At 37.9% G+C, this 144,179-nt stretch overlaps 1 protein-coding gene and 1 long non-coding RNA gene across 2 annotated transcripts; both read right to left on the bottom strand.

Moving 5' to 3' along the window:
• Positions 1 to 65,249: 65,249 nt before the first annotated feature.
• On the bottom strand, positions 65,250 to 138,475 carry LOC308389659 (immunoglobulin lambda-1 light chain; the record flags this gene model as incomplete). The annotated part of the gene is given in 8 exon segments (XM_080871150.1): positions 65,250 to 65,392; positions 70,653 to 70,685; positions 70,688 to 70,759; positions 70,952 to 70,978; positions 71,065 to 71,415; positions 76,823 to 76,883; positions 138,034 to 138,338; positions 138,424 to 138,475. Coding segments are annotated over 8 exon segments (1,044 nt in total).
• On the bottom strand, positions 98,703 to 106,479 carry LOC308389554. Its single transcript, XR_013970303.1, has 2 exons — positions 105,764 to 106,479; positions 98,703 to 103,221 (listed from the first exon to the last, which is right to left on the bottom strand). It is a non-coding gene; the product is annotated as an uncharacterized lncRNA (long non-coding RNA).
• Positions 138,476 to 144,179: the final 5,704 nt, after the last annotated feature.

Genomic DNA, 144,179 nt, shown 5'->3' with positions numbered 1-144,179 from the left:
AGTCTTTCCTGTGCTTTGAGAAACAGAAGGAGGAACAGGAAGTGATGCAAAGAGATCAGCGTATAAGATGAGATATAAAATAGTCTTCCAAGAAGCCAGACATTCATTTAATTTTTTAAAGTGGTCTGTAACAATAGTACTCCTGTTTGTCTTATTTTGAGTTTCTCAGTTAAGATACTGACTCCATTTTTTATTTGTCATTTATCTTCTAGCATTAAAAAAACATTTGGATTGGCTAATTACAGTATGATTACTATTTTCATCTGAAAGGCTTTTATTTTAGTATATAGGATGTTCAGTTAAGTTTAAAAATGGTTCTCCAGGTGTTTTAGATGTGTATCAAAGCGTTTCTTTGGACACTGGTTACTTTTGCTATTGTAGTGACTTCTAAGAAAAGCTGTCATAATGATGGCTAAGGTTCATGGCCTATCATTACATGTTTCAAATGATGAGCCATGTATGAGATCAATGGAATTAAAAGCAAATGTTTGTTACAAAGATTCATGTCACCTTCTTAGGATCATCTGCCAGGCTGTGTGAGACTCTTCTCTAACTATTAGGGATCAGGTGTATATGCTGGCTGACAGGTACTGTTGGACTGGTTACTGGACTGGACTGGTACAGTTTCTCTCTCAGATTTCACAAGCAGTTGTTTTGTCTGATCTTGGTAGCTTGAGTGTCCACGGTTTTGTGTGGAATCTCGTGTCTGACGGGTGTTTTCACCTAACTGATAAATCATTTATTAGTCATTTGCAAAATTTTTAATGGTAAATATTTTCTGATTTCCTTTGCCAGATGTGGCTGCTTTTTGACTGTATTTGGGCTTTTTAGTTGGTCCAAGACTTTATTGAAAAGTCATTTGTGAGTTGATTACAAAAAGCAGAGAAGATCTGAAGGCAAACAGATCTTCTGTTTGGTGCACAAAAATAAATAAAACTTCAAATAGAAACATAATGTACAGAGCTTAGGTTGCAATCTTACCAAAAATGAATAGTTATTATTCATTTGTTGTGTATTTAAATTGTATCCAAGTTGCAAATCACCCATGAACGACTCTCCAATATGAAGATCAACATCACCTGTGAAGCCTACATCCAGTTCTATTGAAGACTGTTGTTAGAGCACTGATACTGTGTCACATGGTATCTGTGGTTTCCTGTTGGGGTATTAATATCTGCTTGACTATTATGGAGGTTTTTGTATTGGAGGATGAGCATATTTATCACTGTGCATACTTGCTGCTCCAAAATATTCTCCGCTGTCTTCGGGGTGTTTTGGGTTCAGGATGTGCAGATAACCAGTTTTCTCTCCATCTCCGCTCACACTGAAACGACCTTCAAAACCCGGCTCAACTTTCGGGGTTTTATAATTGACATATGCAACCAGTTTCATGGAGGTGTCTCCTGCTGAGCGGTGATACCACAGAATTGTGTCATAGCTCGAGATGTTATGAGTTAAGGTCAGGTTTATTTGAATGTTTGGTTTTCCTAAGAGTTGAGTTGGAGACTGAAAAACCTGTTTTTGTTTATTGGGGTAAACTCCTGTAAAGAAATAAAGAAACACTGTTAGGTGGTGCTGTAATGTGCTGCTGCTGGAGAAGAAAACCTGTGCATGTCAGCTGATTTCTGGGAAAATGGTGAAAGTAAATATTTATATACCACCTCCAGTTCTTCCATCTGTAAAGCATTTTAAGGGGATTCATTTACAAATATATTAAAGAAGAAGGTTAATTAATGAATTAATTACCTTTAATCCAGAGAAAGGCAACGATAAGATAAGCTGGTGTCATGTTGAATGTCAAGAACTGAATGGAGTCTTTACTGTACTTTGTAAAACCGAAGGAGGGACAGGAAGTGATGCAAAGAGACCGGCGTATAAGATGACTGTTCCGCCCTTCTGCAGCCCCTAATCTCTTTGCAGGGGCAGTGCAAGAGTGTTCAGCTGTTGCTAATTGATCACACCTAGTCAGGTGTGGATGAAGGCATACCTGAGGCAGGCTTTCAGGAAGGCTTACTAGTCTTTGTCATAATGGTACTCAATATTTTAGTCAACTTGTTATGTAATTTAAAATAACACCTCTTCTCTGTGAAACTCTGGTATTAGTCTGTGGCTGGGCGTGGTTTGCGATACCGCTGCATGTGAGATGGACACACCTGTGCAGCATCTACAATCATGCCTCGCTGGCATGTTAGAGGTGAACAAAACACAGGCAGGGTTATGGGCTGGTACTAGCAGTTGTTTTGTGTTATGATCTTAACCGATCTTCAAGTAAATATGGCAGTGTAATCCACAAAATTTGAATAATTGTAATTTTAATTCAAACTGTTTAATGCAGACTGTCTCCATGTTGTCATGTTGGAACATGACAACATGGAGACAGTCTGCATTCATCAGACGGAGCCAGACGGGTGGATTTTTCACTCCAGAGAACACATCTCCACTACTCTAGACTCCAGTGGCGGCACACTTCACAACTCTTTGCATTATGCTTGGTCATGTAGGGATTTGATGTAGGTAAGATAATCTTAATCTAAATTAATCTGAAGGCCACATGAAATTTGGAGGTCTGCAGCCATTGAATCTGCAGAAAGTTGGTGACCTCTGTGCACTATGCGCCTCAGTATCGAGTGACACTGCTGTATGATTTTATGTTGCCCACCACTTTTTTTGGCTGAGTTGCTGTTTTTTCTAGTTGCTTCTAGTTGACATTATACCACCAATAGTTGACTGTGGACTTGTTGCACTGATGGCATACTGTCAGAATACTATGCTTGAATTCCTGAGACTGAGCCCTTCTTTCACATTGATTTTATGCACCTGTGGCAATAGACGTGACTGAAACCCCTGAATTCAATGATTTGGATTGGTGAGTTAATACTTGTGGCAACGCAGTGTATGTCTGAAGGGTGAAAGGAAAGCAGTAGTGTAATACATGTGCTGATAAGCTGGGAACTCGGTAAACCACAAAAACAACCCATGATTGTATGGGAGATACTTACTCTTTAACCTACATTCAGGGGTGAGCAGAAAAGAGGTTTTTGTTAAGAGAAGATGGATGTTTGATGCAGTGTGCTTCCCTAGCTGCACAAAAGTAAGTCGCAGTGTGCTCAAGCGGTTTAAGGTTGATTATGGTAAGCAAGCTATGCTTTTTCTCTCCTTCCAGATCTCCAGATAATTTGAAATGTTTTCTAAATGGCTCCTCAACGCTGTCATTGTTGAACTTTGCATATCCATATCCAACAAGTTTCAGAGCCGTTTCTCCGCGTCGCTTCTGGTACCAAAGCATCACTCTGTAGTCAGATTTTTCATGTTTGCACAAAATCTCAACATTGGCATCAGCCTTTTTGATGACAGAAGGAGACTGATGGATCTGAACCCCGAGTGAAAAACCTACAAAAAAACCCAACAACAACTTAGATTTACTTAAACAATGAAACAAAATAGAAACTTGCTGATCTAGAGGAAAGTTGAAATTACCCATAAGATGACCTAAAATAAGTAAAATGATCATTTTAGTTCTATATCCTGTGCAGCTGCGAGATAAATGTGATACTGATGAGGGTTGTCACTAGTATGTATGTTTAAAAAAAAAAAAAAAAAAAAGACATGAGGAAATGATGTATGTATCACATGACAGGGATCCCAGAGAGCAGCTGGATGACTGAAGGTTGCTTAAAGACATAAAACCACAGTTGATAAAAGATGTATGCATTTAGTTTTTGTGTAACTAACAGGAAATCTGCCTCAGTGTGCATATCGCGCTGCACAGTAATACACCGCGCTGTGCTCAGACTCTTTTAGACCCGCTATAAACAGAGACCCCCTCTTAGCTGTATTTCCACTTAAATCTCCAGTGATGTTGCAATACTTTTCAAAATCTCCTTCATATTTTATTGTGCTATAGTCCACATATCCAATTAGTTTCAGAGCTGTGTCTCCAGGTGACTGCTGGTACCACAGCATCACTCTGTAGTCAGTTTTTTCATGGGTGCAGATTAGTTGTACATCATCACCAGCATTTCTGATAGCAGCAGAGGGAGACTGACGGACCTGAACTCCCAATGAAATACCTGCTGTAAGCAGAGGTTGACACATCAATAATATAAAATGTGAAAGCAAAGATTGTAAATCACATTTAAGTGTGAAGCAGTTACCTGTGAGGAAAAGGCCAAAAAGAAATCTGATCATTGTGTAGAGTTCTGACATGAGCTACAAAAAAAAAATGCTGTATCGCAGCATTTAAATCAACAGAGTCTGTGTGGCAGGTGCTTTCTCACAGAGCTGGGTGTCATTGCATGAAGAAACCAGTGTGATGTAGGCAGAGGAGGAGTGGCTTCATGTGATTTATCTATACAAGCTCTCCTTTTATTAGATTTCACAACAAATGATGTTTTTGGACAGCTTTCCTTATAACAAACATAAAAAACGGTCACAAAATACGTTAGCCAATGAAAACATGATTACATCAAACCACAGTACAACCACAAAAGCAGGTGTATGTGATCAGTTTATTCCCCATCTTCTTTTTAAACCACTGATGATTCCACATTGTGCAGTTTTTGTAAGGTTCAAAGAGCCTTTTTGTCATTGTGCTTCTCTCGCAGCACAGTAGTAAACTGCATTTTGCTCTTCTCCTGTAAGTTTAACTATGAGAGAACTCTTCTTTGCTGTATTCCCAGTCAGGTCTCCAGAGATGTTGAAATTATTTTTATATAGCTCTTCCATTGTGACATCTTTGTAGTATAAATACCCAATGAGTTTCATAGCTGTGTCTCCAGGTGGCTGCTGGTACCAGAGCATCACCCAGTAGTCTGTTTTATTATGGGTGCAGAAAATCTGAATTTTGTCACCAGGTTTGCCACTAGGTTGTGCGATAATATCAGAGGGAGTCTGATGAACTCTAAGACCCTCACAAACACCTGTATGAAGAAAAAAAACTGAATATTATTAGTTATGCTCTGATCAATACTGAACAAAAAAACTAAACTAAATGTACAGTATTAATCAAACATCAACAAATATAGTTGAAACAAGTTTTTACCTGCCAGGCAAAAGAGGAGAAACGTGATCATTTTGAGAAACTGCTCAAAAAGCGACTAAGACTACACATGGGCTTTTGCATGAGATGAAAGTGACTAATAGTGGCTGATAGTGATGGTAACTGAAGTGATAAACACAATTACTCCCAGACAGAAAAAGGCTTCAGCTACTTGGGAGGAGCCAGGAGTTCAAGTGAATTTATGAGGACTGAGAGAGCCTAAAAGAAAAACCCAGTTAATCAAAGCTCCAGTCAGTATAAGTGAGGCAAAAAGCTTCTGTAGTCTTCTGTAATCTACATTTTGTGATGTGATAGATGGAGAGAAATTTATCAACTCAGTGGCTGTATAAGTAATTATCTCTTACTCTCTTAGTAAAAGATTATCATTGAACAAAATTCATAGTTGACATTTAAAGTAGTTTTGTTTGCTGTGAACTCTTTGTTTGTGCTCCCTTAAATCTTAACTACCTACTTTATATTTCATATGCTGCATGTTAAGGTGAAGTGTTTCTTGAGCCCTATAGTGCCACCTGGTGACATGATATAAAATGCTTGTCCCCCCCCCCCCCCCCCCCCCCCCCCCCCCCCCCAATATACATCTAATTGATTAGCAAACAGTTTTTGTACAGCTTCTCCTACTTCTCACATTACTGTGTCTGCCAACAGCACAAAAATACACCCCACTGTCATTAAACTGCAAGTGTTTCACAGTGAGAGTCCCAATGTCAAAGTTTTTTTTGCTGGCTAAATATTTTGCTTCAGAGATGTCTCCATATTCAATTTTCCCCCCAAGAAGTTTGGAGAGGATGAAGGTCATGGTCTTTCCCGGTCGCTGAATGTACCAGTATGTCTGGATATAGGTAAAGCCTTTGTTATGGCTGCAGTTCATCTCTGCAGAACTGGACACATAACTCCAGCTGATTTTAGGATATTGAGTAACATCCTGGCAGTGACCTGTGCAGAGAAAATACAACATTCAAACAGAATTTGATATCTTCTTATATAATCTGAAACACAAAAGTGTATTTACTCATTTTTTTCCCCTCATTTAAACATTTTCCATATTCATTGATGAACTATTACAGCAATCTGTTTATAAAATAAGCAGAAAATATCTCAGGTATTAGTTGGCAATATTTTAAATAAATAGTATAAATGTTCCAGGTATTCCTTGACAGAGGGAAAAAAAGAAGCCATAACAAAAATAAACTTGGTTGTTGCAGTGCACACCATGACTATAGCAGAAAATATTTCCATTTCAAATGTTAATTATTAATTACTACCTTGAAGCCAAAGGGGAAAAAGTACAAATCTAATGAAAACCTGCATCATGATAGTGCTCCAGTTTCCTGAGATGCTGCCACTGCAGATATACTGAACATCTGAGGGCATTTAAATACTGTGTGTTGCCTGACAGAAGGAAGCTAACTTTGGAAAAAAAAGGAGGGGAAAAAACCCTCTTCGCAGGTGCTGGTGCAGCACCGTGTGCTGAGGGGGGAACACATGGTGAGGTTTTTGTACTGAAGTGCAGTGCTTTCTAGCATTGTGTTGAGTGACAGCACAGAAGTACACTGCGCTGCTGTTTGGGCCCAGTTTTTCGATTGTTAGTGTGCAAGTCTTATTTTTATTCGCATCTCCTTTTAATTTCACATCAAGTCCTTTCTCAGGATTATCCACGGTGCCGTACACGTATCCCAAGAACTGCAGATGTCTGTTGTTCATTTGCCTATACCAGAAGATTCGATCATAGCCCTGAATACTGTGAGAACAGTTTATTTTGACTTCTTCTGTTTCCTTTGAAATGTACAGCTGGGCTGGAGTCTGGTAAATTTGGGAATTCAGAGAAGAACCTGTTGAAAAGACATAAAAAAAACCCCTCTGACTACAAATGTGACAAATTTTCCACATGTCAGTTTGTGCATGTATGATTAACTAGATTAAGTTGAGTAAGTAACCTTTATAAAAACCAAGAAGAGCAACACTTTAACAACAATATATATTTGCAGCTCCTTACTGAAACAAGTGCCGGAGAATAAAAAAAAATGACCAGAAATAAAGTGTTTAAGTTAATACAACCGATCTACTTCTTCTGACAATTAATCCTAGTTTTAGAGACCATAGGAACCTCATGGTTGCAAGCAAATACCTCTTTAAAACATTTTAAAGAATAAATACAATACTAATTTTTACCTGAAACATGGAAAAAACCAACAAGAGAACAATACAAGAGAATGATCATCATTGTGTTCTCTGACTTCAGTTTAAGAGCAGTCTGGTTATAGGTTAGCCTTTCAGGAATACAAGAGACCAGGTTTTTAAGGTGGGTGGTGTCTTACGGGTTCCTGCTCTTCTATATGTTATGTTAAATGCTGCTAACCACTATACACCGCTGCCTCAACAAAGATATGCTGCCATCTTGTGAAAGAAAGTAAAACAAACCCTCAAGAATATATTCAAAGTTAGTCAGAAAACAGTCCCTTTGTAAAATCATTAACTTATTATTCATTAGTAGATATGAATGTGTTCACTCATATTCACAAGACAAGTTATTTGTCACGTTATTAATAATCTCCCCATTCACACTTCCCTTGTGCTTTTGGAAATTAGTTTTTTCCTTTTCTGTTTCCGTTTTTCCCTGTTTCCCTTGTGTTTTGTGTGCTTTTGCAGCATTTTTCTTATTGCTGGTATTTTCTTAAGTTGAAGTCCAATTTGGCCTCTCAGGGCCACCGTTGGCTACTTCAGGCCCCGATTAAGACCAGGCTCCTTGTCAGTCACTTAAATTGATGAGATGCAAGTTTAATGATAAATACATATTGATTAATTTCTTTTCCTTTTTTTCATTTTATTTTTAACATGGTTAAAACCAGCTTTTTAATCATTTGAATTTAGTTGTTTTCAGTCCCATTGCCAAAGGTGTGTACAATCAAGCACATAGCCATTTAATCTGTCTTTGACAATGTTTGTGGAAAAATGGGTTCTTCTAAAGAGTTTCAAACACGGTTCATTAATAGGATGGAACCAATGTAACAGTCAGTTAAGTGGTTATGTAAGTGTTACTGGTATTAAAGTGGTATTATTGCAAAGTCCATGCATCTGTGGCAAAAGGCACAGTGCATCAAATTCCCCAGTGTTCTGCTCACTCAATAACTGGGATGAATTTCAAAATAAAACATAGCACTGATAATTTAAAGTATTGGTCAGTTGTTTCTTATAAACACCATTGCACCAACGGACATGACTAAGACTAACCTGTTTATTTGACAGTAATATTTAAACTATGTTTGACTATAAACAGTCTTACTGAAGGCTTGAGGTGTTTGTTTAGTATAACAGGATGTGGCAACTGTATTTCATTATTGCACAGAAGAACCTCATATTATAATATCTGATCTGGATGGGGAGCAAGACCAATGTTGGCTAGAAGTGTGATCCAGGTGCAGAAGGCTGTGAGCTACAAAACTGAAATGAAAAAGGGGTAAAAAAGTAGCTGACAGGAGGTTTTTGTATTGAGAAACAATGGAATATAGCACTGTGTGGCTAGCAACGCAGAAATACACTGCACTGCTGTTCGGGTTGAGACCTTTAATTGTCAATGTGCAGGTCTCGCCTTTAGTTGAACGCCCAGTCATCGTCACATTTACTCCAGTCTCTGGATATTCTTTATCGACATTCATGTATCCCAGGAGCTGCAGCTCATTATTCTTTGATTGCTTGTACCAAAAGATTCGGGTATAGTCCTGGATATGATGGACACATTTGATTTTGGCAACTGTTTCTTCAGATGTGTAGAAAGATTCAGCAGGAGTCTGTTGGACTTTGTCAGTGTGAGAAGACCCTGCTGAAACACGTATGTCTGCATTAAGGAGACTAATGCAAAACAATTATGCAGTAATAGAATATTTTAATTATAGACCTACTTAGCGACTTAAATAAAAATAAAAGAAACAATAATATTTACCTGACACCTGTACAAGTCTAAAGATTAAACACAAGAAGATGATCATGATGCAGTGTTTTCTGAGTCTGTCTATTTGATGCTGAGGTTCTGCCTTACTGTAGGCTGGTATGGCGATTACTGTATTCCTACTTCAGAGGAAACCCTCCCACTAAGTAAGCATACAGAACCTTTAAGGGTGGGTTGTATCCCATCACTTCCTCTTTTAACATTAAAGCCAACTACTCGTGCACACCACTCTGGACCAAAATGTTTGAGAAGAAGCAAAAAAACCCACACAAAGCAGTTTAATAAAGCTTGCTTTTTACCCTAGGTAGTGTTGTAAGCTCTAGATGTAAAACCTTCAACATCTCACACGATGCCAGTATTTTCATACCTAAACAGTTTCCTTCTTTTCTCTGATACTACTAATTTGATAGTATTAATATACTGTTCAGCTTTTGTGTATTTGGATAATTTAAGAACAGATAAGACTTACTTAAAATACAATAAAATTGAGGATTGGAGTCATCACTGCAGTCCAATCCTCAAGTTTAATTTACTGAAGACATATTGAATATTGAGGATGCTTTTTATACCAGGATGTGGTAACTTGAATGCTGCATTCTTGTTCATAATGAATCTTAATGTTAATATGTTAAATGTTAATATGTGATCTGGGTTAGAGGACAAATGCGTGCTGGTTTGAAGTGTAATACAGATGGGGCTGTCAGCTGAAAACTGAATTTGTTAGTAAGGGGTAAACGAAATGCTGCAGATGTGTGTGTGTGTGTGTGTGTGTGTGTGGGGGGGGGGGGTTCTATAACAGGACATGATAGCAACAAATGTTGCTTTGCTGCTCATGAGGAACCTTCTATTTTGATATCTGATCTTTGTGACACCAACATTGGTTATAATATCTGATTCCAGGTGTGAGAGGCTGTGAGCTGTAATACAGATATTCAAAAATGTGTTTGATAGGTTTTTGTATGGAAGTCTAGCGATGTGCACTACTGTGGTAACTAGCAGCACAGAAGTACACTCCACTGCTGTTCAGTTTGGTTTCCTTAATCGTTAATGTGCAGTTCTTGCCTTGACTTGCACTCCCTTCCATCACCACATTCACTCCAGCCTCTGGATTACCTCCTGTTAAAACCATGTATCCCAGCAATTCTAATTGTTTCTTTGACTGTTTGTACCAGAGGATTTGGTTATAGCTTGAAATATTATGCAAGCAGGAGATTTTAGCATCTTCTCCATTTGTGTAAATATCAGCTGGAGTCTGGTAGACTTTGTCGCTGTAAGAGGAACCTGCTGGACAGATATCAACCAAAAGAAAGAGACAATTCATTAACTTAAAACTTAAAAATGATGTATTAAAAAATTCAATTTATATCCTGTTATATTTCTAATACTCTTTAATACTGGCTTAAATATATTCAGCACAATTAAGCTGTTACCTGAAACTAGAATACAGTTTAAATGACAGCTCAGGAGTAGAATAATCACGATCATCATCTCGCTATGAAAGGTGTTGTATGGTTGAAGTAAGACTAAATCTGCTTTAGAGCAAACAGTCATTCAGTGGGTGGAGCTTATTATTAGAACTGTCACGGTGTCAGCCTTCTTCAATTTACAAGTCATTGCAATGATATACTGGAGTGCCATGACAGGAAATGTTACAGGTGCACAGGGCTGTGAACTCTAAGAAGAGATGAAAACTGATGATTGGGAGGTTTATGTATTGGGGAGCAGTGATACATCGCACTGTGTGACTAGCAGCACAGAAGTAAACTGCACTGCTGTTCACAATGAGTCCTTTAATTGTTAGAGTGCAGGTACTGCCTTGAATTGCGCTCCCACTTATTTCCACATTGGCACCAGTCTCTGGATATCCATCATTCACATTCATGTATCCCAGGAACTGCATCTGATCGTTCCTTGATTGCTTGTACCAGAGGATTTTATCATAGTACTGAAAGCTGTGAGAGCAGCTGATTTTAGCTGTTTCTTCAGCTCTGTAGTATATTTCTGCAGGATTCTGCTGGACTTGGTTATGGAGAGAAGAACCTGTAAGATGATTTATACAAAAAATATTTTCAGGACAGGAGTTTAAGACAAGAACAACTATTTTTTTCATTACATAAAATACAGTTCTTGAATCACTGGTACTCATAAACACATTATCCATTTGAAATACAAGGAACAATTAAGAATTTATTACCTGAAACCAGAATAACGTCAAAGCTTAGCAAGAAAAAAAATATCATGATGCTGCGTATTCTGACTAGACTAAACATCAGTCTGTATAATGTTTCTGTAACAGTGTGTACTGATTCCATCTCCTTATAGCCCCTCCCATCAGGGAAGTAGCACAACCTTTAAGATGGGCTGTATGGCCTAGTATTTCCTCCACTTCTTGACACTAACCAATCAACTACCACTGCACACCACATTTAGAATTGTGCATAATAACTCTTGCGGGTAAAAATGACTGTTTAAGCTCCAAAGTAATCATATTTCTCGGTAGCTGAGCAACTCACAAACACGCATACGACTGCAGCCAGTTTAGACTGCTGGGTTGAAAGTGATACACAAATGTTACTAGTACCATGTTGATATGATTGCAATCAGACTTTTATTGACTCCTGTCCCATTATAAAGGTCTACCTATAGATATCCTGTCACTGTGTCAAAGATAGTCATGCAGTTGTAAGAAGCTATGACTAGTAACTCTCTTACTCTGTGCTAAAGACCAACACAAAAATACACTGCACTTATTTGCATTTCCATTCATCTTGACATCAACTTCACCCTCTGGAATTCACGACTTCCTAATACATATTAAAGAAAGATTTGGCTGCTTGGACATGAACCTGTGAGAAATGACAAAAAAAACCTTTTTTACAGATCACAACAACAATGGAAGCACGACTCAGTGCAAGGCTGGGATGTTAAGAGGCTTGTGAGTTCATTATCATTGTTTTAAGACATGCATCTTATAAACTCTTATAAAGCCCTTTCTTTGTTTGCTTAAAACTGCATTTGGTTATAAGATCTGAAAGCTACATGAGCAGTAGATTTTTGAGCAATAAGAGCAGCCTTGTTTGTGTCAACGAAACAAAAACAGTGAAACAATAAAGAAATGTTCATCTGAACCCCAAAGATGAGAGCTGATTCAACTGAGAATCAGTCAAGTTTATTGTGTTTACATCTTTTTAGGTGCTGATTATATCGACCTCTGTAAAAACAGATCCAAAATTCAAAGTATTTAAACTTTTTTTCTAAAATAACTACTTCGTTTAAAGGTCATCAGTCACAAATTCAACAAATTCAATTCAACAAGTTGATAATGACGTGTGAGAATTTGTAACATCTTTGTGTTCTTGCTGAAATAAGACAGTGCACATGTTTTGAATACTGGAGGATGTGGTGGTTTAAATAGTGCCTTGCTGCTCATGAGGAACATTCTGTTGTGATATCTGATCTTTGTGAGACCAAGATTGGTTATAATTGTTGACTCCAGGTGTGAGGAGCTGTACAAAACTTGTGGTGTTAGGTTTTTGTATAGAGGTGGAGTGATTTGCAGAGCTGTGGAAACTAGCTGCACAGAAATACACTCCACTGCTGCTCGGTTTGATATCCTTAATCGTCAATGTGCACTTCTCGCCAGTTCTTGCACTTCCATTCATCATCACATTCACTCCAGTCTCTGGGTTGTCGTTGTTTAAATACATGTATCCCAGAAATTGTAGCTGTGTCTCTAACTGTTTGTACCAGAGGATTTGGTTATAGCTTGGAATACTGTGTGAGCAGTAGATTTTAGCATCTTCTCCTCTTGTGTAAATGTCAGCTGGATCCTGGTCGACTTGGTCACTTAAAGAGGAACCTGCTGAAGAGATATCAAAGTAAGCCACAACATGTAAGAATATGCCTTAAAATTATGCTACTTAAAAAATACAAATATACCAACATTATAATAATAGTGTAGTTTCTTATTAAAATGCACTTAATGTATTCATTGTATTACCTGAAACCAAAATACAGTTAAAATAAATGCTCAGAAGTAGAGTAATCATGATGCTGTGAAAGATGTTATCAGTTGTGATGAGAAAACAAACTCAAGTAAACCATCATTCAACAGGTGGAGTCTTATTATGTCCTCAGCTGATATCATAGCTCTGACAGCCATGACTACACATTCAGCCTACCGGTTCAGTATAAAAGTCAAAGATAGACTGCCACCTTATGACAGGAAACATTACAGGTTCAAAGAGGCTGTGAGCTGTGAGAAGAGCTGAAGTTGGTTATTTGGGAGATTTAAGTGAAATGGAGCAACCTCGTTGTTTGTAAAAGTGACAGTAAAAACAATTTATAGCTGAAATCAATATAACTTTAAAGGGTGAATAGGAAGATGATGACACTGATGACAAATGTTATCTCTTTATAATTTGTAGATGTTACACTTGTGAACAAAATGTACATTTGTTTTAGACTTCTTTCAACAGTGTTGTTGTTTGTAGTTTAATGACTTGAAAAGCAACTTCATTGTAGTTTAATTCTTTTTTCCTTGTTTAGTGACAGAAATGTAGTTTGTTTTAGTACTGAACAAGTGCATTAAAGTCAAGTTCAGTGTGTTAAGTGAAAATTCAAAGGACAGCTGAATGGTGATTATCACTGAGAGAAGATCAGTGCGTTTATGTATCTGCAATTAATCAACATCTTCTGTCTTTGCAGAGTTCTCTTCTCTTTAAGAGCAGAGCAAAAATCTACAATAAAATAGTGCTCTTGTTGAAATCCTACACGGGAGATATTGTTATTATTGGAGGTTGATTTATTTATTTATTTAGAAATGTGGCTTCTTAAATGTGTAATTGTGTTTATTAGGTTTTTGCATTGAGGTGCAGTGATGTGCAGCACTGTGGTATCTAGCAGCACAGAAGTACACTCCACTGCTGCTCAGTTTGAGATCCTTAATCGTTAATGTGCAGTTCTCGCCTTTATTTGCATTCCCTTCTATCATCAAATTCACTCCAGTTTCCGGATAACCTTTGTCAATGTTCATGTATCCGAGATATTGTAGCTGTTTCTTTGACTGCTTGTACCAGAGGATTTCATCATAGCTTTGAATACTGTGTGAGCAGTAGACTTTAACATCCTCTCCTTTTGTGTAAATGTCAGCAGGAGTCTGGTCGACTTGGTCACTTGAAGAAGAACCTGCGGAAGACATCAACCAAAGAAAAGACCCAAAATAGAAAAATAATAGAAATGTGTTATAAAATGCAGCTTAAATACAGTTATAACTGTAGCTGTGGATAACACTGTTCTAAAGTGTATTTAATACATTCATGGCATTACCTGAAACTAGAATATTGTTAAAATAGATGCTTAGAAGTAGAATAATCATGATTCCTTGATGCTCTCAGTTCTGCTCCTTTGTGCAAAAACGTTCTTATGAACAAACCATCATTTAGCAGGTGGAGTCTCAGCATCCTTATCTTATTATCATAATCGTCATAGTTTCAGTCACTACCACCAATTTACATTTGTGTTTCAGTGTAAACGTTTGAGTAAAAGTATACTGCCACCTAATGAGAGGAAGCGTTACAGGTTCACTGGGCTGAAATGTTGTTATTGGGAACAGTTAACAAGAAGAAGATGAGAAGAAGATGATCGTGATGTTGTGTTTTCTTGCTGAAGTAAATATCAATGTACTTGATATTACGTCTTACTGTATGTTATTATGCTCATTATTTCTCCCTCCCATCAAGTAAACAGACCCAACCTTTTAAGGTGGTTTGAGTTGCACAGACTGGCCATCATCCTAAAGTTTTCCTTTTTACTTTGAAGGTTATTAATCTTTGTTTTGTACATTTTGTCCATAACAGTACCTCCTACTGTATTTACTCACACTGTAACTGTAACTACTCCATCATTTTAATCTGTGTAATTAAAAGAATCTCAAAATTAAGTGATTGGTAAAAGAAAAATTGTATTTCCAAATGTTTAAAGAACATTTTTCAGTATAGAAGCTACTACGTTATTTACAGCCCACTAAAGAACAACAGAGGAACAACTCTAAATATATGTAAAAATTTGAGTCCTCAGCGTGCTGAAATCAGATGCCGCTGATATTTTGAATATTAGAGGTACTTTTGATAAAAGGATGTGGCAGCTTACATGTTGTATTGCTGCTCATTGCAGCAACTTTCTATTATAATATCTGATCTTTGTGAGACCAACATTGGTTATAATGGTGGATACCAGGTGTAAGGAGCTGTGAGCTGTAATCCAGATATTGAAAAGCTGAGATAGGTTTTTGTATGGAGGTGCAGTGATGTGCACCACTGTGGTATCTAGCAGCACAGAAATACACACCACTGCTGTTCAGCTTGATTTCTTTAATTGTTAATGTGCAGTTTTTGCCTTGATCTGCATTCCCGTCCATCTCCACATTCATTCCAGTCTCTGGATAACCTTTGTCAATATTCATGTATCCGAGATATTGTAGTTGTTTCTCTGACTGCTTGTACCAGAGGACTCGGTTATAGCTGGGAATACTGTGTGAGCAGTAGATTTTAGCTTCTTCTCCTTTTGTATAAATGTCAGCAGGATCCTGGGAGACTTGGTCACTTAAAGAGGAACCTGTTGAACAGACATCAAATAAAAAAATATGACACAACATCTTATGTAAAATATAAAATGCAGCTATACAGCTAAAATTGAAGCACTATATATACTGTGTATATATACTGAACATATTCATGGCATTACCTGAAACTAGAATATAATTCAAATAGATGCTTAGGAGCAGAATAATCATGATGCTTTGTGATGAACGATGTTCTCAGTTGTCTTAATCATTTCCAGTTTTCTGTCTGCTGAGTAAACTTTAATAGGAGGAAACTATCCTTCATTGGGTGGAGTCTCAGTAATCCTCAGGTTATTATTAGAATAATTCACATGAGTAAGTCTGACTAGCGATATACTGCCTCCTTCTGAGAGGAAGTGTTACAGGTGCGAGGGGCTGTGAAATGTGTACATAGGCATTAGCATGACCAAGACCAGCCTCATTCCCTATAAAACTGACGAGTAAAAGAAAAAAAAAAAACGTCCAAAAATCTAAATGTTTCAACTTTTCATAACTTACAACAACAACAGAAGAACACACTGGATGGCATGCCTGCTGTTAAAACAGGACATTGAGGCTACTCTTTACACAGGCTTATCAAGATTGGACAAAAGAGGATTGGAAAAAGTTTTTAGTCTGATGAGTCTCAGATTCAGATGATAATCAAAAAGATGTGTAAACAACGTGAAAGTATGGATCCACCCTGTCTCATATTAACAATTCAGGTGGATAAGGGTGGTGTAATGGGTTGGTGGATATTTTCTTTCAACTTTTGGCTGCTCAGTACCAACTGAGTATCGTTTAAATGGCCCATCCTACCTAAGTATTGTTGCTGCCATGTCCATCCCTTTATGCCCACACTCTACCCATCTTTTGATGTCTGCTTCCAGCAAGATAACACAGCATGTGACAAAGCTCAAATCACCTTAAACTATCAATATGTCTGACATATATGTTTGAGAATTTTTGTCATAATTTTATTACGTTAAAGTAAAATAGTGCAGATCGTTTGAATATTATAGGTTTCTTTTTAAAACAGGATGTGACACTTTTATTCATAGTCAAAAGCTAATAATAATAATCCCCTACAGATATATTTGCCATTGGAGATTGGCCTCTATTACAAGATGTGACAGCTCAAATGTTGCATTGTTTTTTTTAATAAGGAACCTTTTGTTATAATATCTGATCTTTGTGAGACCAACGTTGGTTATAATGTCTGATTGCAGGTGTAAGTGGCTGCAAGCTGCCATACAGAAATTTTTAAAATGTGTTTGGGAGGTTTTTGTATGGAGGTGCAGTGATGTGCAGCACTGTGGTATCTAGCAGCACAGAAGTACACTGCACTGCTGCTTAGTTTGAGATACTTAATCGTTAATGTGCAGTTCTTGTGTTGTCTTGCATCCCCGTCCATTGTTATATTTACTCCAGGTTCTGGATAACTGTTATCATAATACGTGTATCCAAGCAGTTGCAGCTTTTTTTCTGACTGCTTGTACCAGAGGATTGTGTCATAGCTTGGAATACTGTGCCAGCAGTAGATTTTAGCTTCTTCTCCTTTTGTATAAATGTTTGCTGGACTCTGGTGGACTTGGTCACTTAATGAGGAACCTGTTAGACAGACATCAAATAAAAATAAAACATACTATCTTATGTAAAATATAAAATGCAACAATACAGCTTGTAGCACTCTATAATACTGTGTACATACTGAACATATTCATGACATTACCTGAAACTAGATTATAGTTTAAATAGATGCTTAGGAGCAGAATAATCATGATGCTTTGTGATGAACGATGTTCTCAGATGTCTTGATCATTTCCAGTCTTCTGTGTGAGTAAATGTTTATAGGAGGAAACCATCATTCATTGGGTGGAGTCTCAGTAATCCTCATGTTATTATTACAATAATTCACATGAGTAAGTCTGACTAGCGATATACTGCCTCCTTCTGAGAGGAAGTGTTACAGGTGTGAGGGGCTGTGAAATGTGTGCATAAGAAATTAAAATTGATGATTGATAAGTTTAAAAAGCATTACCGAGACCAGCCTCATTCCTTATAAAAATTAACAAGGAAAACAAAAAAAGCAAAACAATGTAAATAAATAAATGTTTCAATGTTTTCAACATCTGAAACCACAATAACTTTAAAAGCTATGTACAGGAAATTATCAAGATGATTTACGTTTGTTCTTTGATGCTTGACAACAGATCTAAATGAACACACAGCTTCAGGCTAATAGAACGTCAACAGTAATTTAAATAAGCTTGTCATAACCATTTCAGAATTCACAACATTTCATACCTTAAAGTTGATGACTACAACAACAGTAGAACACACTGGATTGCATGCCTGCTGTTAAAACAGGAAATTGAGGCTACTATTTACAGAGACTTATCAAGATTGGAAAATGTTGACTAGTCTGATGAGTCAGATTCAGATGATAGTCAGAAAAGATGTATAAACAACATGTATATCCACCCTGTCTTGTATTAATAATTCAGCTGGACAATGGTGGTGTGATACCAACTGACTATTTTTTAAATGCCCTATCCTACCTAAGTATTGTTGCTGCCATGTCCATCCCTTTATGACCACACTCAACCCATCTTTTGATGTCTGCTTCCAGCAGGATAACACAACATGTGACAAAGCTCAAATCACCTTAAACTACAATATGTGTGACATATGATATGTGTGGGAATTTGTGTCATCATTATACCATCTTCAAATAGATAGTTTTGTAGGTTTCTTTTTATAATGGGATGTGACACTTTTTAAAAGTTCTGTTATAATATCTGATCTTTGTGAGACCAACGTTGGTTATAATGTCTGATTCCAGGTGTAAGTGGCTGCAAGCTGCCAAATTTTTAAAATGTGTTTGATAGGTTTTTGTATTGAGGTGCAGTGATGTGCAGCACTGTGGTAACTAGCAGCACAGAAGTACACTCCACTGCTGCTTAGTTTGAGATACTTAATTGTTAATGTGCAGTTCTTGTGCTGTCTTGCATCCCCGTCCATTGTCATATTTACTCCAGGTTCTGGATAACTCTTATCATAATTCGTGTATCCAAGCAGTTGCAGCTGTTTCTCTGACTGCTTGTACCAGAGGATTGTGTAAAAGTTTGGATTACTGTGTGAGCAGTGGATTTTAGCTTCTTCTCCTTTTGTGTAAATGTCTGCTGGAGTCTGGTCGACTTGATCACTGTCCGAGGAACCTGCTGAACAGACATCAACCAAAAGGACCACACAACATATAAGAACAAGAATAAATAAAATATAAATAAGAATAAAACATGTAAATTATAAAATGCAACTATAAAGCTGAAGTTATCAGACAACAATATATTAAACATATTCATGGCTTTACCTGAAACCAGAAGTGAATTCATCAAATGTATAGCTACAAGTAGAATAATCATGATGGTTTTGCTGTTGAAGATGTTTCCAGTTGTAAAGATCTTTTCAAACATTCTTTCTGAGTAAACTCACTTTTAAGCAAGGCATCATTCAGCAGGTGGGGTCTTATTATATCCTCAACTTAATTGTGTAATTGTCAGTCTGTTAGTGATGAACATCACACTACTGGTTCAGTGTAAAAGTCAAAGATATACTGCCACCTTATGACAGGAAATGTTACAGGTGCATGGGGCAATGAGCTGTGGGAGGAGATGAAACTTGTGTTTGGGAAGATTACGTGTTGATGAAGAGTGATATGAATCACTGTGGTAAATAGGAGCACAGAAGTAAACTGCACTGCTTTTTGGAACAGGTCCTTCAGTTGATCACATGCAAGTCGATCCATTTGTTGCAGTCCCATCTATACAGGAACCATATTGGTTTGAAAACAAACTGCTATAGTGTAGGTTGATAATGCTACAGTCATGTCCATGAGTTCTTAGTGACACAATTTTGTCTCCGTATACCTGCAAAGTGGATTTTAAATACGCAACATGCAAACTTTCAAAGGTTTAACAAAAGAAATGTCCAGAGTGTCCAAATCAATGATCTGTTTCATGTTTAGAAAGAAGAGAAGGATTGGTCTGCTCCACAACACAAATAGGCCAAAAGACCACAGAAAAGGGGATAATCTGAAAGGCCAGACTTTTCCAGAAAATAGAGACTGTACAGTTCAGAAAAAGCATTGTTTGGACATTTGAAACCAAGATTAATTTTTACCAGAATGATGGAAAGAGCGAAGAGAAGGAGAGAGCGATGAAGGAGACAACTTTTGATCTGAAGCATATCATGATATATTAAACATGGCGGAGTCACCATTGGCATTAATGAATGCTGCTGGAGCTGGCGCACTGCAGTGGAAGTGAAGCATTGCTTATAGAGGAGCAGGATAAACTGTGATGTGTACTGAGCTTTTCTCTTGGTTGAAAATGCAAATGAATGATGACCCACAGCATACTGCAGAAACAACCCAAGAATTTCTCAAGGCAAAGAAATGGCATATTCTTCAATGGCCAAGACACGAAAAAGGCCATCACAGTGATCATTTTGAAATTAAACACTACAGATATTTTTAACATATACATAGATATTTATAGATATATAGAGGCTGCTTTTTAAAAATGATGTGGCAGTTCAAATGTTGCATTTCTGCTTATAGCGAACCTTCTATATTTGATCTTTGTGAGACCACATTCATGATAATGGCTGATTCCAGGTGTAAGGTGCTGCGAACTGCAATAAAGAAGTTGTTTTGTTTTTTTTGTTTTTTTTAAAAAACCCAACAACTTTGGTTTTTCTATTGAGGTGCAGTGATGTGCAGCACTGTGGTACCTAGATGCACAGAAGTAAACTCCACTGCTGCTCGCTTTGATATCCTTAATCGTTAATATGCAGTTCTGATTCAAATATCTCAGTGAAAACAGAACAAAGATCTACCACAAAGCAAGAAAGCATGAGAACAAGGCTAATCAAAAGGTATTGGCTGAAGCATTTGCTTATTACGCCAACCCTTTTAACAAAATATCTTTTTGCATGCAGCTCCTGTACACAGAGCTCGAAGCAAATAATAAAACAAAGAAAAAACAAAACAAACAAACAAACAAACAAGAAAAAAAAACGTTTCACCTTAGATAAGTAACTACATCAAAGCAAAAGAATCAAGAGGGTTTTTTTTTTTTTTTTGCTCTTTTCATTCTTGATTTATATATTTTTCTAATACTCTATTTTTAAACATATTTTTAAACAAGGAAAATGAACTACACCTTTTTAAATCACTGTCATAATTATTCCACAGGTTAACTCCTCTAACAGAAACACATCTCTGCTTTATATTTGTCCTCATCTTGTTTTTCTTAAAGAAATCTGTTCCCCTTAAGTCATATTGACTCTCTCTGACTTTGAACAGCTTCTGAGTACTGGGGCAAAGCAAGTTATTTTGTGCTTTATACATTATCTGTGCCATTTTATATTCAACTAAATCATAAAATTTCAGGGTATTCAGATTAATAAACAAAATGTTAGTTGGTTCTATATAGTTTGATTGGTTTATAATTCTTATAGCTCTTTTTTGTAACTTGAAAATATGAAGAGTGTTCGTTTTATATGCATTACCCCATATCTCCAGACAGTAAGTCATATATGGAAGCAACAGAGTACAATAAAGTGTGTATAATGATTTTTTGTTCAGGACATGCTTTGTTTTATAGAGAATAGCAATGGTTTTTGACATTTTTGTTTTCACATGGTTTATATGAGACTTCCAACTCAGCTTATCATCAATTATCACTCCAAGAAATTTATTTTCGTACACTCTTTCAATTTCAATTCCATTAACCCTGATTTTAGATACATTTTTCATTTGTCTAGTGCCAAAAATAATCAATTTTGTTTTCTTTATATTTAATGATAACTTATTTACATCAAACCAGTTTTTTTAATATATTTAACTCCTTTTCCGCTGTAGTCAGAAGCTGTTCTAGGTTTTTACCTGAGCAGTACAGAGTGGTATCATCAGCAAACAATACACATTTTAACAGTTTGGAAATGCTACATATGTCATTTATATATAATATAAATAATTTAGGGCCCAGCACAGAGCCCTGAGGAACACCACAAGTTACCTTCAACTGCTTAGATTTTACATTATTGAATTCGACATATTGATATCTTTCATCCAGGTAACTTTTCATCCACTTGTATGCTATCCCTCTTATGCCATATCTCTCTAGTTTATTCATTAATATAGAATGATCAATTGTATCAAACGCCTTTTTTAAGTCTATAAAAACACCAACAGTATATTCCTTATTATCTATAGCATTAGATATCCCGTGGTTAGCACTGTTGCCGCACAGCAAGAAGGTCCTGAGTTCAATTCCACCATCAGGCCGGGGTCTTTCTGTGTGGAGTTTGCATGTTCTCCCCGTGTTTGCGTGGGTTCTCTCCGGGTACTCCGGCTTCCTCCCACCGTCCAAAGACATGCAGCTTGTGGGGATAGGTTAATTGGATAATCCAAATTGCCACTAGGTGTGAATGAATGTGAGTGTGAATGGTTGTCTGTCCTTGTGTGTTAGCCCTGCGACAGACTGGCGAACTGTCCAGGGTGTACCCTGCCTCTCGCCCTATGACAGCTGGGATAGGCTCCAGCGCCCCCCGCGACCCTGAAAAGGATAAGCGGAAGCGAATGGATGGATTAGATATCCCTTCAACAAGTTCCATCACTGCCATCGAAGTGGACCTTTTCACTCTAAAGCCATATTGGTTATCACTTAGGAGATTATGCTTCTCAATATATTTATCAAGTCTATTAACAAATAACTTCTCTAAAATTTTTGAGAACTGTGGGAGTAGTGATATTGGCCTATAATTGGTAAACTGACATCTCTCTCCATTTTTATGGATTGGAATAACTTTTGCTATTTTCATTTGTGAGGGAAACACACCAGTTTGAAAGGACAGTTTACAAATGTATGCGAAAGGTTGCACTATATATTCTATAATACTTTTAACTAATATCATGTCAATACCAAAACAGTCAGTGGACTTTTTATTTTTAAATGTCTTCACAATGTTAATTATTTCTCTATGAGTTACAGCACCAATAAACATGGAGGACACATTCTGAGTAATATGTTTATTTAGGTCGTTATTATTTCTTGACTCTGGAATTTCTTTTGCTAAATTAAAGCCAACATTTACAAAGAAATCATTAAATTCATTTGCAATGTCTTTAGTTTTATCAAGCACAATATCTTTACCTTTTTAGAATAATCTGGATAATTTTTATTTTTTGAGCCCTTTTTGATTATACTGTTTAATATCCTCCATGTTTCTTGTGTGTTACTTCTACTTTGCTCCAATAATTTGTGGTAATATTCTTTCTTACTTGTTCTTATAATATTTACTAATCTATTTTTATATAACTTGTACTTTTGTCCTCTGTTTTATGAATCTCTTATATAGATTATTTTTCTTTTTACATGCATCTGATCTTTTTCAGCACCCCCATCCATCGTTACGTTCACTCCAGCCTCTGGATAACTCCTATCATAATTCATGTATCCAAGCAGTTGTAGTTGTTTCTCTGACTGCTTGTACCAGAGGATTGTTTCATAGTTTTGAATACTGTGTGAGCAGTGGATTTTAGCATCTTCTCCTTTTGTGTAAATGTTGGCTGGAGTCTGGTCAACCTGATCATTGGCGGGAGAACCTGCTGAACAGACAACAAACAAAAATAAAACACAATATATAAAAACAAGCCAAATAATAAATTATAAAATTCAGCTTAATTATTGTTATACCCTTACCTGAAGCCAGTAGACAGTTAAAAAAGATGCTTAGGAGTAAAAGGATCATGATTCTTGACTAAAGATATTCCCAGGTTTGCTGATATTTTCTCTTTTATGAATAGATTTCTTAAAAGCAAACCATCACTTAACGGGTGGAGTCCTACAACATCCTCAGCTTATTATTAAAATCTTCACTGTTTCAGCCACCTCCACAAATTCACTACTGGTTCAGCGCAACAATCTGAGCAAATATATACTGCCACCTTAAGACAGGAAGTTTCATGGCTGCTTGGGGCTGTGAGCTGTAAGAAGTGAACAGTCAACAAGAACAACCCTATCATTAGTAAAAGCAACAAGAAGCTGAGTTTTGCTGATACTAAATCTAATTGTTAAAGACTTTTTCTTTATAACCTAAGTTAGTATATAATTGTAAGTTTCTTTCTTTAAAAGTTCATAACACTTCCTTTTAACATTTCATAACCTTTGATAGTAGATTATTGTAGCTCATCTGTATAAGTCTATATATTTAGAAAATTACTTTTGTTAGTATTTTATAGTATAAACTTTCATTCTCGTGCAACTCAATAAGTAAACAAAATTCAAGGTTACTGGAAGCTTGCTTTTTGAATCCAATACTTCATTTTTGTTATAGCAGGGCTTTGAAGGATGTTTTTCTATTTTTTTTTAATCTTTAACTATTTTGCTGTTACTCTTACTTTGCAGCATGATAACACAGCATGTGACGAAGCTCAAATCGCCTTAAACTATCAATATGTGTGTCATATGATATGTGTGAGAATTTGTGTCATCAATTTACTATGTTCAAATGAGATACTGCAGACAGTTTTGGTATTGTAGATTTCTTTTTAAAACAGGATGTGACACTTTAGAAGTTCTGTTATAATATCTGATCTTTGTGAGACCAATGTTGGTTATAATGTTTGATTCCAGGTGTAAGTGGCTGCAAGCTGCCATACAGAAATTTTTAAAATGTGTTTGGGAGGTTTTTGTATGAAGGTGCAGTGATGTGCAGCACTGTGGTATCTAGCAGCACAGAAGTACACTCCACTGCTGCTCACTTTGATATCCTTAATCGTTAATGTACAGTTCTTGTGCTGTCTTGCATCCCCGTCCATTGTCATATTTACTCCAGGTTCTGGATAACTCTTATCATAATTCGTGTATCCAAGCAGTTGTAGCTGTTTCTCTGTCTGCTTGTACCAGAGGATTGTTTCATAGCTTGAAATACTGTGTGAGCAGTAGATTTTAACATCCTCTCCTTTTGTGTAAATGTCTGCTGGAGTCTGGTCGACTTGATCACTTAAAGAGGAACCTGCTGAACAGACATCAACCAAAAGGACCACACAATATATAAGAATAAGAATAAATAAAAGGTAAATAAGAATAAAACATGTAAATTATAAAATGCAACTATAAAGCTGAAGTTATCAGCCAAAAATATATTAAACATATTCATAGCTTTACCTGAAACCAGGAGTGAATTCATCAAATGTATAGCTACAAGTAGAATAATCATGATGGTTTTGCTGTGGAAGATGTTTCCAGTTGTAAAGATCTTTTCAAACATTCTTGACATGCAGGACCAGACCTCATTCACGCCCCTTCCGGCCTCAGGCTATATATGCCCCCTTCACCAATACCTGCTTTTCTAATTTTCATGCACCCCACCCCTTTTCTTTTCTTCTCCTCTTCTCCTTTTCCTTTCATTCAGTTCGCGTTAGTACATGGGGATCTGCCCGGCCTGGGAGCCGCTGCCAGTCTCCTTCGAGGCCTTCCCCAAACTGCAGCACCAATTCATAGTTCCCTCATCCATCATCGCTCATCTTAACTGCAGATGTGGTTCCAGCTAGTGAAACTCCCTTTTAAGCAAGGCATCATTCAGCAGGTGAAGTCTTATTATATCTTCAACTTAGTTGTGTAATTGTCAGTGTGTTAGCCATGAACATCACACTACTGGTTCAGTGTAAGAGTCAAAGATATACTGCCACCTAACGACAGGAAATGTTACAGGTGCATGTGGCAGTGAGCTGTGGGAGGAGATTAAGACCTGTGTTTGGGAAGATTACATATTGATGAAGAGTGATATGAGTTAGCGTGGTAACTAGGAGCACAGAAGTAAATTTCACTACTTTTCACAACAGGTCCTTCAGTTGATCGCGTGCAAGTCGGTCCATTTGTTTCAGTCCCATGTATACAGGAACCACATAGTGTAGGTTGATAATGCTACAGTCATGTCCATAAGTATTTCACTAGCTGGGCCCACGTCCTCATTTTAGGTTTGACAGCCTTTTAGTAGGTAAAGGGGAATGCTTGGACATGAATTGAGCTGCGGTTTGGGGAAGGCCTCAAAGGGGACTGGCGACGGCTCCCGGGCCTGGCAGATCCCCATGTACTAAATAGAAGCGAAGAAGTTAAAGAATTGAAAAGGGGAGGGAGGGTGGGTCACATAAATGAGAGTGAAAGCTTGCAGAACTGGGGGAACCTATATAGATGAGAACCCGGAGGAGCGTGTTTGGAGGCGTGGTCCTGCGCCTGAAATTCTGATACATAATCTCCAATTAGACAGTGATGCAATTTTTGCAATTTTGTGCAGACTAACCCTAACCCTAACCCAGGTTTATCTAAAAGGCTTAACAAAAGAAATGCCCAAAGTGTCCAAATCTATGATCTGTTACATGTCTAGAAAGAAGAAATGGATTGGCCTGCTTAGCAACACCAAAGGGCTGAAAGACCACAGAAAAGGGCATAATCTGAAAGGCCAGACTTTTCCAGCATTGGCATTAATGACTGCCAGTGGAAGTGGGGCATTACTTATAGAGCAGGTCTGAAATGACCTTCCAGCTGAGCAATATATGTGAGCATATGCGTCATCATGGCGATCATGTTGAAATTAAACACTAGATACATAAACAGATATTTTAAATATATATATATATAGATATTTATAGATATATAGGGGTTGCTTTTTAAAAATGATGTGGCAGCATAAATGTTGCATTTCTGCTTATAGCGAACCTTTTATATCTGATCTTTTTGAGACCACATTCATGATAATGGCTGCTTCCAGGTGTAAGGTGCTGCGAGTGCCAATAGATATATTAAGAAAAACAACAAATACAACAACTTTGGTTTTTGTATTGGGGTGCAGTGATGTGCAGCACTGTGGTTACTAGCTGCACAGAAGTAAACTCCACTGCTGCTTGCCTTGATATCCTTAATCGTTAATGTGCAGTTCTGATCTTTTTCAGCACCCCCATCCATTGTTACATTAACTCCAGGTTCTGGATTACTCTTATCATAATTCATGTATCCAAGCAGTTGTAGTTGTTTCTTTGACTGCTTGTACCAGAGGATTTGGTAATAGCTTTGAATACTGTGTGAGCAGTGGATTTTAGCATCTTCTCCTTTTGTGTAAATGTTGGCTGGAGTCTGGTCAACCTGATCATTGGCGGGAGAACCTGCTGAACAGACAACAAACAAAAATAAAACACAATATATAAAAACAAGCCAAATAATAAATTATAAAATTCAGCTTAATTATTGTTATACCCTTACCTGAAGCCAGTAGACAGTTAAAAAAGATGCTTAGGAGTAAAAGGATCATGATTCTTGACTAAAGATATTCCCAGGTTTGCTGATATTTTCTCTTTTATGAATAGATTTCTTAAAAGCAAACCATCACTTAACGGGTGGAGTCCTACAACATCCTCAGCTTATTATTAAAATCTTCACTGTTTCAGCCACCTCCACAAATTCACTACTGGTTCAGCGCAACAATCTGAGCAAATATATACTGCCACCTTAAGACAGGAAGTTTCATGGCTGCTTGGGGCTGTGAGCTGTAAGAAGTGAACAGTCAACAAGAACAACCCTATCATTAGTAAAAGCAACAAGAAGCTGAGTTTTGTTGATACAAAATCTATTTGTTAAAGATTGTCTTTATTACCTAAGTTAGTATATAATTGTTATAAAGTTTCTTTCTTTGAAAGTTTGTAACATTTCCTGTTCATAACCCTTTGATGGTAAATTATTGTAGCTTATCTGTATAAGTAATGGTAAATGGTCTGTATTTGTATAGCGCTTTACTTGGTCCTAAGGACCCCAAAGCGCTTTACACAACCAGTCATCCACCCATTCACACACTGGTGATGGCAAGCTACATTGTAGCCACAGCCGCCCTGGGGCGCACTGACAGAGGCGAGGCTGCCGAACACTGGCATCACCGGGCCCTCTGACCACCACCAGCAGGCAACAGGTGAAGTGTCTTGCCCAAGGACACAACGACGGAGACTGTCGGAGCCGGGGCTCGAACCGGCAACCTTCCGATTACAAGACGAACGCCCAAATCTTGAGCCACGATTGCTCAAGTACTAAAAAGTACTTTATACTAATAAATATTAATAATTTAATTAAAGTTTCCTTCTTGTGCAACTAAATAAGTAAACATAATTCAAGGTTACTGGAAGCTTGCTTTTTGAATCCAATACCTCCTTTTTGTTATGGTAGGCCTTTGAAGGATGTTTTCCTATATTTTTTTTTTTTTTTTTTTTTTCTTTAACCATTTTGCTGTTAGTCTCAGGTGAAGTTGCTGGGCTGGCTCCTCATGCAGGGCGGTTTCCCCATGTGTCCATCCTTCCTACACATGCCTTATATTTGGCAGTCAAGTGCTTGGTAGATCAAGGCTGGAGGCTACATCACTTGTTTGCTCGGTAGTTGTTGTTATCGTGAGCATTTAGTACATTTTGTTTGAAATCGCCTGTCTGTAGTAATACTTGTCTCTCCTTGTATACCTGAATTACCTGCTCCTGTCTGTCTTGGAAATTCTTGCTGTCTTGGAAACAAACTCACCTACTAGCTGTGGAAATCTCCAGTCAAGCATGCCCACCTCACCTGATCACATGATCTCTCTAACCTGTCAAAGGAAGGACTCACCTACTCACCAGCCTGCCCACTCTCTGCCTCCTACTCTCACTAACTTTTGGTTTGTTTCCAGCCGCCCACTGTGTGATACAGTAATGCCATTGATGGCATTACCTGAAACAAGAATGCAGTTAAATTGAATGCTTAGGGGAAGAATGATCACGATGCCCTGTTTTGAAATATGTTCTCAGTTGTTTTGATCATGTTATGTACTCAGTTATGCAATCATCACTGTGTCAACCATCATCACAAATTTACACTACTGGTTCCAGTGTGAAAATCAAAGATATACTGCCACCTTATGACAGGAAGTGTTAGAGGTGCACAGGTCTAACAGCTCACAGCCTGTGAGAAGAAGAAAACTGATGTTCGGGAAGGTTATGTATTAATGAGTAGTAATATGAATCATTGTTCACATAAGTAAAATTCACTGATTTTCACAATTAATTCGGTTGATAATGGCAGCTCTGTCCAATATTTACACTTTAATGAACTGCTACAGTGTAGGTTGGCAATGACATAGTTCAGTCTATACATATTTGGACAGTGACAAAATCTTTATAATATTGCGTGTGTAACCCAACAGCTAAAATGTAGAATTGCTGCTCACAAGAAACCTCATATTATAATATCTGATCGTTGGGAGACCAACATTGGTTATAATGGCAGATTCCAGGTGTGAGGGGCATGAGCTGTAAAACAGATATTAAAGGAGTGTGTTTGGGAGGTTTTTGTATAGAGGTCTAGTGATATGCACCACTGTGATATCTCGCAGCACAGAAGTACACTCCACTGCTGCTCAGCTTGATATCCTTAATCGTTAATGTGCAGTTCTCATTTTTCTCTGCACCCCCATCAATCGTTACATTCACTCCAGTCTCCAGAAAACTTTTGCCTAAGTACATGTATCCAAGCAACAGCAGTTGTTTCTTTGACTGCTTGTACCAGAGGATTAGGTCATAGCTTTGAATACTGTGTGAGCAGTCAATTTTAACGTCTTCTTCTTTTGTGTAAATATTAGCTGGAGTCTGGTGGACTTGGTCACTTAAAGAGGAACCTGCTGAACATACATAATTCAAAAGTAAAGCGAAATTTATAACAATTTAAATACACTTATAACACTAGCACTGTACGATACCAATTTAAAATGCAATTAACATGTTGATGGTATTACCTGAAACTAGAATACATTCAAAATAAATACTTAGGAGTAGAATTATCATGATGTCTTGCTATGAAAGATGTTCTCAGTTGTACTGATTATTTCCAACTGTCTGATGAAGAAACTGTAATTTAGTGGGAGGAGTCTTAAACAAATCCACACTACTGGTTCAGTGTAAAAGTCACAGATAGCCTAGCATCATACGCCAAGAAGTGTTTCAGGTGCTACAAGCTGTAGGCTGTGAGATCAACAGATGGTCATTGATAGCAGTGCTTTATCTTTTTGAGAAACTAATACCATGTTAATGTGAATGAAAACAAACTAACAAAAACAAAACAAAACACAACAACAATGATCAGCTTGAATACTTTACACAAAACGACCTATTTGTTAAAGCTTTTCACATAAGTACAACTTAGCTAATGGATAATGATATATGAAAGAACTGTCACGGTCCTCGGTCTGCAACCCAGTGTTTTGTGTTGCTGGTTTACGTTTTCCTCTTTGAATTATTGTCACGGTTCTGGGTCCGTCGGACCCAGTAGTTTGAGTTTTATTATGTTTTGGTTTTAGTTTGCATCAGGGGTTGTTTTCTTGTTCTCTGGTAGTGTTGATTATGATGATGTTTATTATTTGAGTTTCATGTTTCTGTGGTGTTTAGGATTTGTTCTTCAGTTGTGTCTGCTTAGTATTTGTCTAGCTCCATGTGCCATTTTCTGTCTGTCTCTCTATGTCGAGTTTGTATCTTAGTGTGATGGTTGCTTGTTCCTGTTTTATTGTGATGGTCTGCGTCTCATGTGAGTGTGTTCAGTTTTACCTTTGTCTCATCTTGTTGATTATTCCCAGCTGTGTCCACCACCTGTGTGTAATTCCCCTGTGATTCTCTGTGTATTTAAGTCATGTCTGCCGTCATTGTAGTTGCTGGTCCGTCTGTGTATTCCACCCTGCGTCATCTGTGTGTTTCCCTGCTGTCAACCGCCAAGTGTTTCTGCTCATGTTCAGGTTCGTGTTCTGTAGTTAGTTTGTTCCCAGTCTAGTTAGTCATAGCTCCCTTTGCCGTTTGTATTTACTTTCATGCTCAATAAACCACCTTCACACCTTCACGACTGCCTGCGTTTGGATCCTCCTTCATTGCCTCCACACGGCTCACCTCACTCGCCGTGACAATTATGGTTTTCTGTTATATTTATTGTTGCTGGTTTCAAGGTTTCTGTTCTGGTTCTGCGCCTCATGTTGCCATGTCTCAGAGTCAAGTCTGCATCTGTCTTGTATTTTGTGTTTTACTTTTGAGTTCTCACATCCTGTGTTCAGTGTTTTGAGTTTTGCTTCTGATTAAGTTCAACTGTGTCCACTTCTGTGTTCCATCTCCCGGATTACCTCTTGTCTCCTGTTGCTCCTGTTGTTGTCATGTTATCAATCTTCTGCGATTTGTTCGGTGTTCTTCTCTCTAGTTCATAGTTATGCCTTTGTTTGTACATGATTCTAAATTTATGTAACCCAGCAATAAAGCTGCAGTTGAGTTTGCATCTGTCTCCGGCGTCTTGCAGTAATCTGATCTTTCTGTGACCAACATTGGTTATAATGGCAGATTCCAGGTGTGAGAGGCTGTAATAAACAGATTAAGAACACATGTTTGATAGGTTTTTGTATTGAGGTGCAGTGATGTGCAGCACTGTGGTAACTAGCAGCACAGAAGTACACTCCACTGCTGCTCAGTTCAAATTCCTTAATCGTTAATGTGCAGTTCTTGTGCTGCCTTGCATCCCCATCAATTGTTACATTCACTCCCGGTTCTGGATAACTTTTATCATAATACATGTATCCAAGCAATAGTAGCTGTTTCTCTGACTGCTTGTACCAGAGGATTTGGTTATAGCTTGAAATACTGTGTGAGCAGTGGATTTTTGCTTCTTCCCCATTTGTGTAAATGTTTGCTGGAGTCTGGTCGACTTGATCACTGTCAGAGGAACCTGCTAAACAGACACCAACCAAAAATAAGACACAATCCATAAGTATAAGCCTTAAAATGATCTAAATTATAAAATATAGATAAACAGATATACAGGATTATTATAGCATTGCATCCTACTAAAATATAGTGAAGATATTCATGGCTTTACCTAAAACCAGAATACAGCTAAAATTAATAGTTAGAAGTAGAATAATCATGATTTGCTATGACAGATGTTCCCAGGTATGGTGATTTCCAATCTTTTTTCTTCTGAATAAACTCCCTTTTAAGCAAGCCATCACTCAGCAGGTGGAGTCTTATTATATCCTCAGCTCAGTTTTGTTTTCATCACTGTGTCAGCTGTTGCCACAAATTCACACAACTGATTCAGCATAAAAGACAAAGATATGCTGCCACCTTATGACAAGAGGTTTTAAAGGTGCTGTGAGACAAAGAGATGGAAACTGGAGTTTGAGAAGATTAAGTATTGATGAGCAGTAATATGAAGCACTTTTGTAATTTCAAGAGTTTTTCAACGCAAAGAAATGGGATATTCTTCAGTGGCCAAGTCACGTGATCTTGACCAAAAAGGCCAGTTTTTTCATTATTTAATGCCAAACTAAAGGCATGAAGAACCACAAAGAAGCTCACTTTAAGGTGGCTGCAGTAAAGGCCTAACAGAGAATCTGAAGCAAAGACATGCAGCATTTGTTTATGCCTATGCAGAACAGAGGCAAAGCTTTTAAAATAGTACTTATATTTTAAAGTATCCCTTATCCATTTACCTTTGAGCCTCTGAAATTTGGATACTGTGTATAGAAGAAGACAGTTATTTCCTGAACATTTAAAGTAGCACTTTATTTAAACCTCTTGACCTGAATCTGAAAGTCTGAACTTCAATCACAGATTGTTTGATTATAAGATGATGAGATAGCCTTTATTTGTCAGTTGCAGCTGCCCACAACCGAGATGACAGACTTTGCCGACCATACATACAATACACAAACATCACATTGGGGAGACAGGTCAGGCTAGGTAGTAAGGGAAAAAAAAACATCGAACACACTTACATGTACACACAGACAGGTATTCTTTGTTCACACACATGCCTGTTTAAGATGTCATATGTTAATGAAACTATGCATATTCATGAAACCACAATAAAAGGAGCGCTACGGGAAGTCTAGCTGAGAGTCTGATGGAGTTCAAGTGGACAGAACAACACTTGCTTAAAGTTATGTCAGTAACATTGTATAATAGTGTTCTAAAATATACTGAACATATCGTGATATTACCTTAAACTAGGATGTTAGGATAGATGCTGAGGAGTAGAATTATCATGATGATCTCAGTTGGTTTGATTATTTCTCCCATTGAAGAATCTTTCTCATGCACAGACTTTCATTCAGCAGGTGGAGTCTTATTATACCCCAAAGTTATTATCATAAACATCACCGTGTCTGTAACTATTACAAATTCACATTCCTGGTTCAGTATATAATTCTGAGCAAGGATATATGCTGCCTTATGAGAGGAAACGTTAAAGGTGCAAGGGGATGTGTGCAGGCAAGAAAATGATCATGATGATGTTTTGTTTGAATGAATGAACAATCTACTTGTTATTGTGTTTCCATCATGATTTATGCTGGTATCTATCTATTGTTTTGAAGCTGGTAAGCAGTGTGAGGTCATTAAAAGTCCTACACTGAGCAAATATTTATTTAGCCATACAATATAACCAGCAAATTAATGAGCAAAAGTAATAACACAATTTCAATTTACAAAAACAAAAAACTTTAAACTACCATAACACTTTCAACAGAGTGTTTATTGAAAGAAATGTCTTTTTACTTGTTTGATAATCGGAATTTTTTTTTTTTTTTTAAGTTACAGTAAACTTTAAAAAAAAACACAGTAAGGTGTAAATGGTACATGTGGGGAGGTTGTGTCATTGTTTTTAATAACAGGATATGACAGCTTAAATGTTGCTTTGCTGCTCATGAGGAACTTTCTATTATAATATCTGATTTTTGTGAGACCAACATTGGTTATAATGGTTGATTCCAGGTGTGAGAGGCTGTGAGCTTCAATGCAGATGTAAAAAATGTGTTTGATAGGTTTTTGTGTTGAGGTGCAGTGATATGCAGCACTGTGGTGACTAGCAGCACAGAAGTAGATGCCACTGCTGCTCACTTTGAGATCCTTAATCGTTAATGTGCAGTTCTCTTTTTGATTTGCACCCCCGTCAATTGTTACATTCACTCCTGGTTCTGGATTACCTTTGTCATAAAGCATGTATCCGAGAAATTGTAGCTGTTTTGCTGACTGCTTGTACCAGAGGATTCGGTTATAGCCTGAAATAATGTGTGAGCAGTGGATTTTAGCTTCTTCTCCTTTTGTATAAATATCAGGTGGAGTCTGGTGAACTTGGTCACTGAAAGAAGAAGCTGCCGAAAAAACATCAAACAAAAGTAATAAACATTATATAAGAATTATAGAATGCAGCTTAAAGTTATGTCAGTAACATTGTATAATAGTGTTCTATCTATATATATACTGAACATATTGTGATATTACCTGAAACTAGGATGTTAGGATAGATGCTGAGGAGTAGAATGATCATATTGACTGGATAATCTCATCTGTGTTGATTATTTCTTTTCAGTGAAGAAACTTTCTCGTGAGCATTCAGCAGGTGGAGTCTTATATATCCCAAGGTTATTACCATAAACCTCAGTATGTCAATAACTGGTTCAGTATAAAATTCTGAGCTAGGATATATACTGCCACCTTATGAGAGGAAATATTAAAGGTGCAAGGGGGTGTGAGCAGGCAAGAAAAAGATCATGATGTTGTGTTTTTTGTCTAAATGAACAATCTACTTGTTATTGTAATTCCATCTTAATCTGTGCTGGTATTTAACTATTGTTAAAGCTGGTCTTTTATTAAAGGAAGTGTTATTTAAGTTATAAAACAGCTTTAGGTTGTTTACAGTCCAGCACTGAGATGGTATTCATGTAGCTTTACAATATAACCAGCAAATTTACAGTTTCCTTTTCTTTGAATGTTAATAACAGTTTTTTTTTTTTTTCATAAAAACACCTTTAATGGTAAACGATGTAATGCTGTCATCATACAATGTATTGAGAGACGTGTCATATCATTAATTTGGTTGTATTACATACCAGGAAAAAAAGTTTTTTGAAAATTGAATATGAAAAAATATTTACTTAAACAGTAAACTTAGAAAAGTGTCACAGACCCAACTCAGCAAGGTGAAAATAATACATGTGGGGAAGTTATTTCATTGCTTTTAACAACAGGGTGTGGCAGCTTAAATGCTGCTCACGGGGGACCTTTCATTATAATATGTGATATTTGTGAGAGCAACACTGGTTTTAATGGCTGATTCCAGGTGGGAGAGGCTGTGAGCTTCAATACAGATATCAAAAAAGTGTTCGGTATGTTTTTGTATTGTGGTGCAGTGATGTGCAGCACTGTGGTAACTAGCAGCACAGAAGTACACTCCACTGCTGCTCACTTTGAGATCCTTGATCGTTAATGTGCAGTTCTCTTCTTTTTCTGCACCCCCATCTATCGTTACGTTCACTCCAGTCTCTGGAGTACTTGTGCCATAACGCAGGTATCCAAGTAATTGTAGCTCTTTCTCTGACTGCTTGTACCAGAGGATTTGGTTATAGTCTTGAATGCGGTGTGAGCAGTAGATTTTAACTTCTTTTTCTTTTGTGTGAATATTAGCTGGAGTCTGGTCGACTTGATCACTTGAAGAGGAACCTGCTGAACAGACACCAATAAAAGTAAAAACACAATGTATAAGAATAGACGAAAAGTTCTGTTAAAAATGAAGCTTTATGTTGTGACAGTAACATTTTATTTTATTATTATGAAATATATTTATCACCAATGGCATTACCTGAAGCTAGAATATATTTAAAATAGATGCATAGGAGTAAAATAATCATGATGCCTGTGTGACAGATGTTCCCAGGTATGGTGATTTCCAATCTGCTTTTTTTTCCTGAATAAACTCCCTTTTAAGCAAGCCATCACTCAGGAGGTGGAGTCTTATTATATCCTCAGCTTAGTTTTGTTTTCATTGTGTCAGCCATGACCACAAATTCACACAATGGCTTCAGCGTAAAAGTCAATGACATACTGCCACCTAATGACAAGAGGTTTTAAAGGTGCTATGAGACGAAGAGATGGAAACTGGTGTTTGAGAAGATTATGTTTTGATGAGCAGTAATATGAAGCACTTTTGTAATTGCAGGAGTTTTTCAAGGCAAAGAAATGGGATATTCTTCAATGGCCAAGTCACGTGATCTTGACCAAAAAGGCCAGTTTTTTGATTAGTTAATGATCTGAAGGCATGAAGAACCACAAAGAAGCTCACTTTAAGGTGGATGCAGTAAAGGCCTAACAGAGAATCTGAAGCAAAGACATGCAGCATTTGTTTATGCCTATGCAGAATAAAGGCAGTTGTTGCAAAGGCTTTCAAATTGTACTTAAATTTTAAAGTATCCCTTATCCAGTTAGTTTTGAGCCTCTGAAATTTGGATACTGTGTATAGAAGAAGACAGTAATTCCTGAACATTTAAAGTAGCACTTTTATTAAACCTCTTGACCTGAATCTGAAAGTCTGAACTTCAATCACAGATTGTTTGATCATAACTCTATTGTAGTGCTGTACAGAGAGAAGAAAACATGTTATTGACTAAATATTTATCTTCCAAACTGAAACACATGAGATTTTTAGTTGAGATTTAGTTCATGGTGAATATTAGGTATGTCAGACGTTTTTTTGTTTTTTTGTTTTTTTGTGTCCCGTTTGGATCTTTAGCCATCAGAATTGTTGTCTTAAGGCCAAGAAAGATGCCAAGCGGATTTATTTTACCAAGTGGATCATCATGGCCCTGCCATATTAGTCCATTTGATTGACCTTTATTATAATTATGAATTTATTTTATTTTCAGTTGCTACAAACGGGACAGACATGACTGGGGGATAGGACAGGGAGAAAGAATGAAAGAAAGAGAGGGAGAGAAAGAAAACCAAAGGGGAGAAGAGACGGTGAGAAGGGGGGGGAAGAAAGAAAAAACAAAAAAAACAAAAAACAAAAAAAAAACCCAAACAAACAAAACACCTGGATCACCTGTATGGAGAAAAAAACAGAAGAGAAAGCAAACAACAAAGAGCAACATAATAAAAAAAAAGCACCATCACAATAAACTAGCTAGCAGTAGATAACAGTAGATACTAAATAATAAACGATATTGTGCAGCACGCAAGATAGACCGCACACAATGTGCTTTGAGGCAGCAGCCAAGAAAGGTGTAGTCCGCGTCTGTGAACACCCGTGTGTACACCTGTGTGCATACCTGTGTGGATCAGCATGCTTGTATTCCAAAGGTTTCTCCATGTAATGATCTGCTAGGGAGTGTGGGGAGCCACTGCCCCGTCCACCAGGGTATGAAGCAGGTATGGAGGAGATCCAGGCCCCAGATATCCAGAGGCCCCAGAGTACAAGGACCCGAGGAGGACCACCAAAGGGGGGGGAACCGTGCCACCCTCCTGGGAAGAGCTGAGTAGAGCCCCAAAGGAGAGGTCACCCCGCAACTACAGAGCAGAGGCCAGAGGGGGTTGCAGTGGCGTGCCCGCGGGCTCTGCCGGCAGCCAGCTGTGCCAGAGGGGACCGAGCTTCAGGCCCAGAGGCCAGATGCCTGAGGGCATCCCACCCCCCGGAAGGAGCCCAGCCGGGCCACAGGCGCCCGGCCCCGCCAATCGGCCACCAGGAGTGAGCCGGTACATACATGAGCGCCCAGCCCCAGACGACAAGGACCACCAACACACCGTCTGAGGGCATCAGCCACCGGCAGGGAGTGTGGTGAGGGGAGATAGGCCTCCGTACTTTAGAGGGCCTGAGATGTACCCAGAGAGGTTGAGTCTAAGACCCAACCTGACATATAGACACAGACGAACAGGCACACGCGGACACAGACGTGCATTCCCACCCCATATGCACAACCAAATACTCGGCACTCACCCAACGTGTAGACAGACACAAATAGACACTGCACAGACAGTCGCACTCCCCAAACATACTCTATATCCCAGGTCCAGGTACCCCCGCCCTCAGAGGGGCAAGCCGCACCTAGACCCAGGAGATGTAACCCTTCTCTCTGGGGTGAAGGCAAGCGGACCACCTCCTTATCTGCAGTAGCAGGGAGGCCCCGCATCCCAGACCCCAGTCTGATGGCCAGCACCTCCTCCCAGCCCCCCAGCCCAGACGGCTAACAGAACCGGGGTGAGTGAAGACCTCAAACCTCCCTACGCCCGCTCATATGTAGTGTTGCTGTGTGCTGTTCTAAAGTGCATTTAAAACTCAGGAGAGCATGGTACTAGCTTCCTCTCAGAGAGCAGCACGGCTCTTCCCGAAAACCCTTAGTGTCTAAATGCATTTAAAATTGAGGGTAGGGCACCAGCGCCAGAGGTGGGTTGTCAGACGTTTTTAATGTTGGAGGTTGCTCTTTACAACCTGTAGTTTAAATGTTGCGTTGGTGCTCAAAATGAAACTTTTCCCATATCTGATTGTTGTGAGACCAACATTGGTTTTAATGACTGATTCCAGGTGTGAGGGGTTGTGAGCTTTTAATAGAAATATTTTTTTAAAATGCACCTGGGAGGTTTTTGTACTGAGGTAGAATGATCTGCAGTGCTGTGGGAGCTCGCAGCACAGAAGTACACTCCACTGCTGCTCAGTTTGAGATCCTTAATCGTTAATGTGCAGTTCTCACCTTTATTTGCACCCCCATCTATTGTCACATTCACTCCTGTCTCTACAGAACTTTTGCCTAAGTACATGTGTCCAAGATACTGTAGTTCTTTCTTTGACTGCTGATACCAGAGGATCTGGTAAAAGCTTTGAGCAGTGGATTTTAGCTTCTTCTCCATTTGTGTAAATGTTAGGAGGAGTCTGGTCGACTTGATCACTGAAAGAGGAAGCTGCTGAAAATAGATAATTAGAAAGAAACAATACATAAAAATAATAAAAGGCAGCTTAAAGTTATGTAAGTAACAATGTATAATACTGTTCTAAAATAAATTGAACATATTCATGGTTTTACCTGAAACCAGGATGTTAGCATAGATGCTGAGGAGTAGAATGATCATGATGATCTCAGTTGTGTCGATTATTTCTCTTCAATGAAGAAACTTTCTCATGAGCAAACTGTCGTTCAGCAGGTGGAGTCTCATTATATCTTAAGCTTATTATCATAAACATCACTGTGTCAAAAGCTATTACAAATGTACATCTTGGATCGATATAGAATTTTGAGCAAGGATATATACTGCCACCTTATGAGAGGTAATGTTAAAGGTGCAAAGGGGTGTGAACAGGCCAGAAAATTATCATGAAGTTGTGTTTTCTGACTGAATGAACATAACTGTACTTACTTTTGTGTTTCCATCTTAATCTGTGCTGGTATCTACCTATTTGTTGAAACTGTTAAGTAGTGTGAGGTCATTAAAAGTCCTACACTGAGCCAATATTTATTTACCCATACAATATAACCAGCAAATTAATGAACAAAAGTAATAACACAATTTCATTTAACAAAAACCTTAATCGTAAACTACCATAACACTTTCAACAGAGTTCATTGAGAGAATTATCTTATCACTCATTTGACTGTATTAGATGATAATAGGAAAAAATTGATTTTTTTAAGAAGTTAAAAACATTTTTAAGTTACAGTAAGGTGAAAATGATACACGTGGGGAGGTTGTGTCATTGTTTTTGATAACAGGATATGACAGCTTAAATGTTGCTTTGCTGCTCATGAGGAATCATGTGCAACATTGGTTATAATGGCTGATTCCAGGTGTGTGAGGCTGTGAGCTTCAATACAGATATGAAAAAATGTGTTTGATAGGTTTTTGTATTGAGGTGCAGTGATATGCACCACTGTGGTGACTAGCAGCACAGAAGTAGATGCCACTGCTGCTCACTTTGAGATCCTTAATCGTTAATGTGCAGTTCTCTTTTTGATTTGCACCCCCATCCATTGTTACATTCACTCCTGTTTCTGGATTACCTTTGTCATAACTCATGTATCCGAGAAACTGTAGCTGTTTTTCTGACTGCTTGTACCAGAGAATTGTGTAATAGCCTGAAATACTGTGTGAGCAGTAGATTCTTGCTTCGTCTTCTTTTGTATAAATATCAGGTGGAGTCTGGTGAACTTGATCACTGAAAGAGGAAGCTGCTGAAAAGACACGAATAAAAAGTAACACACGATATACAAAAATTCTAAAATACAGCTTAACCTTATGCCACTAACATTGTATAATACTGTTCTAAAATATATTGAACATATTCATGATATTACCTGAAACTAGGATGTTAAGATAGATGCTGAGGAGTAGAATGATCATGTTGACTGGACAATCTCAGTTGTGTTGATTATTTCTCTTCAATGAAGAAGCTACAACATGAGCTGTCATTCAGCAGGTGGAGTCTTATCATATCCCAAGGTTATTATCATAAACATCAGTATATCAGTAACTATTACAAATTCACATTCCTGGTTCAGCATGCAATTCTGAGCAAGGATATATGCTGCCACCTTATGAGAGGAAATGTTAAAGGTGCAAGGGGATGTGAGCAGGCAAGAAAAAGATCATGATGTTGCCAGTTTAGCTCAGTGGGTGAGCAGGAAACCAGATGCTGCATGGCCGGAGAGCAGCAGTCCACTGAGCCAATATTTATTCAGCCATACAATATAACCAGGAAATTAATGAACAAAAGTAATAACGCAATTTCATTTGTAAAATACCACAATAGTAGTGTTTATTAAGAGAAGTATCTTATCACTCATTTGATTGTAATAGATGATAATAGGGGGAAAAAAAGTTTTTTTACAGTAAATTTAAAAATTGTCACAGCGTCAAGTCAGTAAGGTGAAAATGGTACATGTGGGGAGGTTGTGCCATTGTTTTTAATAACAGGATATGACAGCTTAAATGTTACTTTGCTGCTCATGAGGAACTTTCTATTATAATATCTGATATTTGTGAGACCAACATTGGTTATAATGGTTGATTCCAGGTGTTTGAGGTTGTGAGCTTCAATGCAGATATTAAAAAATGTGTTTGATAGGTTTTTGTATTGAGGTGCAGTGATATGCAGCACTGTGGTGACTAGCAGCACAGAAGTACACGCCACTGCTGCTCACTTTGAGATCTTTGATTGTTAAAGTGCAATTCTTTTTTTCATTTGCATCCCCGTCCATCATCACAGTCACTCCAGTTTCTGGATTTCCTTTGTCATTAAGCATGTATCCGAGAAATTGTAGCTGTTTTTCTGACTGCTTGTACCAGAGGATTAGGTAATAGCCTGAAATACTGTGTGAGCAGTGGATTTTTGCTTGGTCTTCATTTGTGTAAATATTAGTTGGAGTCTGGTGAACTTGATCACTGAAAGAGGAAGCTGCTGAAAAGACACAAAACAAAAGTAATAAACATTATATAAGAATTATAGAATGCAGCTTAAAGTTGTGTCAGTAACATTGTATAATACTGTCCAAAAATAATGTGAACATATCCATGTTATTACCTGAAACTAGGATGTTAGCATAGATGCTGAGGAGTAGAATGATCATGATGATCTCACTTGTCTCGATTATTTCTCCCAATGAAAAAACTTTCTCATGCACAGACTTTCATTCAGCAGGTGGAGTCTTATTATACACCAAGGTTATTATCATAAACATCACTGTGTCTATAACTATTACAAAGTCGCACTCCTGGTTCCGTATACAATTCTGAACAAAGGTATATGCTGCCACCTTATGAGAGGAAATGTTAAAGGTGCAAGGGGATGTGAGGAGACAAGAAAATGAAGAAAACGATGTTGTGTTTTCTGACTGAATGAACATCAATATACTTGTTATTGTGTTTCCATCTTAAACTATGCTGGTATTTAACTATTGCTAAAGCTGGTATTTTACCAAAGGTAGTGCTATTTAAGTTTAACAACTTAAGATCATTAATGTCCAGCACTGAGCTGGTATTCATGTAGCTATACAACACAATCATCAAATTTATAGTTTCTTTAGAAAGTTAATAACACAGTTTCTTTTCACAGAAACCTTAATTGTAAACTACCATAACACCTTCTTCACAGAGTGTTTATTGAGGGAAATAGCTTATTAATTTGGTTGTATTAGATAACAGAACAATATAATTATTTTTCAATCAGATATTAAGATACTGGAAACTTTAAAAAAAAAAGTAATAGAATCAACCTGGCAAGGTGAAAATGATACATGTGGGCAAGTTATGTCATTGCTTTTTATAACCTGATGTAGCAGGTTAAATATTGCATTGTTACTCACGGGGGACCCTATATTATAATATCTGATATTTGTGAGAGCAACATTGGTTATAATGGCTGACTCCAGGTGTGTGAGGCTGTGAGCTGCTGTACAGATATCAAAAAATGTGTTTGATAGGTTTTTGTATTGAGGTGCAGTGATGTGCAGCACTGTGGTAACTAGCAGCACAGAAGTACACTCCACTGCTGCTCACTTTGAGATCCTTGAGCGTTAATGTGCAGTTCTCTTTTTCATTTGCACCACCATCTATCGTTACGTTCACTCCCGTCTCTGGAGTAACTGTGCCAAAACGCAGGTATCCAAGCAATTGTAGCTCTTTCTCTGACTGCTTGTACCAGAGGATTTGGTTATAGGTTGGAATACTGTGTGAGCAGTAGATTTTAGCATCTCCTCCTGTTGTGTAAATATTAGTTGGAGTCTGGTAGACTTGAACACTGGAACCTGCTGAAAAGACATCAAGTAAAAGTAATACACATTATATGAAAATCATAAAATGCAACTTAAAGTTATGTCAGTAACATCGTATAATACTATTCTAAAATGTTTTGAAAATATCCATGGTATTACCTGAAACTAGGATGTTAGCATAGATGCTGAGGAGTAGAATGATCATGATGTTCTCTGTTGCGTCGATCATTTTTCATCAATGAAGAAACCTTCTCATGAGAAAATGAGCAATCAACAGGTGGAGTCTTATTACATCCTAAGTTTATTATAATGAATATCACTGTGTCAATAACTATTACAAATGCACACTCTTTGCTCAGTATACAATTCTGAGCAAGGATATATGCTGCCACCTTATGAGAGGAAATATTAAAGGTGCAAGGGGGTGTATGCAAGCAAGAAAATGATCATGATGGGATGCCAGTTTAGTTTAGTGAGTAAGCAGGCAACCAGATTCTGCATGTCCAGAGAGCAGCAGCCTGGGTCAGTGTCTGACCTCTGGGTCTTTTCCTGCTTGTCTTCCCCCTTTGTTTCCCCCTGTTTTCCCATCATCTTCACTGCCTCTTTCCAATAAAGGCAAAATGCCGCAAATGATCATGATGTTGTGTTTTCTGACTGAATGAACATCAACACAGTTTCTTTTCACAAAAACCTTTAATTGTAAACTACCATAATGCCATCATCACAGTGTATTGAGAGAAATGTCTTATTTATCATTAATTTCGTTGCATTAGTTAACAGAAAAAATAAGTTTATATGTGATATTTGTGAGACCAACATTGGTTATAATGGCTGATGCCAGGTGTGAGCTGCTGTACAGATACCCAAAAATGTGTTTGATAGGTTTTTGTATTGAGGTGCAGTGATGTGCAGCACTGTGGTAACTAGCAGCACAGAAGTACACTCCACTGCTGCTCACTTTGAGATCCTTGATCGTTAATGTGCAGTTCTCTTCTTTTTCTGCACTCCCATCTATCGTTACATTCACTCCTGTCTCTGGAGTACTTGTGCCATAACGCAGGTATCCAAGTAATCGTAGCTGTTTCTCTGACTGCTTGTACCAGAGGATTGTGTCATAGTTTTGAATACGGTGTGAGCAGTGGATTTTAACTTCTTTTTCTTTTGTGTGAATATTAGCTGGTGTCTGGTCGACTTGAAGAGGAACCTGCTGAACAGACAACAAACAAAAGTAAACACGATGTAAAAGAATAAATGAAAAATTATATATAAAATACAGCTTTATGTCATGACATTAACAATTTATGTAACTGTTGTAAAATATATTTAACATCAATGACATTACCTGAAGCTAGAATATATTTAAAATAGATGCTTAGGAGTAAAATAATCATGATGCCCGTGTGACAGATGTTCTCAGTGGTGCTGAATACTTCTGTCTTGTTTCATGAAAGTGTCTTTTAAGCAAATCGTGATCCAGTGGGTGGAGTGTTCTTTTATCTTGAACATTATTTGTTAAACAACATTGTGCCATTCACAACAGTGTGCAATTCAAAAGATATACTGCCACCTAATGACAGAAAGTGTTACAGCTGCAAAGGGCTCTAAAGTGTGAGAAGAGATGAAAATTCATGTTTATTCACTGCAAAAACTCTAAATCTTACCAAGTATATTTCTCTTATTTCTAGTCAAAATTATCTCATTACACTTAAAATGAGACACAATCAGCTAAAGGGCAACATTTCAGTAAGCTAAAGGAACTTGTTTCAAGACAGTGAATCTTAAAACTAGAAAAAAAAACTAGACAATTTTCGCTTGTTTCATTGGCAGATTTTTCACTTAAGACAAGATATTTTAGCTTGAAATAAGTGAAAAAATCTGCCAATGAAACAAGTGAAAATTGTTTATGTTGTTTGTCTTCATAGTACTAATGTTGAAATCAGAAATTGCAGATATTTTGTATATTAGAGGTTGATTTTTATGTCTGTATAACTTTAATGTCTATGTACAAATACGATGTTTTTGGCCATGCTGCTGTTGCCAGGTCCATCCTTTTATGATCCCAATGCACCGATGTTCTGATGGTTGTTCCAGCAGGATAAGGCGCCATGTCACAAATCGCAAAACTAAAACTAAAACTGTTTTCATGTACATGACAGTACTACTGTACTTAAATGGCTTCCGTGGCTCCCAGGTCTCAGTCCAAAAGAGGAACTCTGGGATATAGTAGAACTAAAATTCACATGATGATTGGGCAGCAACTGTGTGATGCTATCATATTAACATGAACCAACTAGTGATACCTGTGAGCATCTTTTTGCCATCATAGTGCTCAAGTTGAATTTGGACACTGTAGATACTTTGAATATTGGAGGTTGCTTTCTATGGCAGGATGCGGTTTGAATGTTACATTGATGCTCGTGTGGAACATTCTCTGGTGATATCTGATCTTTGTGGGACCAACACTGGTTATAGTGGCTGATTCCAGGTGTGAGGAGCTGTGAGCTACAATACAGATATCTTACAAAAACAAAAAAAAACTTTGGTTTGTTCCGTTTTTGTATTGAGGTATAGTGACGTGCAGCACTGTGGTAATAGGCAGCACAGAAGTACACTCCACTGCTGCTTAGTTTGAGTTCCTTAATGATTAATGTGCCGTTCTTGCCTTTATCAGCATTCCCATCCATTGACACATTCACACCAGGCTCTGGATTATAGTTGTTTAAATACATGTATCCCAAAAACTGCAGCAGTTTTGCTGACTGTTTGTACCAGAGAATTGTGTCATAGTTTTGAATACTTTGTGAACAGTTGATTTTAACGTCTTCTCCTTTTGTGTAAATGTCTGCTGGAGTCTGGTGGACAGAGGAACCTGCTGAACAGACATCAACCAAAAGTGAGACACATCATATTAGAATAAACCATAAATATTAGCATTACTATAAAATGCAATTATACAGATATACAGTTTTAATAATAGCTTTGTATCATTTTAAAGTATAATAAAGATATTCATTGTATTACCTGAAACTAGAATGTATTTAAAATGAAAGCTTAGGAGTAGAATAATCATGACGCCTTGCTGTGACAGATCGCCTCCGTTGTGCTGAGGAGACTCACTTTTCAGCAAATCATCATTCAGCAGGTGGAGTCGTATTATATCCTGAGCTCTGTGACCACCAGGTCGCACTGAACATTAATCTAGTTGATACTATGTTTCACTTTCATTGTGTGGTAGCATTCGCATTATTGCTACCTCTGATGGAATTCTCTCATTAGGAAAACATGGACTATCTTTAAGTTGTGCTTTGTTTGAGTCCTTTCTCGTTTTGTTAAAACATTAAACCCGTTAAATTAGCCCTACACAACACTCGGTACAAACCTGTAATGTCATCATGTGAATAGAAGCAAAACAACAAAAGCCTGTCTTCATTTTATGATTTCCACAAAACCATTGAGTTTTCAAAGTGATATGCACAATCTGTGCTCACATTTGAATACAACATTACAGATATTTTAAATATTGGATGGTTTTTTTTTTTAATATAACAGGATGTGGCAGTTTAAATATTCTATTTTAATATCTGATCTTTCTGTAACCAACATTGGTTATAATGGCTGATTCCAGGTGTGAGATGCTGAGCGTTGATAGAGATTTAATACAGAAAAAATGTGTTTGATAGTTTTTGTATTGAGGTACAGTGATGTGCAGCACTGTGGTAATAAGCAGCACAGAAGTACACTCCACTGCTGCTCACTTTGAGATCCGTGATCGTTAATATGCAGTTCTTGTGTTGTCTTGCATCCCCATCCATCGTCACATTCACTCCAGCCTCTGGATAACCCTTGTCATAGCGCATGTATCCAAGCAATTGTAGCTGCTTCTCTGACTGCTTGTACCAGAGAATTGTGTCATAGCTTTGAATACTGTGTGAGCAGTGCATTTTAACTTCTTCTTCTTCTGCATAAACATTAAATGGAGTCTGGTTGACTTGGTCACTTACAGAGGAACCTGTTGAACAGACATCAACCAAAGATAATACAGATTATGCAAGATTAAGCCTTGAAATTATCTAAATTTAAAATGTATGTAAAAAAAAAAAATGCAGCTAAAGAGTTAAAATCTTAGCATTGCGTCATACTATAATACAATCAGCATATCCATGGCATTACCTGAAACAAGAAGAAGAAAGAAAAAAGACGGAAAAGTAATAGTTAAGAGTACAATAATCATGATTTGCTATGATAGATTTTCCCAGTTGTGCTGATCATTTGCACCCTTCTTTCTTTGTAATCTTCCTTTTGAGTGAGCTATCATTCAGCAGGCGGAGTCTATATCTTCAACTTAGCTTTGTAATCTTCACTGTGTCAACCTTGACCACAAATTTACAAAACTGGTTCAGCGTTAAAGGTAAAGACATACTGCCCCCTTACAACGGGGCTCTGTTATGGTGTTTGGGAAGATTATGTACTGACGAGCAGTGATATGAACCCCTGTGCTAACTAGCAGTAAGGAAGCAAACTGCACTGATTTTAACAGTCTTTAGTTGATAAAGTACAGGTCCATTTAGCAGCTGCACTCACATCTGTAGAGTGAAGTTATTATTTTTGTCTGTTAAATCATGAACTGCTACAATGTTGACATTGATACACTTGCTGTAGGTTTATATGTGTACACAACCATGCTGTATTTCAAGTCAAACAGGCGATTAAAGTGCAGACTTTCAGCGTTATTTCAAGGGGCTTAGTAAAGAAAATGCCTAAAGTGGTCAAATTAACAGTCTGGTACATTGTTAGAAGGAGGGAATGTATCTCAGCAACATGAAAAGGCCTGAATGACCACAGAAGACAACAAGTAAATTTAAGACGCACTGTTTAAACTTTTCCAGAAACAATCTAAAGGAGGCCACACAGTTGTGAAAAAATGTTTGGACAGATAAATAAAAGGTGATGGGAAAATAAAAATATGGAACAGGAGAGAAACCACTCCTTATCTGTTATGGTCCTGGTTGGGACCCAACATTTTGTATTTATTGTGATTGTTTCTTCTGCATCTAAGAGGTTATTTTAGTTCAAGCTCTGTATTTCTTAATCTTGAGTTTAGTTCTTTCTCGTACCTTTGAGTTTTATCTATATTTCTGGTTAATGATTTATTGTTTAATCATATTTGTCCCCTTTCTTGTCCTCAGCATCTCCTGTGAGAGTCAGTCTTGTCTAAATTGTTTTTTACCTCTCTGTCTCCACGGTTGTTTCCCTGTTTAGATCTGTCAAGTTTATTTGTCTTAATCTTACATCCTGTTTTATTTTGATAGTCCCGTGTCCAATGTGCATTATGTTCAGTTTTTCTTCCCCTGTCTCTAAGAGTCCCACTAATAAACGACAGCTGAAGGTGGCTGCAGTAAAGGCCAAGCAGAGCATCTCAACGTAAGACACGCAGCATTTGATGATGTGAAATCAGGTAATATGTATAGAACAAGACTGTAACAGCGCCTTTGCTTAATCTCTTGAATTAAATCAGAAAGTCACTTCACTTAAATCCCACTTGATTGTTTAATGAAATTGTAGTATGGTGGCATACAGAAAAATTGCAAAAGTAGTAAAAAAGTATTTACATCCCAACCTGAAAGATGTGGGATTTTGAGTTGTGATAGTATTCATGGTAAAACAGAGATATGTCAGACATTTTTATCACTTGAAGAGGAATCTGCTGAACAGACACCAACCAAAAATAAGACCCACTATAACAGTACAAACAAAATATTACATGAAAAATTGTGGCATAAAATATATAAAATATATTAAACATATTCATGGCATTACCTGTAACTAGATTGCATTTAAAATAGATGCTGAGGACTAGAATAATCATGATGCCTTGCTGTGACAGATGTTCTCAGTTGTGTCAGATACGTCTAACTTCTCTTTTGCCTGCCTCTTATGAGTGGATCATCACTCGGGGGGTGGAGTCTTATTATATCCTGAGGTTTATTTTTATCTAAAGGATTGTGCCATTCACAACCACCAGTTCACACACCTGGTTCAGTGAGAAACTCAAAGATATACTGCCACCTTATGACAGGACATGAGAGGACATGCACCCCAACCAAGGTTACACTGGTAGAGGAAACTCTCCTGTTAATTACAGAGACCCAACCAACCAAGTTACTTCACCTTATTCAGTGTATTTAAAATAATTAAATCACTAATTTTCTAATACTTTATGAAATATAAGTCTTGAGTATTTTTATGGTTAAACATGTAAAACTTAAATAATATATCATAAAATGTTTTGTTTTTTCTTCTTTAAGCTGTTGTATTCATAGTCAACAGCCAATAATAATCCTCTACAGATGTATATTCAATTGGAGATTGGCCTCTATTAATATCTTATCACTCATTTGGTTGTATTAGATGATAATAGGAAAAAAATATATTTTTTTACGATGTTAAAAATATTTTAAGTTACAGTAAACTTAAAAAATTGTCACAAACTTAAGTCAGTAAGGTGAACATGATACATGTAGGAAGGTTGTGTCATTGTTTTTAATAACAGGATATGACAGCTCAAATGTTGCATAGTTGTTTATAGGGAACCTTCTGTTATAATATCTGATCTTTGTGAGACCAACATTGATTTTAATGGCTGATTCCAGGTGTGAGGCTGTATTAAAAAGATTAAGAACATATGTTTGATAGGTTTTTGTATTGAGGTGCAGTGATGTGAAGCACTGTGGTAACTAGAAGCACAGAAGTACACTCCACTGCTGCTCAGTTCAATGTCCTTAATTGTTAATGTGCAGTTCTCTTTTACATTTGCACCCCCATCTATCGTCACATTAACTCCAGGCTCTATAGTACCTTTACCTAAAAATAAAAATCCGAGCAACTGTAGAGTTTCCTCTGACTGCTTGTACCAGAGAATTGTGTTATAGCTTTGAATACTGTGTGAGCAGTTGATTTTAGCTTCTTCTCCTGTTGTGTAAATGTTAGCTGGAGTCTGGTCGACTTGATGACTGACAGAGGAACCTGTTGAAAAGACAAGAATTATAAAATGCAGCTTAAAGTTATGTCAGTAACATTGTATAATACTGTTCTAAAATATATTGAACATATCCACTGCGTTACCTGAAACTAGGATGTTAGGATAGATGCTGAGGAGTAGAATGATCATGATGATCTTAGTTGTGTCGATTATTTCTCATCAATGAAGAAACTTTCTCATGAGCAAACTATCATTCAGCAGGTGGACCCTTATTATGTCCTGAATTTACTATCATGAACATCACTGTGTCAAAAACTATTACAAATGCGCACTCTTTGCTCAGTATACAATTCTGAGCAAGGATATATGCTGCCACCTTATGAGAGGAAATGTTAAAGGTGCAAGGGGATGTGAACAGGCAAGAAAATGATCATGAAGTTGTGTTTTCTGACTGAATGAACATAAATCTACTTGTTATTGTGTTTCCATCTTAATCTATGCTGGTATCTACCTGTTGTTAACACTGTCACAACTGGTCTTTTACCAAAGGTAGCGATATTTAAGTTATAAAACAGCTTTAGGTTTTTTACACTCCAGCACTGAGCTGGTATTCATGTAGCTTTACAATATAACCAGCACATTTACAGTTTCCTTTTCTTTGAACGTTAATAACAGTTTCTTTTACAAAAACCTTTAATGGTAAACTATCGTAATGGCGTCATCATAGAGTGGTTTTTTTTTCAGAGAAATATCTTATCATTAATGTATGCATGTGTTAATGTATTAGATCTTTATTAAGTATTAAGTCTTTAGTAATGGGTTGATTAAAAGCATTCAAGATTACAGGAAACCAACAAAAACTATTTAGAGATTATAGAGACTCGACTCAATGTGAAAACAAAGAGAAAATGACATATACGGGAAATTTATCATGACATGTTCCACCCAATGAAATCAGACAATTTTAATATTAAAGAGTGCTTTTTTTTATCACAGGATGTGGCAGCTTAAATGTTTCATTGCTACTCATAGGGAGGCTTCTATTATAATATCTGATCTCTGTGAGACATTGGTTATAATGGCTGACTCCAGGTGTGAGCTGTAATATAGAGATATAGAGAAAAACAAGTGTGTTTGATAGGTTTTTGTATTGAGGTGCAGAGATGTGCAGCACTGTGGTAACTAGCAGCACAGAAGTACACTGCACTGCTGCTCAGTTCGAATTCCTTAATCGTTAATCTGCATTTCTCTTTAACATTTGCACCCCCATCTATTGTCACATTCACTCCAGGTTCTGGATAACCTTTGCCAAAACGCAGGTATCCAAGCAACTGTAGAGTTTCCTCTAACTGCTTGTACCAGAGGATTGTGTCATAGCTTTGAATACTGTGTGAGCAGTTGATTTTAACTTCTTCTCCTGTTGTGTAAATATTAGCTGGAGTCTGGTTGACTTGATCACTTGAAGAGGAAACTGTTGAACAGACACCAATAAAAGTAAGACACAGTACCAATGAAGAATTACATCATAAAATGTGGCATACAGTCATAACAGTAGCAGTGTATAATACTCAAAAAACTATATAATATAATGCATTTAAAGCACTCTTGACATTACCTGTGACTAGATTACATTTAAAATAGATGCTGAGGAGTAGAATAATCATGATGCCTTGCTGTGACAGATGTTATCAGTTGTGTCGATTACATCTAACTTCTCTTATGTCCGCCTCTTATGAGTGAGCGGCTCATCATTCAGTGGGTGGAGTCCTATTATAGTCTGAGGTTTATTTTCATATACAGGATTGTGCCATTCACAACCACCAATTCACATACCTGGTTGGTTGTGAAACTTAAAGATATACTGCCACCTTATGACAGGAAATGTTACAGGTGTCTTGAGCTGTGAGAAGAATAGATGAAAACTTCAGAGGGATATTTTTGTATTAAGCTGCAGGATTATGAAGCAGCTGTAGTAATTAAGAAGCACAGAAGTATATTGCAAAGGCAATGATGAATTCAACATCAGTCTAAATGGTGCTGTGTTTCAATCTTATTTTAAGTTAATGTAACCCTGATTTTTGGTTGTGGTAGACTGTTTTCCAGACTCTCCGGGCTGTGGGTATATTGCTATAGTTTAAAATGCTTAGAAATGATCTAAAATAAACACCAACATAGCAGGACTCAACATTTTACATCAACTCTGCAATGCACAAGGCACAAGGACCTGTCACATCATAAACAGTCCCACCGTAAACACTGGGTAAGAACCAAAGTGACCTTACAAAATGCCATAAGAAATAACTTGAATATTATACATAAAATTATAAATTTAAGTAAGTGACAATAAAGTAATTACTAATTTATAATAAAATAAAAGGGTAAAATCATAAAATAATATTGCAAAATCTAGTATGCAACATAAATTTACATTATAATCCACACAAATTAAACACACCCTAAAAAGAAATACATGTGCAATCACCAAGGTTACACTAGGAGAGGAAACTCTCCTGTTAATGACACAGACCAAACCATTCAACTTCCCGTCTGCAGCTCTATGGTCAAAAGCATACTTACACAACAGGAAGCAAATCATCACAAATCACCATTTGTTGTAGTAATTCAAAATGATTAAAGGTTTTATAATAGCTGTACATTTTAATGCAGTATAAGATGTTGGTTTGTTAAAAGTCCAACACTAATTCAGAATTTTCAGGTCTGATTTCACAAATCTTTGAAAGTGAACTTGTTTCTTCATCTTAGTGAATGTAATTAATCACTAGTTTTCTAGTATTGTATGAAACGTAAGTCTTGTGTATTTAAATGGTTAAACATCTAAAACTTAACTAATATATCTTAAAAAGTTGTTTTTTTGTTTTAAACTGTTTTATTCATAGTCAAAAGCTAATAATAATCCCCTACAGATATATTTAACAATCGAGATTGGCCTCTATTACAGGAAGTGGCAGCTCAAATGTTGCATTGTTTTTTTTTTTTATAAGGAACCTTTTGTTGAAATATCTGATCTTTGTGAGACCAACATTGGTTATAATGGCTGATTCCAGGTGTGAGAGGCTGTAATAAACAGATTAAGAACACATGTTTGATAGGTTTTTGTATTGAGGTGCAGTGATGTGCAGCACTGTGGTAACTAGCAGCACAGAAGTACACTCCACTGCTGCTCACTTTAAGATCCGTGATCGTTAATGTGCAATTCTCTTTTACATTTGCACCACCATCTATTGTCACATTCACTCCAGGTTCTGGATAACCTGTGCCAAAACGCAGGTATCCAAGCAACTGTAGAGTTTCCTCTGACTGCTTGTACCAGAGAATTATTTCATAGCTTTGAATACTGTGTGAGCAGTAGATTTTAACTTCTTCTCCTGTTGTGTAAATATTAGCTGGAGTCTGGTTGACTTGATCACTTGAGGAGGAAACTGTTGAGCAGACACCAATAAAAGTAAGATACAATATATAATTACAAAACAAAATATTACATCAAAATTTGTGGCATAAAATTGTAAAAGGAGCCGTGTATAATACTCTCATCAAATATATTTAACACGTTCATGACATTACCTGTAACTAGATTACATTTAAAATAGATGCTGAGGACTAGAATAATCATGATGCCTTGCTATGACAGATGTTCTCAGTTGTGTCAGATACGTCTAACTTCTCTTATGTCCGCCTCTTATGAGTGGATCATCACTTGGGGGGTGGAGTCTTATTATATCCTGAGGTTTATTTTTATCTAAAGGATTGTGCCATTCACAACCACCAGTTCACACACCTGGTTCAGTGAGAAACTCAAAGATATACTGCCACCTTATGACAGGACATGAGAGGACATGCACCCCAACCAAGGTTACACTGGTAGAGGAAACTCTCCTGTTAATTACAGAGACCCAACCAACCAAGTTACTTCACCTTATTCAATGTATTAAAAATAATCAGATCACTAATTTTCTAGTACTTTATGAAATATAAGTCTTGAGTATTTAAACTTAAATAATAATTCATAAGATGTTTTGTTTTTTCTTCTTTAAGCTGTTGTATTCATAATCAGCAGCCAATAATAATCCTCTACAGATGTATTTGCAATTGGAGATTGGCTTCTATCTTATCACTCATTTGGTTGTATTAGATGATAATAGGAAACAAATATATTTTTTATGATGTTAAAAAATATTTTAAGTTACAGTAAACTTAAAAAATTGTCACAAACTTAAGTCAGTAAGGTGAACATGATACATGTAGGAAGGTTGTGTCATTGTTTTTAATAACAGGATATGACAGCTCAAATGTTGCATAGTTGTTTATAGGGAACCTTCTGTTATAATATCTGATCAACATTGGTTTTAATGGCTGATTCCAGGTGTGAGAGGCTGTATTAAAAAGATTAAGAACATAAGTTTGATAGGTTTTTGTATTGTGGTTCAGTGATGTGAAGCACTGTGGTAACTAGCAGCACAGAAGTACACTCCACTGCTGCTCACTTTGAGATCCTTGATCGTTAATGTGCAGTTCTCTTCTTTTTCTGCACCCCCATCTATAGTGACATTTACTCCAGTCTCTGGAGTACCTGTGCCAAAACGCAGGTGTCCGAGCAATTTTAGGGTTTCCTCTGACTGCTTGTACCAGAGGATTGTGTTATAGCTTTGAATACTGTGTGAGCAGTAGATTTTAGCTTCTTCTCCTTTTGTGTGAATATTAGCTGGAGTCTGGTTGACTTGATCACTTGAAGAGGATACTGTTGAACAGACACCAAACAAAAGTAAGACAAATATGTAAGTACAAATGAAAAATTACATAAAGAATTGTGGCATACAGTCATAATAGTAGCAGTGTATAATATGCTCATCAAATATATTTAACACATTCATGACATTACCTGTAACTAGATTACATTTAAAATAAATGCAGAGGAGTAGAATAATCATGATGCCTTGCTATCACAGATGTTCTTAGTTGTGCCAATTACGTCTAACTTCTCTTATGTCAATTCATCACTCGGGGGTGGAGTCCTATTATATCCTGAGGTTTATTTTTATCTAAAGGATTGTGCCATTCACAACCACCAATTCACACACCTGGTTCAGTGAGAAACTCAAAGATATACTGCCACCTTATGACAGGACATGAGAGGACATGCACCACAACCAAGGTTACACTAGTAGAGGAAACTCTCCTGTTAATTACAGAGACCCAACCAACCAAGTTACTTCATCTTAGTCAATGTATTTAAAATAATTAAATCACTAATTTTCTAGTACTTTAAGAAATATAAGTCTTGTGTATTTAAATGGTTAAACATGTAAAACTTAGCTAATGTATCTTAAAACGATTTTTGTTTTTTAAGTTGTTTTATTCATAGTCAACAGCCAATAATAATCCTCTACAGATATATTTGCAATTTGAGATTGGCCTTTATTACAGGAAGTGGCAGCTCAAATGTTGCATAGTTGTTTATAGGGAACCTTCTGTTATAATATCTGATCAACATTGGTTTTAATGGCTGATTCCAGGTGTGAGAGGCTGTATTAAAAAGATTAAGAACATATGTTTGATAGGTTTTTGTATTGAGGTGCAGTGATGTGCAGCACTGTGGTAACTAGCAGCACAGAAGTACACTCCACTGCTGCTCAGTTCGATGTCCTTAATTGTTAATGTGCAGTTCTCTTTTTCATTTGCACCCCCATCCATCGTCACATTAACTCCAGGCTCTATAGTACCTTTACCTAAAAATAAAAGTCCGAGCAGTTGTAGCTGTGTTTTTGACTGCTTGTACCAGAGGATCCGGTTATAGTTTGTAATGCTGTGTGAGCAGTAGATTTTAGCATCTTCTCCTTTTGTGTAAATATTAGCTGGAGTCTGGTCGACTTTATCACTGAAAGAGGAACCTGTTGAACAGACCAACATCAAAAGTAAGAAACAATATATAGGAGTTAACCTAAAATGATGTGTTATAATAGTACTGTGCAATCAAGTCCTAAACCATTAAGCACATTTATGGTATTTACCTGAAACTAGAATAGAGTTTAAATGGACGCTCAGGAGCAGAAAAATCATGATGCTTTGTTTTCAATTCTGCTTTGGATTTCCAACGTTTCTGAGTAAACTAGCTTTTGAGTAAAACTTCATTCTGTGGGTGGAGCCCACTGTCATGGTGTCAGCCTGATGTAGTATTAAGGTCTTAAGAAAGATATACTGCCACACCATAAAGGAAAATGATACAGGTGCGTGAGACTGAGCTGTGATACTGATCACTGGAATATTGAATTTTAGGGAGCAGATACACACACACACACACACACACACACACACACACACACACACACACATTGATACGTTCCCCTAAAAAGGTCCAGAGTATGAGGGAAAGTAACAAAAAGTGTCTGGGTGAAAAAAAGGAGACAGGGAGGCAAAATGGTTAAATTAAAGAGTTTTATTAATGCTTCTATTAGTAACACTAGTACTGTGGGATCTAGCAATACACAAGTACAGTGCAATGCAAATACACAGCCCGAGTTTAAGTAAAGTCAAAACATTGTTATTGTATTAGGTCTTGTCTGTTAGTAAATCCTTAATAGAAAATTCTGGTACAACATATGCACAGCTATTTCTGGATCACAACACAGTCCTGGGCTAAGGCTAGAAAGGGAAGGGAACTGGCTGAAGTTAATAGAGGAAAGGGAAAGAAAGCTGAGGTTGTGGGTGAATGAAACAGATGATTGTTGCATGGTGGGGCAGGATGTAAGTACAGAGAAAGGAAGGAGCTAACAGGGAAGCAGTCTCCTCAATGCTCCTGTCACTATTGCTTTTTCTTCTTCTCTACCCATTTCTATTATTCTTGATTCTATTGCTCGTCTTTTTCTTTCTAGAGAACTCCTGCTGTGTTTAAGAGTTTTGTATTGTTTCCTCATAATGAGGAACGATCATAATTCAAACAATGTGGAGAGCAACAGTGCTCCCTAAAGGATGAAATAATTATAGCTGTTTCATGGCATGACAGCTGTGTGAGCAGTCACTGATATGTGGTTTATTTGGTGCTCTCCAGAATAACTGCTGCTGTCTGCATTAGAGAAGGTTTTTGTTGAAGAAGGATAGTAGATGCAACACTGTGCAGCGCTGGCAGCACAGAAATACATGGCGCTGTCCACAGACTCTCTCAGCTTTGGAATGTGAAAAGTTGACAGCTTACTTCCTTCACCTGTCACTTTATAAATGTTTTCAAATGCATCTTCAACAGCTGTAAAGGTAAATTGTGCATAACCGAGTAGAATCATTTCATTTTTCCCCGGAGACTGCTTGTACCACTGTATCATATCCAATTTATTGTTTGAATGGTTGCAGTGTATTTGGATTTCCTCTCCTGGGGCCTTAATGAGGGCAGCTGGAGTCTGATGAACGCCAGATTTTGGGACTTCTGCAGAATAAAAGTTCAAAAAATAAAAGCGTTAGAGGTAACAAAAAACTTTAAATATTTTAAGAAGATTTTGCAAGTTTGAATTGAACATTACCTGTTAAACAGAATGACAGCGTTCCAAAATGGATGATAAGTCTGATCATGATCCTTACATTGATGAAAACAAAGGTGTGACGAATATGAACAGAGCTGCCTGAATGTAAAGGAAGAGGCGGGATCTACATTATGTGTGTCACTTCATCATCAATGCATTCTTCTGTGTGGGCTAACACAGGAAGAGATGGTTTTATGGCTGATATCACTGGTGATTTCCTGCCATAAACAGCAGCTAGATGCAGGTGCGCTCTTCCTTGCTACTTATTTATGTGGCGTAATATCATGTAGGGTTTTTGTAAAAGCAAGACGTTAACTAGCTCACTGTGTATACTAGCTGCACAGTAATAACTACCGCTGTCTTCAGCTTTGAGTTTCTCCACTTCAAGCTGTGATTTTACTGACCCATCTCCACTAATTTTGAAAGATTCTTGGAATCCATCCTCAATGGTTGGGTTTCCATATAAAAGATGTCCAATCAGTTTAAGAGCAGAGTCACCCCTTGGCTTCTGGTACCACAATATTACGTTGTATGTACTCTCTGAATGGTTGCAGCTGATTCTTGTTTCACCATGAATACTTCCTAATATTGATGATGGAACCTGCTGAACTCTTGTGCACAATGAAGGACCTGTGGTGAAAGTGAAAAGCAATATAAAGTGAACCAAAGGAAAAATGCCAGTTGTGAGCAATAAGTTCAGTTTCAAACCTACACAAGCAGAGAAGCAGAAGAATGATCCTGGTGATGATTCTCATCATAATGTCTTTATGTTCCTCTTTGTATCTGCACTGAGTGAGAGGCTGAACACATGCTGTGGGTTACTTAAAGGGGAGGAGACAAAAATTATGATACCAAGAAGGCAAGGAACAGAATGTGCCAGTATTGAAGCAAGAAGGTTTCTGGCTTGACTCTCCTGGTCAGCTGGGGGTGTTTGCAGGTTCTTCCTGCAGCAGTGTAGGTTTTTCTGTGTACCCTTAAATGGAATAAACCGTTTATGTGTAATGTATATTCATTACACTGTCTATCAGTGCTCAAAACTCAAAAAATATTTGGCTGAGTGATAGTTCCCCCACTCTTTCTTATCAGTGTGTTATAAAGTATATAAATATAATGATATAGCAACCAACTGTTATTGTAATGTTATAGCAGTCGGCCAGATTGCTGTACACTTATTTCTCTCGTTTTCAAAGGCACTATTCCCTGAAAGCTGTTGATACTAACTCCTCTAAAACGAATATCATGGAACTAAAGCAGGTTTAAATACCAGAAACAGAGAACCAAGAAATGGATGATGATGATGATGAGAGCTGAGTTCATGTTGATCTTCTTTAAAGATTACTCTTACACTGAGATATTTTCGGGAGCTGTTAAGCATGATGCTGTGCTGCAAAAGAGGTAAATCATTACTGCTACCATGCACAATTTTAATACTAGGCAGTTTCAATTAGGCCGTGTGTCTTGTTGTACAACACAATCCAAATAAATGTGGCCTTTATTCACAGAAAATTCCCTTTTCAGGTACTTGTCTGCTTGTGACTATTCATAAAAAACTATCAAAAACATAAAGTAAAACTCAGATGTAGTATAACATTTTATTAAAGTTGCTGTGTTAAACATTGAAATAGATAAATTAGCTTGTAAATAAAGTGTAACTGCAATAAGACATTCTTATCTTAGATCATTAAAAAAGGAATGCTGAACCCTAACCAAGTCCTGACATCAGTAACAGGTACAGAGCTCCCCCTACAGACACTGATATCTTTAGTTTATCAGTGTGCTGTCTGTAGAGGGTATTTGTGCAGCTCTTTAATCCACCTGCATCACTGTGTTCACTCACAGAACAGAAATACACTCCACTGTCTCCAGGCACCAGCTTCTCCACTGTCAGAGATCCCGTCTGTTCATTGGTCTTTGTTGCTGGAAACTTTTCCTCACTGAAGCCACTTTCATATGTGTGAGTACTGTATGCAGTTGTAAAAACAATTTGCTTCATTCCCTTCCCTGGCAACTGCTGATACCAATACATCTGTCGATATGCAACCCCCTTAGTGTGGCTGCAGTTCATTGTGACAGACTGACCCTCGGTACTCCACAACAGGGGAGTCTGTGAGACATCGCTCCCACCAGTTAGACCTGAGAATTAAAAAGTCACATCATGTAACAAGACCTCCAACAACTTTTCTATATGTTAACTAAAAAAACAGCATAGCAGCTTTTACTGTAAAATAACAACTTGTAAAGTACCTCTGATACAGAGCAAAGCTGCAGAGAGTTTGATCAGAGCAGCTGTGATCATCACTGTGTTCTGAGAAAACTGAAATAGAAACCACAGTCAACTGTCAGCGGGTGTGATATATGCAGAGATACACGTGGGAGTGTCACATTACTGTGAGACAGCGTGTGTACGTACTTGAAGTTTATTTAAGTAGAGCAGATAATGGAAACTGGAATGGAAATTGCATGTAGGATTCTGTTCAGCTCTCTGCTGTGTCTGTATCACTGTGCTTGCTCACGACACAGAAATACAAGCCTCTGTCTTTTGGCTCCAGGTTCTTCACTGTCAATGTCCCACTCCCAGGAACTGACTTGCTGGCCGAAAATTTCTCTGTGCTTAAATTTCCATAGTCATAGTCATCACCATTTTTGGCTATACTTATGAACACAATTAGTTCCAGAGTTTGTCCTGGTAGCTGTCTATACCAGCACATCTGGAAATAGACATCACCCTTTGTGTGGTTACAGTACATTGTTGCACTTCCACCCATCCTTTCCCCCAGTATGGGAGTCTGTTGGACATCACTTCCATCAGTACCACCTGTGTGTACAACAGTTAAAGTTAATCAAGTAAACTTTTTAACTCTTGCACTTGACAGTTGTCGCCTTCTGATAGCTGGAATATATAAATGCTGATCTTACAATATTTTACCCTCAACTAATGACAGGTTCATAAATGTTGTCACCTTATAAACTTTACCTTTAATCCAGAGCACAAATACCAACAGGCTGAGCAGACCGCATCCAATAACAGTCATGTTCTCTGTTGGTTTACTGTAGTTACAGAGATAAGAAGAATTTCAAACAGGTAGTACAATGTATGATGTTCTTTGATCCTATGAGTTGGTGTAAGAAAAAAAAAATCTGCTCACACGTCAAGTAAAATGCATAGATAAAAGCTGTACAGGAGCTCCCCCTAGATACAGATCAGTCACATTGATTAGCTCAGTGGGCCAGGCTTGAAGTTCTGAGCTGAACAAAGCATTAAAATTGGCTTCAGAATCAGTCAGTTAACGAAGATAAAGAATTATGAAAAGTTTATGATGCTATCAGTTGAAATATTAAAATATCTGCTGTGAAGGCTGGTCTTTCATAAATATAAAACTGAAAGTTGCAAGAAATTGATGTCTTATTTTTAGTAATCAGACATGTATACTAGTTGGAGTACTTCAATTGTCATAATCAAGAAATGTTGAAACAAAATTATGTTTTCATAGCTGAATGTTAAGTTGATCTGACAGTTCGTTTTAGATGTGTTTTTTCCAAAATGGTTCAATATGTATGATAAGACACAGGCTAGGGTAATAACCATGTACTATTTCCCTGTAATCCCAGTCACTTTTGTACTGATACCAAAATTACTGGATCACTGTGTTGTTTGTGAGTGCTGAACACAGTACGGTCAGATAACTAACATTTGCATGGATGTGTTACATCAGCAGAACATAGTTAGACCTTGGTGTCGTAGCTTTGGGCTCAGCTTTTCACATCACTCTTGGGAAGTGATGAGTAAATTTGTCCCCAGGCTCTACAGCTGTGTTTTGAGTTTAAACTGCAGGCAGCAGTGCAGATCAGAAGTGTGAGACGGTTTAAAATTTGGAACATAAACAAATCATCAAATGAGAGGTTGTGTTTTGCACATTCTGTGAAGAGACTAGGGAATTTTATGATGCCGTGCAGCTCACTCTATCTGCCTTAAAGAGCTTCAAGATTTGTCCCTCAAAACAGAGGGACATATTTTACAGGACTTCCAACAACTCTAAAATAAAAGAAATACATTCTAGCATAACTACAAAGGTAACATAAGAGCGTATCTTGTGATTTGTAATGCAATGTAAGGTAATGAACTTCCAGTATAGCATCAGTGATTATTCTTGTGATCTGAGCAAACTGCAATAGAAACAACAGGTCTAACAGATATATGAAGAATTGTATTTGGCAGTTCCACAGTGTTGTGTGGCAGTATTTGAGGTTTCCCTACAGATGATGGGAACTTTGCCCAGAGGTTTTTGTTCAGCTCTCTTCTGTGTCTGTATCACTGTGTTGGCTCACAGCACAGAAATACCATCCTTTGTCTTCTGGCTTCAGGTTCTTTAATGTAAATGTCCCACTCTCAACAACAGGCTTGCTGGCTGAAAATTTCTCTTTGTCAAAATTGCCATAGTCGTGCTCATCATCTTTTTTGCCTGTTGTTGCAAACACAATTAGTGTCATGGTTTCTCCAGGCAGCTGTCTGAACCAGTACATCCAGAGATAAGTAGCATCCTTTGTATGATTACACCACATTGTTGCACTTTCACCTTCCCTTTCCCACAGTAAGGGTGTCTGTTCAACATCACTTCCATCAGTCAGACCTGTGTGTATAACAGTACTAGTTACATAGGTGGAAATTTAAACTCATGCAGTTGACAGCTTCATAAAGTTTGTTCATTTCTGACTGTTAGAATAATATTGAATTTTACCTTTTATCCAGAGCACAAATACCAAAAAGCTGAGCAGACTGTGTCCAATAATAGTCATGTTCTAAAACTGAGAGTCACATTCATCTACCAGTGTAGTTACACAGCTATAAAGAGTTGCAGGTAGGTGTGTCACTGTCACAGTGTGTGACATTCTGTGAAGTCGGTTGGTTGAGTTTGGTGACGTGAGAATTGCTCAACTGAAGCAAGCGTCTCTTTAAAATTTTGGGGAATCAGGCTTTAACTGACCTGATACAACACATGTGGTCAGTTCTGATCTTGAACAACAATATGATAAGCACAATCCTTCTTAAAACAAACAGCTATCCGATTTAATTACATTTTTTTCAGGTAAATCAGGAGAAAGTGAGACCAAACTCAGTCTTCATTTACATGTGTGTTGGTTTTTATTTCACGTGTGTTGTTGGAAGGCAATTTCTAAAAGTTTGTTTATATATCGTGAGCAGTGTTGGGAAGGTTACTTTTAAAATGTATTCCATTACAGAATACAGAATACATGCCCCAAAATGTATTCTGTAACGTATTCCGTTACGTTACTCAATGACAGTAACGTATTCTGAATACTTTGGATTACTTAATATATTATCGTGCTTTTTACAACAACGTGAATGTACTATTGCTGTGTGATTTATTACTATTACTGAAGGTCCGCGACTCCGAACTGTAGTAAAGGGACCTCTGACTAATACGGCGGGGTCCCTGTAGGCTCGTAGCCGAAAAATAGCTTTACTTTGTTGTGTGGGTCAACTTTTCTTGCGAGAGACAGAGAGAGGCGTTGAAAGGCTGCTCCAACGGAACTTATTGTTTTCGGAGGAAAACACGAACACGGTGTACAGTCGAGTCTTAATAGCTTACTTACAACTGGGCTCGTCAGGCACTCTTCTTGGCTGCAGTGGTTATTATTATATTTACATGCTTCCAGCTCCCGTTTTTGCTCGATGACAACTCGTACCTTTCCACTCCCCTTTTTCTCCCTCCTCGCTCACAGACACATAACGTGTATGGCAGTCCATTCTCCCTGCAACACGGACTACACTGCCCATGATGCTACATTCTTTAGAGCTATGCTTGTAGCATTCTGCCTGTTAGCTTAGCACAACAACAACAACGAAAAGGCGCTCTCTCACCCAGGAAACACACAGTCGCAGAGAGAGAGAGAGTGTCGCCCTGTAACCATGGCAACCGCAACGCTGCCGCCTGGAACAACAGAACGTAGCTGTCAAACAAAACCCAAACAGTCCTGACCCGCGACAAAATGAAACAGGAAAGTACCGCAGTGTAATCCATTTATTTCAACAAAGTAACTGTATTCAGAATACCACCTGTTTAAACGGTAACTGTAACGGAATACAGTTACTCATATTTTGTATTTTAAATACGTAACGGCGGTACATGTATTCCGTTACTCCCCAACACTGATCGTGAGGGGTGTGTGAGCGTAAATATCGTACAATTAACACTGAAGGTAAGTATACTTTCCTCTTTGTCCAAAATTAATGTTGTGATTTGTTTGTGTATTTATGCTTATTTTTCTGCTCATTCTGACTGTAGCAGCACAAGAAAATTATGCGTCCAGATTGCAGAGGAGTTTTATGATTGCATACCCATTGTTACTGCAGATATTGCTTAGTATGACTGTAAATCTGAACAATGAGCATTGAGTGCCCCCTACAGATAATTAAACACACTGATGTCTTCAGTTCATTGTGAAACCATAGTCTGGGTATTTGTGCAGCTCTTTAATCCACCTGCATCACTGTGTTTACTCACAGCACAGAAATACACTCCACTGTCTCCAGGCACCAGCTTCTCCACTGTCAGAGATCCAGTCTCATAACTGATCTTTGTTGCTGGAAACTTTTCCTCACTGAAGCCACTTTCATAAGTATGCTGAATTTTTGGAGCTGTGAAAACAATTTGCTTTATTTTCTGTCCTGGCAGCTGTTGATACCAATACATCTGAGAGTAATCAAAATTCTTAGTGTGATTGCAGGTCATTGTGGCAGACTGACCCTCTGACTTCCATAGCAGAGGAGTCTGAGAGACATCACTCCCATCAGTTAGACCTGTAGGTGTGAAAAATCAAATTATGATACAGTGCCTCATGAACACCACGGAATTTTAGCATTAAATTAAAGCTGAAGACACAGGTTATCTAGTCTTCAGCATCACGATGAAACATACCTCCAAACCAGAGCAAAGCTGCAGACAGTTTGATGAGAGCAGCTGTGAACATCATTGTGTTCTGATAACACTGTGAGACCAGACTCAGTCTTTTTCTGTGTTGGGAGGTGTGGTATGACAGCAGAGATGAGTCACAGGTGGGAATGTGTTTGAATATTTTTATCTTGTAACACCAGGTGCTTCACTGTAATAATACAACCTTATGTGTGACTGCATATTTAACAGTGTGAAGCAATATTTTCATCTAATTGATCACTTCTGCTGCAATTCTCTTTGCACTATTTAATCTTGTTCTGTGATTTTGTTAGTAACTGTGCCAGAAACATGTATGGGGAAAACCATTTATATCTGGGAATGTTTGTGGTGTCTGAGGTCCCCCTACCGTTTATGTAACAGTTGTGAACATTGCACTGAGGTTTTTGTTCAGCTCTCTGCTGTGTCTGTATCACTGTGTTGGCTCACAGCACAGAAATACAATCCTTTGTCATTTGGCTGCAGGTTCTTCACTGTGAATGTCCCTTTATCAGCAGTTGGCTTGGTGACTGAGAATTTTTCTTTACTGAACTCTCCAAAGTCTTGATCATCATCTTTTTTCCCTCTTGTTGTGAACACAATTAGTTTCATTGTCTCTCCAGGCAGCTGTCTGTACCAGTACATCTGGAAATAGAGATCACCCTTTGTATGGTTGCAGCTCATTGTTGCACTGTCACCCTGATATTTCCACAGTATGGGGGTCTGGGTAACATCACTCCCATCAACGTGACCTATGTGTGTATAACAGTACAGAATGCCATATTGAACTTTGATTGCTCACATCCTTCAGCATCATATCAAAATATGATTAAAGTATATTTACTGCAGCATGACAAATGCAACTCTATATAAGTTTGAATGTTGATTTTGTTGCAACTTACCCAATTCCCACAGCAAGAAGACTGCCAATGTGAAGAGAACTTGTTTATTGATGATGACATCCATCTTTTGTTGCACAGAAACTGAGCCACAGTCTCACACAGATTAAATGAAGAGCTGCTGATGGGAGTGTCTCTGCACTGTGAATTGTCAGTGATGTTGATAGCATAGTGGTACAGTGGGTCCCCCTTCAGGATATCCCAGTACATTAACTTTAATTCTTTTCAGTACCTTTGATTATGATCATGTGAATTATTTTCAATAGTTTAGGCAATCTAGGATCATTATTGTGCTCTTAGCTAAATAAAATCGAAGACCACAATCTACTGGTGTGAGTGACGGAGGTCTGACGTTACTGCAGACATATTTGAGTGCATCAGATTATAGTGAGACTGTGTGTGGTTGTACTTGAGGTTTCCCTACAGCAGAGCAGGCAATGGGAACTTTGCCCAGAGGTTTTTGTTCAGCTCTCCGCTCTGTTTGTATCATTGTGTTTACTCACAGCACAGAAATACCATCCTTGGTCTTTTGGCTCCAGTTTGTTCACTGTGAATGTCCCAGTCTCAGCAACAGTCTTGCTGGCTGAAAATTCCTCTGTGTCGAAATCTCCATAGTCATGCTCATTATCTTTTTTGCCCGTTGTTGCAAACACAATTAGTGTCATGGTTTCTCCAGGTAGCTGTCTGAACCAGTACATCCAGAGATAGTCACTACCCTTCGTGTGATTACACTGCATTGTTGCACTTTACCCTCCCTGTCCCACAGACTGAGTGTCTGCTGGACATCACTTCCATCAGCACCACCTGTGTGTAGAGGAGTGAAAGTTAAAGAAGTAAACATTTTAACTCTTGCAGAAGACAGTTTCCCAGAATGTTAGATTTCTAGAATATGCATGATAGTCTTACACTAGTATACCTTTTATCCAGAGCACAGATACCAACAAGCTGAGCAGACTGTGTCTGGTGATAGCCATGTTCTAAAACTAAGAGTGTCTTTATTCTGTCAGTGTAGTTACACTGATATGAAGATATACAGGTAGGTGTGTCACTGCAGTGTGCCACATTGATCATGTGGGCTGATGTAAAACATGCTTTCTTTCTGTAGGCTGGGTTTGTATATAAATATGAGTATAGTAAGAGTTGAAACTGATTTTTGATTAACGTAATTTTGCCAATAATTAATATATTTTTTATCAATATAAATTAAAACAGTGTAATCAGTAAATCTTTGAATGTGGTTGGTGCAGGTGGTTGTCACTCTTCTCTGAGACAAGTTAATTGTAGTTGTTATGTTTCATTTTAATATTCAGACTATGTTAGGAATATATCAAAGAATACAGTACACAAACCAAAAAGAATGTAATTTAAAAGCAAAAATACTCTAATCTCTTTAACAGTAATCTGTTTAATTTGCAACTTGCAGAAGTTTTTGTTCAGCTCTCTGCTGTGTCTCTATTTCGACAGTATGGGGGTCTGTCTGTCATCATTCCCATCAACACAACCTGCGTGTGTATAACAGTGCAGAATTCCATGTTGTCACAGCTTCACACAGATTAAATAAAGACCTGCTGGTGAGTGTGTCCCTGCACTGTGAATTGTCAGTAACTATGTTGGCGTGGTGGTATTGTGGATCCCCCTTCAGTACATCCCAGTATATTTGATCTCATCATGCGATACAATGTTTGGTTATCCTTTTTTTTTTTTTCAAAATCACAGACACACATTAGTGCTTAAAGATGTAAAGAATAACACTTACGATCATAATTTAGTAATAATGTAGTAACAGTAGACTAACGATGTGGAAACAAGAAGGAAATATTGAAGTCTGGGAAGTTTTTATACATATAAATTGTTCTAATTGAACAAATAAATACAATAAAAGCACATTAACAGGTTTCTGTAAATGCCATTGTAAAAGCTTGAATCATCAGATTCCCCAGCTTCCCTAATAATTTTTTATTATCTTGCATCTAGTCCAATATACATTAAAAAAGAAAAATGAAGACTGTTTAAAACATAAGATGAGAAAACGCTGACACTTCTGTGAAAGTGGGTGAGAACAGACACTATGGCTTATAGAAGAACAGCTAATTTTATTAGTAGGTAATAGGCATACTGGGGAAATTGCAAGCAAGAGTATAAGTAGCCCTTTTCTTATTTCCTTAAAAGGTGTCTTCTGCAGCTCCTTCAAGTACAGTTAGTTTGGGAAGTATCTTAGAATTTTTTTGAAGATGTCTGCAGGAGTTTGTGAGTATTTCATGATTGTAAAACTTGCAATAGTTGATTTTCATACATGCTCTGAATTCAACAACAAACTGCTTCAAAGGCCAGTTTGGACATTTAAATTAAGTCATGACAACAGTTTACATGAGCAGAACTCTACTCTTACTTTACTCTCCTTGAAATCACTGTCAGAGACTTTATGCTTTGACTGCTGTCGCACAGGTTTATCCAGCAGAGGTCACCCTGAGATCTGTTGAGCTGAATCCTGCAGACTGTACACATGTACAGACTTCACTGAGCAGAAGCTCAGACAAGGTGAGTATAACTGTCAGGATGCCGTCAAACAGTGCCAATAAATGGATCTGAAGAGTTAGCTGGAGAGGAAGAAGAAATAATATTGTGGAAATTCTGTTCACTTTTCATAGAATCTACACATCTGTTGTGCCTCTTTGTTTCTTTTAAGAAGTATACATATAATGAAGAATCAGCATACCCTTTGCCTGATATAATTTCTAATAGTTTTTTGTGGGGGTTTTTGTTTTTTTTTTGGATGAAGTGTAACAGATGTAACTGTTGCAATAATACTGTAATAAATACTGTAATACAACTTCAATACCCACACAAAATAAATGTGCTGCTTCTAATGTATGATAGATTAACTGAATTGAATCGATGATGTCTTCGTCACTATTTTTGCATCTCTGAATACAAAACATGAGTTTGTACCACAAGGGGTCATGCAGCATAACTAAGATTTCGTTTACAGTGATGTGCAGAAGTCTAAGACCACCCCTCCGTTTGCATTTTTGTTGTCTTGAACAATAGTTCCCAGTTCTTTTCTAGTTTGTTGAACATTGGCTCAACTTTGGCTGCTTTCTCTCATTACTTATTTTCAGTCTAGTCCTTGTACCTGTCTTTGTCCTGGTTCAGAGGAATTATTTTGGTTTTCTCAAAAAGACTGATACTCTTCATCTGGACGTAGCGTTCTCAGTTGGAGAAACATTTCTTCAGTCGCTTGGATGAAAACAACTGAAAATGCTACATCCAGATGAACAGAATTAACCTTTTTGGGATTTCCTTACCTGGATGATTGAGCCTCCGTCAACATATTTTTGTTTTTAACACCACTAAACACCTGAGTCATTCATGCACAAAAAGATACCTAACTCAAGGGATGAATGAAACAATTTTAGATAGTAATAAATGTATAAAGATACAATCAGACTGTTCAAAAGCATAGAATTTCCCCAGTGTGGAAAATCTATCTTATCTCTCTATATGATTTCTTATTGAAACTGTGTGTTGGAGATCTTGTCAAAATTGAAAGAACGAAGAACATAGAAAACTACTGTCAGATTTTAGTCTGCTTTTCAATACCATTTGGAACACATACTATTGGAAACAGATTCATTTTTCAGCATTAACAACCCAACAATCCCAAACACGCTGCCACACTTTTTAGAATAATTTTTGCTTCGTAATTTTAGTGCTCTTGCTGCAATGAGGGATGAGAAAGATAATTTTACTCCCATATTAGCTTCTCTTCATTGGCTCAGTGTTAAATCCTGAATTTAATTTGAAATTCTTTTCTTCACATATAAGGTGAAAGAAAAATCAAGCCCGTCATATCTTAAAGGGGTCCTAGTTCCATATTGTCCCCAGAGCACTTTTCTAGGCTTTCCCTCCCTAAGCCTGGCTCTGCTCTATGTTTGCATGTTTCAATAAATGTCTGCACCTATTTCCCATTTTCTTAGGAAAATATAAAGAAGGGTGCCTCAAGAGTTTTGCAGAGTCCCTGCTTGGAACTGAACATGAGGATGCAGCATCTTGTTTGTGTTTTTGCTGAAGTGAGTTAGCGTCTGTTTTTTATTATTTTTATTTCACCTTTAGTTTTATGTAACAAACATTATCCTATGAGTTACCTCTCTTGGTAAATGTGATAGAAAAAACAATAATAATGCATATTCATAGTGTTCTAGGAAACTTTCTTATTGTCATTTCTTTGTTACCTGAAAAATATTTGTACACAAACAAAACACACAAAAACAAAAATACATTGTCAGAGTTGAGACTCTGCAGTTTGAATACTTTTGTTACAGGATGTTTCCGTTTGAGCTCTCTACAGCCATTATAAAAATGACCAAAATAACTATACTTTAGATTGCATAGTTCTCTCTTTTAATTGAATCTTCAAATACAGTTGATTATTAAGTTATTGTATAGTTTTTGGAATGCATTATCTTTGCTCTGTTATTCTAAAATCATAAATATTTACATTTAAATTATGAAAGATATGGAAAATTTCCACCTATAAAGATCAAGGTTTCCCAAAGGAGCTATAATTATCTTGCACATGTTTATAGCTCCATATTTCCGTTGCTGCCTCACAGATGTTATTTTCTGTTTATCTGACAGGAGCAACCGCAAACATGTTTTTAAAGGAAGCAAATGAGGAAAGTAGAACACATTCTTCATCTCACCGGGGCACTGACAAGAAAAACAAGATGTAGTGAACGGTTTAGACAAAAGCTATTGTGTAACTGCTTTCACTCAAACACCCTCAGTGGGGGGGTTTTTTCATTGCTTAAGCATGCATTCAAAAAATAGTTGCCATTTGACAGCAGCACAATTAACTTTACATTTCTTATCTGCTCCAACTAAAAAGATTCAAATAGAAATATCTGTTCCACATCAGAGTTAAGAGCTGTTGTAGGTGTTGTAATTTTATTGCTTTGGTTAACACAGAAATGGAAGTTTTTCCATCTGTTTGCTCATTGATGTGCAGAGCGGGGAGTTGATGCAAAGCTGCAGGTGCACACTGTGAGCCGGAGGTTGTGGTAAAGTGGAAGGTTGCACCTCCGTCGTTTCTCAGCACAGAGAGCGAGCTGCAGGCTGCTCTGTGACCACATCCTCTCCTCTGCTGTTGCACTCTCCTCTGCAGGGTTTCATGCCCTGGTTTGACTTTTTTGCTTTGACCTTCTTTAGTACACAGATGACTGTTGTTACGTGTACACTCACATTCTTATAGTTTCCTACTGACAGCTTTTTACATAAAGAGAATGTAAAATGTAATACAACTGACTTATATGTGCAAAGTGAAAACAGCCTACTTTAAAAAGGTCATTATGTATTTAAAATAGCAACGTTTCTCAGAAAATGTACATCACCTTTCAGTTTCTATGTTTATGACCAAAAATGAACCAACTTCTGAAGCTTTTCTGAGTTGAGATGCTTCAGTATTATGTAGGAAGAAAAGGAACTGACTTCTCTGAAAACAGGAAAGAATGCATTTTATCTCTGGAAAAAATCTTGTTCTGTGTGAGGTGAGATGTGGGTGCAGAGAGGGGGGAAAGGCAAAGTCAAAAGGAAAGAAATGACTGAAAAGATCCTCTCATAAATGTTTATTGATATGAAAATGAAGCATTAAGTGGAAATTGTTCAGCAAGAATACAGCCAGTGTTTCATAAACACAATAAAACAAAACTAAAATTAGCCAAACTTACTTTCATGCATTAGCTTTAATACTATATGAAGATTTAACATTTTTGCATAGACCTGCATGCATCTTTTCCTCTATACAAATGGGCTGCAGCACACAAAGTTGTGGCAATAAAATCAGCATCTTTTATAATTTTTATTTACAAAAAACATAAATGATCCAAGTCCCAAATCTTTGGTCACTCCACAGCTCAGCTCTTATTTTTTACGTTTTCCTGGTGAACTCTGTAACACACATAAAGGACAATCTGTGTTAATGCCAAGCAAACAGTTGTATTTGCTTTTATTTTTGTTGTTTTTATTTTTTTAAGGACAATGTAATTGGAGTTCATGTTCAACAAACCTGCAGCCTCCACACCAAAAATCCAACAAAGGCTCCATAGAGGCAGCTCTTGAAGATAAAAACGGCGTAGGAGAGTTTGGCTTTATTTGTGATCATCAAATATTTCTCTGTTAAAAAATGAGAAAATGAAGAAAAAGAGGAAATGTTCAGTGTACTATGTGGAGGCAGTTTTCAGTTGAGATTTTGTTTAGACTTTAGCAGCAAATTCAAGTTTTTACAGTTTCTTACATACACTGCTTCCAGTTTTGTGCCTGTGATGATGATTTGAACTGTAATAAAACCACAAAATATGTATTTACCTCTTCCCATGCCTCTATCTTCTTTATCTAATGGAGGAATAAAATTAATTAGAAAAGAATACATTTATTTCCCTTGTCATCAATTATGGATCATTTTGTGCTCCTAAACTTACCTTCAATACCAGATATTTCACCTAAATATTTGGTGGTGTCCGTTCTATTGTAGAAACTGACAATGCAGGAAAAGTTTTTTCCCTTCGTGAACCAATCTTTAGCAGAAACTCTCAACCTGCTTGTGATTCTATAGGATACAGAGGGGGTTTCAATGCGCTCTGCAGCTTCATCTGTCGCCACACCATCAGTGATGTTCTTTCCATCGATTTGCCAGAAAACTTTAACATGGTCAGGGTAGAACTCAGTGGCCACACAGACGAGGGTCTTCTTCCTTTTCTTGTCTTTCTTGTTTTTGCACTCATTGACTGAGGGTGCCAGTACTGTTACCTTTGGTTTAATGGGATCTTGCTCTGCAAGAACAAAGACAAAGAAAAATCAAAATGATATACATATGACATAAAATTGCCTTTAGATCTACAAAGAAATCAATCAACATTTATGTACCTGGGAATTCTCTACAACAGTCAGACATAAATGTTAATGCATTGAAAATACAGTAGAACTTTTCAGTACTCATTAATGCAGAGGATGAGTTCAGGTATTTATTGTTATTGCAGTGATCTTACCAAGAACTGTTAGTTTGGTGCCCTCTCCAAAATAAGCAGGATAATTGCCAGAGCACACTGCTGCCTGGTGTGTTAAAAACTGACTACTACAATCATTCATTTTAAAATTTTGTTCACGATCAGGCCAGGACATATAAAGTCAACTATCACAACTATAACAACCACAATGAACATTTACATTGCATTTGCATCCACAGTTTAAGGTTTTTTTCTTTCTTTTCATTTCATTTAATCTAGTGCAACTAACAAAATATTATTTTCCAAATGAGACAGTGTTGCCACTTATACATTTTTTTGTGCAAATGCCAAATTTTACAACTTTATGATAACTTATGAGCACGATATTTGATTAAGTATAACAAACTCTTGTGCTCAAACAACTGTTGCATCTCAATTGCCATCTTTATCTTTTTTTTATATCTTGTTATATAAATTTTAGACTCCTTTACTCAATACAGCAATCACTGAACAAGACAATAATGCATTTATTTACTCAGCAATAACTTTTCAGATTTAGACTACATGATAATAAAAACATGATTTCTTTTTTGTAAATAACATTTTCTTACCCAGTACTGTGAGTTTGGTGCCACTGCCAAAGTAAGCAGGTTCATAGTTGTTCACACTGATAAACTGTTGCATAAAAAACTGCTCAAGCTTTCAGCACTGACAGCTGCAGACCTTATTTTTTGTGCTTTTAAAGATAGATTTAATTTGTGGCAACACACAAATTCAGATAAAATGTATAAATTAACTAAGTATCTATCCCTTTTTGATTATATCATACTACTAAATAATTATCACTTAAAAGATTTTACACAAATACTGTACCAGACTTGTCTTCTTTGCTTTCAAAACAAAAACCTTTTGTTATGTATTTCATGTACTAGGTTTGTATCTTCCAAATAACTTTTATAGTCTTACCTAAAACCGTGAGTTTAGTTCCAGCTCCAAAATAAGCTTCTGACTGGGAACTCACAGTATTTCACAGAGCTGATAAGAACTGAGTGTGAGAACAATATTCTGGGCGCAGAGCCAATGTTTTATAGGCACAGTACTTTTACTGGAGAACACTGATAACACTTTTTTCTCCTGGCACAAGAAAACTTCTACATAAATTACTTTTAAACTTTAACGATTGCCCACTTTTTTCACTACCATAACATAAAGGTAAATAAATAAATGAAACATATACTAAATGTTGTCACTCAACCAACATATAAACACCATGAGAGTAAAGCCCAGCTGATTTTTGTTGGAAGTTTTCTTACCTAAAACAGTGAGTTTAGTTCCAGCTCCAAAGTAAGCCTCGTTGTAGGATCACAGAGACTTTGTACTGTGACAAAAACCCTTTCTAGTGCCTCTCTTTAGCTTTGCCACATGGTAATTATTCCAACTGTCAATTTTTTACATGTAAAGAATTTGACTTTAGCTACCTGAGTTTTTGGTGTGATTTTAAAGTTTTAGAGGCAGCTTAACAAAATCAGTCCTCAACTTTATTTAGTGACCTTTAAAATGTTTTCTTACCTAAAACAGTTAATTTTGTTCCTCCACCAAAGTGAGCCTCTGAAGCACCAGAGTCACAGTGCACCTGATCACTGCTCAAAACAGCTCAACACATGCTGCTTCTGCTTTGTTTCTTAATACTTTGCTTACTTTTAATGAACTAAATGTTACTTTTCTTTAATTTAAAAATCCCACATATGCTGCACTGCTCTTTTAAGTTTTTTATAAGTGTAATATAACGGGCAACATTCAGGCAACACTTATTCTTTAATTGGTTTTAATTTGAAACATTTATGAGAATAAATTTTGATTCGTCACTTACCAAGAACAGTTAGTTTTGTTCCCTGCCCGAAATAAGCTTCATACTGACACAGCATTTAAACCTCAGAGCAAAAAGCCCTGAGCTGAGACTACGGAGAACTCAAACATATTAAGCTTGTTCAAAAAAGACTCCACTCCAGGGATAACTAAAATAACATGTTTGGATTCATGTATCCAAGACCTTACTGCAGACATACATATACTCATGTATAGTTTTTATTTCTTACCTAAAATGGTTAATTTTGTTCCTCCACCAAAGTAAGCCTCTGCACCAGTACCAGAGTCACAGTGAAGTTAATTAGTGCTCAAAACAGCCCAACATGCTGTTTCTACTTTGCATCTTCATTTCATTTAATCTTCTTCATAAAAACTAATGAAGTTTCCTTTTACTTTTCTTCAAAGTAAAAGTCTACATATATTTTTACAGGTTTAAATGCCAAACACCTTACTGTAACACTTTTTTCAGCTTTAACTGCTTTTACTTTGACAGGTTTATGAGAATACATTTTGATTCGTCACTTACCAAGAACAGTTAGTTTTGTTCCCTGCCCGAAATAAGCTTCATACTGACACAGCATTTAAACCTCAGAGCAAAAAGCCCTGAGCTGAGACTACAGAGACCTCAAATACAGTTTGTTTAATAATGACTCCAGTTGGGAAATTTTAACATCTTATTTGGATTAATGTCACCAAGACCTTACTGCAGACATACATATACTCATGTTATAGTTTTTATTTCTTACCTAAAACAGTTAATTTTGTTCCTCCACCAAAGTAAACCACTGAACCAGCACCAGAGTCACAGTGAAGTTAATTAGTGCTCAAAACAGCCCAACATGTTGTTTCTACTTTGCATCTTCATTTTTTTGGTTTCTTCATAAAAAATAGTAAAGTTTCCTTTTACTTTTCTTTTTACTTTTTCTTTTAAATTAAAAACTCTAAATGTGCTTGACTGGTGGGTTTTTTTTGTTGTTGTTGTTTTTACCAGTTTAAATGCCAAACCCCTTACTGAAACACTTTTGTCAGCTTTAACTAGTTTAACTATGTTTATGAAAAGACATTTAGATTTTTCACTTACCAAGAACAGTCAGTTTTGTTCCCTGGCCGAAATAAGCTTCATAATTGGCACAGTGTTTAAGCTTCTGAACAAAAAGAACTGAGCTCAGACTATAACGAGTCCAAGTACAGTAAGTTTGTTACCAAGCTGCTCATGTAAGAAAGTTTTTTATATTAGTTATTCCTCTGGCCCAAATCTTATTACAAATTTTACGTATAATTTTTCTTTCTTACCTAAAACAGTTAATTTTGTTCCTCCACCGAAGAAAGCTTCATAACTACCAGAGGCACAGTGAACTTAATCTGTGCTCAAAACATCATGATGCTTCTTTCACTTTGCTTCTTTAAGCATTTAAGCTACTATTAAGAAAAGAAATCTGAAGCAACAGCTGCCCTTTAACATGTTTTAATTATTTCTGTGTTGAATTCATGTGAGAGAAAAGTTTTACTTACCAATAACAGTCAGTTTTGTTCCCTGACCGAAATAAGCTTCTCTATCGACACAGCGCTCAGGCTTAATGTCAAAAAGCACTCTAAACATCTGAGCTCCTTACATTTCTTTTTGCAACTTCACCATTGAACATCTTCATGCATTTATTTGGTTATTTCCATGCTTTACTTACCTAATACAGTCAGTTTGGTTCCTTTTCCAAAGTAAGCTTCGGTGTTTGTCACAGTGCAAAATACTCAGCATGAAACTCTTTCTCTACCACACTTCTCTTTGGGAATAATCTTTGCTCATACTTCTGCCAGCACTTTTACTAATCCTCTAAACAAACCAATATTCATCCAACACAGAGGAAAAAGTGAAATATTTACCTAAAACTGTCAGTTTGGTTCCTTGGCCAAAGTAAGCAGGATTGCCAGTGTTCACAGTGCAAAATACTCAGCATGAAACCCTTTTTGTTCCAGAATAACCTTTGACAAACGTCTTTGATAATACTTCTGACAACACTAAGGCTCTAATCAAAATTGCATTTATCAAAACACAGAAATAAAGTGAAATATTTACCTAAAACTGTCAGTTTGGTTCCTTGGCCAAAGTAAGCTTCGTTAGCATTGTCACAGTGCAAAAACACTCAGCATGAAACTCTTTTTATGCCTGAGGATTGTGTTTACTTATAATCCTGTCAATACTAAGCCTCTAATGAAAGGTACATTTTTGGAACAGAGTAGTGAAGTGAAATATTTACCTAATACAGTCAGTTTTGTTCCTTTTCCAAAGTAAGCTTCGCTGGTCTGTCACAGTGCAAAAACACTCAGCAAGAAACTCTTTTTATGCCTGAGGATTGTGTTTACTTATAATCCTGTCAATACTAAGCCTCTGATGAAAGGTACGTTTTTCAGAACACGTAAATAAAGTGAAATATTTACCTAATACAGTCAGTTTTGTTCCTTTTCCAAAGTAAGCTTCGCTGCCCTGACACAGTGCAAAAACACTCAGCAAGAAACTGTTTTTCCACCAAAATTATCTCTGAGGGTTGTCTTTACTAATAATCCTGTCAGTACTAAGCTTCTGAATAAAGGTACATTCATCAGAACACAGAAATAAAATGAAATATTTACCTTAAACTGTCAGTTTGGTTCCTTGGCCAAAGTAAGCAGGTTCAGTGTAGGTCACAGTGCAAAATACTCAGCATGAAACTCTTTTTGTATCAGAATAATCTTTGACAATAGTCTTTACTAATACTCCTGTCAATGCTAAGGCTCTAAACAAAGTTACAGTTCACAAAACACACCAGTAAAGTAAAATATTTACCTAAAACTGTCAGTTTGGTTCCTTTGCCAAAGTAAGCAGGATCAGTGGTGGTCACAGTGCAAAATACTCAGCATGAAACTTTTTAGATCTGACTAATCTTTGAAAATCCTATTTACTAGAAGTGTTCTCTATACTAAGGCTCTAATTAAAGTGACATATAAGAAAACACAGTACTGAAGTGAAATATTTACCTAAAACTGTCAGTTTGGTTCCTTGGCCAAAGTAAGCAGGTTCAGTGTAGGTCACAGTGCAAAATACTCAGCATGAAACTCTTTTTGTATCTGAATCTTCTCTAAGGACAGTCTTCATGGATACCTCTGTTTAGTCATATTTATCAAAAACTGTAGTAAAATGAAATATTTACCTAAAACTGTCAGCTTGGTTCCTTGGCCAAAGTAAGCAGGGTAGTTGTTGGTCACAGTGCAAAATACTCAGCATGAAACTCTTTTTACACCAGAATAACCTTTAGTTAGTATTAATGAACATTTATGTTAACACTGAGGCTGTAGCCAATGTCATATTTATCAAAAAATGGAAGTAAATTTTTACCTAAAACTGTCAGCTTGGTTCCTTGGCCAAAGTAAGCAGGATCATTGTAGTTCACAGTGTTCTCTGTTCAGCTTAATATTTCTGCTGTTTTTAACAACAAATTTTGCCTTCACTCTCATGCTGACATTTACACCCTTTTAATTATAATCGACTGAACCGAAGCTTTGAGATATCCAACTTACCTAAAACAGTGAGTTTTGTTCCTTTTCCAAAGTAAGCTTCAGTTCCAGAGTCACGCTGATGTCGCCCTCTGCAAAAAACTTTCAAATCTTTCCAGAAACATCCAGTTTACATGTATTCTAATAATTCAGATGGTCTTTAAAGGCTTAAAACATCGAGGGTGAGCTTTACATTGTCCAAATTTGTTTAGTGTGGCAAGATGACAGCACAGACATCCTAATGCTGCTCCTATGAACAACAAGTTAGAAAAAAATGTTTTTCCATTAAAATTTCTACATATAAACAACTTTTCACTACCAAAGTGTTCCTCCATCCCAGACACCTTCAGATTAGTGATTTTTCCGCTCTAACAACGTTTTAAGTTGCATGTAGCAGTCTTCACAATGCATTTCAATGGGAGGAGGTTTTTGTACGACGGCTCTATGGGATTGTATCACCGTGGCCCCCTGTCCCCACGGTGAAAAAGCATCACACAAAAACCTTGCGTCTTTTTCGTTCTCTCCTCTCTCCTTCCCCCACCCCGCTTCTCCCTATCTCAGCCTCCATCTCTGTCTGCCTGTGAGCGCAGCTGTGCAGGTCAGGCTGACTGACGGATGAACGCGCTCCAACCTGACTGCTGCTATTTCTGTGACAGCTAAGAAAAGAAGCAGGAAGGGAGGGCAGAAAAAACACAAAGACTTTTTTATTTGTGTTTGTAGTTGCTCAGAGGAAGTGACATCTCTGGTGGTCACAGCGCTTTATCCAATCAGCTATCAGTAAGCAAAATTCACTGAGAGATACAACAAGACATTTCTCAGCCCTCAATTTCCAAATGTTTAACTTTCAAATGAATACAGAGCACAATTGCTCTTTATAATACAAACCAAGGTCAAAACTCTACAGTTAGTATTTTCTCAGTGGTTCGGATGACCTGGTTTATTGTTATTGGAAGGTTTTCATTTTCTGTGTGATCCACAGATAGTTCTCAGACTCTTTAAAGCCTAAACCATAAAATAATTACCAGAAAATTCTCTACTTTTCAAATGGAGCATTTGACCACTTGACAAATTTGTTTGAATTTGTTAAATTTGAATTTCCACATATGACTTTTAATTTGTATTTGCTGCATCTTGTTTTTTGTTGTTGTTTTTTATTCACACTAAAGTCTCAGAAACTCAATTCTCAAAAACTGAACGTATCAAATATAAATCACTAAACTTTAAGGGCTTAAAGAAGCATTATAGCTTTTTAATGTCTCCTTAAAGAATAAGTAAATTGCTTCTTTAAAAAGTATTATTGATTTTTTTTTTTTTTCTTAGCTCATTCTTCTGGTGGATATGGCTGCAATTTTAAGCATATCCCCAGTCTCATTATTTGAATTTCTTTTTCAGGATCTAAAAATCAACACTAGTTGTAAAGCACTACAGAGAGGACAGTGTTCTCCTTTTGCTGCTGAACATTAAAGATAATGGACCAAATATTTCCTTCTTAGCTAAAAGAAATCAATTATGTGCGTGAGGAAAACTCCATATGAATGCTACTGGTGCTCTGTGTACGCTGGGTGTGTAGGTAGTCTACATTAGTCAACAACAATACCATAACAACAGCTTATACTTCTGCCCCCAAGTGGCAACAAAAATCTGTCATATACAGCTACAAGGATCCCTTGGATCTTTTGGATCCTGTTGGTTGTGGGTTGGAAAGTCCTTGGACCTCTTTATTATTGATCAAGTCATTCCTGTGCAGTTTTTATGGTGTGATGCATTATTCTGATGGGAGAGACCACTGCTGTCCCGGAGTGCCAATTGGGTGTCTCAAACAATGTGTAGCTACATGCCAACTAAACAAAACAACCAAAACAAATCCCAAGAGACAAAGTTTCTCTCCACTGTAAAAAGAGAAGGCCAGGTTTTTTTCACCTCGCCTATCAGTCATTATAATGTTTATAAAGAAGTATATATATTTCTATAACTCATTAATGTGTGTGAATCCTTTTTCTTCTCTAATTTCTGTTTCTTCATTGCTTTGCCATTAAATATATTTTATTATGTAGGAATTCCTACATAATAAAATCATCTGTACAAGACTAATATGATACACAAGATTTACTCTTCATGATATTCTACCATTCAGCTTGATAGTACCTGTGTCATTTAAATGTAATCCTCTAAGTGTAACGCATGATTAACCCTGTAGAGGTCAGTGTAAAGTTGATATAGTTTTATCATGCCAGGCTGTACACAGAGCCAAAATATTTAATAAGGTGCTGGGTTGAGCACAGAGTGACTCAGATGATGCTGAAAAGGGTAATATTGTATAAGCCTCACACTGCTAATGCACCTGTTCTCTTATCTGAAAAGATCAGCTTTATGAGGTTTGCAGAAACAAAGTGTGGAGAGGTAGTTTTTGTACCCTTTGAGAAGTATCTGAATTCATGAATATTTTTCTTTTCAAGATATATTTCAAAGTTTGAAGTGTTTTAAAGCAAGTTGTATATCTTTTTTGCCTCTAAAACAAAATTCTGGTCAGAGTTTGACACTTTAATCCACTCTCAGATCTTCCTTCTTTTCTCTTCGGGTTGTTGTTTAGCTGCAGAGGCTTTCTGAGCCATTGTGCTCTTCTAGAGACACAGTAATAAACAGCTGAGTCTCCAGCCGCAACTGAGTGTATCTGCAGAGAGGACCTCAGGAGGGAAGGCCGGGACATACTGTACTTGGATTTGTTGAAAGGAGCTTCAGTGTCCCACACTTTTTCACCAAGAGAATAGGTTATTAGCTCTATTTTCCCACTCTTGCTTTGTCTGTACCAAAACATGTAGGAATTATCCTCATCTTGACTACAGGACAAAGTTGCAGACTGATCTCCAATGTGACTGTTTAGAAATGGATCCTGTTTGATTTTTACACTGAAGGAGAAATCTGGAAAACAAGATGAAAGGCAACAAGTGAGCATGCAAAATCTTCAGCACAGGAAAATATTTATCTCTAAATTTAAAGTACTTACTGGAGAAGATTAGTACTGCAACCAAAAAAGCGTACATCATGATCATTATTATACACTTAGGGGGGAAAAGTAAGAACCATTACAGTTAGAACCATTTAGTCTGCTGTTGGGCTGAAGAGCTGCATGTGTCATTCACTGTGTTCTGCAATCAAAGCTTCTAAAATGAGTTCAGATCATCTTCCTCTTATTTTACCACAAAGCCTTCACTCACTTTCACATTTCATAGGTTCTTACAGCTTTCTCTGCAGTTCAGCAGTCTCCTAGTGGACACTGAATAGCAACTGCAGAGCAGGGTTCTTGTTATAGGGCTTATGGTTGATAATGCTCCAACACAATTAGAATTTTATAACATAAAAAAGCATGATCGATTCGGAAATTTAATCAGTGCTTCTCAGATTTTTGATGTACATTTCAAATTTTACTTTTCCAACTTTAAAGAAGAAACTGGACACAGTCTTTGGAGATTTGTGTATTAATTTATGCAGCATGTGGCGTTTTCACTCAGGTCCATAAGATCCAGTTATGAAGACAAAGCTGAAGTCACAGAGATCCATAATCAAGAAGCAACCAAAGACCTGACAGAGCATCTCAGGGGAGGAAAAGCAGCATTTGGAGATGTCCATGAAAAAGATTTTCAACAAATGTTTTAAAAATAGTTAAAATGTTACAGTTGTGTTATTATGTAGCAGAACTGTAATTCCTAAACAGTTATTGCAATGCTTTTAATGATCAATGATTAAATGTGAAAGTCTTCGAAAGGCAATTATTAAAAATATATATATATTTTCTAGAAAATTATGAGCTATATTGAATGTGCTTACTGTTTCTACACTGTGTTATATGACAGCAAGTGAGCATAAAAAAGTGTGAGACAAATACATTTTTAATTCTTTTGACAAAAAAACTCAGGCTGTGCTTTCTGTCCAAAGTTTACTCCAGGTTTACTTTGAGCTAAACTTCGAAAGCAGCATTTAGTGACTATACCGATTCTATTTTTAAACTCACGTTAGTATCACACTTTCCTGCTATTCAGCGAAAATCATAGTTACAGAAGTATAGAATAATATAATATTGTACTAGTATTTAACGAAAAGCTTGACTTCAGCACGGATAGGCTTGATATCAGTACAGTAAATTATGTACATATATATAACATGTATCAGTAATTACCTGGAAACAAACATGCTGGACAAAAACATAAGTAAAGCTGAAACTCGTAACAGATGAATCAGTGTACCTGGAATACCTGCCAACCAGTGATGAGAAAACTTTATAACTTAATACTGCCAATAGCTGTAAATTGTGATGGACCATGAGCTGCAATGTCACTGATGTTTGTGTATTTCCTTTGTAGTCAAATTTTTTATATTCATATTTAATTTTTTAAATTTTACAATTGGGTTGATTTTTGTTTTTTTTCTTGGGTTTATTTCTTTTTTTCGAGCAATTTATTTATTTGTCTAATTGACTGAAACTTTTTTTCTAATAACAGGGATCTCAGGAGTAGACACTTCGTTGAGCTGGTGGACTCACAGTCAGTTAAATCACATCTAAAGTCTAAATAAATAAATAAAAGGCTGGTTGTGATATTTGACTAAACTGTCAAAAAAAATTAAATAAATTTCTTGTAGATGTTTTTCAAAATGTATTTTTTTGTAGATAGCTTTGTAAGTTGAGAATATTGTTTTAGTTATTTCTATTTTCCCGTTTTTCATTAGCTAGAATTTTATTTTCATACATATTTTTAGTTAATTTAGTTCATCTTTATTCATTATAACTGATGGTGCTGACGGGTTAAAGAGAGCTGGTGAAATGGGGTTGAGTGTTAAAAGGAGCTGTTAAAAAAACCCCAGCCAGAAGAAAACAGAGCAACGTAAGACAACACATGTATACAAACACATCAAATTATTTGTTTGTCTGTTTTGTTGACACCAACATTTTGACCCAGCGCTTGCCTCTCTGATGGACACACCCAGCGGTCACCTGTACGCGGCTGCAGGAGGCGTGGCTGCATGAATGTCCTGTAGCTGCAGGGTTTGACCTAATTAGAGCCCACGTTTTTTTCATTTCTTTTAAATTAAGTATTTTAAATTAAGTTCTGCAGTGGTTTATGCCTCTCAGTTGCCTAATTTCTAACCCCTTACCTAGTAGAATATATCCAGTATAAACAGGCCTAATATTCTGTACTGCATTTCTAAAGCCCAGAGTTTAGTAATTTCTCCTTAGAGGGGTTGCGTGGAGGATCCTTCCCAGTCCCCTTTCCTGCAGCTTTTCTCACACACCAACATCCACCTGCGGACTGGGAGTTTTCTAAAAGCCTCGTTATTTCCGGAAAGCTGATGCTGTTTTATTTTCTTACCAAGGTAAGCCCCCATTTACTTTGGTAACATGTAGTAGTCGTTGTTCATCAAGTGTTTAATGCTAAGGTAACATTTAGCCCTGCTAATTTTAGCTTGCTAATGCTTTTGGTTTTTGTGTACAGCAAAGTAGTTAAATGTCATTCTAAAGAAAGTCGGGAAAAGCCGAAGAATCTGAAGTTCTTCAGTGGCACAACAACTTTGAATCAAGCTTTGTATTTCCTTCTTCCTGTCATCTTACATTCCTCTCTCCTACTTGAGATTTCCTCTTCACATACAATTGTACTGACAATACTATATTTATATAACATTTTAAAAATGTAAATATATATTGATCAATATTTCATGTTAATTTCAGTTATTTCTAAAAAAGATTCACTTATTTCAGAAATAACCTTTGACCCCAACGACCTCATTACTTAGAGCCATGCAGCACTCACTAATCAACAACCTATGTCAGCTGAATTTTTAACGTACTGCAGGTACAAATTGATTTTGGATGGGCTTCATTTTTGTTGCTTATTAAGACCTTTATTGCCCTACTTTAGCGTGGGCATCTTACAAAGATCGCACCTGAGTGATGCACGAAAATGTTCTGTTCTGTGAACTGAGCAGTTTGTGACCGTAGCTTGGGAGGAGTTGGTCTAACAATAACCAGAAGAACCTAAATAAAACAAACACAGAATTAGTTCAACGAAGAACATGCATGTTTTGGAACAGCCAAGTCATATAGTGCTGAATATGCCTTGAAATGCTCTGGGATGACCTGAAGAGGGCTGTTGAATCAAGAAAACCCCAAATTGTTGATTAGTGAAGTAAATTTGTTTGCAGTCGTATTAAAAACCTATTCCTCACCACCATGTAAATCTAATAAGCAGTTAGAGGAATGCACTGGACCTTTTTGCTGTTATAAGAGGCTGCACTAAATTCAGTGGTTCCTTTTCTTTCTTTTTTTTTCTTTTTTCCCCCTTCTGGCCTGCATGTTTGAATGGGGAAGAAAGTACAGTATCAGTCATCAATGCAGAAAGTATTGCAGTTATCCAGGACTGCAAATCTGTAATGTGGCACAGATTGTTGTTCTTTCATTCTGGTGTTCACTCTTTCCATCATCTCTGGGTTTAAACAGCAAAAGATACATAAGCTATGCTGCGGTGTGTTTGTAATTATCAGATAAAATTATTAGTCAAAGTTAACTTTTTCTCTTTATTTCGTTACATACAGTAACAAACATTAGAACTAAGATATGGAAAAATTCTGTCCCCTTGGTTTGTTCTGCTACTCTAAGAATATGACTTCATGTGCACATCTATAACATCCCACTTGCAGAAAAATGCTGAGGGTTTTTAGTGAGGGAGCAGCATTAAACCACATCACTGTGTGCTGGCAGCGCAGAAATAAACAGCCGAGTGCGACACGTCAGTGTTTTTTATCGTCAGAGTTCCTTCTACTGTGCTGTTCCTCGTGAGGGTAAATTGTTTTTCAAATTGACCCTCAAAACTTTGGGACTGTTGATAATATCCAGAGCCAATGAGGGTCATGGATGCATTCTCCTTTCTTTGCTGATACCAGAGCATTAATATACGGGTACTATCATCGTGCTTGCAGTTTATCTGGATCTCTTGATTCTTATCCACTATCTGTGGAGGAGACTGCTGAAATATAACTGCGCTCGCCTGACCTGCAAAGAGAACAAACAGTTTACAACGAGTCAGTAATGTATTCAAATTTGTACATTTTGTATTTAATTTAGTTGAAATTTAAGATCTTACATGAAAGCCAGATGAGGAGGAGAACAGTTGAAGACATAGTTAAGCACTGATGGGAGAATGGTTGGTTGCTCATTTTAAAAGAGGCTCAGGGTAAAGGGGGAGGAGAATGTTTGTTGTGCCTAGTTCATCACTCCTGTTATACGGGCCACGTGCCATGTGCTGTGCTTCCATCTATTGGTTTAACAGAAATCCAGGCATCTTCTAAAATAACATGCAATAAGTTCCTTTATACATTTTTCAGAGATAGCCATAAGTTACATTTTTGAGGAGTTGTTGGTGGTGAATGCCACACTGTGCTCTTCTGCACTGTGTGGTGGTGTCTGCCTCATGAACAAAGTGTGTGTGTGTGTGTCTGTAAGTAAGTAAGTAAGTAAGTCATTAAGTCATTAATTCATTAATTCATTAATAATTAATTTCCAGATTGGAAAAAAATATTTCCAAACATCCAGCAGTGCAAAGGAGAGGTGAAGAAGAGTGTGTAGTCAGGGTGGAGACCAGCGTCAGGAGCGATTTGTGACAGAATGAGAGCAGAAACATTTAATGGGTGGGATGGACTGCCCTCTCTAAGTTATGTTACATAAGTTATGATTCAGTGCACTTTATATGTAGTCTAAATTAAAGTGCTTTCTGTTCATTTTTATAAAAACCATATTTAATAGAAGCAATCTATGGCGTAATCAAGTCCTCTTGTTTCTCGCTGCAACTCTAAGGAAAACCAGCAAAAGCTATGTGTGCATGTACAGCAGCTCATTTGCAGAAAATGCTGAGGGTTTTTAGTGAGGGAGCAGCATTAAACCACATCACTGTGTGCTGGCAGCGCAGAAATAAACAGCCGAGTGTGACACGTCTGTTTTTTTTATTGTCAGAGTTCCTTCTACTGTGCTGCTCCTCGTGAGGGTAAATTGTTCTTTAAATTGACCCTCATAATTTTGGGACTGTTGATAATATCCAAAGCCAATGAGGGTCATGGACGTATTCTCCTTTCTTTGCTGATACCAGAACATTATTACAAGGGAGCTATCATCATGCTTGCAGTTTATCTGGACCTCTTGATTCTTATCCACTATCTGTGGAGGAGACTGCTGAAATATAACTGCGCTCACCTGACCTGCAAAGAGAACAAAAAACAGTTTACAATGAGTCAGTACAGTATTCAAATTTGTACATTTTGTATTTAATTTAGTTGAAATTTAAGATCTTACATGAAAACCAGATGAGGAGGAGAACAGTTGAAGACATAGTTAAGCACTGATGGGAGAATGGTTGGTTGCTCATAAAAAGGCTCAGTGTAAAGAGGGAGGAGGGTTCGTTTAGTGAGTATCTGCTGCTTATCTCACCACTAAACTCCCATTGTAAAGGGCTTATGCCATGTACTGTGCTTCCATCTATTGGCAGGATTTATTTAAAACACCTTGCATCATCACAAGCGGGTTAGTCTGAGGAAAATATCCATGTGTAAGAACATTATTTTGGGGAAAAAATGCAGATAGTGTTTTAATATTTTAGAAAACATTTTCTTACCTTTTTATTTACTTAACAAACTTGATGGTAAAAAATTGCTGTTATTATCTTCTCCACAGTGTGGTTTCCCCCCACCCCCTCAAGTCGATTACTTATGCTTGAGTCAGATGTTTTTGTCATGCTTCTGAGGTCTGCCACAGTACCGTGTAGCCTTGCAGCGCAGAGATAAACAGCCTCATCTTTTTCCTGAATACTGGTTATTGTCAGAGACCACTGCTTGTCATTTTTCTCTGCCTGAAAACCAGATTTGAATCCCTCTTCGAACTGTGAAATTCCAGCTACAGTAGCCACAATTAGCTGGAAACTTTTTCCTCTAGGCTGTTTATACCAGTACAGATATTGATAGTCTGTGTCATTCTGGTAGCAGTGCATCTTTGCCAAGCCATTGGAAGGGTTAGAGATGTAATGGGGCCACTGAGTGATCAGAACGGATTCAGAAACACCTGAAACACAGTAAGCAGAAATATATCTCTTATCATCTATATGGTAATAATATTTACATTCATTGAATGGACTTAATACAGGTAAAAAGAAAAGGCAAGGAAAGTGTGAACATTTAGAGTATGTTTTTGTCTTTGTGTTGATAAACTTTACCTGCTGCTGAGATAATCAAGAAAGTCAGGGTGGTGATGCAAGGAGTCATTTTGTCTTTAGAACAGGAAATTGAATGGGTGGAAATTCAGCAGAGCCAACACTGTAGTTAGATATCTGTGGAGGAAATGACATCAGAATCTGAGCAAAGACAGAAAGATTGTGTGAAGGCAGACTTTAGAACTGTCACGCCTCCTTTATCAATCATGCAGGTGTGGTTTTGATGCTGTGAGCCACCAGTTTTTGTAAAGCAGGCAGAGGAGTTGAAACACTGTGTCGACTCGCAGCACAGAAGTATTGTGCTGTGTCTGCTGGATTAACATTGGAGATTTCAAGCTGAGCTTTGGCCGTTGCATGGCCTGTTATGTTAAATTTGCTCTTAAAGGTCTTTTCAAGAGTTGGGGCACCATATTCAAGCCGCCCAATCAGGGCCATTGTTCGCTGGCCTCCTGCTGCTGACTTATGCTGGTACCAGTACATGTAGGGATAGCCACTCTCTCCATGGTAGCATTCGATCTGGGCTTGTTGTTGTTCTGGTTTTATCAGAAGATTTAAAGGTGTTTGCTGAATCACAAGTGATGACAGCGCACAGTCTAGAGGACAAAAAACAAACTGAAGGATCACAGGAAGGATTAATATTGTTATGAGAAAGTGCACATATCTTTTTTTTTTTCTACCTACCTGTGAGCAAAGACAAAACCAAAATTCCAAACATTTCAAAACTTTACTGGAGAAAATCCTTAAATAGCAATGATCTATGTAACTGACTTGGAGATAGATATACAGAAGTGTCAATGAAGACACTCTGACATTACATGTTTCTTTATTGTACACGTGTGTTAAGAAGAGGGAGGAGCTATCTTAGCAGTTTCATGTGTTCTCACTGCTCTCTGCTGTTCAGTCATTTTATTTAGACAAAGTCTTGTGTGACACATGGACAGCAGCGAGAGGAAAAGGGAAGGTTTACAACATGGTTTGGAGTGAGTAGCACTAACGCAAAGACAGGAGGCTGAGCTGGAGGTGACAGAGTTGAAAATGTTAAGGTTTTCATTGGGAGTGACCAGAATGGACAAAATCAGATACGAGTACATCAGAGGGATAGCTCAGGTTGAGTGATTGGGGGATTTTTAATGTTGATGTTTAATATTGGAGATATCACGCAGCAAGAAGATCACAGAGAATATTTATGGATGTAGTGAAGGAGGCAGAGAGCTGTGTGACAGAAGAGAATGCTAGAGAAGACTACATTTTATCAAGGCTAACTGAAAAGGTTGCCTGAATAGTCAGAGGGGGTTCCACTGAAGAGCTAGAAGCTCTTTCTGTTTGATAGGAATAGGACATTACTCTAGAATTATAATTGTGATTGCAAATAAAATCATCCTCATTCTGTTTCGTTTTTATTGGCTGTCTGACTCTTAGCCTGATCTCTGGTTTTAAAAAGCAACAAATGTAAAAGTAGGCTTATTCTTCAAATTGACCCTCATATTTTGGGGACTGTTCACATCCATAGCAGTTATAAACACATTCTCCTTTCTTTGCTGATACCAGAGCATCATTACAAGGGATGCATCATTATGCTTGCAGTTTATTTGGAGATGAAACTTTTTTTCATTCACTATCTTGGGGAGATTTGTGAAACATAACAGTGCTCACCTGACCTGCAGAAAGAACCTGGAGTCTCTTTTCCTTTAAAAGAGGAAATTAAATGGGTAGAAATATAAACAGAGCCAACAATGCAGGAAATGACATCCTAATCTGAGCAGTGATAAAAGGACCAAAGTGAGAGAAACTGTGTGAAGGCAGACTTTAGAACTGTCACGCCTCCTTTATCAATCATGCAGGTGTGGCTTTGATGCTGTAAGCCACCAGCTTTTTGTAAAGCAGGCAGAGGAGTTGAAACACTGTGTCGACTCGCAGCACAGAAGTATTGTGCTGTGTCTGCTGGATTAACATTGGAGATTTCAAGCTGAGCTTTGGCCGTTGCATGGCCTGTTATGTTAAATTTGCTCTCAAAGGTCTTTTCAAGAGTTGGGGCACCATATTGAAGCCGTCCAATCAGGTCCATTGTTCACTGGCCTCCTGCTGCTGACTTGTGCTGGTACCAGTACATGTAGGGATAGTCACTCTCTCCTTGGTAGCATTCGATCTGGGCTTGTCGTTGTTCTGGTTTTATCAGAAGATTTAAAGGTGTTTGCTGAATCACAAGTGATGACAGCGCACAGTCTAGAGGACAAAAAACCAAACCAAACTGAAGGTTCACAGGAAGGATAAATATTGTTATGAGAAAGTGCACATATCTTTTTTTTTTTCTACCTACCTGTGAGCAAAGACAAAACCAAAATTCCAAACATTTTAAAACTTTACTGGAGAAAATCCTTAAATAGCAATGATCTATGTAACTGACTTGGAGATAGATATACAGAAGTGTCAATGAAGACACTCTGACATTACATGTTTCTTTATTGTACACGTGTGTTAAGAAGAGGGAGGAGCTATCTTAGCATTTTCATGTGTTCTCACTGCTCTCTGCTGTTCAGTCATTTTATTTAGACATAAAGTGTTTTGTGACACATGGACAGCAGCCAGAGTATTCCTATCTGTCCTATTCCTATCTGTTTGATAGGAATGGGACATTACTCTAAAATTATAATTGGATTGCAAATAAAATCATCCTCATTCTATTTCATTCTTATTGGATTTCTGACTCTTAGCCTGATCTCTGGTTTTAAAAAGCAACAAATGTAAAAGTTAGGCTTATTCTTCAAACTGACCCTCATGATTTGGGGACTGTTCACATCCATAGCAGTTATAAACACATTCTCCTGTCTTTGCTGATACCAGAGCATCATTACAAGGGAGGCACCATTATGCTTGCAGTTGTACTATCTTGGGGAGATTTGTGAAACACCACAGTGCTCACCTGATCTGCAGAAAGAAACAGGAGTCTCTTTTCCTTTAGAATAGGAAATTAAATGGGTAGAAATAGACAGAGCCAGCAATACAGGAAATGACAACAGAATGTGATCAGCGATAAAGGGACCAAAGTGAGAGAAACTGTGTGAAAGTAGACTCTGGAACTGTCACTTCTCCATGCAGGTGTGGTTTTGATGCTGTGTGCCACCAGCTTTTTGTAAAGCAGGCAGAGGAGTTGAAACACCGTGCTGACTCGCAGCACAGAAGTATTGTGCTGTGTCTGCTGGATTAACATTGGAGATTTCAAGCTGAGCTTTGCCCTTTGAATGGCCTGTTATGTTAAATTTGCTCTTAAAGGTCTTTTCAAGAGTTGGGTTTTCATAATGAAGCTGTCCAATCAGGTCCATTGTCTGCTGACCTCCTGCTGCTGACTTGTGCTGGTACCAGAACATGTAGGGATAGCTGTTGTCTCCATGGTAGCAATCGAGCTTGGCTTCTTGCTGTTGTGGTTTTATCAGAAGATTTAAAGGTGATTGCTGAATCACAAGTGCTGACAGCACAGTGTCTAGGACAAAAAGAAAAACTGGTTTGATATTGTCATGAGAAAGTACACACATCTGTTTATTTTCTACCTACCTGCAAACAAAGACAAAGACAATACAACAAACATTTTAAAATCCTTATAGCGATGCTTAATCTTCACTGTCGCTGCAGCGTTCCATATAACTATGATTTAGATATAGATATACAAAGCTATCAATGAAAGCACCCTGACACTACATCTTCTTTTATTGTACATTAGTGATGAGGAGGGAGGAGCTTTCTTTTTACTATGTTCATGTGTCACCACTGCTCTCTGCTGTTCAGTCTTTTGTTTAGACATAAAACATTTTAAAGAGACTGAAGGAAAAACGTTATTTGAACTTTATGGGTGAAAATGGAGAGCAGCATTTATAACTGAAAGCCAGGTTTCTTCCAAAGTGAAATTCATCACTTTCTTTGGAAATTGGTAACGGCAACAAATTTAATTTTGGGGTTTTTATCTGTAATGAAAACCTCAGTGTGAAACTTCTGTTCTTCTGCACATGCTCTACAGGTGTGTGGTGGTGGCTGCTTAATTATTTTGTTGCTTGGGCATAGATGTATGGATATAGATATATATTAAGCATGAAAATGACACGTGCAATGCTATGGCTTCCAGACTGAACAACTTATTTCTTTGCAATGCTTAGTGGGCGTGTCAGAAGTGTTAGTAGTAATCTGTAAATATAAACTCTGTGCAAGCAAAGTTTTGCAAATAATGCATCCTTGAAGCATTTAGTACATTTTATCAAGGCAACATGCAGTTTGGATCAAAAATTATAGTCTGAAAACAGCCCAGCATTTTTTGCAGTTTCACTATTTTAACTTGGTACAGTTTCACAAAGTCTGTGTGGTTTCCTGTTGGGGTACTGTTATCTACCAGATCAGGATGAGGGTTTTTGTATGAGAGCATCACCATCTTTATAACTGTGTATTCGTGCTGCTCCAAAATATTCTCCACTGTCTTCCGGGTGTCGTGGGTTCAGGATATGGAGATAAACTGTTTTTCTCCCATCTCCACTCACCTGAAAGTTGCCTTCAAATGGCTTCTCAACATTTAGATTTGTAAAATAGACGTAGGCAATCAGCTTCAGAGAGGTGTCGCCTTGTGAGCGCTGATACCAGAGAATGGTATCGTAATTAGTGATGTTATGAGTGAAGGTCAGGTTCACTTGTCTGTTTGGTTCCACTAACAGTTGAGTTGGAGACTGAGACAGCTGTTTGTCTTTGCTGAGACAAGCTCCTGGAGAAGAAGAGACGGGGGGGAAAAGGAGAAAGACATGAATATTTACCTTTTTTTTTCTCTTTTTTTCTTCACATAAACTGATTTTGTAAGAGTTTGGTTTTACCTTTAATCCAGAACACGATTAGGACGGCAACGATGAAACTAGATGGCTTCATGTTGGATGTCAGCACACAAATAGTGTCTTCAGTGCTTTGAGAGTCAGAAGGAGAGACAGGAAGTGATGTAGTGAAATCAGAGTTGTTCATCAACAGCTTGTGTTTTTGGTTTTTTGTTTTTTTTTGGGGGGGGGGTGTACTCAATGACAAATGGACTGGTTTTTAAAATAAAAAATGTTTTTTGAGCAGAAATCCTTGCTATTGGTGCTTAATTTAAGAATATAAAAATAATGCTGTTCCTCAAAGTCGGTCAGCTCAAAGTGTTGACACTGCGTTTCATGATGTCATCATTACTTCCCTCAAGTTAATTAACTGAAAAATTATAAATACCTTTTTTCTTTTAGTGAATAATCTGTAAGATTTCTTGTTATCCAGAAAGCCTCCTTGACAAATACTTCCTATAGCCGTGAGTCTTAGTGCTGCTGAATATGATGACTAATAGGTTCTTCTGTAACAGGAGACATGGGAAGAGGTTTTTGTTTAGAGCAGATGGGTGTTTGATGTACTGTGGTTGACTGGCAGCACAGAAATACGTTGCTGTATGTTCAGGTGCTTTTAGTTTGTTGATGAAAAGTGAGCCGTTCTTTTTATTCGAATTCAAATCCCCCTCTAATTTGAAATTTTCTCTAAACGGTTCCTCCGCGCTGTCATCTTTGAACTGTGTATATCCATATCCAACAAGTTTCAGAGCTGTCTCTCCGGGTAATCGCTGGTACCAAAGCATCACTCTGTAGTCACTTTTATCATGGGTGCAGATTAGCTGTACATCATCATTGACCTTTTTGATTACAGCAGACGGAGACTGACGGACCTCTATCCCCAGAGAGATGCCTGCTGTAAGCAGAGATAGAAAAATTAATGATTTTAAAATAAGCGAATGCAGTGTGTCGCGTCACCATGAAGCAGTTACCTGTGAGGAAAAAGAAAAAAAGAAATCGAATCATAATGTAGAGGTGTGGCGATAAAGTCATGAATGTGCTGAAGCGTTTAAATTAAAACAGTCTCTGCTGAAAGCACCATGTCACTGAGCTGATTGCCATTTCAGGAAGAAGCTAGTAAGATGTAGGCAGAAGGGGAGTGGCTTCAGCTGCAGATGAAGATATTTTAGTTTTTAATTCTTTTATTGTTTAGCTTGTTAAATAGACAAGACATAATGTGGATTGCACAACACTGGTCCCTACATTCTTCATTTCCGGTTAATACTTGTACAGCTGCTGTTATTGTGTATATATTTATTTATATTTCTTCATACATTTTTATATAGTTCTATATTGTGTATTTTGTTGTACAGTTATTTTATTTTCAACTTTAATTTATATATTTTATCTTATTCTTTCCCAGTTAAATTTACCCTTCATTCTAATTTGTGTTGTACAGTTGTTTCATTTTTAACCTTAATTTATATTTTATTCCTTCCTAGTTAAATTTACCCTTTTTAATTTTTCATATTTATTTCCTATCTTATTCATAGCCTTTTCCTTTTTTGTTTTCTTTAGGTCACGAGCAGTTGTTCAAGCATTTCACTACATATCATACTGTGTATGACTGTGTATATGACAAATAGAATTTGAATTTGAATTTTAAATATCAGAAAATATGGAAAATGCTCATTATCATTTTCTAAAAGTCCCGCCAATGATAAATGTTTTGATGAGCAAAGATTTACTGCATTGTAAATATAAAACAAACCTCAAACTTGGGAATGTTACCAGTTTTTTAGATGGTGTATCATTGCAGTCCTGCAGGTTATACAGAATATATGCTCTTATTTTAATCATCCATATAAGATATGCTGCTTTAAAAGATTTTTATTTATTAGAAATAATTACCTTTTATTATGAGTAATTGGAAAAAATCAACAAAATAATATGTCAATTAAAAACCAAAAGTACAAAACCAGGTGTCTGATGTCAGTTTGTTTCCATTCTGGTTTCAAACCACTGATGGTTCCAGATTATGGAGTTTTTGTAATGTTCACAGAGGATTTCTGTCATTGTGCTTTGCTTGCTGCGCAGTAGTAGACGGCACTGTCCCCTTGTTGTGCAGCGTTGGCTATCAGAGAGCTGTTCTTTGCTGTACTCCCAGTCAAATCTCCAGAAATAATGAAATTGCTTTTGTACTGATCTTCCATTGTGACTTGTTTGTGGTACAAATACCCGATGAGTTTCATGGCTGTTTCCCCGGGTGGACGCTGGTACCAGAGCATCACATAGTAGTCAGTTTTATCATGGATGCAGAAAATCTGCACTTTTGAACTAACATTCGCGATGATATCAGAAGAAGACTGACGGACCTCAAGCCCGAGAAAAACCCCTAGATCAAAAAAGAAAAGAGAAGCTTTTGATAGCCGATAAATTAAAACAAATACAAAAATCTGTTATTTCCAGGCTTTAAAGAAATTGACATCTTTTAAAATTTTTACCTGGTAGGCAGCAGAAAATTAGAAAGCAGATCATTTTATCTTTAACAACATAAAGCCTTTAGACTTTCTAAGCATTTAGAAGCTTGATAACAGAGTTTAGTGGATTTAAAAGACTAGAATTAGATCACACCAAGTGTTTATACTAAGAATTAACAGCCCAGCTGACATAACTGAGGTTTAAGAAGGAAAGGATGTGATGATGATACGTCATTGCTGGGAGGAGTTTTCTCTTCAACTGATGTTTCCCTGAAGATTTCTGTGTGCTGGAATAGAACAACATTCTTGTTTACAGATTGAAAAACTGATTTAAATCCTATTTGACTGACTATAAAAACCATAAATTGTCATTACTTAGGCTGTGCAGTCTTTAAGGATATCTGAATTAGAGTATTTCACGAGCACTGCATAGTAGTGTCTTACTGCATGAATATGTTTAGTGATGATGTCTTTGCAACTACTAGTGGCAGAAAAGGAAATGTGAACCTTTATAAGGCTTGGAGGAGTGTCTGCTCCTTGGTTTTGTAAACAGTATGTGCTTTAAAAACATCCAACATGGATCAAGTCAAACGACGACCACTACAGCAGGTGCTTGGGAGCTTGTCTTGTCAAAACCACCAATGATAAAAATTATGTGGAGTTTTTGTAAAGTTCAGAGGAGCTTTCTGTCATTGTGCTTTGCTTGCTGCGCAGTAGTACACTGCACTGTGCTCTCGTCCTTTGACTTGGATAGTTAGTGAGCCATTCTTTGCAGAATCGCCCCCAAGATTTCCAGTGATACTGAAAAGATCTCTATATTGTTCTTCAAGTGTGACAGCTACATAGTTTAAAAACCCAATGAGTTTCATAGCCGTGTCTCCAGGCGACTGCTGGTACCAGAACATCATCCTGTAGTCAGTTTTATCATGACTGCAGAAAATCTGAACTTTGTCACTAGCCTTTGCGACGATATCAGAGGAAGACTGACGAACCTCAATCCCCAGACTAACACCTAGAACAAAGATAAAAGAGAATTTTAGCTTATGAAGGTTGATACATTTTAGAGAAACAAGCCAAAAAACAGAGTGCAAGTGTTTCCTTAAATACTTAAAGAAATTAGCACCTTTTCAAATTATTACCTGACAAGTAGCAGAAAATTAAAAGGGAGATCATCTTTTCTGTATTCAAAGCTTGACTTTAGATGTGTTTAGAAACTTTATATAAGATTTTAGTGGCTATGAGTTAATGAAATTGGACCACGCAAGTGTTTATACTGAGAATCATCTGCCTATCTGACATGACTGAGGTTTAAGAAGGGAGGAGATGAAGAATCATCACTTTATTGCAGATGAAACTGCAGATTGCTGGGCGGAGCTTTCTCTAAGTAAACTGTCATGTTTGTGCTTTTCTGTGGTTTTTGTGTAAATGTGCCTTTTAGTTGTATTTAAAAATAGATTTAATTGTCAGCATTACTATTAACAGTGTTACAAAAAATCTAAATTGTGATTAATTATACAGTATTTCAGGAAGTGTGAATTAGAGTTTTACAAGTCTAAAGATGGATCTGTGTGTTTCCTACAGGTAAAAAGTAATCTTTCATATGGAGATGCTTTGTTTAAGTATGTGAAAGAGTGCTCTAATATGTGCTTCCTTCCTGGTTATGTAAACTGTACTTAAATTACATGCTTAGTTAAATGAAATAGTCAAGCTACAATACAACCACTAACGCAGGTGGTGGGAGCTTGTCTTATCAAAACAAGCAATGATCAAATATGTGAAGCTTTTGTAAAGCTCAAACCTTTTTGTCATTGTGTGTTGCTGCACAGTGGCAGGAAGTGCTCGTGTCCTTTGACTTGAGCCATTCTTTGCAGCATCTCCACCCACAGTTCCAGTGATATTGAAATGATCTCTATGTTGTTCTGCAAATGTGACAGCTGGATAGTTTAATTACCCAGTGAGTTTTATAGCTGTCTCCCTGCAGCTGTTGGGATCAGAGCATCACCCTGTAGTCAGCTGGGATCTAACCAAGATGTGGGAGGAGTCTGTTCAGCTTAAAACCATCCACTTTGATGATTTCATGGTTCTGAGTTTTTGTATTAAAGAAAGGTGTTTTCTACTCAGTGTGCATAGCTTGCTGCACAGTAATACACTGCACTGTGCTCAGGCTTTAAGTCCACTATAAACATAGAAGCATTCTTTGGTTTACTTCCACTCAAGTCTCCTGTAATATTAAAATGTTTCTCAAATGATTTCTCGTGCTCTTTGTTGTTGTAGTTTAAATGTCCAATGCGTTTCAGAGCCTGGTCTCCAGGGGATTTCTGGTACCACTGCATGAATGTGTAGTCGGTCTTTCCATGGCTGCAGACCAGCTGGACTTCGTCTCCACGAGTTCTGAAAACTTCCACAGGTGTTTGGTGGACTTCAACACCCAGACAAAGACCTAGAAGGAGAGAAAATGAACAATAAACCTATAGATAGGTAACCTATAGAGAATATAAAGTGGGATTCTTAAATGGTGAATGTGATTACCAGTGAGCCAAAACAAACTAAATAATGTCAGCATGATGAGCTTCTGTCTGAAAGCAGCACAGTAAGTGACTCTAACATTTTCCCCATGCACACTTTTATTGACACCCCCCTCTTTGAAGTAGCTACTGCATGTGTAGATATCAGTATTTCTTGAGCTCCATCGCCACCTACTGGAAGTACATAACAGTCAAGTCATTGAATCCCTCCAGAATATAAACAAATAAATATGAGAGGATATCTTGGAAAAAGTCAAACACCATGTTACTGGGGTAATGTTAAATCTTGTGCAGAGGACAGTGATTATCATGTTGCATGACTATATTCAAGAACAACTGTACGTTCAATCCTTGTAATCATATCTCAGTCCTGTTATCTGGAAAATGGGCCTTGATGCAGTGGACACTGAATAACCACTACGCTACAGATGTAGGGCCAATTTATTAAGGACTGAAAATAACAAAGATGGAAATTGAACCCCAAAACAGCTGGTGTACCAGAAGGTTATTTTTCAAAACCTAAAGCCTAAAGAATGGTTCAGAAATTTCTCTGAATATTTTCAAAACCTGTAGAGATGCTTTGTGTCTAAACATTAAGTGTCACAGAAGCATTAGCATATTCTGTACCAAATTATGCAGAACTTGTAAATATGATTTACCATGGAATTCCCTGTACCGTGAACCCTATGCTGACAGAAAATAAGAAGACGGATCATTTTGTTGGTGTTGACAAAAATCAGATCTCTTGTTGCAATTCCTAGGGGTAGTAAAGGGAATACAAATATTCATAAAGCTTTCAGGAGTAAGTCAGCGGTTAATCATGATGGTTATGTCAAATAAAGTTGCACATATTTGCTCATTTGTGCATCCTTGCTGCTTTTGCAAACTGCTTATTATATTAGTGCAATTTTGCATGAATGGATCAATCCATAAGAAAACTACTCAAGCAGGTGCTTGAGAACATCTCTTATCAAAACCACAATGATAAAAATAAATAAATAAATCATCTGGAGTTTTTGTAAAGTTCAGAGGGACTTTGTGTCATTGTGCTTTACTTGCTGCACAATAGTACGTTGTACTGTGCTCTTGTCCTTTAGCTTTCTTGACTATCAGAGAACCGTTTTTTGCTGTACTCCCACTCAGGTCACCACCGATTTCAAAATTATCATTATTTTCATCTTCAAATTTTGGAGTGTTGACGTTTAAAAACCCAATGAGTTTCATAGCTGTCTCTCCAGGTGACTGCTGGTACCAGAGCATCATCCTGTAGTCGGTCTTTTCATGGCTGCAGAAAATCTGCACTTTGGATCCAACGTCTGTGATGAACTCTGAGGGAAACTGATGGACCTCAAATCCCAGACAGACGCCTGGATAGAGAATGAAGAAAAGATTATTTTTAAATCACAACAAATGATATATATTTAATGAAATTATTTCCATGTTCAGAAGATAAATGGTAAACAAACATTACCTGTCAGGCAACAGAAAAAGAAAAAAATAATCATGTTGACCTTCCTTTGATAAAGTTTCTAAGAGTTTAAACATTTAAATTGCTGCGATTTGACATCAGATCATATGACTGATCCCACAGAGGTTTAAGAGGAAAGTGCTGTGAACACTATGCTTGCTTGGATCTTACCAAGATGTGGGAGGAGTGTGTTTCATTTTAAAAGGGTTTTTCTTTCTTCGTGTGTATAGTAGACTGCACTATGCTCAGGTGCCTTTAGCTCGACTACAAACTGAGTAACTTTAGCATTCAACACTTTTATCGACACCCTCCTTATTGAAGTAGCTCCTGCATGTTTAGATATTAGTATTCATTGAGCTTGTTGAAAACATGCAGTTCTTTGAATCTTTGGGCTGAAGGAAGGACAATACTCGGTGTATATATGCTCAATCAACAATCATTTATTTCGGTACAAATCACAATAAGAGCATTACAACGTCCGGACGGGAGAGATGCTACCAGAGGGTCAGGCACATGTCTCAAAATGGTGACGGGTTGCTCAGCTTTTTATAGTCTCTAGTGGCCCCCAGCTAGTCGTAAAAGCCAAAACATCACATTCTTTCTCTGTTACAGCGCCTAAGTTATGACCTCGGCAGTTGTTTCTCTGCTTTCTGTAAGGTGGGGGTGTGGAATGTGGTCTATCTATCTCCCCTGTCTTTAGACACAGAGTCTCCTGCTTACAACCTTCTCTTCATGATTCAACACTTAAGCATGTCAAGAAAGCAGTGTCACACATTCCCAGCAGATCAAGGATACAGAGTGATGCACATTTATCTAATGAACTAATATGTGAATATGTTCTGTTAACTCAAAAGTATAATGAGAACTAAACTACATACAGCTCACACACTCTATATTAAAGGGTATAATGTGATCTACAGCAGTATTCTAATTTAACTACTTTGATTACATATATAAGGTAACATATAATAACAGAATAATATCACAATACCCTCTTTTGATCTCTCATTAAAGAGATCACTAATAACAAGCACTTCAGCGTTGCAAGGTCCAGGTTTTCTTGATCCTGAGGCCCTCTGTCCCCTTTTAACGGGTGGACCATATGGGGGATGACCTCTGTGTTCACGCAGTTCAGATGCAAGCAAAGTTAGATTTACAACCATAACAGCAGTTACAGATGACACTCCCATCACTCCCCATTTTCCCACAGCTTTATTTTGGTGCTCCAGTTTTCCACTCCCATTTTAATGCCCCCTTATACCTTTCAAATGTACTTAGACTAGAACCTCTGTCTAAGGAGCTTTTAACCTTTATTTTTATTGCTGCAGCTACCAGTGTCTTCCAGTTGGGTGATTCTCAGCTTCTTTCTTCGACCTCCGGGGTTAGACCACCCTTTAGTCATTGCACAGTTCTGGGGATTATTCTGCCCTGATTTCAAACAAAGATCTGTGTATTTTGGGTTCACCGGCGTGTCCCCCTTTTTGCCAAGAGCCTCTCGAACCTCGTTGGTCTGGTGTTCCTGGTTTTCGCCAACCCCTTCATGGTTATTGCTGTGTCTGTGGGATCCATCTTCTCCAGGAGCCCAAAACGTCATGACACTTGACCCCCGTTGCTGTCTCGGCTGTCCCTACATCTGTCTCTGCTGTGAAGGGTCCTCACATCTCCGTGTCCCCGTCTGGTGTCTCTTCCTTTCTCTGCAAGAGACAGAAAACCAAAACACCTCTCTCCCTAGCCTTGATAATCTAATATTGTTATCCATTGTTCTTCTAATGATTCAAATTTGGTTTAAAATATTATGTTCAGGACTTATTCTAATCATAATCTATGTGTGTGTAAAAGAAATCAAAAATTAGTGAACCCTTTCTAAGTCTAACACATTATACGCTTAAGTTTTACCATAGCTAAATTATTAAACACAGAAATAACGTCATAAGATGTTCATAAAACCATTGTTTGATGTTCGGACTCAACTCCCCCTTTTTGACACACTCCCATGTGTCAATTCATTGGAGCTAGACAATTAAAAGAGAAGGTTGGTGACATCATATCTGGTAACTGGTCCATCCAGAGCTGTAACATTTTGAAATGTACATACAACAAGCCAAACCACACCTTGGTCACACCAACCCTTTTCTGCCCCGAAGATGTCCAATGCCATCCTAGTATGGACTGTCAAAAGTGGCTTTAACGCTGACTATCCTGACAATCCATTTTATAACGTTTCCTGGTCAGATTTGCCAATCTCTGCACCAGGGTTTTAAACTTTTCGCCATTTCCATTAGTTGTTATTTTTATTTAGTTTCGACTCCAGATTTTAACTTTTTACCAGTTGTAATTAGTTTTTACCAATTCTTTGCTAGTTTAGTGTAGTTTTTATTTTCTGAAAATCCTTAGTTTCAATTTAGTTTTATTTGTGTTTTGCAAAAATTAAGTGTAACAAAATCCCAGTTCCATCATATTAGTCATGCTCTTCTGGTTATCCTTGGGTGTTGAGACTAATAACTATTAACTCTTGCCGCACCGTGTGGTCCTAATTTTGGTTGGAGTGAATTGATAACCTTTTGAAGGCGATTGTTTCACACCTTTATTTAGATGTCCCAGTCCTGTTGTCTCGGGATACATCACGCTGCCTTATCTGGGGTTAGCTGTTTTCTGGGGATGCGGGTTGTGTGGGTGAGCTCTTCAAGGAGGGGGAGTGTGCTCCCCCTGATGAGGTCTTCTAGGTAAGCTAGGTTAACCTTCTTGTGTGGGCTTTTCAAGTGCACTTTAAGGTTAGTGGGACTTTTAGTTTTATAAATGTCCCTCATGACCCCCTGATGACCCAGTATTTCATTTTTGCACACTGTAGTACACATTTTAGTTTTTGCTTGTAGCTCGCATACTCTACTTGCCACTCCTCTAATTCCTGATGTTTCTTAGAGAGGGCAACAGTACCTTTAAAATTATATCACATGTGTGGGGGTGTGGCCTTGCCAATTGTTTTGCCCACCTTTTCAAAATGGCTGGCGTGCCCACAAGCACATTTCATGGAAAAAGAAAGGTAAGCTTGATATTTACATTTAAAATGTTTTGTTAAACTCAGATTTTTATTTTATTCTTTTTGCAAGTACCCCTCCTCGGTGGCGAGAAACTGTTGGTGTGGTCAAGTGGGTGCTCTAGAAACAAACGCTCAGGACAGAACAGTTATCAGTCATGTACTTCCTACAAATTTTGCATATGTTTTATTCCATATTGATCCTCTGAGTGTAATGGTACATTTTAATTTGAATTTATCCAAACTAAACACAATATTTTCTTTATTTACTTTGCTCTTGTTCTTTTGCAGTACCACATCCTATCAAATGTCCCTGTCGATTATATTCTACATTTAATAACTTACTATTTCAAGTGAGAACCTAAATCATGTGGACCAATGTTTATTATTGCATATCTCTATTCTGAATGTGGCCAGTCATTCATAGGTATTGTTCAATTTTGGCGATTTTCCTCTATAAAATTTAATTGACTTTTTACAGTGGCCTGCTATGGTTAATAATAACATATTCCAGTCATGAGTGGTATCAAAAGTCTTCTCCACTGTAGCATTTGGCATTCCCAATAATATAACATGATACCTTAATCAAAACACAGTTAATATAGCACAGTTTTCTTGATGCAAACATCAGTAACTCAAAATCAGCAACCAAAGTGTTAAGTCTGCAGTTCATACTTATGTGAAGCTAGAGTCTCCTCCTCCAGTCTCTCTTATCCTCCTGCTCCTGAAAAAAACAAAACAAAACAAAGCGAAGCATCCACCCTTCTCTTGTCGGCTGGGTGAATTGTTTATTGGCATTTACTAATCCTAAAGTGGGTGCAGTCATTGTCTCAGTATCAAGTCAGTCAAAACTTTTAGTCGACAGTCCATCCCAGTCCATTCGCATGCATACCTCCATACACATTCATACCAGATGTTGCTGATAATGGAGTCTCCCGCGCAACCTATTCGAGCCTCCATCACCAGCAAGATGACGTCATCATTTTAAAGGAAAACAATTCCTTGTTGTTTTTTGGGCCGGATTGACTCGGTGCAATCCTTTTAGATCAGTGTTCCCTATAAGTGAATTTCTCCCAAGCCAATTACAATCATGGAGAAGCACACTTTGCAACTGTTTACAGTAATAATATTTTATAGCGCTTTAAATTTCAATCTTTCAGGCCTGGTTCAAAGAGCTGATTGTTAAATCATAAACTCACAAAATATCAACATATCACCACCGGTGGATCACACCTCTCAGATGTTTTTTTCTCCAGTGCACTGTAACAAAAACGAAAACAGACATAACCAACAAAACACTAACAACAATAACACAAACTAGGGCCCGTTGCAGACATGTCCAAGCATAAAACTATCCCTCTCTCGCTTACGAGACAGAACACAAGCCAAAGCTCACTGATAAAATCAAGCTAGCGCTAAACCAAAACCAAACAATCAACCAGAAATTCACAGGAACATTTTGCTTCCTGCCGGGACAATATTGTGTGGGAATGAGAACCTCAGGTGCCGTAACACCTTTTGTTCCTCCTTGAATTAAAACTCAATCACAGAAAATGCCGTACTCCAACCTAAACTTACACTATTAATTCATCAATTTCACTCTGTGCCACTGTTCCTCATCAGGGCTGTGTGAAGCACAGCAAAGAATTCAGTCAAGGCCTTGAGCCATAAACAGACCTCACGCACAGACATTGTTTTCATAACCAAACCGTTTTAGAGCTTATTCCTGAAATCTACATAAATGCCTTCTAGGTGACATATAACACATTCTAAGTAATCAATGGCTCCTCATAAAAATTATGCATTGGGATGTTTGTGTGCAGCATTTTGCATATCAGCATAAGCAAAGCATTCTTCATTGCATCAGCGTGTATGTGTGTGTGCGTGTGGATCACTCTTTATTGCACAAGCGTGTGCATGTGTATGTGTGTGCATCACTTCTCAGTGAATCAACATTCCCGTGTGTGTGTGTGTGTGTGTGTGTGTGTGTGTGTGTGTGTGTGTTTCTCTTCATTCTGAGTCAGTGCATGTAGATGTGTGTGTTTGTGTGGGTGTTTGTGTTCATCACTTTCCTGTTCTGGTGTTCTGGGTAAACCACTGCCTGAAGCATGGCCTGGGGTCCTGCCCCCCCCTCCTTTTTCAGTTTGTTTGCGACCATTGCTGCTGCTGCTGCTCAAAATTCAGTCCGTCCTGGTTCTGACCCCAATTGGGGCAGTCCTTTCTCCAGTGTCGATGTTCACCGCAGGTGAAACCTGCATCTTCTTCTGTGTTTTTGTCCATTCTGAGGTGCCTTCTGTCCTCAGTTACTCCTCTTGTCTCGGTCACGCCCTTTTTCGCCACCCGATCATCCGTGTTGGTCCATCACTGTCCTGCACAGTGTGAATGCAAAGTTATCAAGGTCAGCATTCTTTCGCTCGGCCTTACTTGTCATTCGGGCTTGGCGGGCGTCTCGTCACAGCTCTGTCAGCTGACGCAGTCTGGGAATTTTCCCCCGTGTAGTGAAACGGGCCTTAGGTTTAGTGCTCTCCGTCTCGGCTGCATGAGATCACATTCCTGCAGGTCTGTTGACATTCTCAGGTCGTTGTTGTGGGTCCAGCTGTTGCAGCATTTGGTCAGTGTCACGTATGGGGGAGAGCAGGAGTCCAGTCAGCCTCGGCTTTCAGGGCCGGCAAAGCAGCCTGTAATTAAATATATATATAGAAAAAACAAAAACAAAACAAAACAAAAAACAAACGAAAAACAAAAACAAACGAACAGGAAAATGATGTTGTGTTGGCTGTGTTATTCAGAGGGGAGACAATGGGGCCAGGCCCTGTGTCAGCCTTCTCTCCCCTTTTTTTTGTTTTTTGTCTCCCGATATAATCAACTCCTAACCCACCAAGTTGACAGGACAACACCGGTATATGTTAAAATTCTTAAGATCATGTTTAAAAGCCCAAAAAGGAACTTTCTTTCATTCAGTAATCACTTTTATTAATCAATCAACAGAAAACATGTCACAATTTGAATCTTTTAACCACTAAATTTGTTGTGTCTTGCCTGGTTGGTTAGACCAGTGTTCCTTTTTTTTTTTTTTTTTTTTTAGTTAAATTGTTGTCCTGCAACCCAGAGGGTTTCTTTGTCAGTAATGTATAGACTTCATCATTTAAGTATGTTAATTTTTCTTTAACCTTGCTGGAAAATCTTCACGTGTTCATGAGTGTAAGCTGTTTCTTCATTGCGTGTATGTGCATTTGTATAAAAGCAGGTTAATTTTATCTTTTCTCAAACTAGGCGTTACCTTAAAAGGAGCCTTTCTCTCAGATTTCTCTGCTTGTGTGTGTTTTTGTTTCACCTTTTTGTTGTGATGCTCCGGACGCCTTCCCAACCTCCACAAGTCCGTTGGCCCCAATTTTATGTGTTAAAACTTCTCTTAATTTCTCCTCTAATTCTCTCCTCGCTGCTGTCTTTTTCACAGCTGCTGATTCGTGCTGGGTGTGGTTCCCATTACCTATAATTTTGCTTCGGCCGCTGTGCTTGTGGGGGCAGTTGGTCCAGGTCCGCAGCTTCCTGTATTAACACACTAAGAGATTTATTTAATTTCATTTTCATCACTGTTAAACAGATAAGCAGGCAACCCGCCTACCTTGACAGCGTAAACTGTACGCCAGTCTCCCAACACATTCCTCTCTGTACTCCTCCATAATTCTCCACTGCACACCTCTTACTATCTCTCCTTTTTATTTTTATTACACCACAGAGTAATACACCCAATTATGCCCGTCTATCTCTATGTGGCTCCAAATTCCCTCTTTATTCTAATTTCACACTCGTCAGGGGACAGGCACACAACAATTTCAACCACTGAAACGAGGAATTCAACCTTTTTATTTCTTCACTAATCTAGACTCAACGTTTGTTCGCAAAAATGTGTCTTGTTCTAGTCCGGAATAAATGTGAACCCGTGATTACACGGCCGTTCCAGTGTTATATCCGTAGCTATGCGGGGGCCCTCACCTCCCCAAGTCACCACCTCGGCACCCGGACGCCGCCGGTCCTGGCCAAGCGTCCCCGGACAGGAGGGTCGCCACTCCTAGGGCAAATATTCCACAGGTACACTAGGCATCAACCTTTGATCCTAAAATGTGTATTTGCTCTAATGTCCTCCTAATCAAACACATTAACCGTCACTGTCACTGTGTTCACGCTTCACACTCCACACAAAACACACTCAGAGCGCGCCTCAGTCACACTCTCCCTCAGTGCGCGCTTCACCCACAAGACAGCACCCAGAGCGCGCCTCGCAGCTTCACACACACTCTCTCACCCAGAGCGCGCTTTGACACTCACACACAACACTTTTCCTCAGCGGGAATTTTACACAGAAACCTCTGAGCTCAACTATTAGATCTTCTTAAAGCACACTGCACCATAGACCAAAATACCCTTTTCTCTGCGTTTATGACCGCCACAACGGAGCAAAGTCGCATCATAAAAGTGATGCTTGCATCCCCGAAGTTATACCAGACATCATAAACCAGGTTTTGCTCTATGTACTTCTTTGGCAAGTAAAATTTTACTTTGTTTTATGACCGCAGCCCTTAAAAAAAACTCGACTGACGCCACAAACCACCGTCAAACCTCTGTTCAATGTACTAAAATTAGCACCAACCACTACTGCACTTCACGGCCGCATATCACCGGAACACGCCGTATCATAAACCAAACCTACGGACGTGTTTCGCTCTCGCGTTGCCAGTGTTTAACCGCACCGTGAAGCCAGCATCTGCTTTTCCTTAAATCAACTTCTATTTCACAGCCGGCAAGAGCCAGGACGTAACCGACATCATAAACAAACTTCAAACCTCGACTTCAATGTACTGAACTAATGGCCGCGTCTTCAGAATAAATTCTAACGTATTATTGCTACAGAAGCCAGTATTAGACAAAATTAAATGTGGAAGGTAAAGTGGCTGCAACTAGCTCAACGTAGTATCTTATTAGTTTCTCGGTAGAAGCAGTTTACTGCAACTAGCTCAACGTAGTGTCTTATTAGTTTCTCGGTAGAAGCAGTTTATTTAACACACTGGAATTCAGCCTCAACTTATGTTGTTAGTATCTTGCGCCAAAAACCAGACACCGACAAATTTACTGTGAAAATACATGTGACTCAGTGAACAGATTAATTTGGAAAGCCCAATATGCACATTTGGTATTTATAATACAACAGGCTGTGCTTACCTTTTTATTTTTGGACCGGTCCTCTGTTCACCTCGCCTCACGATCTCACCAAAGGTCAAATCTACACCTCCTCAGCACACCAAAGATCCGGGTCACACGGCACCAAGTTGTTGAAAACATGCAGTTCTTTGAATCTTTGGGCTGAAGGAGGGACAATACTCGGTGTATATATGCTCAATCAACAATCATTTATTTCGGTACAAATCACAATAAGAGCATTACAACGTCCGGACGGGAGAGATGCTACCAGAGGGTCAGGCACATGTCTCAAAATGGTGACGGGTTGCTCAGCTTTTTATAGTCTCTAGTGGCCCCCAGCTAGTCGTAAAAGCCAAAACATCACATTTTTTCTCTGTTACAGCGCCTAAGTTATGACCTCGGCAGTTGTTTCTCTGCTTTCTGTAAGGTGGGGGTGTGGAATGTGGTCTATCTATCTCCCCTGTCTTTAGACACAGAGTCTCCTGCTTACAACCTTCTCTTCATGATTCAACACTTAAGCATGTCAAGAAAGCAGTGTCACACATTCCCAGCAGATCAAGGATACAGAGTGATGCACATTTATCTAATGAACTAATATGTGAATATGTTCTGTTAACTCAAAAGTATAATGAGAACTAAACTACATACAGCTCACACACTCTATATTAAAGGGTATAATGTGATCTACAGCAGTATTCTAATTTAACTACTTTGATTACATATATAAGGTAACATATAATAACAGAATAATATCACAAGCTCCATCGCCACCTAGCGGAATGACATAAAGTCTTTTCTAATATCCTATTAAAATGTATGCCTGCTTCTATCAAAGGTTTTGGTTGCATTTTCTAGACTCTAACAGTTGATTTGAGCTGTTTTTCCTTTGTTTTGTTTTTTCTTTTTTTTCTTTTTTTTTTTTTATATACACACCAGCTGGATTTTAGTAGAATTTGTCAATGATTGAGGAACCTGTGGAAAATACCATCAGAATCCTTAAAGAATATAAAGCAAAGAAAGAAAAAAAGACCTGAATTGAAACCCAAAAATCTGTATAAGAATGTTATTTGTCAGCAAGTTTAAGAGAGCCGAGCCTTTGGGCTGTGCAAGCCCACATAGTCCTTCTATTTTATATCTTCTTTTCTTATACATCATTATCTCAGTTTATTCACCTATGGGAGCTCATAAAGGGGTTTGGCAACTATTTAGAAACAGACCTCCGACCCTTAATGTTGATGGTTATGTCAAATAACATTGTTTTGTTTGTGTGTTGCTTATTTGGGATTCCTTCTTAGTTGTATAAACAGTGTATTAGTAAATATGACTGGATTAAGCCACAAAACAACCACTCAAGCAGGTGTTTGAGAACTTGTCTCATCCAAACCACAAGGATGAAAAATATTGTTGAGTTTTTGTAAAGTTCAGAGGGACTTTGTGTCATTGTGCTTTACTTGCTGCACAATAGTACGTTGCACTGTGCTCTTGTCCTTGAGCTTTCTTGACTATCAGAGAACCGTTTTTTGCTGTAATCGCACTCAGGTCGCCAGTGATTTCAAAATTATCGTTATTTTCATCTTCAAATTTTGGAGTGTTGACATTTAAAAACCCAATGAGTTTCATAGCTGTCTCTCCAGGTGGCTGCTGGTACCAAAGCATCACTGTGTAGTCGGTCTTTTCATGGTTGCAGAAAATCTGCACTTTGGATCCAACGTCTGTGATGAACTCAGAGGGAGACTGACGGACCTCGAATGCCAGACAAACACCTGGATAGAGAATAAAAAGATTCTTTTTTAAATCGCAACAGATGATACATTTAATGAAACCATTTCTGTTGTCAGAGGATTTTATTGTATGCAAATACGTTATTACCTGTCAGACACCAGAAAAAGAGAAATTGAATCATTATGTTGTTTCTTTGGCAAGAAACATTTATTTATGGATTTAAACTGCTGGGATTTGACATCAGATAACCTGACTGACCCCACAGAGGTTTATGAGGAAGTGAAGTGGGAGGAGCATGTTTGGCATTTTAATGTCAGCATGATGAGCTCCTGTCTGTGAACAAAACACCAGTTGACTCTTACTAACACCCCCTTCTTTTAGGCAACTATGCTTAGATGTCAGTATTTCTTGAACTCCAGCGCCACCTACTGGAGGACATAAAAGTCATCTCTAATATCAGATTAATTGTCAGGCAGTTTTTGTACAGCTTTTCCTACTTCTCACAGCACAGTGCATGCTGACAGCACAAAAATACACACCGCTGTCATTCTGCTGCAAGTTATTCACAGTAAGAGCTCCGTTCTCAATGGCTTCTTTAATGGCTGAATATTTGTTTTCAGGCGCCCCGCCATAGTCCGGGTTCCCACGAAATGCTGTGTAGACAATGAGCCTCATGGTCTCTCCTGGTCTTTGAATGTACCAGTACATCTGAGTATAACGTATATCTTTGCTGTGGCTGCAGTTCATCTCTGCAGCTTTGTTGAGGAAACGCCAGCTGATTTCAGGGTATTGAATCACATCCTGGGAATGACCTGTGGAAAAAAACCAAAGTAATTCTGATCGTTCTTTGAGAAATGTTCTTCAGCCAATACATTTAAAAAATGAAAGCTTAGGAATCTATTGCACAGTTAATATGTCCATGTACCTTGCAGCCACAGAGATGAGACGAAAATCGTTATGAGCACTTGAGCAATCATAGGGATAATCTACAAGGAGATGCAGCTGGTGTTGTAAATATAAGACCTGCTGCTATTTATAATGGTAGAGGGAGGCTACAGGCATTACTTCAGTTACTTCACAGTAAGGACCTCCCATTCCAATATAGGATTAGATTATTGGTTAGAATATAGGTGCAAACACATGTGAGCTCTAAAAACGATGAGATTGTTTTGTATTAAGGAGCTGTGATATGCAGCACTGTGGTAAATGGCAGCACAGAAGTACACTGCACTGATGTTCACAGTGAGATCTTTAATTGCTAATGTGCAGTTCTGGCCTTTATTTGCACTCCCATTTGTTTTCACATTGAGGGCAGGCTCTAGAATGAATTCTGAACTGCATCACAAACATACTGCTACCTTATGAAAGGGAAAGGGAAGGGTAAGTCCTCAAGACTGCAAAAAGAGGTCATTCATATTACTTTTACTACTGTATATGCATTTACCCTGAGAATGTGCTAATTTAAAATGTCCTTATTAGCAAATGTAATGTTTGGGACTAGTTATACATGACAGCTTTTAAAATAGACTTACATGTAGGAGGGGTATATTCAGTTTAAAACCATCCTCTTTGATCACTTTGAGATTTTGTATTAAGGGGAGGGGTTTTCAGTTCAGTGTGCATCACTAGCTGCACAGTAGTACACGGCACTGTGCTCAGGTGCCTTTAGATGGACCACTTTAGGTATGGTACGCTGTTAAGTTTTGTGATTACACACTGCATGATTGTGTAGTTAACTTTCCATGGACACAAACCAAGCTAGACTATGTCTTCAGGTTTTTGGAAAATCCAAGGAAAAACACTTACAAAGAGAGAAAAACTATAGATGATATGAAGTATTTTTTGAATCCAGTGCCACCTACTGGGAGGACATAAAAGTCAAGTCATTTCTAGTATTAGTTTAATGGTGAGTTTTTGTACAGCTTCTCCTACTTCTCACATCACTGTGGATGCTAACGGCACAAAACTACAGACCACTGTCATGTAGCTGTGAATGATTCACAGTGACAGCCCCACTTCCAACTATTTCTTTGCTGGCTCAGTTTTTGTTTTTAAAGAGTACATAGACAATGAGGGTCATGGTCTCCCCTTCTCAAACCACTTTGTTAGTTTTTGTTTTGTCAGGGGTCCCACCATAATCTGACTTCAGCCAAATTGTGTCGAGGATGAGGCTGGAACGAGACCTGTAAGAAATGGGAGGTCCTTCACAGTAAGGACCTCCCATTCCAGTTATGGATTATAATCACAAGACCAATGTTGGTTAGAATGAAGGTGCAAGTGGTTGTGAGCTCTAAGAGATAAAGACTAAGAGTGAAGTGGTTTTTGTATTGAGGAGCAGTGATATATAGTACTGTGGTATCTAGCAGCACAGAAGTACACTGCACTGCTATTCAGGGTGAGATCTTTTAGTATTAATGTGCAGGTTTGGTGTGGATTTGCACTCCCTTTGATGTCGACCCTCCATCCAGGCTCTGGTGCTCCTTGGCTTACTACCATGTATCCCAGGAAATGAAGCTGTTTGCTTTTTGTTTGCTTGTACCAGAGGATCCGATCATAGCCATCTATACTGTGTACACAGTTGATTTCAGCTGTTTGTTCTTGATTTTTATACATATTAGCTGGAGTCTAGAAGACTTGGTCACTGAGTGAGGAACCTGTGAAAAATATCAACAAAAACCCCACAACAATGTAAAACAAGCTGTATAAGAGTAAATCGTGAAAAACTGAAAAGTTAAGAGTGCATTACCTGACACGAGGATAATGTTAAAGGTTATGCAGAAGAAAGTGATCATCATGTTGCTTTGCATGATTAAGGAACAGTCCTCTTAAGTCTACTGTGCTCTCATAACTCAGCTGTTGATCATTTCTGTCATTTCCTGGTAATCCCTCCCATCAGGAGGGATTACCAGTGATGCAGTAAATTTAGCAGCTACTGTATTGTAGACGTACTGCCATCATACTAAAGGACTTAAAATAGCAAAGACCTGAGCTGAAAAGAAATTTGTAAGAGAATATTAAGTCAGAACCTTATGGAACACGTCCCTCCAACAAAAATATATTTTTAAAGACTGTTCAGTGATGCATTTAATCCAGAATACAAAATGCCATTTCAAATTATTGAAAGAAGGCATCATTTTGTCCGTATTAACTGAATTGTTTTAGAAATTATTAGAAACTGATAATTAGTGGCTGTATGTGTAAGTAACTGGAATTTGATCATATCAAGTGGGAGGAGTTTTATCTTGGAGAAAGTGTCATATTTGTGTTCTGTGAGTGTTTCTGAGCCACTCGAGTAAAAGTGGCGCGCTGAAAGATGTACTGGTTGTCTTTACTATACTTGGTGTTAAAAAATCAAATTCATCTTTGCCTGAATAATATCTAGAATTTATGATTAGATACATTGCACAGCCTTTAAGATTTGTGAATTGTAGTATTTCACGTACTAAGGTCACTGCATAAAGAGGTCTTTGCAACTCTTAGTACCACAAAAGTCAAAGTAAACTTTGTCATCTCTGCTGTATCCAATGCAGCATACAGAGAGACGAGACGACGAGTCTCCGGTTACATCAGTATAAAAACGAGCTAATAAATAGATAAAAGAAGGAGGGAGAAGAAAATAAATAAATATACGCTTAAGAGTTACAATTAGAATTTACAGTTTACAATTTATAATTTGGAGTGGTTTAAAGTGACCAGTGTAGCAGCTTGTAAACCCAGAGCAAAAAAGATTGTCCATAGAGCAGCAGTGGTTTACACACCAGAGGTAGTGGTGTGTAAAGTGCAAAAAAGTCAGTTAACAGATTGTGTGAGTGTGTGTGGTGAGGGAGGGCTGGTGATGAGTTCAAAAGGGACTGCAAGCGTTAATAGTAAAAAAAAAAAAAAAAAAAGGTCAGGAAGAGCATGTGTGCTGTTTTGAGTCAAATAAAGCAAAGCTTCTCAAATTCGTTGCTATTTGCAGGTTTCTTCCTGTTAATGTAAGCAGTACTTACTCTAAATAACATGCATTCTTAAAAGATATTAGAAACAGGGGTATATCAGTACAGTTTTGTACAAATCAATCGAACCACAAAACAACAGCTAATGCAGGTGTTTGAGAATGAATGTGGAGTTTTGTAGAGTTCAGAGGGACTTTTTGCCACTGTGCTTCTCTAGCTGCACAGTAGTACACTGCACTGTGCTCTTTTTGTGTCACTTTGACTATCAGAGAGCCATTTTTTGCTGTGTTGCCACCCAGATTTCCATTTATATCGAAATGATCTTTATATTGGTCTTCATCAAATGTGACAACTTGGTACTGTAAAAACCCAATGAGTTTCATAGCTGTCTCTCCGGGTGGCTGCTGGTACCAGAGCATCACCCTGTAGTCAGTCTTTTCATGACTGCAAAAAATCTGCACTTTGGATCCGACATCAGTGATGACCCCAGAGGGAAACTGACGAACCTCAATACCCAGACAGACACCTGAATAGAGAATGACAAAAGATTGCATTTAAATAAAAGGAGATTAGACATTTAAGGAAAGAAATTCCACTTTCTGAAGGGCTTATTGTGTGCAAACAAGGCATTATTACCTGTCAGGCACCAGAAGAAGAGATGATGAATCATGCTGACACTTTGCTGATAAAGATGTTTAAGATTTTTAGGGATTTAAATTACTACAATTTGATGTCAAACCCCCACTGATCTTTCTTAAAGTTTAAAAGTAAAGTGAAGTGAAGTAAAACACTATACTGGCTGGGATCTAACCAAGAGGTGGGAGGAGTAGCTTCAGTTTAAAACATCCACTTTTATTAATGGTTCTGTTTTGTTTCAAGGGGAGGGGTTTTCCTTTCATTGTGCATAGCTAGCTGCACAGTACTATACTGCATTGTGCTCAGGTGCCTTTAGATCAACAATAAACTGAGATGCGTTCTTTTCTTTCTCTGCTCTCAAATCTCCAGTAATATTGAAGTGTTTCTCCAACAGTTCCTCATTGTCTTTGGACTATAGCAGCAATGTATTTCAGAGCTTGGTCTTCTGTAGCATGAGCATGATTTTCCATGGCTGCAGACCAGCTGGGTTTGTCTCATACTGTTCTGAAAAATTTCAGAGGTGCTTGGTGAACTTCAAAAGTTAAAATGAGAGAAAATTAATATTCTACAGTGATGACATGAAGTGGGACTCCTAAATGATGAATTTGATTACCAATAGACCAAAACAAACTGACGTCAGCATGATGAGCTCCTGTCTGAAGACAAAAAACTGAGTGTCTGTAACATTCTTTTTTTTGGGGGGGGGGGGACTTATAATGATAAATATTATAAGTTGCAGCCACAGAGATGAGACAACAAACATTATGAGCACAGCAATCATAGTGATAATCTACAAGGAGATGCAGCTGCTATTTATAGGTGGAGGTGTTGTGGAAGTTTTCCATTAAATAAAGCCTGCAGACGAGCGGTGAGCGGTAGCTAACATTCTTTAATCAAAACACAAAGAACAGAAAAACCAAGCTTGGTGGAGAGCCTGCATGATCGCGCAATGCATTATGGGAGCGCAGCGCCATTTTCGGGGTCTACGAATCAAACCAAACACACTGTGTTGGAACGATGACTACAAGAAAGATGCTTAAAAGCAGCTCAAAAGAGAATGAACTGTATAGAGACCGATTTCATTCAGAGGCGAAGCAGCGGTACTTGCAGAAAATAGCGTGCATTGGAAATGTGGACCCGTATGAAATAAGGCCGTGGAGTAGAAACCCTGAAGACCAACCGCTATTGACGTAGCCTGACATATTCTCGTACCTTGTCTGTGGAGTCAGCGCGTACAAGTCGTCATTCAAGCAAAGGTAAGTCAGCTCGAGTACTGCGAGTGAAATGCGTTTGATTTCCCTGCAAACATTCAGATTAGTGCAGCATAAATTCATTCATGAGGGGAAATGACAGTGAGAACATGTGGAGGCTGTTAGGTGGATAACATAATGAGTTCAGTGCACTGATGTGACACTGTCCTGAAGGATTGTTATTCTTTATGGTTAAAGAAATTGCACTAATTTATTAATGTTTATTATAAATAATCCTTATTATACATCTTGCTTCCATGTTTGTATCTTGTGTCACTAAAAATACAATTTATTTTAATTTTATATATTGATCAATGACCTGCAGAATCTCCTTATCATATTAAGTGATTCATAATTGTCACTTTATGCTTTCTCCATCTCTAAAGTGATGACATCCTTGCATTACATCCTTTAGGTTCATTTTCTGCAGGCAGGTTTCTGACAGAGAACAGGCCGATTTAGAATATAACATGCAGCGTTCTATAGATGGATACATAAAAAAATGAAAAATTACATGTATGTGCTAACTTTCTAAACACTTTGTTACATTTATGATAAAGTAGATAAAACACATTTACGTCGGCCTTGGCTCATTAGTTCTTTTCTTTAAATGAACTTTGTCTGTGTGTGTTTCAGGTCCTGCACTCTCAAAGACTGAATGAACCAGCATTGCAGCCATGGGTCACTGTGAGCATCACAGGGAAGGTTGAAGCCGCCCACGGCACCTGTATGGCCGGAGTCGCAGAGACCTGCAGCCATGTCGCTGCTCTTCTGTTTAATGTAGAAGCAACAGTGTTGATCCGTGGCACAAGGACTGTTACAGATGAACCTGCATACTGGGTTTTGCTGGGTAATATGACCAAGATACAGCCAGAGGTTGGCCATAAGATAGACTTCTCCTCTTCAGCTGCCCAAAAAAAGGCTCTTGATCAAAACCTAAACAGACCATCTGTAGTGACAGGTAAAAGGAGGGGTCCTCAAAACAGAAAAATCCCACCTGCTACTGTGGAGGAGTTGTCACTGCTATTGGATACTTTGCTGGAACACAGTAAAGCTGTGGGTTGTGGGAATGACCCATAATGTTTTATCTAGGGGTCTAGATTTATGCCTGTAGTGCACTGTCATGTAAATAATTTGCATTTACTGAATATATACTGACTGAGTCCCACTGTTCAAAAGTTGAATAAAGAAACAAACTAATTTTTGCCTCTTTTTTTTTAATTTATTGAAACCACCTTATAGAACATCACATCAGTTACAATGTAGAATCCATGTCATTTATAGTTTACAAATGACAAAATGTTTACACAAAATCATGAGTGTTTACATGACATCACCCACTACTAACATTATTGACTGTATCTTTTGAAAAAATACAGAAATTTTAACAGCACAATACTTAAGAATATTTAACAGGAGCAGGTTTCATTCTTCCCTGGTTTTATTATCACACTGTTCATCAAAACGGCAGCAAACCTTCACCATCTTATCCAGAAGGGTCACCTCTTCACCCTCACATGGAAGAAGTAATCTGATTGGCATGGTGGTATGTTTGCAGCAGGTCCCTTGTGTAGCGCTGGAACCCAGTCACGATGTTTCATCCATTTCATAGGCTGGTTTGCTGCAATAATGCCAAATAATTAGCATCTGTATAGATAGAAGGTAGTTCTGCAAAATCACTCACTAGACCCCCAAAATGGCGGATCGGGCCAAAATCCTTTCCACGCCCACCCCCCGTGACATCACGCTCCAAAGCCCTATACAGTAAAATAATGTGATTAATACATAAATAAAAGAAATTCCTATACAGAGGCTACAGGTATTACTTCAGTTACTTCACAGTAAGGAATTATTAATGTGATGTAATGAGGACTTGAGCAATCATAGTGAGACTACAATGAGATATAGCACCTATTTCAAATTTTTAAGCCTGCTACTGTTTATAATGGTAGGTGAAAGTTAAAGGCTTTGCTTCACAGCAAGGATCTCCTATTCATGATTGTAATCACAAGATCAATGTTGGTTAGAATACAGGTGCAGGTGGTAAGTGATAAAAATTGGTAGTGAGGAGGTTTTTGTATTGTGGATCAGTGATATGTAGCACTGTGGAATCTAGCAGCACAGAAGTACACAGCACTGCTGTTCATGAAGAGATCTTTAATTATCAGTGTGCAGGTCTGGTCTTTATTTGCATTCCCACCAATTGTCACAGTCACTCCAGGCTCTACAGATGAGCTTGTTCCCAACATGTATCCCAGGAGCTGCATTTGGCCGGTTTTTGTTTGCTTGTACCAGAGGATTTGATTATAGGTGTCTATACTGTGTGAACAGGTGATCTCAGCTGTTTCTTCTAGATTTTTATACATATCAGCTGGATTCTGGTGGACTTGGTCACTGAGTGATGAACCTGTGAAAAATATCAATGAAAACATCACAAAAAATGACAACAAGGAATATGAGAGTAAATGTTGGAAAATGGAAAAGTTAAAGTGCATTACCTGACACGAGGATGATGTTAAAGCTTATGCAGAAGAAAGTGATCATCATGTTGTGTTGCACGTCTACATTCATGAACATTATGTCTTCTGTACATTCAGTCTGCTGATCATTCACGTGTAATTTTTGGGTAAACCCTCCCATCAGGAAATCGGCAGTGATGCAGTGGATTCTGAAGAGCCACTGCACTACAGACATGCTGCCACCTTATGACAGGACTTCAAATGGCAAAGACCTAAACTGAACAGAGATGTGTAACAGAAATCATAATGTGGATGGTTATTTCCTCAGGACTGTGCAAGCTCCCTGTAGTGGTTCTAATCTGTGGTTATACACTGGTGACCATGTTAGAAGGTAAAGACTCTACAATAATAATAAGATCATGTCCCAGTGTAATAAAACTATCACATTGGTACAAACACCAAATCAAGTTTAAAGAGAACTAGCAACTATTTCTTCCGTTTGGCAACAAACAGCATTTTGATGCAGCACCACTTCAGGCAGATGTTCTGAAAAACACAGTCATTTTTCCTACTGGTTAACATGATGAACAAGTACACAGTCATAATTGTTTTAAAATTTCTCAGATTATTTTGAAATATAATTTTTTATATAATATAATGTTTGACATGCTACAGCTTTAATCAGCTTGTTAATTTTGCAGACAGTTTTTCTCATCATCAGTTCATTGATACATTTAATTCAAGAGAACAGAAATGATGATGGAAACAAGTTTAAAGGCTTCATGTTTGATGTCAAACATGTTCATTCATATCCAACATGAAGGTGGTCTGTGGGGGCGGAGGTGCAGCCTTATTATGTCCTCTTTCATTTGCACTGATATCGCTTTAGATTTTATACTGAATTGTGAGTTTGAAGCTACTAAATACAGTTCAACACTTTGACTAAACAGGCTGGCATGGCCATGAAACTACTTCTCAGTCAACTACTCAGTGAAGTATTGAAAATGGGAGACTGTTCAAAGCTGTAGTTCATAAACATTTAAAGCAGTGCTTGCGTTAAATCCATTTAATTAAAGTTGAAAGTCAGCACTTTGATCACATCATTTTTGTGTGTGTTTAATTTAAAGTCCACTGTGGTGATCTACAGAGACAAAATTACAAAAATTGTGCGAAATAATTCTGAATCTGTATATTCAAGCGACAACTGAATATTTTATTGTTTATTCTTTACTATTTAACTTTATCCATATTTTCTGTTCTGCTAATCTTCACTGTTTCACTGTTGGTCATGTCAAGATGCAAAGATTTGTTTCATTGTAAAACTAAAACTAGCAAACTTACCATCTGTTTTTCTAGTGATGAATTACTGTGAGCTTAAGTTCCAGCATGAATCTCTATTCTCTTATTTCACCTGAATTATCCAAAAAACTTGGGTTGCTTTTAAGTTTTTATTACACACTAGAAATCTCATTAGTCTGGTAAAATTTTAATAAGCCAGCAAAACTGTATCAAAAGTAAAAACCAAAAACCACAAAAACAGGTGTCTCAAATCAGTTTATTTTCTTTTTTCAAACCACTGATGATTCCAGGCTGTGGGGTTTTTGTAAAGTTCAGACAATCTTTTTGTCATTGTGCATATCTAGCTGCACAGTAGTACACTGCACTGTGCTCATGTTGTGTCACTTTGACTATCAGAGAGCCATTTTTTGCTGTATCCCCACTCAAATCTCCTGTAAAATCAAAATGATCTTTATATTGGTCTTGGTCAAATGTGACAGCTTGGAAGTTTAAAAACCCAATGAGTTTCATAGCTGTTTCTCCGGGTGGCTGCTGGTACCAGAGCATCACCCTGTAGTCAGTCTTTTCATGGCTGCAGAAAATCTCAACTCTGGATCCAACATTTGTGATGAACTCGGAGGGAGTCTGACCAACCTTTACACTCAGACAGACACCTAGAAACAGAGAAAATGAATAATCAGCATATAAACTAAATATAATTTGGGATCCTTGGATGATAAATGTGATTACCAGTGAGCCAAAACAAACTGAATAATGTCAGCATGATGAGCTTCTGTCTGAAAACAGAACAGCGAGTGATATGAACATTTTCCCCATGCACACTTTTATTGACGCCCTCCTCTTGAAACCAGCTGCTAAAGGTTTTGATGTCAGTATTTCTTGAGCTTCATCGCCACCTACTGGAGGACATAAAAGTCAAGTCATCTCTAATATCAGATTAATTGTTGAGCAGTTTTTGTACAGCTTCTCCTACTTATCACATCACTGTGTTTACTGACAGCACAGAAATACACACCACTGTCATTCTGCTGCAAATCATTCACAGTTAGAGCGCCGTTCTCAGCTTTTGCTTTTAGAGCTGAATATTTGTTTTTAGGCGCCCCACCATAGTCGGGCACCCCACCCAAAGCTGTGTAGACGATGAGTCTCATGGTCTCGCCCGGTCTTTGAATGTACCAGTACATCTGGCTATGAGATATATCTTTTTTGTGGCTGCAGTTCATCTCTGCAGCTTCGTTAACATAACTCCATCTGATTTCAGGTTGTTGAGTCACATCCTGGGAAAAACCTGAAAGAAGAAAATATAAATGAATATTAAAAATACTCTGAGCAAACGTGTTCAGGTCTTACACGAACAAAAATGATTAATGTTTATGTACCTTGAAGCCACAGAGATGAGAATATGAAAGTGATGACCGGTTGAGCAATCATAGTGTTATTGTACAATGCGATGAGAGAGACTTTCATTATTTAAGTCTCCTGCTTTTTATAATGGTAGGTGGAGGTTAAAGGCTTTCCCTCACAGTAAGGACCTCCCATTCCCTTACTGGGTTATAATCACAAAACCAATGTTGGTTAGAATACAGGTGCAAGCAGCTATGAGCTGTAAGAAGACTAACAGTGAAGAAGTTTTTGTATTGAGTATTATTGTTATGTAGCACTGTGTAACTAGCAGCACAGAAGTACACTGCACTGCTGTTCAGGTTGAGATCTTTAATTGTCAGTGTGCAGGTCTGGTCTTTATTTGCATTCCCATGAATTGTCACAGTCACTCCAGGCTCTAGAAATGGGCTTGTTCCTACCATGTATCCCAGGAGCTGCAGTTGACTGTTTTCTGTTTGCTTGTACCAGAAGATTCGATCATAGTTAGTTATCTTGTGTACACAGTTGATTTCAGCTCTTTGTCCTTGATTTTTATACATATCAGCTGGAGTCTGGAAGACTTGGTCACTGAGTGAGGATCCTGTGAAAAATGTCAACAAAAAATCTCACAACAATATAAAACAACAAATATGTGAGTAAAGGATAAAAAATTAAAAAGTAAAAAAGGTGCATTACCTGAAACCAGGATAATGTTTAAGATTATGCAGAAGAAAGTGATTATCATATTTTGTGGCATGATTATATTCAAGAAGTTGCATGTTAAGTCTTCCGTGCTTTCATAACTGTGTATTCAGCTACACTGATCATTCATTTGTCATTTCTGGTTAAACCCTCCCATCAAACAATGGGCAGTGATGCAGTGAATTCTGAGCAGCCTCTACGCCACAGACATACTGCCACGTTATGAAATGGCTTAAAGTGACAAAAACCTGTAACGGATTGTCCTTTTTCAGCACCTCACCATGTTATTCTATATCTCCTTGAACATCTTCATCATCTTTTCCTTCATCTATGCAGAACTATCTGCTATCTGCTCAGGAAACTGTGCATCCAGGCTTCAAGCAGCACCATTGGGTCAAAATTGATGGTGCATTAATATTCTCAGACCACACCAGTGAGTCCCAAAGTTGCTGACAGCTCAGAAGTTGCTTTTTATTTCCTTTTAAAATGATTGTTGTCATAGCTAACTTGATGCAGAAGATGTTTCCTGACCAACTGTTTCAGTAGTTTGACAGTAGAGGTGGTGTAATAACTCAAAAGGCCTTCCAGAGGATATTAATAAAAAGAGAAGCATATTTTTATCTGAAATGGGAGCTCCTTTTTTTAAATCTCTTGCATGAATCATGTACCTGGAAGCCACAGAGATGAGACAACAAATGTGAAAAGCACTTGAGGAGTCTAAGGCTACGTTCACACTGCAGGCGGAAGCGCATCAAATCGGATTTTTTTTTTTTTTGACCCTATGCGACCCATATCCGATCATGCTATGACAGTGTGAACGGCACAAATCCGATATTTTCAAATCCGATCTGGGTCACTTTCGTATGTGGTCCTGAATCTGATACATATCCGATGTTTTAGAAAGCGACTGCTGTTTTAATGGTCATGTCGCATTAAATCCGTCTTTTACGTCACTGACACAAGACAGACAGCAATTATCAGCGCCCGATAAGACATCGCGAACGCTTCCTGGCCATCCAGTGTAGATGTCAGTGAAACTGTTGGGAAGACAACGTAAACATTTTATTTGTACTGTATAAACTGCAGATTCTGACAGAAATCTGCAACTATCCTTTGAAGCACCGCTCCTCTCTAAAACAGCAATAATTAGGATAATTATTAGTTATCTACATTATTATGTAAATAACAAAATAACTTAAAGCAAAAATTGGTAAACGTAAAGTCTGAAGTCTTTATATTAAGGGCCATCAGTCAAACAATATTGTTTGCTCTGGGTCTAAACAGAGCGCGTTGTGTGTGACATCTTCTTTTGCGCATGCAGGCCGCTTTGAGGGTTCACACTAGAGCGCTTTTGCTGTCGCATTTTATTTGTAGTGTGAACAAGCAGACAAAAAAATCGGATTTGATCAAAAAATCGGAATTGAGCATTAAGACCTGCAGTGTGAACGTAACAATAGTGAACGTAACTCTACAATGAGAAGCAGCTGACATTGTAAATATTAATGCCTGTTGTTAATTAAAACCTTTAACCTCCTCCTATTATTATAAATAAATCTAAGGACCTCCCATTTTAGTACCGGATTATAATCACAAAACGAATGTTGGTTAGAATACAGGTGCAAGTGTCTGTAAGAGATAAAAACTGGCAATTGGAAGGTTTTTGTATTGTGGATCAGTGATATGTAGCACTGTGGTATCTAGCAGCACAGAAGTACACTGCACTGCTGTTCAGGGTGAGATCTTTTATTGTTAATGTGCAGGTCTGGTCTTTATCTGCACTCCCTTTGATTTCAACCATCCATCCAGGCTCTATTACGTCTCGGGTTTTTAACATGTATCCCAGGAGCTGTAGTTGACTGTTTTTTGTTTGCTTGTACCAGAGGATTACATCGTAGCTGTCTATACTGTGTGAACAGGTGATTTCTGCTGTTTGTCCTTGAATTTTATACATATCAGCTGGATCCTGGTGGACTCGGTCACTGAGTGAGGAACCTGTGTTTTAAAAAGCAAACAAAAAACATCAGAAACCTCATCAGAAATAAATTTCCAATATAACAGTAAATACTGAAGACTTGAAAAGTTAAGAGTGCATTACCTGACACGAGGATAATGTTAAGGCTTATGCAGAAGAAAGTGATCATCATGTTGTGTTGCATAACTAAACTCAGGAACAGAGCTGGTATGTTGCCTGTGCTGTGTATTCAGTTCTGCTGATCGTTCATATCTCATTTATCGTTAAACCCTCCCACCAGGAAAATGGGCAGTGATGCAGTGGATTCTGAACAGCCATTATACTACAGACATACTGCCACCTCATGAAAATAAATAGTGTTTCTGTGTTTGAGTTCCACACTGTTATTTCTTTCTTTGTCTGTGAAAGCTTCATAGGCTCTGAAATTTGGCATGCTGTTTAGGGACAGAGTCCTTTTTTGCTCTATTCCCACCCAAATCTCCAGTGATATTGAAATGATCATGAATTGGTCTTCAAATGTGACAACTTTGAAGTTTAAAGAAAAGGTGTTTCATAGCTTTCTCTCCAGGCTGCTGCTGGTACCAGAGCATCACTCTGTAGTCAGTCTTTTCATGGCCGCAGAACATCTGAACCAACATTTGTGATGAACTCAAAGGGAGACTGACGGACCTCAAGACTCTGACACCTGAATAGAAACGCTAAAAAAACAAACAATTTTGCTTAAATCATAACATTTACACTTTTAGATAATCTTATGTTACGCAAACAGCATATTATCTGTCAGACAGAGAAAGAGAATATGGATCATATTTTCCTCCAATTTATGTTTTTTAGGGAGCTAAATATTGGGCTTTGACTGATTGAGGTTGAGGAGAAAAGTGAAGTGAAACTTATACTGGCTGGGATCTAACCAAGATGTGGTGAGGAGTATGTTAGTTTAAAACCATCCACTTTAATGGTTTTGAGTTTTTGTATTACAGGGAGGGGTTTTCCTCTCAGTGTGCAAAGCTTGCTGCACAGTAATACACTGCACTGTGCTCAGGTGCCTTTAGGTCCACTATAAACAGAGAAGCATTCTTTGCGTCATCTCCACTCAAATCTCCACTAATATTAAAATGTGTCTTAAACGATTCCTCGTGCTCTTTGTTGTTGTAATATAAATGTCCAATGCGCTTCAGAGCCTGGTCTCCAGGGGATTTCTGGTACCACTGCATGAGCATGTAGTCGGTCTTTTCATGGCTGCAGACCAGCTGGACTTTTTCTCCAGGTCTTCTGAAAACTTCCACAGGTGTTTGGGAAACTTTAACACCCAGACAAACGCCTAGAAACAGAGAAAATGAATAATCAGCATATAAACGAAAGATAATATAAATTGGGATCCTTGAATGATAAATGTGATTACCAGTGAGCCAAAACAAACTGAATAATGTCAGCATGATGAGCTTCTGTCTGAAAACAGAACAGTGAGTGATATGAACATTTTCCCCATGCACACTTTTATTGACGCCCTCCTCTTGAAACCAGCTGCTAAAGGTTTTGATGTCAGTATTTCTTGAGCTTCATCGCCACCTACTGGAGGACATAAAAGTCAAGTCATCTCTAATATCAGATTAATTGTTGAGCAGTTTCTGTACAGCTTCTCCTACTTCTCACATCACTGTGTTTGCTGACAGCACAAAAATACACACCACTGTCATTCTGCTGCAAATCATTCACAGTTAGAGCCCCTTTCTTAATGGTTTTTTTGCTGGCTGATAGATAAAAATAGATAAAACTAGATCAAATTCTTCTTTACCTGAATAGTAATAACCTCAAACTGTTGGTATTTATACTGCACCACCTTTAAGGATCCTTAAGTACTTCATGGCATTAATGCATGTACATGTGTGCTGAGATGAAGAGGTCTTTTCAAATCTTAGCAGAAGATTTTCATGAGGCTTGTAGAGGCATGTCTGCTTTTACTACTTTTATGATTTAAAGTTGTACTTATTATTTGGACTTCATTCCTTGTTATATAAAGAGTACATATCTGAACAACATGCCTAGATAGATAAGAATAAAACATGAGTGTGTTAGCATGTTCTATGGATGGATTAAGCCACTAGACAACCACTAAAGCAGGTGCTTCAGAGCGTGTTTTATCAAAAGAGTTTTTGTACAGTTCAGAGGGACTTTTTATCATTGTGCTTTGCTAGCTGCACAGTAGTATGCTGCACTGTGCTCTTGTTGTGCGACTTGAACAATCAGATAACCTTTTTTTACTGTATTCACACTCAAATCTCCAGTGATATTAAAATGATCTTTATATTGTTCTTCATATTTGTCATCTTTGTAGTACAAATACCCAATGAGTTTCATAGCTGTCTCTCCGGGTGGCTGCTGGTACCAGAGCATCATCCTGTAGTCAGTCTTTTCATGACTGCAGAAAATCTCCACTTTGGATCCAACATTTGTGATGAACTCAGAGGGAGTCTGACGGACCTCAACACCTAGACAGACACCTGGATAAAAATATTAAAAAAAAAAAACACACACATTCAGTTTAAACCAAAACACATGATGCATTTAAATAATTTGATCAGTTTCCATGTTTAGAAGATCTTATTCTAGGTAAACACGTTATTACCTGTTAGGCAGCAGAAAAAGAAAATTAATCATGTTGACCTTCCTTTGATAACATGTCAAACTGTGTGCCTAAGGCTTTAGGATTTAAATTACTGTGATCTGACTTCAGATTAACTGCGTGACCCTACTGAACGAAGATCTAAAAGGAAAGTGAAGTGAGCACTATGCTGGCTGGCATCTATTTAAGAGATCACAATCCACTTTGATGTTTTTGAGTTTTTGTATTAATGGGAGGGGTTTTCCTTTCAGTGTGCACACTACTGCACTGCAGAGTGCTCAGATGCCTTTACCTGAACTATAAATAGAGAAGTATTCTTTGCTTACTCACCACTCATATTGGCAGTAATATAAAACACAAAGATTTCAGAATGCATTTTTCAGCTTTCACATTTCAATAATTTGCTTATACTCAGACTTCTCACACAAACACTCAATGCTACTAGCAGTCTAACTGCTGGCTCGTTATTTGCAGGGGAAGCAAACAGCGGGGTGAGGTGGCTGTCACCTGGAAATTAAGATGCTTCTCTCTATCCAAATATCCAATTTGCATGCAGTATTTTCTGCAAACCAGCTAACAAGGAATCTCCACCTGTCTCAGCAGAACACACAAACTCGTATGGTAGAAACAAACATCGCATAATCACCGATCATGTTGTAATACAAATGTCCAATGCACTTCATAGCTTGGGGATTTCTGTCTTCCTGTGCTTGTAGATGAGCTGCTTCCACAGGTGTTTGGTAAATTGCAACCCAGAAAAACACCTAGAAAGAAACAAATGGAATATAGATGATATGAAGGGGTCCTCCTGAATGATTAATGCAATTACTAATAAATCAAAATACATGGAAATTTGTCAGCATGACGAGCACCTGTCTGAAAACAGAACATTAAATGACTCTTACCAGCTAGCACAAGTTTTGATATCAGTATTTCTTGAGCTCTAGTGCCACCTACTGGAAGACAAAAGTCTTTTCTTGTATCAGATTGGTTGTCAAACAGAGAGATGAGACAATCTTTAAAGTCGAGGTATCTCTTGCAGGCTTCATTTACCTTGGAGACAGCGAGACGAGACAACAAATTCTACGAGCACTCATAGTGATACTATACAATGAGATACGGCCGATATTGTAAATATTACAGCCTGCTGCTATTTACAAAAGGCTTTAAGTCACTCTAAGAACCTCCCATTCCTGTACTGGATCATAATCACAAAACAGTGTTGGTTAGAATACAGGTGCAAGAAACTCTGTGCAATGAGATGACAAGACAGTGAGGAGGTTTTTGTATTGAGTGTCAGTAATATGTAGCACTGTGGTATCTAGCAGCACAGAAGTACACTGCACTGTTGTTCATGACGAAATCTTTAATTGTCAGTGTGCAGGTCTTGTCTTTATCTGCACTCCCATCCATTGTCACAGTCACTCCAGGCTCTGGAAATTGGGTTGTTCCCAACATGTATCCCAGGAGCTGCAGTTGGCTGTTTGTTTGCTTGTACCAGAGGATTATATTATAGCTGTTTATACTGTGCGAACAGGTGATTTGTGCTGTTTGTCCTTGTTCTTTATACATATCAGCTGGATCCTGGTGGACTCGGTCACTGAGTGAGGAACCTGTAAAAATGAATAATCAGAAACCTCACATCAATATAAAATATAGAACGAGAGTAAATCTTGAAAAATAAAAAAAAGTTAACAAGAGTGCATTACCTGACACCAGGATAATGTTAAAGCTTATGCAGAAGAAAGATATTATCATGTTGTGTTGCATAACTAAACTCAAGAACAGAGCTGTTAAGTTGTCTATGCTTTCATAACTGTATATTCAGTTCTGCTGATTATTCATACACCATTTCTTGGTAAACCCCTCCCATGAGGAAATACAGTGGTGTTACTGTGTGTTCTGAGGAACCACTACCCTACAGACTTACTGCCAGATTATGAAAGGACTTGGTTCTAAATTGAAGTTTTCTTTATGACCTATATTTTCAAGTATAATCTCTGGGCATTTTATGTGATACTGCTGGGTTCCTATGAACCCTATAATGTCATTTTCTAACCCACTAAGTTTTTCAGTTATATTCAATTTCTTGAAAATTTACATTTTTCTCAAACCACACTTAAGGTCATGAGCTGTGGGTAGTGATTGAACGGTATTTACCTTAAAGAAAACTTTTGCAATTTTGTTTTTCTGCATAATGCAGGTCACCAAGTAAACCTTTAATATTGTAATGCCAACAAAGTTCCAGCAACTGCCACATTTTTATTGGAAGATTTAAAAACATCCAAAGACCACAAAAGACCACCAAAGTTTGCACAAGCTGCATCAACGTTTTTTGATTTTTAATTTTATCAGAAGTAAATCCATCAAAGCCAGTAAAATCAGTGGCAAAGCTGGCAAATATGAACCACTTTTTTCTATAGTTTGTCAAAAATCTGTGTTGAGATGGGACCTGTTGAGCAGTGCCTGTGCTGTTAATAAGAACGCCATGATCAGTGGTGTGCAGATAAATCGAGTTGAACTAAAATGGAATATTCACCCATATCTAAGCACATAAGAATATCATTAGTCAGTGCCACGGTTTTTTGGTAAATCATGCAACCTCTTTAATGAATATTTAATAGAAAATGCTAATCACCACTTTGTAAAGCCCGCAGGGATAAGACCATTTATTTTGATTAGTGAGATGCAAAGATTAATTTCCCTGTACCACTAAAAGAAACTTAAACTTGGGAGATTTCCTAGTTATTTCCTTTCTGCGTGATGTAATCCTTGTGTTTTAATTCCTGATATGCTCATATTTTCATCCGAATCACCGACAAAAGAGCTGTTGCTTTTAACTTTTATTGTATATTAAATGTGTTATTAGTGGGATATAATTAGAATGAACCAACAATAACATCACAGTTGAAAACAGAAACCACAAAAGCAGGTGTTCTAGATCAGTTTATTCCCTATACTTGTGTAAACCACTGATTCAAGGCTGTGTAGTTTTTGTAGTGTTCAGAGGAGCTTTTTGTCACTGTGCTTGTCTAGCTGCACAGTAGTACACCGCACTGTGCTCTTTTTGTGCAACTTCGACTATCAGAGAGACGTTCTTTGCTGTATTCCCACTTAAATCTCCTGTGATATTGAAATGATCTTTATATTGTTCTTCATATTTGTCATCTTTGAAGTACAAATGCCCAATTAGTTTCATAGCTGTGTCTCCAGGCTGCTGCTGGTACCAGAGAATCACCCTGTAGTCAGTCTTTTCATGGCTACAGAAAATCTCCACTTTGGATCCAACTTTTGTGATGAACTCAGAGGGAGACTGACGGACCTCAATACCCAGACAGACACCTGGATAAAGAATGAAAACAAATTCAATTGAAATCATAACATAATGCCACATTTAATGAAACCGTCCATGTTCAGATAACCTTGTAGTAAGTAAAGAAGTTATTACCTGTTAGGCAACAGAAAAAGAGAAAATTAATCATGTTCACATTCCTTTGATAACGTCAAACTATATGAGCCTAAGAGTTGTAGGATTTTAAATTGCTGGGATATGACTTCAGATCAACTGTGTGACCACATTGAACTAAGACCTAAAAGGAAAGTGAAGCGAACACTATGCTGGCTGGTAGGAGGAGTATAAACAGTTCAAACCCATCAAAATAAATGTTTTGGGTTTTTTTCAGTTTTTGTATTAAGGGGAGGGGTTTTCCTCTGTGTCCATAGTTTGCTGCACTGTAGTACAAGGCGGTGTGCTCAGGTGCCTGTAGGTCGGCTATAAACACAGAAGAATTCTTTGCTTTCCTCAAATCACCATTAATATTAAAATAAATCTTCATACTCATGTTAAACTCACACAGAGGAGAGAAAGCTTAACATACCCCCCACACTCTCTTATAGTAGAAGCAAACATCACATCATTGTTTATTATGAAAATCTTTGTTAAATAAATAAATAATTTTTTATTTATATAGCACCTTTCAAGACAGAATCACAAAGTGCTGCAAGTCATAAAAAGACTTAAAAAGAGAGAATAAAACAGGCAAAAAATTAACCAAAAGCAGTTTTAAAAAGGTGAGTTTTGAGTTGTTTTTTAAAAACTGCTACTGAGTCCGCAGTTCTTAATGCTTGGGGGAGAGAGTTCCACAGTCTAGGGGCCACAGTGGCAAAAGCTCTGTCACCCTTAGTCCTCCTCTTAGTATTTTTTATAGCAAGTAAGCCCTGATCAGATGACCTCAAAGACCTGCTAGGGACATAAGGCTGTAGCAGATCAAAGATGTAGGCAGGTGCCAGTCCGTGCACAGCTCTGTAGGTCAAGACCAGGATCTTAAAATCGACTCTAAATTTAACAGGAAGCCAGTGTAACTTAGATAATAACGGTGTCACATGTGAGTACTTGGAGGATTTTGTCAAAAGCCTAGCTGCAGCGTTTTGCACAAGCTGCAGACGATCCAGAGAACCTTTGCTTAGACACATAAACAGCGAATTACAATAATCCAAGCATGATGAAATAAATGCATGTATAGCAATCTCGAGTTCAGAGCGAGATAAAAGCCTAGCCACATTTCTTAAATGATAAAAACAAGACCGAACTAGAGATTTCACATGCCCGTCCAATGTGAGACTCGAGTCAAAGGTGACACCTAAATTCCTGATAGAGGATTTAACATAAAGTGAGAGAGGGCCAAGGGCTTTCACTATCTGCGATAGAAACCTATCAGGGGCGCATATGAGGACTTCGGTTTTCCCCTCGTTGCGTTGGTGTAATGCAAATGTCCAGTGCACTTAATAGCTTGGTCTCCAGGGAATTTCTGCCTTTCTGTAGTTGCAGATGAGCTGCACTGAACTTCCAGCTTCCAGTTTGAATTTAGGCGACAGACACTATCTCCACTTTTAAGATTTGGCTCAAAACTTTTCTTTTTCATAAAGCATATAGTTTGGAGGTTTGTCCTTACCATTGTCACCGAAGCGCTGTTGGGGTTTTTCTCAGTTTATGTTTTTGTTTTGTTTTTATTAGTCTTATTTTGTTATTTTGATTCTTATTTTTACAATATGAAACACCTCTGGGGAACTGTTGTTGTGATTTGGCGCTATATCAAATAATTGAATTAAATGAAACTGAATATTGTTGGCATGATGAGCTCCTGTCTGAACATCTCTGACATTTACCAACTACTGCAGGTGTTGATCGGTATTTCTTGAGCTCCAACGCCACCTACAGGAGGAGATGAAAGTAATTTCTAATATCAGATTAATTGTTGAGCAGTTTTTGTACAGCTTCTCCTACTTCTCACATCACTGTGTTTACTCACAGCACAAAAATACACACCAGTGTCATTCTGCTGCAAATCATTCACAGTTAGAGCCCCATTCTCAATGGCTTCTTTGCTGGCTGAATATTTATTCTCAGGGGCTCCACCATAGTCCGGCTTCCCACCAAACACTGTGTAGACAATGAGCCTCATGGTCTCTCCTGGTCGTTGAATATACCAGTACATCTGGTTGTGGCCCTTATCTTTGTTGTGGCTGCAGTTCATGTGTGCAGCTTTGTTAACATAACTCCATCTGATTTCAGGTTGTTGAAACACATCCTGGGATTGACCTGTAAGAAAAAAATATAATTTAATTCAATAAACAAAATGTTTAGGCGTTAGATGGTGACAAGAAATCTTTAAAGTCCAGGTATCTCTTGAGCGGTCTATGTACCTTGGAGCCAGAGAGATGAGACAAAAAATACAATGAGGGCTTGAGCAATCATAGTGATGCTCTACAATGAGATGAAGCTGACACTGTAAATATTAAAGCCTGCTGTTATTTGTAATGGTAGGTGGAGGTTATAGGTTTTAATTCTCTCTAAGGACCTCCCATTCCACTACCGGATTATAATCACAAGACCTATGTTGGTTAGAATACAGGTGCAAGTGTCTGTGAGCTGTAAGAGATAAAAACTGGCAATTGGAAGGTTTTTGTATTGAGTATCAGTGATATGTAGCACTGTGGTATCTAGCAGCACAGAAGTACACTGCACTGCTGTTCATGAAGACATCTTTAATTGTCAGTGTGCAGGTCTTGTCTTTATTTGCATTCCCAGAAATTGTCACAGTCACTCCAGGCTCTACAGATGGGCTTGTTGCAAACATGTATCCCAGGAACTGCAGTTTTGTTTGCTTGTACCAGAGGATTTGATTATAGGTGTCTATACTGTGTGAACAAGTGATCTCAGCTGTTTCTTCTAGATTTTTATACATATCAGCTGGATTCTGGTGGACTTGGTCACTGAGTGTGGAACCTGTAAAAATGAATAATCAGCAACCTCACATAAATATAAAATATAGAATCAGAGTAAATCCTGAAAAATTGAAAAGTTAACAAGAGTGCATTACCTGACACCAGGATAATGTTAAAGCTTATGCAGAAGAAAGATATTATCATGTTGTGTTGCATAATTAAACTCAGGAACAGAGCTGGTATGTCTTCCTTGCTTTCATAACTGTATATTCAGTTCTGCTGATTATTCATACACCATTTCTTTAAAACCCTCCCACCAGGAAATTGGGTGGTGTTGCAGTGGATTCTGAAGAGCCACTACACTACAGGCATACTGTCAGCTTATCAAGGGACTTAAAATAGTATCTTTTACTTTGAGTTACACATTTTCAATCTTTGCCAGAACCTTTCTATGAACTTTCAAGTAAACATACTGTATAGGGACAGTATAAGGTATTTCTAACTGTTTTGGCTATATTCACTTTTAATTTTTTCTCTAGCCACACTTATGGCCATGAGCTCTGGGAAGTGAGTGAAATTTATTTGTCTTAAAGAAAAAGATTCTTATGTTTTGCAATATGTTTTTTGCCTTCCTCACTTTCATCTGTATGTCATTCGTCCTCATATTGAAATGTTTCATTGAGAAGCTACCAAATACAAGTTCAACACTAAGTGTTAAACTCTTAACACTGCTTAATCTTTCATGGAATAATTAGGCAACAGGCTCACATGGTCATAAAAATGTTTGCTGGTCAATTGTTCAAATACTTTTTAACCTCTGAAAATTGGGAGCTTTTTATAAGTCTAAAAAGGTGAATGCAGTGTTACCCACTGAATCGGTCAGACATCTTGTTTGTATTAAAATCCACTGTGTTGGTTTACAGAGACACAATTACAAAAATCCAGTCATTGTCCAAATACGTATGGACATGTAGATTTCCGCTGCAACTAAAAAAATTTTTATATATAAATATTCAGTTTAGCTCTTTGTATACCATTATTCTTTACATGAATCATCCACACAATATCTTGTTTTTGACATATTATTATGTATTAAATATGTTATCAGTGTGGCATCATTAGAACAAAATTATATAAAAATCAAAAACCAAAACCACAAAAGCAGGTGTTCTAGATCAGTTTATTCCCTTTCTTATGTCAAACCACTGATGATTTCGGGCTGTGGAGTTTTTGTAGTGTTCAGAGGAGCTTTTTGTCACTGTGTTTCTCTAGCTGCACAGTAGTACACTGCACTGTGCTCTTTTTGTACAACTTTGACTGTCAGTGAGCCATTTTTTGCTGTATTCCCACCCAGATCTCCTGTGATACTGAAATTATCGTTATTTTGGTCTTCAAATGTGACTGCTTTGAAGTTTAAAAACCCAATGAGTTTCATAGCTGTCTCTCCGGGTGGCTGCTGGTACCAGAGCATCACCCTGTAGTCAGTCTTTTCATGACTGCAAAAAATCTGCACTTTGGATCCGACATCAGTGATGACCCCAGAGGGAAACTGACGAACCTCAATACCCAGACAGACACCTGAATACAGGAAAAAAAACAAAAACATTTTGTTTAAATCATAAACATTGACACTTTTAGATAATTTTATGTTATGCAAACAAGTTATTACCTGTCAGACACCAGAAGACAAGAAAGGGAATCATCTTTCTATTCCTTTGATTTGTTTTAGAGTTTACTTTTTAATTACTGGGATTCGACTGACTGAGGTTTAAGAGGAAAGTGAAGTGAAAATTATACTGGCAGCATTTAACAACAAGGTGGGGCGAGTGCATTCAGTTTAAAACCATTCGCTTTATTGGGTTTGAGTTTTGGTATTACAGGGAGGGGTTTTCCTCTCAGTGTGCAAAGCTTGCTGCACAGTAATACACTGCACTGTGCTCAGGAGACCTTTAGGTCCACTATAAACAGAGAAGCTTTCTTTGGTTTCTCTCCACTCAAATCTCCACTAATATTAAAATGTGTCTTAAACGATTCCTCGTGCTCTTTGTTGTTGTAATATAAATGTCCAATGCGTTTCAGAGCCTGGTCTCCAGGGGATTTCTGGTACCACTGCATGAGCATGTAGTCGGTCTTTTCATGGCTGCAGACCAGCTGCACTTTTTCTCCAGGTCTTCTGAAAACTTCCAAAGGTGTTTGGGAAACTTCAGCACCCAGACAAACGCCTAGAAACAGAGAAAATGAATAATCTACATGGATACCATAAATAATATAAAGTGGGAATGGTGAATGTGATTACAAGTGAGCCAAAACAATCGGCATGATGAGCTTTTGTCACAGAGTGACTTGAACACTTTACCATGCACACTTTTACTGACGCCCTCCTCTTGAAACCAGCTGCTTAAGGTTTTGATGTCAGTATTTCTTGAGCTTCATCGCCACCTACTGGAGGACATGAATATCAAGTCATCTCTAATATCAGATTAATTGTCAGGCAGTTTCTGTACAGCTTCTTTTACTTCTCACATCACTGTGTTTGGTGACAGTGCAAAAATACACACCAGTGTCATTCTGCTGCAAATGATTCACAGTTAGAGCGCCGTTCTCAATGGTTTTTCTACTGGCTGAATATTTAATCTCAGGGGCTCCACCATAGTCCGGCTTCCCACCAAACACCGTGTAGACAATGAGCCTCATGGTCTCTCCTGGTCGTTGAATATACCAGTACATCTGGAGGTGGCCCTTATCTTTGTTGTGGCTGCAGTTCATGTGTGCAGCTTTGTTAACATAACTCCATCTGATTTCAGGTTGTTGAAACACATCTTGGGATTGACCTGTAAGAATAAAATACAATTTGATAATAATAATTTTCTGATTAAAAGAAAGAAGGCCCTCTTTTATCACATATCTTAAAATGTTCATGTACCTGAAGCCACAGGGATTAGACTAAAAATATGGTGACTACTTTAGCAATCATTGTTATATTCTACAGTGAGATACAGGTAACACTGTCAGTAAGAAGCCTGTATAATGATAGGTAACAATTAAAAGCTTTACTTCACATTAAGGACCTCCCATTTAAATGTTTCGTTCTAACCAGAAGAACAATGTTGGTTAGGATACAGGTGCAAGGGGCTGTGGGCTGTAAGGGAGAAACTGCCAATTGCAAGGTTTTTGTATTGTAACTCAGTGATATGTAGCACTGTGGTAACTAGCTGCACAGAAATACACTGCACTGCTATTGAAGTCGAGTCTTTTAATTGTTAATGTGCAGGTCTGGTCTTTATTTGCACTCCCATCTATTGACACGTTAAATCCGGTCTCTGGAAGTCCTCTGTTTGCTACCATGTACCCCAGGAGCTGCAGCTGGCTATTTGATTGCTTGTACCAGAGGATTCGGTTGTGGTTGTCGTCGATACTCTGCAAACATTGAATTTTGGCTATATCTTCAGATGTTTTGTACATGTCAGCTGGTTCCTGGTGGACGCGGTCGCTAGGAGAGAGACCTGTTAAAAAAAAATCGGAAAAGAAAATACACAAGACTTAATTCAATGCAATAAGTTAAAATACTGTGTTTTTAGCATGTTTAGAGAATTGCTTTATTAGTCAAAAATATTAATATATTTTATAAATTTCAAAAATGTCATTACCTGAAACCAGTATGGTGTTAAAAGTAGTGCTTAGCAATAAGAAAAACATTTTGTGTTTTCTAAATGTTAGTTGAAAAATAAGAGACTACAGTGTTGTTCTTATAGTCTTTTTATCCTTCAGTTCATAAACATTTATACTGGTCATTTCCAGCCTCCTTTCAAGTCAAGCTGCCTATCAGCACACAGACATGAACTCATGAAATGGGTGGGCCCGGATAAATCTCCTCTTAATGTTACAATCAAGTCAGCTACTATGGGGCTGTACTGCCACCTTATGAAAGGAAACGATATAACTGGCTTTAAGCTTGCCTGTCATGGAGTTTCATGCAGACATGGAAACCACTATAAGGTTTTTGTATTGAGGATCCGTGATATGTAGCACTGTGGTATCTAGCAGCACAGAAGTACACAGCACCACTGTTCAGGGTGACATGTTTAACAGTTAATGTGCAGGTTTTGTCTTTATCTGCACTCCCAGTTATTGACACGTTCACTCCGGTCTCTACATTTGCCATGCTTGTGTACAAGCGTCCCAGGAACTGTAGCTGCTTGTTCTTTAACTGCTTGTACCAAAGGATTTGATCATAGCTGTCTATTCTGTGTGAACAGTAGATTTCGGCTGTATCTGTGGAATTTATATAAATATCAGCTGGTCTCTGGTGGACTTTGTCACTGAGAGAGGAGCCTGTGGGGAAAGAAACAAGAAAGAATTAGACCAAAAAAGGAGCATTGAGGCTGCCAAGATGCAAAGCCAAATTTAAAAAAACATTTTAAAAAATTGAATGAAGTAATACTTAAACTGCACATTTACAAGATTGTAGTAAACACTGTTTAATACCTGAAACCAGAAAACATTTTAAAATAATGGAAAGAAATAAGATGATCATTTTGACTCCTGGCTTGAATTAGAGGCAATCAGATACAGCAAATTGTAGCAGTTGCAATATTTATAACCTCCTGTCTGAGTAAGCATTCCCCAGCAATTTTGTGGGTGGTGTCAATATGCATCCTCCTCCACCTAAACATATGCTTTACATTCGCAATACAAATGAATATATTCCAGATATTGCAAAACAGGTGCATGGGCTTGTGAGCTGTGACATAGAGATCAAATAAAATATGATTGAGAGGTTTTTGTATTGTGGATCAGTGATATGTAGCACTGTGGAATCTAGCAGCACAGAAGTACACAGCACTGCTGTTCAGGGTGAGATCTTTAATAGTCAACGTGCAGGTCTGGTCTTTATTTGCATTTCCAATTATTGTCATATTTGCCCCAGTCTCTGGACTTCCTAGGTTTCCTACTATGTACCCCAGGTACTGTAGATGGCCTTTTATTTTCTTGTACCAGAGGGTTCGATCATAGTTGTCTATACTGTGTGAACAGGTGATGTCTGCTCTTTGTCCTTGTTCTTTATACATATCAGCTGGATTCTGGTAAACCTGGTCACTGAGTGAGGAACCTGTGAAACAAAAAATGTTAACAGAAAATGTAAAACATAGTAACATGAGAGAGAATCTTCAAAAAATGGAAAAGTAAAAAGAGCTCATTACCTGACACCAGGATCATTTTAAAGCTCATACAGAACAAAAAGATGATCATTTTTGGTTGCACACAGATTCATGGATTTATGTTGCCTGCATTATTGCTTCTTTACTTTTGTAGCTGTAGCTTCTGTAACACTGATATCTCATATCTGAATTAACCCCTCCCTTTTGGAAATCAACTTCTTTTAGGTGGGCAATGTATTCTTAACAGCCACAACCTGTTGACATACTGCCACCTAATGACAGGACTCAAAATAACAACAACCCAGAAACACCTGGTGTAGTAGATTGCTATTTTTCAGCACCTGCTGGAAAGCTGATGGCAAAGCTTTGTAAGCTCTCCAATAGTGTTTCTAAATTTTCTATTACAATTTTCTCTTCTTTCTTTGTCAGTGGAGGCCTGAACAGTAGAACAATATGGCAAAAGGTTCTGAAATTTGCAACAGTGTTTGACTCTTTTCACCAAGTTTCATGCATAAACCTCAAGTAACACCAGTGGGTCAAAGTTATACATCTTTGAGCCATATGCATACATTTTAAACATGCATCAAAGTAGTTGCCATATATCATTTTCCACCGTATTGCATTTTTCACCATATACAGTCTTGTTTTGAAAAGGTACTTTTTTTTTTTTTTAGTATCCACAAAGATTTGTGTCATTTTAATAACTGTGATGTACGGTATAAAAACACACCATATTAACTTTTGAAATGTTTGGCCTAAAGAAAAATCATTCTTGTACGGGTTAGTTCATTACGTGGTGCCATAATTCACTCTTCTCTTCCTGAACTGTCACTATACTAAAGTTCTGCTGCTACCTGTAGAAGTAGTCAAAGTACCGTAATACTTGACCTGAACTACACTCCAAAACCTTGGTTATCCAGTAGAATATTTATATTTTTCATCTATGTTCCTAAGCACTCTGATTAGCTGTTTAAATGAAGTTAGAAGGTCGGATAGTATGTTAAGAGACGGGGTATCCAACATCTTGTTGTAGGATAAGTGGAAAAGAATGGGTGGGTGTGTGGATGCCAATCATTCTGTCTGGATTCAGAGAAATGCCCTGGACAGGTCACCAGTCTGTCACAGGACTAACACAGAGAAACAGATAACCGTTCATAGTCACATTCGCACCTATGGGCAATTTAGAACCCCCAGTTAACATAGCCCTGCTAATTGCATGTCTTTGGACTGTGGGAGAAAGCATGAGTACCTGGGGGGAATGTGGACTTTTCATGTTTTCCCCATGTGTTGGCATGAGTTAATTTAAGTGAGCAGAGTGACGAGTACAGATGACCATTTTAATGGACAGTACCTCTAATTAAGAACAGAGCTAAAGAGGGCTTGATCAGACCAATTGTGATCAATAATTGTGCTCTGACAAACCTAAATTTAAGAAACAAGCGTGTGTGTGTGTGTGTGTGTGTGTGTGTGTGTGTGTGTGTGTGTGTGTGTGTGTGTGTGTGAGAGAGAGCTGGTAGTTGAGAAGCTGAAGACCTTCATATGATCCTCTGATGTGTAGTTGTACTTGAGGTCCCCCTACAGTACAGGGAATAATTGCAACACTTGTGCCAACCATTCAGTGAGGTTTTTGTTCAGCTTTCACATGAGTCTGTATCACTGTGCTCACTGACGGCACAGAAATACCAGCCGCTGTCCTTTGGCTCCAGGTCCTTCACTGTAAATGTCCCATCATGAACCTCAGTCTTTGTGGCTGAGTATTTCTCTTTGCTGAATTTTCCAAAGTCGTGATCGTATTTTTTGGCTGTTGTTGTGAACACAATCAGTTCCATATTTTCTCCTGGCAGCTGTCTGTACCAGTACATCTGGATATAGTTAGCATCCTTGGTATGGCTGCAGTCCATTGTTGCATTATTACCCCGTTGTTCCCACAGCATGGGAGTTTGTTTGACATCCTTGGCATCAGTTAGACCTGTGTGTGTAGAACAATTCGGTTAATAATGAACATTTTTAAGTATAAAACTTTAAACCATAATCGCTTGTTTCTGCCATCTCTAAAATAAGAAACGCCATAAATGAGATTTTACTCAACTCACCTTTGATCCAAAGCAGAAATATCAAAAAAGTGAGGTGACCATATATGAAAATGTCCATGTTGTAGACGATAGGAACACATGAATAAATGACAGTTTGAATTTATGTTGATATCAAGAGTTTCAGGTGGGCGTGTCACTGCTTTGTGGGGAGCTCTGTGATCCTGTTATCTTCGGTTTCACCACTGACAGTTGTATTTGTGGTACTTGACATCCCCCTGCAGTCCATGATGTCTCTGTGTCTCTATGTTAGCCCTTCCAAAGCATAACAACCTGTCCAGTGTGTGCCCCACCTCTCATCCTGTGACCCAGAATAGGATAAGTACAAAACGGATTAATGGAAAAAGTTCATTGGGAAACACCTGATACACACAGCAAATGGATGAAACAATATGAGGAGGGATCGTTTAACCATTATGTCGATGCTGTTTCAGATGGTTTCATGAAGTACAACTGTTGATTACCACTTTTAATGATGCTAGATAAAGGCTAAAGAAGACAGATTACAAGAGGCTTTGCATTTTTATGATCGTTGTTTCAACATTTATATGGCTGACTGTGAAAATCTTGACAGAAAAATGGGTACGGCTTGATTGCAGGAAGAAAAATTATGTGTCTGGCTTTATTCATAGATTAACATTAATGCTCTAATTCTTCCAGCGATTGAAGCAACTATTAATATTTGAAAAGAGCCACCAATGTGATTTCAAAGGGGATGAAAATTAGCTTCAAGCTTTCAGTATTTTTTTTCCAAGGCTAGATTTAGTTGCATACTGGCTGCAGGTGTTCAGATATTAATCTCTCTGCAGTGACATTAAGAGAGGTTTTTGTATTGCCTTTAGTGGAATCTGTAGTACCGTGCTGGCAGCACAGAAATACACAGCACTGTCAGTCACTGACACATTAGAAATGGTCAGGTTTGAATGTTTTCTGCCATCTCCATTAAAGCTGATTTTCCCTTTCACATCATCCTCGGGGATTGGGGAGTTTACATTTAGGTATCCGAGGAACTTTAGAGCTCTGTGTTTGTCTTGTTTATACCAGAGAATCCTATTAAAAGACGACACACTGTGTGAACAGTGGATCTCACTGGATACAGATTGACCAACTTTCTTAATGATGGAAGGAGGTGTTTGCTGGACCGTGTAGGTGCTAGAAACTCCTGTTGGGGGGGGAAGAAAAACATGTGATTTTTAAAAGGTGAAATTACCAGATGAGGGGAATTTTTCTCATGTTAGAATACTCACCATACTTCCCTATGAGCTGAAAGAAATAGATAAAGAAGACTGTGGACATCATGTTGAATATAGACCCTCCTTTGCTGTCCTGTGGAGTTCATCACAGTTAAAATATGACAGATGTGAAACCAAAGCTTTCACTTTATCAGTATGCTATGTAGATACTGTGGCATTTGGGCGTATGCAAAATGTTTGTTACATTAGTTTATTTGCTGACATTTGTCTCCCCCTGTGGGTGTGAAATATATCATCTTTGTCATCAGCAAATACAGATTTTTATGAAGTGGGACTCTCTTTGAGTGAAATATGTTTTGCTTGCTTTACTTTGCTTTTTTTAACATAATGGTTGGTAGTAATTTCAGTGTGTGTGTGTGTGTGTGTGTGTGTGTGTGTGTGTGTGTGTGTGTGTGTGTGTGTGTGTGTGTGTGTGTGTGTGTGTGTGTGTGTGTGTGTGTGTGTGGTTCTGTATGTCATATCAGTAACCAGCCATTTAAAACTAACTAAATCTATCTTTCTTTATTTCACTGATTCATTTTGTTTGTATCTACTGAATGACTTAATCACCCTGCGAATGTGAGTTTATAATCTTCTATGAATGGTTTTTCATGTGGTCATGTATGTGGAAGGTTCATATATGCAGCTTTATGATAAAAAAAAAATAATGGTTTAGTCCATGGATTTGTTTTTTGATTTACAGAGATTTCTTTGAACATTATTGCAGTTAGTCATGGCACTGCAGCCCATGACGCACCGCAGAGAAATACAAGCCTGCTTTAAGAGACAGTCTTTTCAGTTACAGTTGCAACACTAGTAGTAGTCTATCTTAACAACTATACCGTAATAGTAAAGCTGAAAAGCAGCCACAGTCTCTAAGTGGCATTAAAAATAATGAGTCTAAAGTTCCCTGTGTGTGAGATTATCTTCTGCTTCCTGACACCAGCAGTGCAGGATTATTTCAAGTGTCTAAATCACTTGTTTGACTGTGTTGACTTACAGCACAGAATTGCACTGTTCTCTTCGTCCAGCACCTTCTCCACTGTCAGAGATCCAGTTTGAATGTCACTCTTTGTTGCTGAACATTTGTCCTCATGAGGCCTCCTTCATATTTTTGCAGGAGATTTAGAGACGTGAAAAGAACATACCTCATTCCCTCACATGGCAGTTTTTTAAATCTGAGCAGGTTAAAAACTATCAAGCTTCCTTTGAATGAAGATGGAATAATAAGCATGCATTCAGTAGTTTGACTGTGAGTAGTAAAGATCAAAACTTCCAGTGAAGAACATTTTTATTTTATTGTGTTCTGGGGATCTTAAACTTAAGAGACCAGAGTCTCTGTTAGTGTGTGTGAGATGGTAGTTGGGAAGTTGAAGACCTTCATATGATCCTCTGATCTGTAGTTGTACTTGAGGTCCCCCTACAGTACAGGGAATAATTGCAACACTTGTGCCAACCATTCAGTGAGGTTTTTGTTCAGCTTTCACATGAGTCTGTATCACTGTGCTCACTGACGGCACAGAAATACCAGCCGCTGTCCTTTGGCTCCAGGTCCTTCACTGTAAATGTCCCATCACGAGCCTCAGTCTTTGTGGCTGAGTATTTCTCTTTGCTGAATTTTCCAAAGTCGTGATCGTATTTTTTGGCTGTTGTTGTGAACACAATCAGTTCCATATTTTCTCCTGGCAGCTGTCTGTACCAGTACATCTGGAAATGGTTAGCATCCTTGGTATGGCTGCAGTCCATTGTTGCATTATTACCCTGTTGTTCCCACAGCATGGGAGTTTGTTTGACATCCTTGGCATCAGTTAGACCTGTGTGTGTAGAACAATTCGGTTAATAATGAACATTTTTAAGTATAAAACTTTAAACCATAATCGCTTGTTTCTGCCATCTCTAAAATAAGAAACGCCATAAATGAGATTTTACTCAACTCACCTTTGATCCAAAGCAGAAATATCAAAAAAGTGAGGTGACCATATATGAAAATGTCCATGTTGTAGACGATAGGAACACATGAATAAATGATAGTTTGAATTTATGTTGATATCAAGAGTTTCAGGTGGGCGTGTCACTGCTTTGTGGGGAGCTCTGTGATCCTGTTATCTTCGGTTTCACCACTGACAGTTGTATTTGTGGTACTTGACATCCCCTGCAGTCCATGATGTCTCTGTGTCTCTATGTTAGCCCTTCCAAAGCATAACAACCTGTCCAGTGTGTGCCCCACCTCTCATCCTGTGACCCGGAATAGGATAAGTACAACAGAACGGATTAATGGAAGATGATGGTTGTTTCAACATGTTAGAAAAATGATTACGGCTTGATTTCAGGAAATAGAATTATGTGTTTGGCTTTAATCATAGATCAAAATTAATGCTCTAATTCTTCCAGTTATTCTTGCAACTAATATTTGAAATGAGCCACCAATGTGACTTCAAAGGGGATGAAAATTAGCTTGAAACCTTTAGTAACTTTTTTCCAAGGCTAGATTCAGTTGCATACTGGCTGCAGGTGTTCAGATATTAATCTCTCTGCAGAGACATTAAGAGAGGTTTTTGTATTGCCTTTAGTGGAATCTGTAGTACCGTGCTGGCAGCACAGAAATACACAGCACTGTCAGTCACTGAAACATTAGAAATGGTCAGGTTTGAATGTTTTCTGCCATCTCCATTAAAGCTGATTTTCCCTTTCACATCATCCTCAGGGTTTGGGGAGTTTACATTTAGGTATCCGAGGAACTTTAGAGCTCTGTGTTTGTCTTGTTTATACCAGAGAATCTGATTAAAAGATGACCCATTGTGTGAACAGTGGATCTCACTGGAAACTGATTGACCAACTTTCTTAATGATGGAAGGTGTTTGCAGGACATTGTAGGTGCTAGAAACTCCTGTGGGGGAAAAAACAAAAACATGTGATTTTTTTTTTTTTTTCAAAAAGAAATTACCAGCTGTGTGGAAATTTCCTGAAGTTAGTATACTCACCATACTTCCCTATGAGCTGAAAGAAATGGATCAAGAAGACTGTGTACATCATGTTGAATATAGACCCTTCCTTTTCTGTTCTGTGGAGTTCATCACAGTTAAGAAACCAAAGCTTTCACTTTATCAGCATGCTATATAGATATTGTGGCATTTGGGCGTATGCAAAATGTTTGTGACATTATTCATTTGCTGACATTTGTCTCCCCCTGTTGGTGTGATATATATCATCTTTGTTATCAGCAAATACAGATTTTTACGAAGTTGGGCTCTCTTTGAGTAAAATATGTTTTGGGGTTTTTTTTTTTTGTTTGTTTTTTTTTTTAACATAATGGTTGGTGGTAATTTCAGTGTGTGTACAGTTATGTGAGAAAATTAGGACACCCCATTAAATAATCAGCTCTTTATTATGAAGCAATCCTGATTTTAGGTATTACTGGAAAAGAAAGTGGCGTAATTGCAATTAAACAACAAAAATGAACATTTTGTGAAACATGAAAAAAAAAAGATATAATCAAAAATGTTTATTTCAATGGAGGAAAAAGTTAGAACACCCTACCCCCCTAATAACTAGTGTTGCTTCCTGTGGCTGACTTAACTTCAGCGAGACGCCTTTTGTAGCCTTTTACCAGTCTCTGACATCGATCAGAAGAAGGATTGCCCCACTCCTCAATGCAGAATTCCTTCAGCTGTGAGATGTTTGAGGGTTTTCTGCCATGTACAGCCAGTTTCAAGTCACCCCACTGAATCTCAATGGGGTTACGATCAGGGCTTTGACTTGGCCATTCCAGGACTCTCCACTTCTTAGTTTTTAGCCAGTCCTTGGTGGATTTGCTGGAATGCTTTGGTTCATTGTCATGTTGCAGTGTCCAGTTCTGCTTCGGCTTTAATTTTTTAACAGATGGTTTCACATGTTCTTCAAGCACCCTCTGATACACAGCAGAATTCATGATGGATTCTATGATGGTGAGCTGGCCAGGTACTGCTGCAGCAAAGCATCCCCAAACTAGGATACTGTCACCTCCATGCTTCACAGTTGTTATGAGGTTCTTTTCTTGGAAGGCTGTATTTGGTTTACGCCAAACATGTCTACTGTTCTGGTGTCCAAATAATTCAATTTTAGACTCATCTGTCCAAAGAACATTATTCCAGAAGTCATGGTCTTTGTCTGTGTTCGCTCTGGCAAACTTCAGTCTGGCCTTAACCTTTGCTCTCTAAGAAAAATATTTCCTCCTTGCACACCTCCCGTGAAACTCAAACTTGTGTAGTCTCTTTATGATAGTAGAGTCATGCACTTTCACATCAATGGTAGCCAGAGCCTGCTGTAGTTCCCGTGATGACGTTTTAGGATTTTTGATGACTTCTTTGAGGATCTTGCCGTCTGCTCTGGGGGTGAATTTGCTTGGACGGCCAGACCTGGGCGTGGTAGCAGTTGTTTTGAATGTCCTCCACTTGTAAACAATTTTCCGGATGGATGGAATGGCTGATGTCAAATTCTTTTGAGATCTTTTTAAGTCCCTTACCAGACTCGCAAGCAGCCAGAATCTTCTTTCTGAGGGTATCACACAGCTCTTTAGATCTCATCATGGCGCTCACTTCAACACTTCAACAGTCAGGAGCACACTAAACTAAATCTGAGGTTTAAATAAGGCAAAGCTCCTTTAAAATGCTGGTTAACGATGTACTGATCATGTGCACCTGATGTGATACACCTGTGTGTGAATTTAACCATTTTAAGTGGGATAATATGTGGGGGTGTCCTAATTTATTCCTCACCAAAAATTGCATTCTTTTTAAATTACATTTCACATGAAGTTTAAAAAGGCTTTTCTTATTGTTTTTAATTGTTTAGTTATATTATTTGAATCCCTCAGTATCATTAAAATTGGTATTAAATATCCATATGGCCAAATATATTTTAAAATATACAGGCTTTCATAGGGTGTCCTAATTTTCTCACATGACTGTATATCGTTCTGTATGTCATATCATTAACCGGTCATTTAAACCTGTAACTAAATGTATCTTTCTTTATTTTATTGATTAATTATGTTTGTATCCACTGAATGAGTTAATCAGCCTGTGAATATGAGCTTATAATTTTCTGTGAATGGTTTTTCATGCGGTCATGTATGTGGAAGGCTCGTATATGCAGACAAAGCACTGAAAAGAGTTTGATCAGACCAGCTGCGATCATCATCCTGCTCAGAACCTAAACTTGAATGTGTGTGTGGTGGGAAGCTAAAGAGCTTCATACGATTTCCCGCTCTGTAGTTGTACTTGAGGTCCCCCTACAGTACAGGGAATAATTGCAACACTTGTGCCAACCATTCAGTGGGGTTTTTGTTCAGCTTTCACATGAGTCTGTATCACTGTGCTCACTGACGGCACAGAAATACCAGCCGCTGTCCTTTGGCTCCAGGTCCTTCACTGTAAATGTCCCATCGCGAGCCTCAGTCTTTGTGGCTGAGTATTTCTCTTTGCTGAATTTTCCAAAGTCGTGATCGTATTTTTTGGCTGTTGTCGTGAAAACAATCAGTTCCATATTTTCTCCTGGCAGCTGTCTGTACCAGTACATCTGGACATAGAAAGCACCCTTGGTATGGCTGCAGTCCATTGTTGCATTATTACCCCGTTGTTCCCACAGCATGGGAGTTTGTGTGACATCCTTGGCATCAGTTAGACCTGTGTGTTTATAAATGTTTGGTTAATAATGACATTTTTTAAAAGTACAATGTTAAACCATATACACCTAATGTGAATGAAATCTTAGTCTAATCCACCTTTCATCCA

This window comes from Rhamphochromis sp. 'chilingali' (genome assembly GCF_963969265.1).
Source record: "Rhamphochromis sp. 'chilingali' genome assembly, chromosome: 21".
NCBI lineage: Eukaryota > Metazoa > Chordata > Actinopteri > Cichliformes > Cichlidae > Rhamphochromis > Rhamphochromis sp. 'chilingali'.
The sequence above is the reverse complement of the archived record's forward strand: the minus strand, read 5'-3'. Positions and strand labels throughout refer to the sequence as shown.